This window comes from Carassius auratus, unplaced genomic scaffold, assembly GCF_003368295.1.
Source record: "Carassius auratus strain Wakin unplaced genomic scaffold, ASM336829v1 scaf_tig00215410, whole genome shotgun sequence".
Classification (NCBI taxonomy): domain Eukaryota; kingdom Metazoa; phylum Chordata; class Actinopteri; order Cypriniformes; family Cyprinidae; genus Carassius; species Carassius auratus.
In genome coordinates, this window is record NW_020528076.1 from 250,013 (window position 1) to 377,500 (window position 127,488).

The window sequence follows — 127,488 nt, forward strand, 5'->3', positions numbered from 1 at the left end:
GAGGAACGACTTCATCACTTCTCCAAACTCAGAGTTCATGCAGGTGAGCTTCGTTTTTATTTAGATTTTTAGACAGCTCGCCCTCAAATCACCAGGCACTCCTATCGAACAATTTCTTTTCCAATCTGTAAAACCTGGAGGTGTTGTAACACTGAGTCAGCTGAACCAATTTGTAGCCGATTATAAATTATTTACGGGGTGAAATCTGTCCACCGACCTCCTGAGGTGACAGAAGTAGTTCCACAAGTATCTGCGTGGAAATATAAATTATTTGCAGCAGAAAACAATTTCGAGATAAAATATAATTTGTCTATTGTCGTTTATAATTGGAAATGCGATCATTTTAGAAGATGTTAAATGATAGGTATCATCTGAATAATTCACAACATCCAACAAAACTTTTTATCTATTTACAATTATAAAAACTAAGTTAGCATGTATGAGCGGAACGTGTAACACTTTCCAGTGTATTTACTGGACTAATATATACAAATATATGCAAAATTGCACAAAATGGTACAAGCTATATTTGACAAGTGCAAATGACTTTCACACACTGTCGACACAGTGTTATTATATAGTCAAATACTTTATTTCATTTGTTGTTTCTTCTAAGTTCTTGTGAGTCTCAATGTTTTTGGCATAACTTAAAGCGTCAATTTGATTACCTCAATAAAAAGCACAACACATTAAATGTCCATGTGTGTGTGTGTGTATGTATGTATATATATATATATATATATATTTATTTATTTATTTATAACTACATCTATTTGTAGCAGATAAATATAACGATGTTATATCAAAGTTTGAGACACATAATTAATTACATACATCGATAAGTAATTAATTAATTACAGACATCGAAACAAAATATTCCTTCACTAAACGGTGCATCGTACACACACACACACACACACACACACACACACACACACACACACACACACACACACACACACATATATATATATATATATATATATATATATATATATATATATATATATATATATATATATATTCTATTTATTTATTTTTGAAATTAGCCACTAAATAGCATGGTGCAAAACCACTGAATTGATGTCCACAGATTCCGCCGCATTATCATGGACTATATCTTAAATTGGTTAATAGCGCGTGTAATTTGCAGAACGGTCGGTCTGACACGACTGTCGCGCTCTGTCCGCGGGAGATAGTGTTGCAGATTAGCGTGTTTACTCCATCACGAGCAGATTGCCGGTAGGGAGGAAATCGCGCGTGTTAATTTACAACACCTCCAATAAGCACGCGCTCAATGGACATATTACCCTCGCTGTGATAAGATAACGACCAGTTAGCGGCCCCATTCTCCAGCTCTAAACATACTTATTGCCATTACATTCCTTGATCAAATGAAATTTGCATGAAGGAAGATTCTGCTTGGTGACATTGGCCATTCAATTTAACACCAATATCGCACATTTGTAATGTTTGAATGTTTATTTGAAATCCAGAGGATATCCAGGCAGTGAAGCCGTGGCACAATCGATTATTTCTAAACTATAATAGCTAACAGTCATATTGTGTTTACTCTGTATAAAAAATAATAATAATAAAATAGCTAATAAAAAAAAAATCATGGAATTGCTACACTAGGTAGTAATAAACATTTAGATTACAATGACTGACCAAATGTATGTGCATTAGTAAAACCGGTTATATTCGCTCATGACTGACCATTGATTCAGGGGCCCAGGACCCACTAGGGGGCCTCAGTAAACTTTTAATGATCCTTATATTTGATTTCATTTTTTATTATTATTATTATTATATTAGGCCTTTTAATTGTAATATTAGTTATATGATTTAAATTTGTTATATGTACAAGTTGTCATGTGACGCCTTTTAAACATTAAAAATCTCTTAAAACTAAATTACTAAATGCAACATCCAAATATAGGCCTATTTCTTATTTAGTTAATTGTCCCTTCAGCTGTCCCATTTTTAATTTTCTAATGTAACGTTTTAAATATAGGAATAACGTGAATTAAACAGCTTTATTATACAGCAGACGAACGAGGAAAACACATATTCGCCTAGAAGCGGACATGGAATACAGTAGCTAATGGGGGGGGGGGGGTTAAACGGATGAGAACCACCGTTTTGGACTCGCTATATGTTTAAAAAAAATGTAAGAGACGCAAATTGAACAATTAGAGGCTATTTAAATCACGGCCTATCAATGGTCAGAAGTTATCCCAAGAATAAATGCGCAAAGGCAGTGCCGTTAACAAGTGGGAGTTTGCCTTATAAGAGCGACGATTCCTTTTCAATAGCTGCCTTTTGTTTCAGTAATTAAATGTTTATCGCATGATTAAAACGGGAACAAGTTGCGTAAAACTTAAACTATGCGGAAATTATTTTAACTCTGTTAGAAGCCGACTATATATATATGCAAGCACCCTTAGCCATTAGGTATGAAAACACTTTACCATATGGCCAATGAAAAGATACTTGGATTTTCAGCTCTGCTCTCTCTATAGCATGCACTCTGTCATTCAAAAAAGGCACCTAGCATTATTATTTCCTCTTTTGTACATCTATCTGAACTTTAAAGAAGCACTGAAAGGAGCTAGTAAAAAGAATTGAAAAAAATGAGATGGCCATTTGAAATTAAAAGCCCCGAAAGAGGTGTGAAGCCACCACTTACATGCTGAATAGCTGACATCAATCACAGGCAGTAAATGGTGGCTCTGCAGACAGGCCTAGACAGGCCTCTTGAATAGAGGATCCGCACATGGGCATCTTCACGGCACAACATATATTTCAGAGCCTTGATCTCTAAAATCTATCATAATGCAGCAAATCAAAAGGGACTTTGTAATATAACCACATTTTAACTAGCATAAACAAACCTCATAGTGAGACAGGCTGTCAGAACCTCCAGATCGCCTCAAGCACAATTCTCCATTTCACTTTTTACATGTCATCATGTCTCAGAGAGAAAATATCTGTGGATGAATGAATGTCAAGTTAGACAGAGAGATATATATGGACCTCCACAAAAAACCCATGTGTGCGTGTGTGTCCTGAATTTGGAGTAGAGAGGCAGAGCAACAAACAGTGCCAGACAGAAGTGTGTATGTGTGTGTGTTTATTTCCTGTGTATTTCAGCAGGGACATAGTGGGGAAATGGAACCTGGCACTGGATTAAAAGAGTTCTTTGCATTTAATCTTTCATTCCATACTGGTGCCGACGAGAAATCCATATTTATTGTTCATGTCATGGCTGTCATATGGCAAGTGCCTGTTTTACAGTGTGTCTTTTGTAGGACCCCCTGAGCTGAGTTCTACAGTGCTGAAACACAGGCATCTACAGGCGCAACAGTTCAACAGCCGCCTTGAGCCTCTGACAGTTGACCAGAGCCATATACAGATCCATTTTAACAAAAAGCCTGTCACAAAGATCAGAAAACACTCTTTATCGTTCACTCTAAAACTTTTAGTATGTTTACTATTGCTTATGATATTTTTTATTACAAATATTTTAAATATTTTCAACTAGATTTTTTATGACACTGAAACAATATAGCAGTGCTTTCATATATATGAAATGTATAAATTTTTCAAAAGAATTTATGCAGAGAACCTGTCATTGTGCATCATAAAAGAACTTCTAACTATATGTGGCCTTATTAGTCATTAGTGTGAAACTATCAAGCAGTCTCAGTAATTACTGATTAAAAGCAGCTGGTGCTTTGCCTGTACCACTCTCTGAGACAGGATCGTATTCAGCGGCCTGATATCTAACCGAGAATTAAGATGAGAAGAATCAGGGACACATTTACACATCTTAGGATCAAACATCCCTCTCTGTCCTCTCTCTCCTGTCAGAGAGCCATTGTGAAGAGCTACTTTACCCATGCAGGAATCACAAAAATTTCAAATGGGTGCTGAAGGACATGACAGAATCATAAAGGAACCTAGAATCAGTCCATCAAAATATCAGACCAGCAAATGACAGAAATGAATTGAATGCAGCATATTAATATTTTAACTCAGGCTTCTTAATGTCCCGTGACACTTTAATTTCTTTGAATTCCTACAGGATGGTACTTGCAGTTTGAGTTGAGACTTGCTTTAGCAGGTTTTGCTGTTTTTAAAAAATATGACTTTTCTTACGTGTTGGTGACATTGGTATGACTCTAAAAGGCTGGACAATACCATGGACAGCAACAAAGAGGCGTCTCTGAAATGCTTACCATTAGAGGGCACAGGTGTGCAAAGAACACGGCTAACACCTTTTCTTCCGTGAACGCATAATTTCAAGTAAAACATATTTTCATGCTTTATGAACAAAAGGAGGATAGATGATTGACAGCCAAAATATCTGAATAATGGAAAGCCTTTGCAATACTGCTAAATTACAAATACACAGTCCATACAAATCAAGGCTTCCTTAATAAAAACAAATCACATTGTTTCTACTTCCGGATGATGAGGGATAAGAAGAGAGGCAGTAAAACAGAACCATATTGTGTGGATCTGGGAGGGATTATGGGAGAGCACCTGGACCGACGACTGCAATTTAAGAGTAGAAACTCAATCTCAGAGCTTTACCCCAGCCTGCTACTGGTGGTGGTCTCCATTAATCCATTACAGGTGCCAAAGACCCTGCCCTGGTTGGTACTACCAGAGTAGATTTGTTTGTCATTCCTCCCTTTTGTCCCCTTTTAATTGTAATTATTTTCTGTAAATGACTGTAAATCCTTTGCACAGGTTTACATAACCAAATTACTTCTCCAGATCCTCTTTGATTTGTGTATTGTCACTAAAACATTGTCTACATGTAGCCTAGTATGCTTTTAAAAATGTCTTTTGAGTGGTATCATCTAAATATATCTGAGCAGTCTTGTAAAATGTTAAGATAACGTCATTTGTGAGGCTATAAATTACCATACCTTGCACAAGAGTGGCTCTGTTTCATTTGGCTTTGGAAGTGAGGGGCGAATTACACAGTGCTGCCATTGTGATTAACAAATAGGTAAACGTGCCAGGTAATAATCTTTAATATCTACCGATGACAGAATGGAATTAGCCGCATATTTTCTCCCAAACATTCAATTTTCTTCCTCCTTGTTGTGTAAACTAGGCCCTAATCCCGTCTTTATGTGGTGGGGTATTAACCCTATTGAGGCCTCTGGACCTGGGGGCGCAAAGCGCGCGCTCTCCGGGGCTCAACGCGCCTTTTGTTAGTGCGCGAGACGCGTCGTGCCAGCGCGCAGGTTATTCAGGAGCCTGAGAATCAAATACAGTATTACAGTTAAGCTTTGTAATAATTACCCTCATTAGTCGTAACTGGAGCGCGCAGCGGACGAATTTACGAATAGCTTCACTAATGCGTTGTAGGCTCAGGAAATGTGTCATAAACATAATTCAATAATCATTGGAAATACATATTAACTCGGCCCTCAAACCGTCAGCGTTTTGCCCCGGAGGAGCGTTGTTGAATTTATTTACTCCTTCCTCGCCACGGTCATTTCCCACATTTCCATTTAGTGAACTGAATGTTTATCCTCTGAGCAGGTTTTTTTTTTTTGCTCCGTTTGTTGAAAGGGTCGGATCTGCCCGGTCAGTGACATGGAGATTTAAACCGGTCGTTATTCAATTGCACGGTGCAGGTTAAAGATACAGGCTAATAACCTTTAGTCAACCCCAGCGCAATATATTGCATTAGGGTTTCTTCAGAATGTTGTTACTGACTCTGCGGTGATTTTGATTTTATCGAAAACTGATTAAATCAGAACAATGTGTATTTTAGTTCTTTTGTGGTGCAGCAATGCTTAAAGCGCTGTTTGAGCAGATGCAGCCAGGACATGGCATAGCTTTCCCTTTCAATCCACAGAGCAAGAGAAAATTTGATTGAAATTGGAATCTGACACATTTATAATAATTTTGGTGTTTAGTGGTTATCTAAAATATTTTAACTTATATATATATATATATATATATATATATATATATATATATTATATATAAGAGTTCAGATGCAAAAGCCTCTAAGTGCCATCTGAAATTTTCACCTAAAATTAGGATTTTTATCAAGCTCCTATGCTTAGGTTGAGTCATTTTACTTTAATGGCAATGTGCAGGTCCTTTTCCAGGCTATTAAAGTTAAATAACTGAACATAAATATAGGAGCCTGAAAAAAATCATAATTTTAGATGAAAATTTCAAATGACATTTAGAGGCTTTTGCATCTGAACTCTTCATATATATATATATATATATATATATATATATATATATATATATATATATATATATATATATATATATATATATATATATATTTGTCTTTAAGAGAGTAAATTTGGATGATATTTAGTATCTTGACTTGTAAGCGAGTACAAAAAGAATATTGATGTTTATCTGAATTGACTCTTTGCCAAACCCCACTTTATTAAAAGTTATTGGTCAGTTCTACATTAGCAACCTCAGCCGCCTGGGATGTTCCCACACTAGCTTTTACCCTGCATTCCCTGTGATTGTATACTTATCATAAGTGGGAATTATCACAAAAAAAAAAAAAAAAAACATAAAAAAACGTTAATACACATTAAAAAGCAGCATAAAAGTGCTTTACAATATAAAATAATTATTTCAATTCAGGTAAGAATCATATACAATTTTTTTTACTACTATTTCAGTATTATCTTTACTGAAAATCATGCTGTTTATGTAAGTATCCCAGTCATATGGGAAGCTCTTCAAAGCTGGTTTGAGTTTACAACAGTAATTAAGGGGCTGGTGCATAAGGAAGGGTTAACTGGCTTATTTCGAGCTATCAGTTTACTTGTAACACAGCGTTACAGTTTTTATGCAGGGTTAAAAACCCTTACCCAGTGCAGTGAAATGATGATCAGCAAGGAATTTGTGTATCTAATTGAGATGTACCTTGCCAAAGGGGGAATGTACATTGGCAGCCTTGAGCACACTGGTGGAGTTGAGATTTGAACTCCATTTGGTTTAATTTCCTCTCAAGTGAAAGTCAAGGAATATTAATGAAATATCCCAAAATCAATCCTGTATTATTCCTATTAAATCAACAGTGAAATGTAGCCACTAGGCCTGTTTGTGGATGGAGAATTTGTATAGTGTTTCACCATCTAGCTAAATTTACCTCATGTACTTTCAGGGCAATGAATGTGAAAAAAAACATTCAGTTGTTCCTGCAGTCAGCATCTCGGATTGCACGCCATCCAGACAAAATGACCGGCAGTTAGTGAATTCAGTATGAGTTACTGTCATAACATAAAATAATCAGTTATTTTACTTTTCCATGGATAACCTCAGGCTTTACCTGCTATTAATTTTCCCAGTTATATCAGATTAAATTTTTTTTCCGCAGTCTTATCAGTTTTATTTCGTTCTTCAATGAATTCTCACATGTCAAGTGTACAGCACTTAAAAAGTAAAACTGAATAGCAGAAGCACAATCACAAATCTCTTGCAGTGGGTGGGCGAGTTGCAGATTCAGCTCGGCTGGAGAGAACAATACTCTTATACTGATCTCCAGACTCACTGTCCTTTGGTTTGCACAATAGGCTGCGGTTCTGAATGAAACCCATCAGACCCCACTAATCTGCAGCTTTTCTAGCTGTTCTAACAATAGAGTGATCCAGAAGACAAACATGTTTAACTTTTAAGCTAATTTGGTCTATTTTTTTTTACTTTTCCTCTCTATTCTGCAGCGCTACAAAGGCTAAGCCGTTAGCGTGCAGACAAACTCACTTCGGCATACTGTCTGTCAGCATCAGTTTAAGTGCTTGCATAGGCGAGTCACCAGCGAACCCTCACCTGTATTCACACTTTCATTTGCAGACCGTGTCCTGCAAGAGCGTGGCCTGTTCTACAAAAGTGTTTTCAATCCATAAACTGAGACCATTGCTTTTCAAAGCGTGTCTTTTAAGACACCATAAATCTTTCATTCTCACCAGCCGTTCCAAAAGCCTTTCTCTAGAGTGACAGTTAGCATACTCGAGTTTGACGATGATTGTTTTCAGTGCCCCCCTCCTCCTCCCTCCAGCTCTGCACTCTATCATTTGGAACAATAATAAACAACCACCGACGCGGGCAAAAAAGCCTCCTGAAATCTATTACGGAGAATCGTGTGGTTATATGCGGAGTGCGGAGGGGAATGTTTTCCCCCCGTGCAAACACCAGTATAATTTCCGATGCCAAACTGATTCGGGCCAGGCTTACCATGCTCTTATCTGATGCTTACGGGTGGTCCCCCTCGACCCCTCCTTTTATTCCAGTTGCACAGATCTGGAAATCTTCTTCACACCACACTTGGGTTGTGGTTCTCCCCTGCCAAAGAGCGACTGGAATCATTTCAAGGGAAAAAAGGGAATACAAGTGGTTAGATCGGGGGATTAAGATCACTTACAATATGGACTGGTTTTTGACATGCCCTCTGTAGTAATGTTCTTCCTTTCATTTGGCTGCTGAGATGCTTGCTGAGGCAGATTTCTTGGTTTTAGAGCAGCAATCAGGCATTCTTTGTGTTCTGGACCAACAAAGGCCCACCACGTAGACGTTGTCCTCAATTACAATGGGGTGAACTTATTTCTGGAGCTCAAGAAAACGGCACTCCTTTTGTAGAGCCCAAATTTAGACTTAAATGTGTATATATTAAATGACACAACTAAATTTGTGCATATAAGTATGAAATCAATTTATAAGAACTCATTTACACACACACACACACACACACACACACATATATAATCTTTTTATCGACTGCAAGAAATTTATACAGTCCTTCCAAATCTGAAATAATACCTTATTCCCTTCATAAATATATAAGTTAAAACCTTATTAATGATTGATAATAATTAATAATAATTAATAATTGTCCATCAACTGTGGCGGCCCATGCATTTGACATTGAAACTGCTTTGAGTGGCTGCAGCAATGCCACATATGTAATCGCACCGTAAATAGATTTTTACTCAGACACAAAAATGTCTGACAAGCAAATAGTCCTACAATATCACAACATTTTAGCACGCCCATATGTCAAGACTGGCCATAGAAAAGTTTTAAACACTACCTGATGTTTGCCGAACCATTTTTCACCCCTCTTTGGAAATAAAAGCTAGGCTGAATATCAGACTCACATCATTTTTTAAAGTGCTCAGTGTAATGTTTTCTGCAGTATAGACTCACAAATGCATTTGAGCTCCGAGCTTCTGGCTGCATCACAGTACAAACACACACACACACACACACACACACACAGACACATAACCTCCTTTTTCCACTTTCTTTTGGCTGAGTCACATTACAAACATAAGAATTTAATAGCTACTCTTCACTGATGAAGAAACCTTCTCATAATGTTTCTTTTTTCTTTTCTTTTTTACTGTACCGCTTAGGGATGTCAACGATTAATCGATGATCGATTAATTGTCGATAAGAGATGCAATCGATTAAGGCTATCGATGGTCGGTTAACCGATTCAATGTTGGGCTGCGTGCGGCTCATGCGCACTCAACACGTGCCAGCGGCTGTGAGTGACGGTGACGATATATAAAAGCATCATCATTCATTCACAATGTACAAATTAAGCTTTTAATGTGATTTAAACTTTAAAGTACATTAAAATAGAAACAACATAAAAGTTCTTCAACATTAAATGCAATAGAAATGTAGTTACTAATCATTTCATCAGATAACTGTTTTATATCGTGCGCTTTGCAGGGCTGCGGGACACAGTGACAGGACAGGTAGTCTATTCATTCCTACAACTTGTTAATTCATTCCTACGAATTATTAATGTGGCAATTGTCCATGTTTCATTAATTTTGTTCCCTAAATAACCCATGATTTAAGTGAAATAAGGGAACAAATTAATAAATCGAACGAATTCTTAATTCATGAAATCTTTAATTTCCCTTCCCATGCTTACCACAGTAAGAGATGCGAAAACAGTTATTAAAAGCAAAAGATAATAAAATAAACCTGGGAAATTAGAGGGTTAGACTATGAAGATTTAGGAAAAGAAACAATGCCTAAATATACTGAATTTGTGGAAATTCGTGACCAACCGGCAAACCAGAACAAAGCCGCGTAAATGAAGACTATGGGGTCCAAAAGCATGGTCGCGATCTAACATTTTCCAGTTAACCTATTATTCCTCTAATAAACAAAGCTTTTATACCACACTTGTCATAATCAGATCTTATAATTTCTAAATAAATAATTGCTGGATTCAAAACAGCGATTAATAGGCGCTGTGACCGACACATTCCTGGAGCATTCACTGCTGTCACTAAACGGTGACGCCGAGCATCGTTCACAAGTTTCTGCATGGACCTGACTAGGGCACAGGTTCTAAGCCCTGGGACAAAATGGGATGCTTTAAGGAAAATTTATAGCCTACTAAGTAATAGGCCCAACATAAAAATAACAATTTGTTTTCATGTTTTTTTTTTTTTTTTTTTTTAAATAGGCTATGCGAAATATATCCGACTTAAATAGGCTAATTAAGATTAACGGATTTAAAACAGAAGTGTGGGCGCTCCATAAGTTCACAAAAAAAAAAAAAAAAGGATGACAACGCATTCTGTTTGTTTGCTTTATTTTACAAGAGCACAAATCTTCTGTTTTTATTGTGAGTGTGCACAAATGAAAGTAAACACTTTTGTGGAAAATATATATATTTTTTTTAATGTCTCAGCTGTTTCGATCGCCCCGAAGCCTGCTGCACACGTCTAGCGATTCAAACTTACATCGCAGTCTGTTCATTATCAAAATAAAATAGTCAACTAAACATTAAAAGGTTACACTGGTCAGTTTAAATAGACCGTAGTATACCGGTCCTCTCTGCTGTTCCAAGGACGTTTTTGCTCATATGAAGAGGATAATATTTTCCGTCTATATGCGAATGCGTGTTAAGTACAAGCCTAGTTTACATTATAAATAATAGTTTAACATTCAAATACATTGCGAATATGGAAACATTTCGATTTGTGCCGAATGAGACATGAGCAATAACCTCCAAATAAATCTAGCCAAAGCCGCGCTCGCTCATCCTCGTCTGCACGCATGCACTGTCACGATCTAATGCGCTGTATGCCGGATTTTTAAAAATCTGACATTTTCTAGGACAGAATCCAGCAGGACCAAAATAATGTGAGCAACTGTGTTTTGGTGCAGCAGCGCCGATGTAGTTCACTTAATGTGCAGCGCAGTCACACGCGCTCCACATTTCGGATAATTTTATACAATAATGTCAGTTGAAAACATTGCAATTGTGCTTTAAAATACAACAACGAGCACCACGAAACCATTTAAAGAGGCGCGTTCAGCGTTCTCCTTGCGGGATTGGAAACTGTCAACAAAGTAAAATGACCTCAAAAGTATGGCGTGCTCTCTTCATTTTATCAAATGATCATAATCGCATCTATTCATTTTATAATCCTGCTACTAGCATTTTATTCAGACTAAAACCTCTTTAATTCAAGTGAGAAAGCGTTTTGTGTGTGTGTGTGGCTTTTGCACATCCTGTCATACCGCTGACTGTGTGCCTGCAATAGATGCATTTTGCAGTATTATGGTTAACGATTAATCGATTAATTGATCGTTAATTTATACGACGATCGATCATGGAAATAATCGAAATTTGACATCCCTAGTACCGCTTGAACACAGTTGTCTGTCCAAATATGCAATTTCTTGTCTTTTCGAATATTGTTCTTGGCTGGGTGCAGCCTAGATTAGAATATATTGATAGGGAAGATGTATTTAGAGATATAAATTAAAATGGAGTTCCTCATGCCATAACCCTTCATTTGTTTTTGGCTTTCATTACATATGTTCCTGATTACTTTATTTGCTGATTTGCTATGTCTGTTATTACGCTTTACCACATATTCATGTACATCTGAAACCAAACCTGCCCAGGTTTTCAACTGCAATTAATTTAGCCAAGTTAGTCTGATTAAAAGTGCATATTAGTTGTTCTACTGTAAAAACAAATTACTAACAATAAATAAATCTATTCCAACAAATAAAAACCACTTTTGCTATACAGTGATTAAAAATGATTCTAAACAAAAAGAAGCAATTACTTGGTCAGGACATGTACATTTCAAAAACACAAAGATTGGTTACAAAATGAAATTGCAGCAGCTTTGTAAGACAAAAGCACATACACATTTTTTTAATCAGTTGGTAACAAAAGGCCTCTTGACAGAATGCGATAAAGCCATACAGTAATATAATGATTTCATATGAGTTACTGTCTTCACGCTCTCTGAAAACCATGTCAGACAAACCAAGCCTGAAATTTGGAGCTGATTGCACGGCCCTACACCCACACTGCAATTTACCACAGTGTAAGTTGATGGTAGAATGAGAAATGCCCCCTCCCCGCTTTAGACGCTAAAGACATCACCCGTGCTCTCTGTGGATTCTCCCTGCATTTAAATTCAAGAGTAGGTTGAATAAGAAGCACCAGATGTACATTAGTTCTCAATCCTCCACCTCTGCCCCATGGAAATGTCTTAAATTTCCTGTGATGTTTCTGTCGAAGGGGTCTCTTTCAGGGCAGACAGCTTTAGAATAAAGTTTCCATCCCACCTACCATGTGGTGCCCCGTCTCTACGCAATCCCTCTACGTCTGCATTTATCCTATTACCGAAATTTACCAGGATCCAATTCATCTCAGCAAACAGTGGGAAAATATGTCATTTGATGAGACCTACAAAAGCTCAGCTTGTGGTGCCCATCATGTCCCTGAATCTAATTCTCCATGATTTGAGCTGCCAAATATCTTAGCCGGGCTTAATACCTTATATCAAATCCCTCTAAAAGCGTATAATTTCCAGTGATTGCTCACACTTGTGGCCTACTTACAAACACATCGGCAACCGGGTGGTGGAAAGCCACCAGAATACACATTCTCTGTCTGGTTGTTTTCGTCCGCTGCCAATCTATTTATTTTTCACTTCCTATGAGGTGGCTGAGAAGAGAGTTGATGAACAAAGAGTCATTCTGCAAGCTTGTGTAACATTAATACAGTTTCATTTTCCATATTGGTGCTGGAGAAAAGTCTCCTTTTCTCATTTCAACATGCTCAAAATCTATTTAGAGTTAAGAAAAAGTTTTACAAAAAAAGAGAAGAAATGCATTGAAATAAATTTGGTGTAAAAATAATTTCCGCTGAGGAATTGCTAGTAAATTTCACAATTACAAAAAAAAAAGAAGAAGAAAAAACGGTCCAGCAACACATTGAATTAAACCTGAAATTTGAAGTAGAAAATTCTGAAATACTATTTTCTTGTCAAAAGTAATAATTTGTTTTATTTGCAATATTTTGAACTGGACAAAATATATTTGCAGATATTTTGAACTAGAAGGTTTGTGGATGTGCTTTTACATAATATAGTTTTAGATTCTGCATTTTTATCTTCATACTTTGGTGCTACCAGTCCACCATGCTATAAACCAGTATAATAGCTATGTGGGAAAACCGGACAGAGAGCTATTACAGAACACAGGTTTTTCTTATCCAAAGCAACATGTAATATCTTAAATATAATGTTCATAATTGTGGGATTTTCAACAGAGTACGTATAGTGTACAGAACTGAAATGGTTGCAAAAAAATGATCTCGGGCCAAATCATTCACTGGAAATAGATAATTGTGACTGAGCTAAAACCATAACCATAGCTTTCACCAAGGTATTACAGGCATAAGAAACCAAATAGTCAACCAAAGTTGTTTCATGTCTGAATTTCCAGGACAATATCCAGTGACCTTCTTTAGTGGAATGTCATAATTGAGAGTGATGGCCATGCCCAATCCAGCCCATCAATCTGTCACCCTAATACAGTTTGTACTATCATTAAATTATTGTTAGGGCTGCAGTTAGTGTGTGGTTCAGACCGACAGTAATATCCTTATGTTTTATTTTGCCTCCTTTGTTGTTACATCATAAATTGGATCAACAATGATCATCCAAAGTAGCAAAGAATTGCAGATCATGGCTTTAAATGTTATTTCACAGTCCACATTTTAGTTTGCCAACAATGTCTAATAGTTTACCCCCCAGTGAACCACAAAAAAGCCATACATGCTCACCTCAGGATTTTGTATTTAGATATCATGTGGAATATTTTCAAACACATCAGAGAAATGATTTCCATCCCAAAGCCTAGCTGCATTTCAAAATGGCCTTTCTGTGAGTTACTGCTTTTACCAACTGGAAAATGCCTTGTCAAACCAACCAAAGCAGGTCTCCATTTGGACATCACATAATAAGTGAAAACCCAAGGAAAAATGGGTCATCAGAATTCCATAACCACACAGAGTCCTGATGCATCTCAGGGGAGCCATCATGGAAAGCAAAGCGCTGCCGAAAGTCATTTATGCTTTGGAGCTCAGGAATGATGATAGCTATGATATAATATTTTGAAAAATTCAGGTTTTAGCCCATTTTTAGGCTATTTTCTATTTTAATATATTTTACTAGGTAATATATTCCTGTGCTGGCAAAGTCATCACTGTCACATGCTCCATCAGAAATCAAATATGATGATTTAGTGCTGAAAGGGTTAGTTCAGGCCAAAATGAAAATAAATTATTCATCTTGAAGTCATCCTAGGTGTATATGACTTTATTCTTTCAGTTGGAGTAATTAAAAAAAAAAAATTCATCTTTCAAGCTGTTTGATGCCACTCAGCGGGTATTGCACTGCATCGGTCCTTGAGAAGTTTAATAAAAAGCTCATTAATTAGAAAAAAATGTCTCACATGGCTCCGGGGGTGAACAAAGGCCCCCTGTAGTGAATCGATGCATTTTTTAAAGAAAAATATCCTATGAAAAAGTAATAATCACTTTAATCTAGCTTGCACTCACAGTTGTAAACGAAGCAGTTCCAGGGAATGACAAAATGAGGTCAGCTTTACGCATGAAACATTTATTATTTTTATCAATGTTGAAAACATATAAACTGAATTCTTTGAAAAGTGTTCATAAAATTCTGAATCTGAACCTGGGTCTTGATATTAAGGAGTTGTTGTGGTCAGACTCTGCTTCACTCTGTAATTACATCATTGCTTTGCATTACTGGTTGAGGCCAATGATGTCATTAAATCTGAGCAGCTTCCAACATTTCTGCAATGGGTTTATTGTATAAGTAAATTTGTATAAGTAAATGTTTGTTTCACTAATTCCTAATATCATTAGCTGGCCGTTTAACATGCCTCTGAAATTCAATCAAGCCAGCACACTCTCTTTCGCTCGGAGCCAGAGTTTAAACTTGTGCCACTTTATTATTTGCCTGTTGAGTGCTTTTTAGAGCTGCAATTAGCACAGCATTTTATTCTCTGTTTTCTCTGCGGGCCTTAATTAACAATGCAGAGCAATTTATTACATTAGTGCTTGTAAAATGTAAGTACTTCTCCATATACTGGATGCGGCATTTCCCAAGAAGAGCCTGGAGGAGAATTTGACACTTTGCTGAAGCCAACGCAAAGCTTCTTGAGAAACTTTTTGTTTCCTTTTTTATTTCATTGACTCTAGAGATAAATTGCAATGTCAGAAATAGAGACATTTGCTTTAAATTATTAGTAGTTTTTTTTTTTTTCAAGTAAACAAGAATCTGGATACTCCTGGCTGCCTAGGGAGCTGTCTGTTAACAGATTAATTGGGTTTAAAGACCATGACTCTCTCAGCGACTTTGGATGCGCGACTGATAAGACACAGCGACTATAAGTGTTTATGGGTTACACAGCAATAACACAGGGGCCGGAAAAGCCCCTGATCTCTTCTCATAATAGCATTTTCCTAACTGCCTCTTCATCATAGGCAATTTCAAAAAGTCAGTTTTTTCAGCTGTGGAATCACCATCTCGCAATAAATTCCACCTTTAAAAAAGTGTGGACCATGTGTTTTATGAAGTCCAAGTTCAGTCAGAGTGCAGGCTGAACTAGGGCCCCGTAGTCTCTGGGTTTCATCTGATTTGCGGTGGCAATAAAGGTGCGGGGGGGAGAGTCCCTCCACATGCTGCCCATTTCAGATGTGTTTTGGATTGAAAATAGGATTAATGTGCTAAAGTGTGATTAGAATGGTTAAACACGATTAATTGGAACAGACTCGTATCGCCAGGGGAGCGAAGCGGGCGGAGGGGGGTGTTCCTGGACGGCCTCCAGTTCACCAAGTGAACAAAGCACACCAACTGTCCAGGATTTTCCATGTCTCCACTGGTGCGCCTTTTCCTTTGCATTTTCTCATAGCCAGCTTGTCTGAAGGCAGATTAAATGCAGCTGAGAATGTTGGTGTAGGCCTGCAGCGTGGGACCCTCTGGGAATAGGCAGGAACCACGAGCTTGGATTTGGCCTGCACTGTGCTGCTTGAAAACAGCCATGCACCAAGGGCAGAGGTCCAGGTGGATCGGCGAGGGAGAGGGGAGTAATTTGGGGTTATTTAAAATGATCTATTAAAGCCCTGAACTTTAATCAGGGTTGCTACTATACTGACATGCATGATTTACTTACAAATCAAGATGACGGGGATGGGAGGGGATGGATAAGGTCAGAATTTGCATACTTGATTTTCAAGGGAGTGACGGTGGACGATCGGTGCGTTAACTATTCCCGGCCAAGCTAGCGGACTCATTAGCACCTTGGAGGCATCGCCGAGATGGAGTGGCTGATGGAGCGCTGGGCTGCTCTCGGGGGTGGGGCGGAGGGGGTGAGATCACGCAAGGAGCAGACACACTTGTTTGAGTTCTGTCTAAACACAGCAGGACTCTGACAGACACCTAAAGTCAAACTGTTTTACCCCAGACTTACTAACTCACAGAGCAGAGCCTGCATTTCAAATGTGATTAGCCCTCATCATCGGAAGGTTGAAGAAGTTAACAGTCGCGTAAACACCGAGCTAGCGACGGCGGGAGAGGCGCGGCCACGGGGCAAATGTCACAGAGGACATGAAGAGTGACTTCTGAAGATCAAGGGCTCTCGTTCTAAAACAAAAACAATTTAAGCACGAGGTTAGCAAACATGTGATCCAACACTGTCACATTTTCAAGAAAAAAAGGTTCAAGACACAAAAACCTAATGTATGCCTGTCTTCATATGTTTATGAAAACTTTTATTTATTTTAATAAAGTGATTAAAAAAATTAAGAATTCGAAAACATAAAAAAAAATGCTAAGATTGTTCTCTTTGTGTAGCATTCCTTCTGTCATTGGGTGCATCTGTATTCACTGAAAAAAAGAAATTAAAAATGAAATATAATAATAATCTTTATTATATTATTATAATGTATGTTCATATAAATTATATTATTATAACTTATATTAAACTATATTTAATTAAATAAATAATAATAAATTATTATTGTAATTATTATTATAAAGAATAACCAGTCGATACTCTGACAACACACAATCCAAAGTGTAAAAAAATTATTAAGCCTGTTAATTCCATAATATAATATGCTAATTAATTAAACAATAAATTGCTATTATTAACATATCAGAAATACATTCAACATTTGATAAATCATTCAAATGAATATATTTGAAAAACATTATTAATTAAATAATCAGACGAACAAGACAAAAAAAACAAATGATGCAAGATGGCAGCAATAAATAAAAACATCCTAATTGTTATATGTTCCAATTGAACCATAATGATTGACAGAGTGTTGACAGGTAAGCCCCGCCCCCTCTATGTTTCACCACACTCACTACTCTTCTGCTCTGACAGCTATGCATTGGAAGATTCTGACAACTCATAAAAATATATGGGTTCTGGCAGCTGCTGCCCATAAACAGCTGCTGAACTCTATAAAACCATTATGAGGTCCTGATCGGGTTCAGCAGGAAACAGACATATCAATGTGTAAAATGAGAGGATAGATAAAGCAACTATGATTTAACTGATGCGCAGCAGAATTTAGTGTCTTAGACCAAATGGAAGGCGTTTTTGTTGTTGTTGTTGTTGTTTGAGTCTTGTGAATGTCTGTACTACCTTATCATGTACAAGTATGGATTAACAAAATTCAGATGTCTCTTAATTTAATAAGAAAATAAGATATGTTATTATAGGGAAAAAAAATGGGGCAAAAGTACAATATGCCACGTGGCAGATCTGCTGTACATGAACATGCTGTATTTAAGCCAATAAAAACTTGCAGTCATAGCTGCTTCGTGTTCCAAATTCAACACCTTTCTTGCTTAAGCCTGAGGACTATACAGAGGTTTTTGTATGTGACAACATCACAGACTGTAGTGTTTCTCCAAATATGATCAAATGTCACGACTTAGCTAGTTATAGGCTTTTGTGTAAACCCTCTGGTTGCGTTGTCCTGGCCGAACGTTAATATGCATTGTCAGAGGATTTGAGCTAGAGCTGACTTAGAGGGAGGCTTTCTGATGCCTGTGTGTAAATGCCGGGGTCAAGGCCGTTGCTTTGGCACAGGCGACTATAGGCATTATATATTATTATATGATGAGGAACTTCAGACCCTCGTAAAGTAAAGTATCCACGGCATTTCCCTTTACTTTTAGTTTTGGGGCCTGGATTTTGTAAGAATCAGGCCCTGGTTCTTCAGTTATATGTGTTTTGTTTGGAAGATTAGTTTCCAACAATCTTATTTTAAATGAAATGAAAACAAAATAAAACAGAAACACACACACACACGCACACACACACACACACACACACACAAAAGGGCCACACAAAACAATGTTCTGTTTCTATAAAAACTCCAGTTCTGATCTAAAAGTTAAAGTGCATTTCCTCTTCAAATGCTAATGATTTAGACATCTTCACTGCATCATTTACACTGTTACACTGTCTCTATGAAGATACATTGGCTATAGGTTCAGCATAGCATACTAACATCCATCTTACTGTTGTTTCCATACAGTATGCTGCATACAATATGCTAATTTTCTGCATCCATTACAATATTTGCAAAAAGACACCATGCTGCATACAACAATGCAATGCACTCAGCCTTCCATTCCCATACTGATCAATGGATTTTATTATTATTCATAAAATCAAGTTATTTTAAGATCAATTATAAAATAAAATATAGTTACAATTAAGCAAAAACAGTCAAAATGATATATAGTAATAATTTCTAAAACATATAAATATTGAATAGATTAAAATAAAATAAAGAGACAAAATTATAAGAAATGAATAAATAAAGTAAAAAATATTTATAAGATTAAGATAAAGATTAAGAGAAAATGTCAAAATTGTGAGATATACAGTCTCAGTTCTGAGAAACAAGGCTGAAATTATGAGATATAAAGTCAATTTTTCTAGAAACATAAGTAAAAAGAAAAAGTTGGAATTATAAGATACAAAGTCAAACAAAATTCCTATTATTTGATCTAGCTGATATCCAGCTGTTACATTTTAATTTTAATCAGCAAAACAGGCTTAAAAGTGCAATATTAACATGATTATTTCCGACGTTTATTAAATTAAACATGCAATTCAATCTAGCGAACTACTACATTAAACATTTATCGTGGAATAATAATTCTGTTTCACTTTTTTTTTTAACTCGCATACACCGAAAACAGTATAAAGGCAGATATCTCTCTTCTTAGGTGATGACTTTGTATCATTTAGTGATGTTACTGATAGTGATGATAGATTTAGTGACAATGACAAAATAGTAAAAGTAAGATGTGTGCTGGTTTAGACTAGCAGAGAATCACTCACGCTGAGACAAATAGTAATGCACAGGGGGGACGCATTTCATTCACATATGCCAAACACCAGAAGGAGCCGCAGGATGCACACTGGACATGTCCTTTCTAAGTGTCACTTTTATTACAGGCCTGGCTGGCTAAGAAAAACCGCCCGCACTCAGCCTACTGCAAGTCATTTCTCTTCCATTTTCCACTACACACTGACATCTGATGGCCTGATGCTGGAGCGGTCTGAAAAAACTATTTACTGTACCTCCATCTTTTTGTTTTGTTGTTTTATGGACTATTTTTCTTTCTCATCCCTCGCTTTCCATATTGAAGCGTATGACTTACATGAAAAGTCAAAAAAGAGCTATGTTTCATATCCTGCTGGGATTTAGAAAACCTACTGGTGAATGTTAACATCCATAGGTCATGGCATGTACTATAAATGTCATGTTCTATAATGAAGAAGCCTCTAAAAATCATTGATAGCAGATGGGCATCAGTCCCAGGGAGAATAAATATCCCTCTCTTTTTTTCTTGTGGTGGAGAGAAACATCCCGCGAGATGTTCTCAATGTGCTTGCCAGTACGCTGAAATGATGTATTCGAGAGCAAAGAGACAACATAGCTAATCTTGAAATAACTTTCTCATGTTGTTTTGCACAATTTCACTGTTTCTATATATCAGATAACACGTGTTGTCAGGCCTCGGAGTGCACTACATCATCTGTGATTCAGATGTCTGCGGATACTCTCGGAGCACACCGACTGTTTCGTGTGAACGGCTGTTTGTCTGCTGCACTTTGATTCACTACGGTTTACCCTGGAGGGAATTTTCGAGGGAATTTGTGATGTTTGTTCAAAATAGACCTTTGAAAACAAATCGGAGAAGTGTTTACCGAATGGTAATGCACTTTGGTCGTGTTCATTTTTCATTGAATTAGCTTTGCACTCAGAAAATGTTTTGACTGTTCCTAGCAGACCATAAGTGCACTAAATTCATAATCATTGCTGACAGATATAACACGTTTGTTCTGCAGGCATAAAAATGACTATTTATCAGGCAACAGAAGTGTGTTCCAAAATCCATAAGATTATCAAATGCATTTTGAGCAAGAGTCTTCTCTAACAATACAGTTCCTTGCCTAATTTATAAGGATTCTGTATGCACTGGGATCATCATAAATAATTTAACAATTCCAAATCTTCAACAGCTCTATTGAGGAGTATTAGAACTTCTAGGTAATAAATATTCAGAATAAAAATAAAAAATAAATTTATGTTGCCAAAGGAAGAAAAAATAAACACTAATATGATTTTTGCATGGCATTTACAGAGACTTTTTAATGACAGTCTTTTTAGAGGTGCCATAAAAACTAAAACGATATTTAAAATAACATATTTCATTCATATATTTTAACTGGAATATATGTATCTTTAACATCTTGTCATGAGAACAACCAGACAATAATTACAATTGTTAAAGTTGTAGACGTAAGCTACATGTGTTTGATTCACTAAAAATAACCAGCTTAAAAAAGTCATTTGTTCAGGAATCAAACTACACTGGTTGTGCTAAATGATTTCGATACACTAAAAAGAAACACTTCATTTTTTTATTATTATTATTTCTTACTTTTTTGGCAAACAAACAGGTCACAGTCATAATATTTTAGTGTGTTTTTAGTCTTCCTCGCCAGAAGAATGAACGTGGCAAAAACTATCAATCATTCAGTTGTTGTATATTTCATTTCTTTTTGGAACTATTCTGAAAAGTAACAACTTCACTAAAATTAAATTCTGTTTTAAAGAACAATTCTAAACAAAATCTATATTTTTAAATAAAATATTACAAACAAAATATACGATGCGTATCTTTGACTACACATTGTCATATTAACAAGTAATCGAAAATGAAATGATTAAAATCTGTGATGTACAAGCTGTATGCATTGAATTCACTAAAAAGAAACAGCTTGAGGAATTGTTTCAGGAATACATATATATATATATATATATATACGCACTGAAAAACAAAACAAAAGAGCTGTAGGGCTATTCAGTCAGCTCTTCAGGTAGACTGCCCTTCACTTGACTCTCAATTCACTAATTAGACAGAGGGCTCACTCCAGACCCCACACCCCCCTGCGGTTCCACTAGAAGTCATTCCATAGCCCAAGACTGAGAGATTAATTTAGATTATCAGCGCCATGAGCCAAACCCAATCTGATTACTCCACTTTAGGCTTAATAAGTAAAACAAACTTCCAGCGATATCTCTGGATCTTATCTAGACAGTTGTAGCTGATGAGAGCGGCTGATAAGGAAGGTACCACTCAAAGGAAACGCTACACCCATGTCTATTCCATGGACCCAGCGGGGGGCTCCTGGGTAAAGCCTGAATAACAAATGAGTTTGCTGCGGATTTGGCTAATCATCCCAGGCCTCGAAGCCCGCCGGACAATTCTCAAGTTATCGCAAGAGTCAGAGCACTTGAACTGGAGACCCCTACCCCTAATTAACAACCCACCGCAAATTAAAACCAGCTGCTAATAATTACATAATTAAAGTGCCTATGGGGGGAAAAAAGCATAATTTCTGCAGCCATCGCAATAAATCTTGAGCTGTCCGAGCCCATACTTTTAACGTGAACTTTTTCCTGAGCAGGTTAATGCATTACTCATACAAAACACAGTATCCCTTTGTATTTTTTTTTTTGGACCTGTTTTATAACAAAAAGAAGTCTTGGTTTGCCGAGGGCACAGGCTTTGAGACTTCAGCATCAGGATGCCACCATCTGCGAAGGCTTTTTTTGCTTTTGAATCCGATCCTCCTTCTTAAGAACACAGAGGAGGTCCTTACAGAGATAAACAAGCTGTCACGTTATACCTCCTTCTGTGGCTAAACACACCCACAAAAAAGAAAGAAAATCAAAAATCTTAGGTTTATTGTTGCAAATTTAGGTAAGGGTGGGGCAGAAATAATAAAAACAGTGATTGATTTTGTTTGCACTCTCTAGAAACAGCATTTGGTTTTACTTTTGATCATTCAAAGCCTGACTCCCTGAGCTGGAACCAGCAGCAACATGGCAATTATGCAGTTAAAACTATTTCACAGAATAAGCTATAAACAACTGTAAGTGTATTGTAACTAAGGTCACATTCTCAGATGGCCATAATGTGTGATTTTTCACCAACATCTTTCCAGGCTGATTTATCGTTTCATTTTACGAATTATTCAGACAAACAAAATATTTGATAGACCGACAGCTATTAGCAAATCTGGTAACTGGCATGTTGTCAGGATGAAAGGTGTAATTTGTTTTCAGACCACTTAACAGGGTTAGAAAAGCCACCGGTCTTAGCATCATCAATCATCCGTCATTGAACGCCGGGGCATGTGGGTGAAAAGTGCTGAGCTGAATGAATACTGTCAGACAGCTCACTTCCTCTCTTAGAATGTGTACACACTGTTTTTACTGTAAAGATAATCACAAGAAGTACTCTGTTGTATTATTGTTGTACCAGGGGTTTAATAATGATGTGTTTTGTGTGTTGTGTGTGTGTTTGTGTGTGTGTGGGGGGGGGGGGGGGGGGGGGGTTCCAGCTTTTGAGGGATGTGCATGTGTATGCAAAGCCTACAAAACCAATTAACAAACAATTAACAATTATATTGTTTATATATTGTTACAATTGACAAACTGTAAAATACAACAAATTGAGAGAGCCCTCTGTTATGAACACTAAAATGCTGAGCAAAATCATTCTAGATGCTGGCAGTGTGCAAAGTATCTGCAGGATTTTTTAAATCAAATGTAAGACAAAAAAATAATTTAATTATAAAAAATAATACCATATGAGCAGAGAAGGACAATGTCTATGTTAGTATAAACTATAAAAATATTATTCATATTTTTTTTTTAGAAAAGAGACTGGTCAGAAGTATAAATTAAATATAATTAATTTAAAACAGTTATATGGCAGATAGGACAGTAGACAGGCTTATTGACAATCCAATTTCATTCTCTGCCAGTAGGAGGCACTTTTGGAGTCAAACATATAATGGCTTCCCCAGAAATGGCTGTGCTGTGCTTATGAATGCTACATTATCGGATAAAGCTTGAAATGCAAACAATACTTTTCTGAAGACACTCGGTTCCTTTCAGTGATAGGCTACATGTGCATCGCTTCATTGCTTGAAGTGGGGAAGTCGTGGCCTAGTGGTTAGAGAGTATGACTCCTAATCCTAAGGTTGTGGGTTCAAGTCTTGGGCCGGCAATTCCATACCTTAGATGCCCTAGAGCAAGGTCCTGGGTGCTGCAGCATGAATGGCTGCCCACTGCTCTGTGCGTGCACTTTGGATGGGTTAAATGCAAAGCAAGAATTCTGAGTATGGGTCACCATACATGGCTGAATGTCATGTCACGCACTTCTCATTCTTTAATAAGAATGAGTAAAGTGTTTATAACTATAAGCCTATAATGTATGATGAAAGTCATCTGTAATACACAATGAGTCACAAACATTTTCCAAAAGAAAATTTGATATTGATGGAATTTTTTTTTTTGTATTTATCTTTTAAAACATACCTCTTGTTTGAGCATCATAACCAGCATGCCAAAGCAACAGAGACTCATCCAGTGGTGTGAATTTGAGGCAGGGCCATGGGTTTGACAACCAATAGAATGTAAGGGGAGAGCTTGGGAAACCTGTTTGAAAACAGTAGTTATTTCTGAATGACTTTGAGTATAAACTATACTCTTTACCTTAATATTCCTGATTTCAACTTGCATAATTGATGCATTGATCATAATGTCAAGCTTACATTTCATATATTACTATATTAGGAGTCATGTTATTCTGTGTTCATTTAAATGCAATGTAATAACCTTATGCATTGCAATGGACGGTGAGTGGAGAGTTTGTGCATTGACACACTATACCTTAATATTCCTGTATTTATTTTACTTCAAAACCATTTTCCCCTGCTGTTAAGATAACACATAAAAAACCACAGAAAACACAGTTTTTTTCAAAATAAATGTTGATATTTAATTTGAATTAAATTTTATCATATATATTTATTAAAACAAAGCACTTGTTTGAGCATCACAACCTTTCACTTTCTTCCTTATCTTTGTCACTTTGGCAAAGCTTAGCTCACTCCCACTGATATTCGTATGAGTTTACTTCAAAAGCAAGTACAGAACGTACGGCATGTGGCGATGAAACGTTAAAGTCAATCACACTGGGAATGGTAAAATCCGAAGCAGATTTCTTGGATTTACATTATTCTGTTCTTGTGACTTTAAACAGCGTTGGCCAATTACGAGCTCAATATGCACAAACCCAGCCATGACTATCTGAGGCCTTTGTTTTCCTCCATGTGTACTGTAAGGGAGTTTTTTGTGCTCAAGGGGAAGCTGTGTTTTTAAGCAAGCATGTTGACACATCATTGTTCCGCTACACAAGGCCATGATTGGGGCCATGGGTTTTCCAGCACATTTCAACTTCTGACAGACTGAAGGTTAAGATGTTCTGAATTAGATTTGAATTACAACCACTAAATGCCCCTGTCACAGTTAATTATGCCTGACACTGGCCATATACATCCAGCTGACTGGCTCTTATAGGAAAGCTCATAGCTTTAACAAAGACAGACTCTAAAGGCATATCTCCTAAAATTGTCAAAAGATAATGAGCTAACAGAGGCACAATTCTGGTAAAAGAATGCTAATCCATCTTTTAGCCAGGACTATCGCTCCACAAAAATGCCAGCAGGATATTCTCTCACAGCTGTGAAGAGGAAAAAAAAAACTGGACGAATCATGAGCCAAGGACTGCTTTTAAGGTTTTGATTATAAAGATCACACAAAACACATAAACACATAGCAATTTTCTAATGCATTTAATAACATCCAAGTGCACAGCCTGTTTTGAGTTTGCTAATATTTGCAGTTGAGTTTCTAGCACGTTTGAGGGGTTGGGATTCAAAAGTGGATTTTTTTTATATATAATCATAATGTCTAGCAGTGATGAAAATGCATCGGGATTTTATTTCAAGGATTATAACAATTTTAGAGGCTTCGCGGAGGCAGACTCACACAAGCTACAGTGAGAAGTGAAACATTAAATCAAAATGTAAAGCTCCCTTTCACTCCGCTGTAGCTGTTTAAGTCTTTTGACACAGTAATTGCCCAGGGCCGTGCACAGGGGAACGAGGTATCCTTAAAAAATGGTCAAAGACTTTGCAAAGAAAAAAAATGAATGAATAAATAAATTTAAATTCCTGTGTAAGATGCTGAAAATAAACACCATGCTGAGGCTGGCATCAACAATTTGCAGGACGGCTTCTGCTCTTTCTCAGACCGAGAGCCTCCCAACGTGACTGCAGCTCAGATCACACTTCCCTGCCGACCAGGTGTGAAGAACCCACCTCGTGCAAAAACTTAAAATCATGTCCAAAGGCTAAAAGTATAGGGAGCGACCTGGGCACATGACCTGGAAATTGAATCTACTATTCATTTGTGTCCCATCCTTAATCTATGAACTTCTATTTAAACCTGTTTCCAAAAGTAAAAAATGTAATTGTGAGATAAAGTATAAAATAGGAAATGAACTGACACTAATATAAAAATGACATTGTGAAATATAGTCACAATTCTGAGAAGTAATTACAATTTTGAGATATAATGTTTAACTTGTTGAACAAGGCTGTAATTGTTAGAGATATATAATATAATACAATATTCTGAGAAATAGTTGTCGTTTTGATATATAAAACCATAACTGCAAGACATAAGGTTGCTAATTATGAGAAACAGTCACAATTGTAAGTACAATTTTAAGAAATGGATGTGAAATTTAGATCTTGTAAAATTTAAAGTCATAATTGTGAGAAATGATATAATTTTTGAGATTTAAATAGACACAAGTGCAAGATATAAAGTCACAATTCTGAGAAATAGTTGCAATTTTGTAGATATAGAGTCACAATTTCAACATATAAAGTTGCATTTATGACAGTAACAGTTGTGAGATATAAAAATCCCACTGTAACAAAGTAGCAATATTATAAGCAATATAACATATTCCACAAGTTGAGATTCAAAGGCACAGGATTGAAGGACGCGAGATACAAAGTGTCAATTCCAAAAAATAAAGCCAGCTTACCTTTAAATTTAAGACAATTGCCTTTATTCGTTTCCATATTCAGTTTTCATACTAATAATGCACTTTTGCAGTGACATACCTCGGATCTTAGCTGTGTAATTTAAACTGAGAGCCTGGCCCAGAAACACCTCATTAAAACTCACAAGTACCCTCTCTGGTGTGCCTAAATGGATGCCCACTTCATGACGCTTAAAAAAATAATAATACAAAAACAAACCTTCCTCACCGAGCTATACACATCACTGGGGAACCACAGAGTTGACACAGAGATTTAGCTCCCCTGCTATTTGTAGGTATACATTACACACCGAGTGAAAATTAGGTTACCCAGTAGTGTACACAGAGCAGTGGCCCACGGGTCCAAGCCGACTCATTGAAGCATGTTTAACAAAACAGCCACTGAGCTTAATATACTCCGCTTATTATCAAGGGTAGGATTAGGGTAGGATTTGGCAAGCCATAAATATATCATAGCTTCATTAAATCTGGACACTGTGGTAGCATACACCAGAAAATAGATGATTCAACCTCGCAACACTTAGCAAATCCTAAATGCTCTTGTGCAGTGCTATGGGGAAAAAGGCCTGGTCTGAAAGGGCCTTACATATGAAACCACTTAATTAGGGCTCTCAAAACTATGCCCCACTGTTCCAAGCAGGCATTAAGCAGTTGACATGGTGAGTTTGTTGTGGTGCGGTCTAACAGGGTTTTGTTTGTGTATCTTCATCAGCTGTTGCGGTCTTAACTCAAAAGTTATCTGAGAGGCAAGAGCCATTAAAATCAGCTTTTGATGGCTTCTAGGATAATTGTATAAACAACCAATTGCTAGTTTAGAGGGATTACTTTGTCTGAATCAGCCCTCTGGTTCATTTTGAAAAGCACCAGTTTGTGAAATATTCCTGATGGCCAAGTAGGTCTTAAAGGAATATGACTGTGACTTTATTAGTGCAAATAAGTATAAGCTCAATTACTGCAAAAAATAAAGAAATAAAGAAATACTGGGATATTAGAGTCACTTAGAATGAAAGTAAACAATTTTTTTTGGATAAAATGCAGGTATGTGAAGCTTAAGATTTTCTACATTTAAATATGAATATATATTAGTATATTAAAACGCGTATATTATTTGAGCGGTCAGGTATTATGGTCGTTTTAATGTTTACATCTTGTGGCTTTATTATCTTAAGGAGAATTTTAACACGAATAGATGGGCCCCTTTTACTTCCTTTGTAACTGTCTCACTGTAATCCAGATTTGTGCTTTTTTCCTTTTTTTTTACGAATATGAGGGACAAGTGGATGTATTAATGTAATCAACATTATGCTGTAAGTGCCGTCCGGTAAGCTTAACTTGTACTGAATCCAGAATATTGCTTTAAAACCATTTTCATGCTTAGTGGCAGACGTTACATTTATCAAAACTCATTTAAACATAAAAAAACTGGAGCATCTGCAAGCCAAATTATTTTTTTTCTTTCTTTCTTTCTGTCTAGTCCATATTCCTGACATGTCACAGTTTTTTTATTACATCATCTGTAAAACACATTGATTATACTCGCTTCATGACAGATCTGGCTAATTGTTGGCCTATTGGTTTATTTAAGATACACATACCAGCCTTACATTCTCACGCGTTGCAAGCATACAGAATCAATTCAAGCCCTGTCCTCAGACATGCCTGCTTGGAGCACTTTACGTACAGTAAGAGAATATGTGCTCTAATAATACTGTAATTTTATATATTGGCTTATTTTTCTTGTCCTAAATAATACATGTGTTGTGTTAAGTTCAGCCAGCAGGAATTTCACTGCATATGTTTGCCTAGACAGAAAATAGACAGTCCAAATCTATCCCAGGCTGCCTCTTGGTGAAAATCTGGCCTTCTTAAAAGGAAAAATATATAGATGAAGGGTTTGGATATCAGATTATCATCAAGTAGCACAAGTTCCCCTGTATTTTGCAGCAGATTTTAGTATCAAGTCTCTACTTCAAAGTAGCTCATTACACTTAGTCATGATTTCATGGTCACAGCTGCATTGTATTAGCAATCACATCTGTACATGTGAGCTGTGGTTTCTTTTAATGGAATGGGTGGAATATTGTGTCTTATTTTACAAATATCAATGTCACTTCAGCGTGTGTGATTGAGGCACTCCTTTTGGTGCTCCATTAATGATGAATTGGCATGTGCAAAAAAAAAAGTTCGGCAATGAAAACAAGCCTAAATGGGGTTGTGTCCAGCAACGATTTGATTGCCAAAAAAAAAAAAAAAAAAAAAAAAAAAAAAAAAAAAATTATATATATATATATATATATACCTTCCTAGGCTGATAGTTTTAAATGGAAAATAGAGGAGTTAATACCTTCTCTGTTGGAGTGCAGATATGATAGCCACTCATGAGTTTCCAATGGAAGTAATTTCCTCAGCATTTCCCGCCTGGCACGCCAGCTTATACTCTTGTCAGTCTTGCGGTGAGTCACAATTTGTGGCGTAAACATGATACGCCAAACAAAATATGTGACGTTATCAATTTCTAATTCAAATGGACACATAAATTGCAGTGGTTTAATTCTTGAAGCATTCAACAATTATTTGAATTCATCCCATTTAATAATACATGCCTGATGGCTGTGTGTTCACAGGGCTCAATCACGCTCAAGGATCTGTATCGAGTTACTCATGACTACGAGTAAAAAGAGGACTAAATAACCAAGACTGGACTGTCTAATCACACTATGTGGCCTCACATGAAAGCCTGGGAGGAATTATGATTCAAACATCAGTTCTTAACATATTTCTTCTTCTTTTTTTTTTTTATGTCAGAGACAATTTCTCAATATCTTTGAAGAATATAGAAATACACATACAAAAAGGCTATAATCTTTCCAATCATTAACAGAACACAAATTTGTGGAACTAAATAAGCAATGCCATCTATCTATCTATCTATCTATCTATCTATCTATCTATCTATCTATCTATCTATATATATATATATATATATATATATATATATATATATATATATATATATATATATATATAAATGGAGTGCCCCATATCATAACATTTGACCTTTTTGTGGATTAACGCCATCCTCCACTCATTCATTAAATACATTAAAAAGTATACATATCCCGTACTTCATTATAATGTATTTTATTAATATTTTGCACCATTTTCAAAGTTTCTCTGCACCTGACTACAATGAAATTTGACCCACTGTGACATTGAAAGCTGATTGGCTTGAACGGTTACCACTGACGATGACTGATTATACAGTATATATGTGCAAGGAGGGAAATTTCATTAAGCATCTCGAGTTTGGTGCCATTTTGCAGCCTCATTTTGGACAGCAGTGAAGGACGTTGCATTATTTGAATATGCACTCTGATTGGTCGGTCTAATAATGAGCGAAGCCTAAAAAAAGAAAATTTGCTGAAAATGTACTCTTCCTCAGGCCAACTAAAATGTAGATGATATATATATATTTATTTTTTTTCATCAAAATAGGTTTTTTAGAAATTTGCATTACATCACTTGCTCACCAGTTGATCCTCTGCAGTGAATGGGTGCCGTCAGAATGAGAGTCCAAACAGCTGGTTGAAAAAAAATAATAATAAAAAAACCTTTAATCCACAGGACTCCAGTCCATTAATTAACAACTTGCAAAAAGCTGTTTTTACCATCAAATCCATCAACATTTTTTTTTATTCAGACCTGTTAAAAATATCAATATGTCCAACCTGTGCCTTTTTATTTTGTAGTTTTAGAGCTTGCCAGTCTGAGGAAAAAATCTGTTATCTGAAGAGAACTCTTACAATCTTTTGATAGCAAATGAGTTTGAATTGCACAAGGTTGAGTAAATAATAATAAAGGTTGAACTGTTCCTTTAATATCAACTAGCAATACATCAAGACTGAATAAAACAGGGTATATAATATATATTTCTGTATAGAGAAACTGAATTTTTAAGACCTAGTCTATCCGTGACATGAGTTGCTCTCTCAGACAGGAAGGATCAAACAGTCTTATGTGCAACGAAAACAAATCTTACACTCTTGTCTTCTCACCTCTCAACATCTGGAATAAATAACCATCTCTCCCTGGAACCATAACTATACTGAACATAGTTATTCCTTGTTATTGGTGATTTTTACAACAATCTAAAATGTGTCAGGGCCACTATTCTCTGTTATCTTATCCACAAATATTAAAAAGGCTATGTTATTTAATTGGAAACTAGGGCACTCACTCACTCTGTAGTGAGACAATCTGCAACCATTTATCCAGAAATGGCGTGGGTGGGAGAAAGTCTGAAGAGCAAGTCCTGGGAGAAAAGTGAAAGGTGCCGTTCAGCTGGGTGGACTTGTCCATCTGTGCAGGCCTTCTTAAAGACAAGACTGTGACACACGACTGCTTTGTATCACGTCACAACAAGCACTGTTTCCGCTTAGGAGGTTCAACATACATGGGTAATAACCTTCAGATGAAAGGGAACACGACTGACCACAGACCTGATGTTAGGCATTAGAGGCTGAACCACTTCACTGAACACAACTGCGTGGGGTGCATGTGAAGAATAAAATACCATAATCTGTGTCCAAAAACAACGGATATGAAGCGGGTAAAAAGCAGACGGTTGAGTTGAGGATAACAGGTGATGATCACAGAGACCAGGCCAAGGTTTTCTGTTTGAAAAGCATTTGATTTAATTACATTAAGCTTAAAACAATGACATTTTTGGTCAAATAAACACATGCACATTTTAAACAGAATTTCACCAGGCTAAAATGTGTCAGACAAGTCGATTGCAAACTTCCTGTATTCCTTAAATCACTGCTTTTTGGACTGGCACATGCCATTCTGACAAGACCCCTGATTGCATCTCAGACAGATGACATTTCTCATTCGAGTTAAACGAGGGGAACATGACCGTTAGACTAAACTCTCATTACTCTCCGCAGCAAACAGTGGGGGCAATTTACAGACACCACTCAAGACTAAAACACTGTTATTGCAAATGGAAATAGGCCCTGGGACCCAAATGATTCTGTTAATTATTTCTGCATATCGCCAGCCCGAGATGTCACGCTGTTCAAAAGCCCCCTGCTCAGACTTCATTTCAATATTCCCCAGATTGCTTTCGTGGTTCATGAGAGGAGAAAATGGGTGCGTGGCCAGGAGTGAGAGGAGAAGGGAGGCAGACTTGTCTGAGCGGACGACAGGTGATGATGACAAATCAAACATACCCAGTGGCTCATCAGAGGAGCTGTGTATAGTAATTACCATCTGATCATGGCTTTCATCCTGCTCTCATTACTGCTAACTGTGGACATTATAACCTGGGCTCTTTGGGGATTTGCTTTCAGAAATATTCATATTCCATTTCTGTTCAGCATTTAAGAATCATGAAATGGGAGATTACACATATGCCCACCTGCTTTGTTGTTCTAATGTGTTTGCAGAATACGTCCTTGGTGCAGATTAATGGGGAAGAGTATGAAAGTTAAATTCTCTTCAAGGTGTATCGAAGCATTTTCTGTATATTGGTGATGTGTACACATGCACACTGGGGTCCAAGTGTGAGACCATACTGAAAATATAGAATTCAAAATTGAATTCACACCAGTAATATTATGAAATGTTATTACAATTACAATTTTAATACTGCATCTGGTTTTTCTTGTGTGGTTCTTGCAGCTTGAGAGCTGCTGGTTACTAAAGCCAAAAGAACATACCATCAATTAATAGCATGTGTTAATGCATTTCCCATTGTGTTACACATCCATAATGTTCCCAAACAAAATCCACAATGTTAACAGAAGGCTGGGGACGATCCCATTCTAATCCGCTTACAAAGCTCTCCATGCATAATGAGATGAAGCAATTAGCATGAGCAAATTCATCCTAAATAGGAAGACAATGGTTCTAGTGGTGTTTTAGCCAGCTAACAACTGACTTCCTAATTGTACAAGTGAAAAGATAGTGTGGATTAGGAGTGTTTATTCTGACGCTCCATTAACACCTGAGCCCCTGAGAGTTAATCCCCCGTGAGACAGAGCTTTCCAGATGAACCACACAGACATACACATACTGGTGAGGGGCGCCAGGTCCCTTGCTGTTTACTCTGCTAATGAAGTACATTAAGAGGAAGGAGAGTGCAGTGATTTTGTACGACTCAAAACAGCTTGCTTTACCAATCGCAAATATTTTACACTCTTCATTTATCCATTTGTTCAATTTGTCATGACCTTAAAATATTTGAATCATAAGGCTTTACTACACTAATATTGTAGTTTTTTTAATATATACTAAATGTCTAAAAATACTATATATAAAATACTATACACTACATATGATTAATATTATTTTTAAATAATGTTACTGCATATGTTTGTGTATGCATGTTTTATTAACTAAAAATATTTGGTATATGTAATACACACACACATTTAAATAGGCAGCAAACAAGTGTCCAGCATTTTTCAAAATTAGCATACATAAAAAAATGGATGCCTATTTTGATCTTAAATATTACAATTAATATGATATGATATCAGTAGATTGGTCAGTAAGATTTTTTAAATGTTTTTGAAAGAAGTCTCTTATGCTCTCCAGGGCTGCATTTATTTAATCAAAATGCTTCAATATTTTACAATATTATTACAATTTAAAATAACTTTTCTATTTTAATACATCTTAAAATGCAATTTATTTATGTGATTTTCGACATCATAACTCCAGTCTTCAGTGTCACATGATCCTTCAGAAATCATTGTAATATCCTGATTTGGTGAGCAAGAATCATGTTTTATTGTTTTCAATGTTGAAAACAGTTGTGCTGCTTAATATTTTTTGTGAAAACTATTACACATTTTCTCAGGAGTCTTTGGTAAATATTTGGATAAAAAGAACAGAATTTTTATTTTACTTGTATTTTCTTTTTTTATATAATTTTTGGTAACAATGTAAACTGTGTTTATATTAGTTAACTTAATTCATCCATATATATATATATATATATATATATATATATATATATATATATATATATATATATATATACATACACATATATATATATATATATATATATATATATATATATATATATATATATATGTGTGTATGTATATATATATATATATATATATATATATATATATATATATATAACTCATGTCCACAAACCTTTGAATGATATGAAGACTCCTATTAAGATTTAGCTAATTCTATAACTTTCTAAGCAATACTATGATTTGTGATAAATCAACTTTTTTTGTAGTATTCCTCATATACAAGTCCCTTCAGATAAAAGCATTTGCTAAATGAATAAACGTAGACTCTCAGACTGGGTCTATGGACGATAGCACCCAACCAGCAATTCCTAGAAAGAGTACTCTGTCACCAACAGACAGAAAGAACCACAAACCAATGGAGAAAAAGAGATCTGACTGATAGAGTGATGCTAAATGTGATTGCTGATTTGGGGCTGTGTATGTGGAAGCGTGTGCGATCCTTATCTCCCTTGATGCCGGGGTTATTCCTCGGCCTGCCCTTACGACAGGGTTCATGGAGCAGGATCTAATTACACATGAGGAAGCGCAGGCCCGTTCCTGAAGCTGAAGGGCCATCAGTAAACCGCCGCATTAATAACCCGTTAGAGTCCTGTGCATTGTAAAGACCCGACTGCAATACACTGTAATCCTCATGTGAAGGGGAATCGAGAGCAACTGTACAAAAGAGGGAAACAAATGACCATATGAGCGCGGCACAGAAGGCCTGCTATGCTTGATTTAGATTGTTGCCTGCTCCCGAAGCTTAAAAGAGAGAAAAACAAGATGCTGAGGTCAAAAGGGCGACTTGTGTAAGCGCGTGTGTGCTGAGTGACAGACGGTTTAGCGCTGGTTTGGGACCCGTGCTCGAAAGGTCAGTAAAAAGTTTTGGCAACCGAGCAAGCGGAAAACAATGAGCCCCCTCTGCATATTTATTCGTCATCCCTTTGTTTTTATAGCGTGGAGAATAAATGGCTCAAATGACACAGCACAAGCCTGCACATTGTCAACACAGGTAATAAGTCACCATTAGCCTCTCATTCCCACACTCAGCATATCAGCCCTGGCTGATCCCGGCCCAGCACACTGGCCACCATTCGCATTCCACCTACATCTATTACCCTGAGAAGCATATGTGTCTTTTCAACAGCTATAGATATTTATTTTCGTCCTTTATCTACATTTTCATGAACAAAGCCTTGTTCAACTTTTTTCCTCCTAGATTATTTTAGCGGAAATGGCCCAGGTGATCTGCTTTGAACACTTCATCAAGAGTGCTGTACTTTGGTAAGAATCTGAGACCATTTTTTTTGGTGCTGCAAAATGACGCAAAGCAGTTTAATCAGCTCTCCTTGCCAGAGCTGGAGTCATGAACAGAGCCTCAAAAACTCAAGCCAAGATCTGGAAAGTACATTTTAAAAGCGAAACATATTTTGAGTGCCACCAAAAAGAGTTGCAAAAATAACGTAAGAAATACTACCATTGTTTGGATCAAGGGGTCAAAGTTTGGCTGGGTATAATGACCCTGTTAACCCTTGCTGCTAGTTATACAAGCAGCAGCACGGCCACTACATCATGCACACACACACACACACAAACACTTCATTAGAATCTTTTAAGTGCCTTTAGAAAAAAAAAGTTCTGTTCATGAAATCTGACAGTGACAACATCAGTGAATGATTCATTGCTCTAAATGACTCATATGCATTTGTGATTCACTAAAAACAACTGGCTCATAAGAATCAATCTTCAACGGTCTTTCTGAATAGTAATGCAGGGCACACTTTCAGCGTATGTCAGTATTTACTTCCATCTAAATCAGTGAAAGAAAGCACTCTGAAAAGACTTTGAGATGACCCAATACCACAACTTTAATAAAAATGTTAATTATTTTATTTTTCTGTTGACAACAATGTCGATCATTACATCAACTTAATGTTATTTGAAAAGTTTTGTAATAGCAGTAGTAACAATTAAATTGTCATAAAACTTTTAAAAAGAGGGGATTTTTAGTATAGTCTGAAGCATGATTTGCATTGGACTGGATACATGTGTAAATTAAGTGTTTATTAATGATTAAAATAACATTTAAAAGAGTTTCTGTTGAAGGTTTTGTGGTCACCATTATGCTGGTGTTTAGTGCTTGTGAGTGGCTACAGGAAAGCATACACTACATTTACATTTAATCATTTAGAAGACGCTTTTATCCAAAGCGACTTACAAATGAGAACAATAGAAGCAATCAGACCAACAAGAGAACAACAGTATACAAGTGCCATGACAAGTCTCAGTTAGTCTAGCCCAGAACCCATAGCTAAGTTTTTTTTTTTGAGAATAGGATAGACAAGAAAAGATAAGTGCTAGTATTAGTTGATCAAGTGCTGGCGAAAAAGTCTTTAGAGTCTTTAGATGTTTTTTTTTAAATGAATATAGACTCCGCTGTTCGAATTGAGATTGGGAGGTGATTCCACCAGCTGGGCACAGTCCAGGAAAAGGTCCGTGAGAGTGATTTTGAACCTCTTTGGGATGGCACCACAAGGCGTCATTCCTTTGCAGAACGCAAGCTTCTGGAGGGCCCATAAGTTTGACTACATTATATTGATGAGAAACATCTTACTTGTCTGTTAAATTGGTACGCGTTACATTTAGCATGTGTAATGCTAGCTGTTGAGCTTAAATAAGTTTAATTGGTTCCAGGGCCTCAACCCAGTTTTCACAAACTCACAACTTTTTTTTTTTTTTGAGCTATCAACTTGAACATTTGTGTTTATGCTAAAAAAAAAAAAATGTTCTAATTATGATCCAACTCAATGTGATATGTTGGTTGAACAAAGTTGTCATAACTGTCATAACAAATCTCGCTTGTGGATTTGGATTGTGTGCATTCCTAAAAGAGCAAGATGGTGAGATATTCAATACAATATTTTTAATAATTCATATTTAAATTCATAAAGTCCCTTTTTTCGGCTTTCAATACCCTAAAACTACTTCAGATTTTCAGTGTGGTCTCAAGACTTCTTACACTCCGAGCATCATGCTGGGATCATGGGTCTCAAACGGTCTCAAATCAACAAACATTTATGATATACTGCTAAATGCATGTGTCTATTTGAATCCAATTATTAAATTAGAAATAGGAATACTAGGCAAAACTAGTATCAGAATATATGCGCCAATGCTTGCACAGCTGATGTGAGGTCATTTCTCACCTACCGAGAGTGAGCACTCCAACTTTTTTTTTTTTTTTTACTTTTTGGCAAACAGGGATGCAGCCATACAAAATGTGTAAGCAGCGAAATGGATACACAAGACCGTAAAAAGGCCCGCAGAGAGTGAAAAGGTATACTCTCAAATACAGTTCATACCTACTTCATCTATTACATAAGGCACTGTGCAAATGTGATTAAAACATTGGTCATGGTTGCCGAGTCCATCCAAACCCATGCGGCCTCCAAACACTCTTAAACGGGAGGCAAGAGCTCTCCTTAGGTTAGGAAAATACTGAGGTCATCAAAGCGAAGCCCAGACTTACACTGTGGCCCGTGACCGGCTTTTCACACAGTATTAGTAGCCGCAGCCGTTCAGCTCATAAAACAATCTAATACATCATTTCTTTTTTCAGGACCTGGAAACGCATATAGATCCAACATAAAGAACACACATAAGCCACAAATTAATGACCATACCATAACTTTATTGTAGATATACTCAGCTACAATTACTCAAAAAAGAGGGGGAAACAGAATTTCTAAAGGTTTTTGTGATCCATAAGGTGCAGAATGGAAACCACTGCAGCACTGATACAGTATGATGAGAAATAGTCACTTAAATACACGTCCCTTAAAAATACAGAAATTGCACTGCAGTTTGTGGCCCATAATTCCCCATTTAAAATCCCCGTCCTGTTAGTGCTCTACGGTGCTCAACATTCCCATAAACCCCTTCAAGAGGAGCTTGTCACTCATTTCAGTCCCACTATGTTGTCATTGAACACCTTGCTGCTGCTAAGAGTGCATTTGACTTTAAATCAGGCATTTTTCCTTAGAAAAAAAAAAAGTATGACACTTAGCTATGAAATAAAGCCCTTTTAAATAAATTTTAGGGCTGATTTAATCAGATCTATATAATGCATTTAGTCTAAAAAAGGAAATACAAGGTGGGTGACAGGGAAAGTTTTCACTGACATGCACTAATACATCTGGATTTCTATAATCAATAACTGATATGGATGGGAAGGGGGTGCTGGATGAGGGACACTGCCATCCCAACATATTAAAAATCATGCCAGTCGAAGGACTTGATGGGTTACATTACTATTCCATATTCAAAGTATTACATTAAGGCAGGACATGAATGTACACATAGGACACATATTTAGCCCCAGATTGTAGAGATTCGAAACTACTTTTCTACAGTGTATTTTCTCTGATGATATCCTGCAGGCACATTGTATCTCTCCGATCACTTTTAAATACATTGGTAAAATACCAGCGATGCAAACAGCAGCAAGGCCAAAACCACAAGTTATTCCTTTAAACGTTACGGCATCATATATACAGGTTTTGTATTTTTTTTTTTTTATCGTTCTGACATGAGGTAAAGTATGGCGCCCGAGTGCAATGCTTATTTGTGCTACATGTTTAAAAAGAAAACAGAAAACAACACACAAAAATTATTCTCCACCATGAAGGAAAATACAATCTGCAGCATATGATACGATGGAGGACCACTTTAAGAAAACACTCCCACAGATGGTGAAAGACTCCAATTCTGTCCTTTTTTTTATAAAATGATATCTGTTCTGTGGGACTAGCTCTGGCATGATGATCGATTATTGGTAGTGAGAAAAAAAAAAAAAATCTCCATATCCATGCGGTGGCACCATATGTGTGATTTCACATTCTCTGAAAGTCAAAAACCAACGGTGAGAAAGAAGAAAGCTTAAACAGAACGTGAAGGAATAAAGTGTGCGCCTTTCAGAGGCTCAAAAAAACAAAAACAAAAAAAACTTTACAAGCTAGAAAAAAAAAAAAGAAACACACAAACAAACAAAAGGATGCAATAGTCTGAGGGTTACGTGTTACAGAAACAGTGTCATAATGCAGGGCCGGCACACATTGACCCTGATACACAAACTCACGCCATTGGTTGAGGGAATACGGAAACCCATTAATTTCCAATGACTTTCAATACTCAGCTCTGGGGGTGTGACTGAGATCATGTAAAGAGGGTCACTCAACTCTTGCTAAAATGGAACCAGATTGCACTCACTCTCAAGATCAGGCGCACATCAGTTGGAGCCCAAATCGTTCCTGAAATCTTGGCTATATCAGGCTAGAACTTAGTTTTAACAGCCTATGAGATACAGAAGCAGGAAAATGCTAAACTTTCATGCCACAACAAACTAAAACTGAAAGGCAATATCCAGTATGAAGCATGGCACCAAAAGTCCTTAAACATATGCAAACCATAATGCAAAGAACTGCTACAGTAGCAAAGAATGAGAGAGTTTAGATGTTTCATCATTGTTACAGGATTGAAAGGCACCACTTTAGAGCAAACTCCATTAAACAAAAATGCAAATATAATGTCAGTGGGAATGTTTTCTAGTGCAAATAGTCATGAGAATATATATGTATCCCAATGTAAGGTGCTGACTAACATATACAATACTGTGCCTCAATGCCATTAGGATTTGTAAAAAGGCATATCCACAAATATATTAATCTTGTATGATAACGCCAAACTATTCGCAAGGGTCTTCTGAGGTAGCAACGCCTGGGATTATGTAACTTCAGGAATAGTTTGTCCGTAACATAACTGAAGTATAGACAGAACAAGGAGGGGGAAGTTAGGTAGCCTTTAAGATGTCAAAATGTACATCATAAAATTTGCATCCTTATTTCTGGGGTAACGACCGATAATGGTGTCAGTCTCTTTAAAAAAAAAAAAAAAAAAAAAAACGTAATTAGAGTTGGTAAGAGACAAAGGAGAGATGCATGGCTTATAAGAACGTATCAGAGTGCAATCTATCGATTTTCTCAAGTGTTAAGTAACCCTTCTGGTCAGATGCACAATTATTTTCATGTGAAGCAAAATCCGAGCTCATGAGAGGCATCAAGGTTATGTGCGGAGAACGTTTCTGTTTAGTTTTTTCTTTTTCTCAGCATTTCCCCTTCAAGCATAAAAACCAAAAGAATAACAAATGGGGAAACAATTTCTACAGCTTGACAAGCTGACAGAACAGAAAATCAACCCAATGGAGTTCAAAAAGGTAAAATTAAGAGGTAATACAGTTACAGTGCAAAAAGATGAGAAATTCAAGCTTAAACATAGCACCAAAAAAAAAAAAAAAAAAATGCATGCAATTAACTGAGGTATTCAAGTGAAGAATGCCTATTAAAATGAAAACATTTAGGCTTGACAAGAGGCTACAACACATTTACACTAAAATAAAGGCTGGTTACCACATCTCCAAACGTGTGAATGTTGAGGGATTGATTTAACAGGTACAACGCTGCATCAGTATCGACTTTGGTAAGCGATGCACATGAAGTCATCTAGCGAAATATCGGTTTGTCCTAAAGACGGTACGTAAAGGTGCTTTGTGTCTTACAGAATTATCCGATCCTATTTTTCTCTTTCCGTTTTTTTAATATAAAATCTGCAGCATATTTTCCCAGGTGATGTGTTTATCGTTCGTGTCATATCAAAACTAAGTCAGTCAAGTCAGTCTATGGAGATATCTAATATTCATAAAGACAACTAATTATCATCAATATCAGTATCAAAATACATTACTGAAACCCAAGTATCAACGAATATGTCATAATAAACATTTAATCTCATTTTTGTTTTTGTTTTTATATAACATAGTTCTATGACGTCTATACAACGCATCCGGTTGGCTACACGAACATACACATCCTCAAGTGCCGTTTACAAGTATGTTGATTACAGTAATCAGGAATGTCAAATTCCTATCCATCTTAAGGATGCGAGGGCATTTCTCTCTCAATTCAATACAGATCTAAACGATTTATTCTCATCGAAATAAAGCGGACCCTAGAGAAGTGCAATTTCGACTGAGAATATATCATCTTAAAATAGAGAAAAACATTTCACATCAACACCATCTTTCTTTCCATGTGCCTTTCATGCCAAACGGCAGCTAAACAGGCACTAGTGCACAGACTGAGGAATTTCGTGTTTTGCTGTCACTGTTTTTTTTTTTTCTTATTTAGTTGATGCCTTGGAGTTTAAACTATGTACACTGTAATACTACCAATAAGCTTTTTTTGTTTAACCACTACCACAAAGCAGAGCATATAACTTTTTTAATGTTAATAAAAATGGGGGGGGCTGACCTTTTTCTTAACACTTGCAATACAAAAAAAGCACTCGTGATCAAACAAAGCTGGGGAAAAAAAAAAGATTGTGTTTGCGCACGTAAAGAATAAAATGAAATATGAACCCTACGTGAATTACGCCGAAATCTTTTGACTCAATTCATTTGAGTTTGACAACCCCAGTGAGAACACAGTCGGCCACGATTCTTCCCTCGGTCGTAAACTGGTGCCGAGAGGGTTCTGCTGTGTTTTTGACTGGTGCGTTGGGGTGTCTGCTGTCTGAAGCTCAGTTGTTTTGGACCTGAGGTTGATTGGCTTTGAGACTGCGGAGGGCTCGGCGGGCGGCCGCTGACTTGGCTATCCGGTAGCTGCGTCCCACGCCTTTGAACTTGCCTTTGCCCACCACTTCCACCGTCACCCGTACTTTTCCATCGTAGGTTCTCTCCGCAGGGCTATCAGAGTCAGAAAAAACAAACAAACAAAACAAAACAAAAAAACACAGAAATATGACTACGATTATATACAAATGACAATGACACAATAACAATAAACATTCACTTAAAATAGATAACTACAAAACCGGTTTAAATAAATATAACCCTCTCAGGCTCAAATTAAGTTTTAGTAACAAGTTTTTAGTACTCCAGATACATAAAATATGTATCTAGAGTAATAAGGTAGTTAGATTTTAACTGTTGCAAATCAGCAACGCCTGCCTTGAGAGGGATATAAATTAAAATTCAATTAAATTCAACCATCAAGAATACCATATAGTATCTGGTTTAGTAGTAGCAATTTTGTTTTTAATTATATATATATATATATATATATATATATATATATATATATATATCTCAATAATAATAATAATAATATTATCCTTATTAACTATATTATGCATAATTTCATATACAATTTATAACTAACAAAATTATAATTTGTATATATATTATTATAAATCATGAGATGAACCACACAATTTTGATACATAGACTCAATCATAATATTAATTACCAATATTATTAAGAATTATCACAAGGCTAACTTTTAGTTTTGATCCTGAGATACCAAAGCGAAAATGTTGGCATCAAACCAGCCATATTCACATTACAGCTTCTAATCTCTTATAAAAAGGTTGTAGGACCTCGAAAACTGACGTCAAGTTCAGGTTTCTTTCCAAATGACCTCATATTTTCTCTGAACCACATACTGATATAGTGTATCAAGTTTTGCTCATTCAAATAATTACTAATATGGGTGTATTTTGCTATGTATTTTGCAGGTGATTATGTTAAAAGGTTGCTTGCACATAAGGAAAAGACATTCCCACCTGAACTTAGCTGTCTCCGGTTCCATCTCCAAGAGCTCTCGCACTGGGGATCGAGGGACATTAGCGGAGAATTTTTCTAGAAAACGAGGCAAAAACAAAAGCAGCGCATTTCAATCTGGCATTTCATCATGCATAAAAATGGCACAATGTTTGAAAACAACTGAACTTGTGGTCTTCGCCACATGAGCCGGCAGACAATCAGACGGAACAGAAATGCAGAACTGATTTACTCGTCTGTACGTCTTTTGCCCTTACCTATGAGTGGCCTCATCATTGGATAATACACTTGCCAAACTGTCTCAAGTGACATCCCGCTATCCATGTAAATTGCACCAGCTAGCGATTCAAAGATGTCTCCCATTGCTTTGGGGACCTCAATGTCTTCCTCCTTCTCCTCGTCTTCCTCTGATCGGCGAAGCTATGAAACATTCACAGAAAATAAGAAAACTATTCTTATCCAAGTCAAATTCACATCCCCAAACTAATCACACACAACAAACAGCAGAAAAAAAATAAATAACTGTGGTCGTAACTTAAAATGTGAACTGACAGCTATGCTGGTACTGTAATGGTATTTCCTCTCAAAATGAACTGCGATCAATTACTTTTAGTATTATGTTTAAAAGATCGAAATGTCCAATATTAGGGACAACATTACCCAGCTTTGTAATTAAGGGGAACATTGTCTTTCCTCTTTCAGTATCCAGTGTTGTCCCTTAGGCATAAAATGCTTTCCAGTCAAACAAGAGGCGATTCAGTGCCAAGATAACCATTTCAAAATAAATTAAATCCAACTGCATTTTTACAATCCAAAAACGAAAACAAATGCAAACACAGACCGGATTCAAGATGACCGCCAATGATAGGATGTCACGGTACTAAATCTTCATGAAATATTATACATGTATGTCGACAATGCTATAAATTAAATGATCGTTTCCAAAGCCTAATATCTTTAACAGATAATGGTGAGATGATAGCTCACCTCCGAATCCATTCCTTGCATTTCATTCTTCTCTAGCTGAAATTGCACAAAATCATCGATCACGTGGAACAGTTCGGGCGAGACCGCTTTGAAGTACTTGTGGTAATCGTACTTGACAGCCAGGGAAGCAAATATGGTGTTGTTGACAAGTGCAGAGCGCAGGTCGGTCAGCACGCCTGGGGAGTGCTGCCGGGGATCTTCATAAAGGTGCTTTGTTATGAGGTAGTCTAAAATTGCATCACCGAGGAACTCCAACCGCTGATAACAATCTGTCCAAAGTTCAGAGTGATACAAAGAAGGTTTAAAAGAGAGCACTAATATCACAGAACATTAATACATCACAGTCACAGCACAAGAAATATGAAGTGATTGTGGAAAACACAACTGAAAATACATACCGTATTTTCCGGACTATAAGTCACACTTTTTTAATAGTTTGGCTGGTCCTGCGACTTATAGTCAGGTGCGACTTATTTATCAAAATTAATTTGACATGAACCAAGAGAAAAGAACTAAGAGAAAACATTACCGTCTCCAGCCATGAGAGGGCGCTCTATGCTGCTCAGTGCTCCTGTAGTCTACCGCTGAAAACATAGAGCGCCCTCTGACGGTAATGTTTTCTCTTGGTTCTAAATAAATGCGAACAGTCCAGTGTGACTTATATATGTTTTTTCCTCGTCATGACGTAATTTTGGACTCATGCGACTTATACTTAGGTGCGACCTATAGTCCGAAAAAAAAGGTATTTGTTTTCTGTAGTTGTTTTCTCATGGTGCATGCAACAAAAATACAATGCGATGAATGTGTTGATTTGTAAACAAATGATTATTTTGAGCTGCATCTCCATGATAATAAAACTTTTTTTTAAAAGTTCTCACGAGTTTTTGGTTAGAATCAAATATACTTACCCAACTAAATCAGATTTTTGTTGTAAAATTACTTTTTTAAAAATTAAGGCAAATTGAAAAAGACAGTTATACAATTACATACATAATCTCACACTTGGGATATGTGTGGAATACCAGTACTAATAATATATAGTATATTACAGTATTCATATTTTTTGTAAATTATATGCAATGTATTTTATGTTACCCAAATCAACGTGTTAACTACAGTAATTTATGAGATAATGCATAATATTTTTTGCATATAATTTAATAGAATAATCATTATTATATTAAATAATATAATAAGCTATATTATAAAATCTTTAAAAGACCTATTACATAAAAATGTATTGTAATAATAGTACTAGTAATAATAATAATAGTTCATTTTAAATAGCTTATTTTATGAAAATAAAAATAAATTAACATTACCGTCAATTATTGTTATCAAATTATAATTTTATGTTATATATTATATAATTTTTATTAAATAGTTTTAATGCATTTACTATTATTATTATTGTAATACAAATATAAATTAAAATATACATTTAATTAATTATTATTATTAGAAATGAAATAATATAATATATAATAATATTTGTTGTAAAGAGTGGTAATTTAAATAAAGTAGTATCCACAAATTCCAAAAGCAGTACTGTTTTTGTTCAGTTAGGATTGGGAAGAGGGTGTCTTTTAAAAATGACTAAAGGAAAAATTGATTGAATCAGACCACAATCCTAAAAGAAAGCATGCAGTGTAAATAATGTCCACAGACCTGTGATGGTGTTGTAATGATACGAGGCGTGAGTGAAAGCCTGCAGAAGATATGCCTTGTTTTGAAACGTGTAGTTTATCTTCTTCTCGAAGTTCTCAAAGCCAGAGATGAGGTGGTTGAGGGTCCGCTCAGCATCCGGGTGGTCAAACATGCAGCGCGGAGGGATCTTCAGCCAGCCGTACTGCAGCTTGGCCGACCCCCCTGAACTCTGCTTCTCCGGCGGGAGCACCTTCAGGCCGAGGGAGCACAGGAACAGCTGGGCCGCCCTCTCCCCACAGCTGGTGAGGTAGCACCCCAGCAGCGCCTCCACACAGTCGGCTATGCTCTTATCGGCGATGCACTGCTCGGTGTGAAGATCATAGGAGATGGACTGTTTCCCAATATCCGTGCCACAGTTTTCCTCTGAGGGGTTCCAGAAGCCCACCACAAAGTCATCCTCCTCGCCAGCTTTGCTGGGGTCCAGGTAGCACATGGCGTCCCAGGAACTGTAATCGAACTCGTCAGCACCACTGTCTGGGGAAAAATGAGAATTGTGGGCTTTTTTGGGGGCTTTCCATTCGGAGCCGGGCTCAGCCGGCTGGAGGGAGATTTTCTTCCCAAAGGCGCCGGAGCCAATAAGCATGTTATCGATGAATCTGATGTGCTCATAGTAGTACTCAAGCTCATCTTCCACGTTGACCTCTTCTTTAGATGGCTCGACCTCTACATCCTCTGCCTCATCGTCGTCGTCCTCCTCCTCATTATCACTGGCTTTTCCGTTGGCCAAATCTTTATTCTGAGAAACAAAAACAGATTTCCCATTGTCTTACAGTTCAAACAAAACAAACAACATCACGAAAGGAACATCGAGTCTAAGAGCCCCGTAAAGCCAAGGCTCAGTCTCAACAACAGATTTGCAAAGATTACAATTTAAAAGTCTTTTAGTTCAACCACAGTATTATGTTTGCTCAGGAGAGCTTAACAGATCCGAGACATCCAGTCCAAGTCAATGACTCATCCAATCTGTGATTCAAAAGCTGAAATGCACCCCAACAATTATTTTTTTCATTAATATGCCATAATACTTACCATATGAGAAAACATCTATTGCATATGCATTAAAATGTTAATACCCCTGACACCTTATACTGTAATAATACATGGAAGTGACACTTAAAATTACAGTACGCAAGGTAAATTCAGTACATTCATATCATACATATACACCCTGAACCACACAGAGCCACCCAAAACATACAGACAGTCTCCGCCGAAACCATGGAGAGGGCTGGTAGAAACCAGAAGCAGAGTTCTTTCCATTTTTCTGTGCACATGTCCTAATACATTACACATGCTTAAACACAGATGGAAAATTGTGACTTAAAATGATTTTTCATTTTAAGTAATTGTGGCACCTCTTCCTGACCTGACATGTTTCTTTGAATTGTGCCTTGGGTTAAGGCCTGCAAATTTTCAAGATATATGTATGCACCGTGATAAGATTTTAACAATCTATAATATTGCATTCTCAAATCACAGAATAAAAGTTGCTTTTGTTTTGATAATTTGAAAAAAACATTAGGTGGCTGGAAAGATTATCTAATGTTTTTAAAAGAAGTCACTAAAATGGCAATTATTTGATCTAAAGTGCACTAAAAACTGTTATATTGTGAAACATTATTTCTATTTAAAACAGCTGTTTAATAGATCTAATTTTAGCAGCCACTACTCCAGTCTTCAGTGTCACATGATCCTTCAGAAATCATTCTACATTTACATTTATGCATTTAGCAGATGCTTAAAAGCGACTTAACAGTTCATTCAGGCTAACATTTTCTCTGCCTAACGTGTTCTCTGGCAATAGAACCCATAAACATTTGCGTTTTCCTAACTCCACAGAAATTTTAGTGGGTTGGGATTATATGTAAATTTGTTAAGTTTCTACCTTTTTACTTTTTCATCCATTACTTCTATTCAGAGCACTGGAGACAAAAAGTGACAACAACTGTGGAAGATTCATTGGCATTATCTTAAAACCAAAGGTGCAATCAAACAAAGGTGTTCCATGCTAAACTGACTATTTCTTTTCCATGTAAATTAACCAACTGGATCAATTCTGTCCTCCATTCTGAAACCCAGTTTCACCCACAAAGGATGAACCTGCCCCCTCGTGGCAATGACAGGAAACAGCTGCAGCACAACGCTGCCAAGATGTTCCTCAGCTCCAGGCACTAAGCCATGTAAACAGACTCGTAATTGTGCATGAAGATGCATGTTGATATTGGGTTAAGCTTGACTTGAGCTATCTGGTAAACAAACGGAGACAGTCTCTGACTCATACCTCATCTGAGTCCCACTTGTCTGTGCTGCTTTTGTCCTGATTCACAACATAGCCCGGGGGAAGCCAGTTTACCGGGGGATCAAATATGGACACCACCATTCGACTGGGAAGGCCCTTTTTCTTCCCCAGGCGATAAAGGTTACAGTTGCTGACCTGGAGATATCGGAGCAAAAGAACTTTGTTAAGTAGAGGCAGTATTCAAATAAATATGATGCATAGCGGCTGCCAAGACCTTTATAAATTGGTAACAGCAATCTGAATGGAATTATAATCTCCTCATTTAACTGTAACTGCAAATCGATGCATGACGAGAACTGAAAAGAGTTCAATATGCAAGTCTTACAAATATATCAGTTATACTTTACATGGTGAATATTCTATTAGTACAAAGCAAAGGGAATTATTTTACAAGAATTAACCATAAATGCAACTATCAAGTTTAATAGTAGCATTTATAGTAGCATTGCGTTTAATAGTATTATATATATTAATATTCAATAATACATAGGAATACGGTTTAGTATTACACATATTTAAGTATATTAAAGTTAAACTTTTTAATATATAATATAATTCAATATATATTATTTAAACTTAACAATTACAAAGAAACAGCAAGAGTTAAGCATGAAATTTTGAAGCAGAAAAACTGAAATGATACTTTCCTGTAAAACACACTTCAGAAATCTTTGTTTTAATTTTTAGCTTTAGCTTTTTTACAGGGGCCTGTACCATGATGGTAGCTGAACAAATTCAGAGTTACAGGATTAGTTTTGAGTTGACCAAACCAAACCCGTCCAGTCCGGCTTTGTTGGTACCATGATGCTGATCATCAACTTTCTTTGTCAACTCAGGCTTTGATCCTGAGTTTTTGGAGCGCGTGCACATGAATGTGTGACATCACTGGTGAACAGCCAATCATGGCCTTGCAATACAAAGCATGTTTGATTTACTTCTCGCGAGAGACCCAGCGAGATTCAAAACTAAAGGGTTAAAGGTTTTGCTAAAGGTTAAGAGATTGATGAATATGACAAATTTAAACGTCATATGAAATATGAAGGAGGACAAATAAAATAAATGATCTTGCTTTATCAGTGAAGTCACAAGTGAAAATCGTTAACTTAGTATACACATTTGAAAATATATAGTGATAGAGACTCGAACATGTAAGGTCCGATTTTTTATCTTTTAAATAGTGCAATCTTTTGATCTGTATCTTATCTGTATACATTATTTAAAATAAACGATTTATAATAACTGTTAAAGTAAAATTGCTTGTGTGTAAAAGATACATAATATGAATCACAATAATTATATAAATCATAAAAAGACTCAGTGATTTTTTTTTTTTTTTTTATCATTAGTGACCTTTCATTTGGAGCAAGATAAACTGGAGTGACTGTGTCAGACGTGTCACTTCTCTCACATCTGATTGGTCCAGCTTCAGTTTGAGATCTCTAACCCAGAACATAACCTGCCCCAGAGCAGGTTAGCTGTGGAGTGTAAGTTACTATGGCAATAAACGCAGCTAAAAGCCAAGCCACTTACATGGTACCTAAAACCCAGGATTGGTGCAAACTAAACTGAAACTTACCTGGCTAGCCAAATAATCCGGCTTCATGGTACAGGCCCCAGGTGTATTTAACATTCATTAATAAATATTTAAGAATATTGTGTACCAATAAGAATAATATTTAAACAAGTTTAAACTATATAAAATCAAGAAGCTACTAAAATTGTGAATTTTTGTAAAAATTAAGTAAAAGTATAACTTGATTAGCAAATATATAAGAATAGTAAAACTACAAAATACAAAAATATTATCTGTGGCTCACAATGCATTATTATGTGGTAACTAAGTTGTTTTTTTGTTTTGCAGTAAGTCTAATTATCTGAATCATACCTTCTTGCTTCTCATGTATGACAGCCTGCCCTCGTGGGCGTCAGGGTAAGTGCAGAACAGGTAGGTGGTGATGCCGTGTTTCAGGAAAGAGTCGCCCAACATCTCCAACCTCTCCAGATTGAAGCCATCACTGGCGTTGGAGAGAGTCAGGGCCTGCAAGATGAGGCCGGGATTGGGGCCCAAGGTTTTGGGAGAATCCCAGGCTGGACCTGTGCAGGTTGATGTAGATGTCACGTAAGAGACTTCTGATGACACTTCTGAAGGTGCTGTGGTGCTGGTTGCCATCTCTGGTTTGGGGCAACAGTTTGAGGTAGGTTTTTTCACATGTCTGTCACAGAGATCTGAGTTCCTGCCTGGGGTACATTCATCGCTGGGCTGGGGCTGTGGCTCGCCGGCTGGAGAGGGCCTCACAGGAACTGAGGTAGTGGTTTGTGTTGATAGGTCACTCTCCAGAGGGCCCAGCTGAGAGCATTGGCAAATGTCACGTCTGTGTGGAAGGTTGTCGCTGTTGCTCCGAGTGCCGTTGAGGAGGTTACAGGAAAAGACACAGTCACTCTTGTCTTTGTTCGGCATCTGGAGATCAGTCACAGCGAGCATGTGGGTTTCTAGCATTTCATCTGGTGTGTTGCAGTTCTCACAGGGGAGAGCGCCCTCTGGAGGCTGGGAGCTCTCTGTACTGCAGCCCTCCTGGGCAGTGTGGTCTGAATCTGAGCTTGTGTCGTGTTTACAGTGATCGTCGTCTTCCATACATGCACTGGGGCAGGAAATGAAAGACTTGCTGTCGATGGATTTCTTCCATCCGAAATCCAAATTTGGATACCTGGGGTTAATATTCAATAACATTAGGACTCAAATGGGAGCACTTTCTAAAATGCTATCACTGCTGAAGTCAGCTGCTGTCTAAGATAGCACTCTAACGGAGATGATAATCCACAAATGAATGGGTTACGCTTTAAAGGCAGTAACTCTCTGTGCCACACATATGACTCGAGTTACAAATGAATTCAATAGAGTTTGTTATTAGCATGTTGCTAAGGTAACTATACAACACTTTTATAAAAAATAAAGTACAATGCACAAGACTATGTTATCATATTGAAATTAGAATTAGTGGTTGATAAAGATCTTTTGATGGCCAATGACAATGCTGGTACCATGGTGGGGGAGGGGGGGGGGTGAATATGGCACAACATTATAAATTAAATAAGAAAATTAATCATTGGGAAAGAAAATAATATTATAAAAAAATAAACCTGTAAAATAATTAAATAAAAAATAAAATGCACTCATACACTGGAATTCTCAATGCTGTCAAAATAAAAGTCCTGCATATTTAAACTGTGCCAAAATAAAGGTCCACTTCAAACATTTATCGGTAATGCAGAAACAATTTAATTGGCCAGTAATTACAATTTTCTGGCCAATATATCGTTCTTGGCATTATATAGTTCAACCACTAATTAGAATCAATGATTTTTAACAATGCTTTATAATACCGAATGAAACTCTTTTCTGGCACTTTAGTCACCATTTGTTAAAATGAGCTTGATATAGTGCATTATTGCGAAGCATATTTTCTTATGATGATTAATTTTTCAAAACAATGTATAATATGTTCTAGTGTAGAGACAATGCGGTCTATGGAGAGCTCACTCGAGTTTGGAAAAGAGTGAATGAGTGTTATGCAAATGGTTTGTGTTTTTTTTTTTTTTTTTTTACTGACCTGAAATCAGGAGGTAGGGTCTGAGCTCCGACACCAGCGTCAATGGCTGTCTGAGACCGCAGCTCTTCGGCCGTCAGAAGGCAGTGAAGTCTGTAGAGAATGCTGGGAAGGCAGACGGCTTTCCTCCATAAAGAGGCTGGGATGGGGTGAATGGCACAGAGCTCCGGAACTAAAATCTAAAGCAGATGGAACAGTAGACGTGATTCGACTTAATTCAGATATGATGACTTATAATTATCACTGCAAATTCTTTCCATCAGTTAATACCTGTTTGTTTTGTAGGCTTTCCCACTTGGCCTTTCTCTTCTCCGCACTACTGAGAGGAAGGGCTTTCCCCTTTTGATTAAGGTGCCGGGGCGTTAAAAGATTCAATCTACAGGAAAAGACCACCGTGGACATATAATGAATTTCTCAGGAAGAAAAAAAAAAAGCACATACCAGAATGTCTTTTTTTTTCCTACCTTGAAGATGTGTGGTCCACATCCAGTAGGGGCTGGTTAACATTAGACAGGTCCAGGTTGTACTTGGTTTTGTAGTACTCAGCGAAAGTCTCGTACTCTGGAGAGGGGAATTTACTGAGTGGGGTGAGGTCTGTGTAAACGTCAGCCACATAGAACCGATGTGGCTGGTCAAAATTACGATACCTGAGAGGAAAGAACGAGGCAGAGGCGTAGAGTTCAGCTTCAGTGAATACTAAAGCCCAGTATACAGTAATGTATGTATATGTATATGTATACAGTATACAGTCAATGAAAGCTTAATTGCAAGTACAATAAGACTGAAATATCACTTTAAGTTACTTTTGTACCTTGGAATGATGACAGCATCCTGGTAGTCCTCCAATTTGAAAATGAATGGGTTTTGCTTGGTGTACTGAGTATTTGGAATGCCAATGCGTGCTTCAGACTTTTCAATATCCTCCATGAACTTGAAGTCCAGGTCCAACGTGTTGGAATCCTCAACTAAACAGAACAGAAGTTACAGGACTAGAGCGGCAACAAGTGGTAGTAAAGCTAATAAAGATTCAAACTAATAAAGATGATATATTATGTAATGCTAATTTCAATGAACATAAGAATGTAACCAAGTAACAAAATTACTCTTCATATGATTTAACAGCTGTGTTCACTAATGTTTGTGAAATTCTTTCAATTAAATATTTATTAGATATTTAAAGACTTGTTTAAATGACGTGAAAGCACATTTTCAGAATCCAGACCGCATACAAGAAAGTTAGTGTTTACTTCTCTGTTCTCTGTAATAAAAATAAGAGACTTTAATAAATCTATAATACTCTAAAATATTATTTAATTTCTTTCTATGAAAGTTTCCTCCATATTTTTTTTTAGACAAAACTGTTGACTAATAAAGTTGAAGAATGTGAGGTCCTGTGCATGTCAGTGCAGTTAAAATAAAAGTCCCGGCGCTGTCAAAAAATAAATAAAAATCATTTTCCTTTTTTTCTTTTTTTATTAGTTGGGTCTATGTGCTGTGGAATGGATTACCTCGGAAGATGTTTTAAAGGAAAAATTGGATCAGATCTGGAATGTCCATGTCTGCTCAATAAAATGCTGGTCATAATTGGGTGTTTTGTCCTAACTTTAATCTAACATTGAGACAAGACAACATCTCTGTCTGACTGACATCAGCACTCACCAATGTTGAGAGGTAGAATGCAGTAGGCAGAATCTGCCTCTATGGGCTTAAACTCTAGTGCTGGCTTTTCAAGACGGAGGATGTGGGAGAAGATGTACTGGTGCAAACGTGTGATCAGCTCCAGCTGCCCCACACTCAGAGTGAAACCCGACTTCTGCAGCTCAATCGAAATAGTCACCTCACCAGAACGTGTATACACAGGGAAGTGAGGGATCTGGTGACATAAAAGTGGAGAAAAAGCATGTTGTTTACTTAAAGTCCAAGGCAAGTCATACATAAGACAATCAAATATCAAATGAAGGATTAATGCAACTGAATTCAAAGCAATTCACATTGAATAAAGATTGGTCAGTTCTTCTCCAAAGATCTCCAGATTCAGAAAGAAGTTAAATAAAAGATGATTACCCGAGGTATTGGTTTAGCTGTCAGAATGCCGAAACATCGGGTTGTGTCCTCCGGTGGGTACAGCTTCCTCCGCCGGAAGTTGAGCTCATCAGGAAGAGGGGTGGTGAGGACCATCCCTATGACGTAAAGGTAGCAAGGCTGTTCTGGCACAGGGTAACAACCCCGCAGACACTCTGGTATCTGCAAGACAGCATATCCCATTGATCAAATGATGACCGTAAAGATGTTAAAATTCACAATATTAGTTTCACTGTATTCCTGGTCAAATACATGTCAATACAGGTCAAATAAGTGCGCAAAAGACACTTACCAACCCCAAACAATGGTGGTACCAAAAAACATTTTAAAAAGGTATTTTCGGGTTGATGACACTTACGGCTTTTGGGTAACACTGTCTCCGTTTGGTGGAGCCTGGTCTTCCTGGTACGTTCGTCTCCTCCTCGTCATGAAGGTCCAGCTCCTCCTCATACTTCACAGTTTCCTTCCCCACTGGCATCAAATGATCATCCAGTTCACCTAGAAACAAATATCTCACATCAGTCAATGCATCTCAGTCACAACAATGCATCAGAAATAATTTTTCATGCTCACCAATTTTGTGCAGCTTTTCACAACAGAGAAGAGCAACAGCTTTCTCAGCGAGTCTTGCACAATTCATTGTTGGCCCCTAAAGGGATGAAGAAACATTTAGAAGACTTTTTACTCTCAATCAGGGATTTTCAGAAAATTCACACACATTTTTGTATTAAAAATCCTCATGTCCTTCAAAATCTGTATGACTTTCTTCCATGGAACACAAAACAACATCCAAACTATTCTGTTTCATACAATGAAGGTGAATGGTGAACATTGCTGCCGTGGATTTTCAAGGAAAGATTGTCATTGAAAATCTTAAATTTCAGTCTGTGTCTAAGACAAATCATGCATAAATAACTTTTCTGGTGCTTTTTTTTTTGTGTGGAGTTTGACAGCTCAGGGTTTCCATCCACTTTCATTGTATGGAAAAAAGCAGCGTGAACATTCTTCAAAAAATCTCCTTTTGTGTTCAATGCAAGAAAGTCAGTCTTAAAGGTTTGGGATAACACAAGGGTGAGGAAACTCTGACAGTCTGACTAAACTCTACCTTTAACTCCTAGCAAAAAAATATGGACAAGAACTCACGGTGACAGGAACTCTGAGTGGTGAGTTAATGGGTAGGAAGAGTGTGGACTTATAACCTCCAGTCTTAAGCTCCACGGTTTTACACTTTGGAGCAAGATGAGTGAACGGATCACTGGGCAAGCGAGCACAATATCTATACAACACACATTTAAGAATGACATTAATATAAAAATATAAAATATAGCAATCTTTGATTTAGAAAAGGAAACTGACCTGTTGATGTGTCCAATTGCTGTGTTAATCGTGACACGGGGGCCGCCGTCCTCTGAGCGCAGGACGTACGGTGGTAGAACGTTGTCATCATCGGTCACTGGCTCCAGTTCAAAATCACTGCATTCTGCTGACTTCGAGCACTTATTTCGAAGGATCTAAAAGACGTACAACTATTAGAATGACACATTTTAATGCACACACAGGAAAACTCATTAAACCTGCTGACCTTCTCTATGGCCTTGTAGGTCTTGAGGTCTTCCTCAAATGGTTTTGTCCGTTCGCTGTCAGCTAGCATGATGTAATTGGAGACTGGAGCCCGGGCGCGACCTTTGGATTGCACGTACGACCGGTACTCTGTCGGCAGGTCGAACCGAACGACCAAATTGCACTTTGGAATATCAACGCCTTCTTCCACAATGCTGGTTGCAATGAGCAAGTTGGTTTCATGGGCTCTGAACTTCCTCAGGACCTGGACAGTAATGTGGATCAGCAAAAAAAATTATGATGAGCACAAGCTTAGGAAGTTCCATGAGAAACTTTCTAGGACTCACTCACCTCCTCTTGTTTTCTGAACTCCACCTCCATTTGTTTGTTGCGAGGCTGGTTCTTGCCAATGCTGTGACCTGTGATGAAGTTGCTACTGATGTAGGCCAGCTCTGGGTCCTGCTTCCCTGCCTCCTTGATAAGTCTGATACACACAAAAAATACAAGGTGCATTCAATTACCTTTAGATAATTTAAAGGGATTTTTAATATCAGTGGTTCAACCAATCATCATGCTTTTTGTGCATTCTGTTCAACATTGTTATCTCTTCAATGTCAGTCGAGCCACTGATGTCACGTGGACTATTTTATCGATATCCTTACTACCTTTTTGGCACTTGAACATGGTAATCACATTGCTGTCTATGCAGGGTTAGAAAGCTCTTGGATTCATCGAAGAGATCTTAATTTGTGCTCCAAAAACGAACAAAGGTTATCATCTTTGGGTAAACCATCCCTTTAAATAAGCAACCTTTCAAAGTAAATCAAAGATTCGGGTGATCAAGGTTTTTTTATTTATTTTTATTCATAAGATATCAATACTGTTATTCAACAAGGATACATTAAATTTAGCAAAAGTGACAACGACATTTTACACATTTTGAAAGATTTCTATTTCCTATAAATTAGGTTCTTTTAAACTTACTGATCAAAGAATCTTGAAATATTATTGATACTGATAATTAAGGCTGTCACTTTTGTGAAAAATTCATTTTCGATTTTTAAGACATAAGTGTTCATTGAATCGATTGTAAAATCGATTTTCCATGTCGAAAAAAAAAAACATGTTTCCTTTTTCAACGTCTAATAACGGACGAATGCAAAGAGAGCGCTGGAAGTCAGCAATATTTCTTATTTATTGGCATGAAGTTTCATGCAGAACAGCAACAGGAGTGCAACATTCTCGAAAAAAATTATATGCAGAGGGGACGGCTGCCATAACAAAAGAAAAACATCACTGCAGACTTCAACCCGGCTGCATTTATGATTTAGGCAATTCAAAAATCTCCAAGATTATTTTAAGTAATGATTCAACCCATTTGGACTTGAGAACAGGCCATGTGTGTTTTTTTATTGAACGTAACCGACACTTAGGCTAGACGGCACTAGGCAGGCTTAAGGAAATGCACCAAAAGGCTAGGACTGCTTGCAATGGTCCTTTTCATAACTCAGAATCTCCTGTAACTAGATGCGCGATTGAGGCGAGACCTCTGGACGCACGTAAACGTGTCTTTACAATGACTTAACATTGAAATCATTCGCGACAGGCGCTATATTCGCGTTTGGTGTGAACGCAGAGAGGTCGCTTTCGACGTCACTGGGTCTTGTAGTCACGTAAAATTGCTGGTATTTTATATCTAGCTTTCGCAACGCATACTTGCACTTTCGGAATTCTTTATTTTCTTTTTCTGCTTGTTTGTGAGTTTTGTTACATCTATATTTTTTAATTGTTTAATTATTTTAAAATTAATAGTGTACATATTTGGTTAAAATCGATTTCCTATTTTCACTGTCGAAACTTTTTTGGTTGGTCTGATCGATTGTGCAATCAACAAATGTTTCTTGAGCTCCAAATATCTGAATGATTTCTGAATGGTCATGTGACACCAAAGACTGTACACATTTTCCAAGAAAGACAGTGAAAACACACCTGTTTAAAACAACTGCAGTATATCGCCTTTCCACAAAGACTATTCCACAGAGGATGTTGGTAAAAGGCGACGGAAAATTAGCTTCAGGCTTTTCCTTTGCCTCTGCCTCTTCATCCTCATCCTCGTCCTCAGAATCGCTCCAAGAAACATAATTGTCCTGATTGCGATTATTGTACCACTCCACACTCTCAAACTGCTGCCGTTCGAATGGCTTGTACTCGTGGAGAATCTCCAGAAGTTTGATGACCTTGGGAGTGACAAACTTCAGGTCTAAGGAAGCTGGGGAGAAATGCTCCTCACATAAGGCATGGATTTTTCTCAGAATGGTGTCTGTGAACAACAGGAACTTGCGGTTCAGCTCTTCCTGTTCGTGTTTGATATATTTCTGCAGCTCCCGGACCATGATTCCGGCAGCTTTATCAGCGCACCAAGGGCCCAGCACAGTCAAAACGGCTCGGCAGTCATTCAGCACCTTGGGGTAAACAATCACACAATCAACATCAAGTTCATGTCAAGAGTATTGTTGCTTTAATTAAGAGCCTAATGAAAGAACCTGTTTGGAGATAAATGTGGGATCTCTATCTTCTCTATGAGCAGATAAGTTGCAGTCATTAAGAAAATTAAGGGCTTCATCCAGCTCATTTAAAAGCCTCTCAGAGAGCCCACTCTGATCCCGGTACAGCCCACAGTCCAGCACCACCTCACGAGGCTGGGACGCATACCTGGATATAAACACACATGCAAGAAACATCTATAATAAATAATACTGGTAAAAAAACGTCTGCTCTACAAGCTGCAATAAAAGCTAAAATACATCAGAGTGGAAATCCTAAACGTACCTATCCAGCACCACAAGATCAGTGGCAGTTTCTGCATTGCTCTGCAAAATCTTCTCCAGGTTCTGAATCTTCTCCTCCAGATCACAAGGGTCACATTTGCCATTTAAAATGGAAGCAGTCAGACCAAAAATGCGAGGACAGCCTGGGCAACCCTCACAAATCTGTAAAGAAGACTGGCACTGTTTAATAAAACATATGTAGAAATGGTTCACCAACCACCTTACAATATGATCTATCTTGAATTGATAGATGAAGTCAATTAATTGTTGCATTTGTAACTAAGGGTTATAACTAAAATATGACTCTCCTTAGAAAAGATTGCATATTCAGAGAAGTTAAAATATCTGCATTCAGACAATCTTTATATTTAAAGAGATGATTCACCCAAAAGTTCAAATTCTGTCATTGTTTACTCACCTTAATGTCATTCCAAACCTGTATGGCATTTTTTCTTCTGCATTAAAGAAGATATTTTGAAGAACTCTGGGAACCAAACAACACTGAAGCCCGTTGACTTCCACTGTAAGGACACATTTCTCAAAAACCCTATCTTTTATGTTCCACACACATTCAGCTTTGAAATGAGGGTGAGTAAATAATGACAGAATTTTGTTTCATTTTTGGGTGGACTATTGGTTTTTGTGCTAGAAAGTATTAGCCTTCAAAACTAAAACGTTCAGTTAGAATGCATTTTAGATATGAAACACCATCTTATTTCCAGGAGTAAATACATGACCATTAATACTATAAAAATGGATCGACAGCTTTTTAAGCATCTCTGAGGAGTGACACTTAAATGAGACATTTATCATCCATCTCTTCACACTGATAGTTGCTGTAAAGGTCTGCACTTTCACCTTCATTATTTCCCGATAAGGATGGTCTGTGATTGCAAGGTGGCATTCGTCAAAAACCAGCAGGTTGATTTTTGATAGTGGCAAGACTCCATTTTTTAACACATGGAGGAAGATGTGGCAAGTCATGACCAGGACCTGAAAGAACAGACATTATGGAAAAGACAGGGATGAGGACGAGAGAATATCACAGAAGAGAGACTGCACGATGACACCTCATCAAACCGTTCAACAATTATATGAATAAATTCATAGGCACGTTAAAAAGAAAAATTTATAATCATACCTGATTCTCCATCATCTCTCTGTTCCACATCTCCTCGGGCCATGATGTCATGTCCTCTGACATGTAGTCGCCCACCTGGAGCTCAGAGTGGGTTCTTACAGTAGATGCTTGCTGAACCACAGATGATTCTTCAATCGGGAACAAATAAAGAACAAATCAGAATTAAGATTAATAAACATACAGAAAGAGTTCGATCATGTTTAACGTCACATGGCAGACTAGACAAGTCCTCACCTGCATTCACCAGGAAAACTGTTCTCTTCCCATCCTCTCCACGGATTTGGTGGGAGAGTTCTTTGATTAGGAGTACTGCGATAAAGGTCTTCCCTGAGCCAGTATTTAAGCAGACAATAGTATTGTGTTCAAGAGCTGCTTCAAGAAGTTCAACCTGGTGGGAAAATGCAATTAGTGAAACTATTCAGCTATATGTTTGTTTGTTTTTTATTCAGCAAAGGTGCATTAATTTGATCAAAAGTGACAGTGAAGACATTTATTATTGTATCTATCAAATACTTTCTATTCATTAAAGATTCTCTAAATAATGTATAATGGATTTCTTAAAAATATTAAGCATAACTGCTTTCAACATTGGTAATAAAAAAACAAAACAGGATACAAAAAAGCATTGAAAGGACAGGAAAAAATAAAATTTTGAAATATATCAACAAATAAAACAGTTACTTTAAACTGTAATCAGTTTTTACTGTATTTATCATCACAAAAAAGGCAGCCTGGTCAGCATAAGACACTTATTTAAAAAACAATAAATATCATATATCATATTTGTATAAAGGGATTATAATACAAATGAATTGTGATTACTTTGATGTATGATTTCCATTTCATTTTCAATTAAACAAAAAAAGGAGATGTTTAGCAAAATGTCCAAGCTGCTCTTTTCCATACAATGGTCAATGGAAATACAATTCCATACTAGGGCTGCACGATGTGTCGTTTAAGAATCGATATCGCGATGTACGAATCCACGATAGTCACATCGCAGGATGTGCGATGTAGGCTGTCGTAGTTGATCCGTTATTCATTAACTGTACGGGCCAATTGCTCCCCGGCCCTTGACGAATGTGATTCGCAGAGAGTGCAAAAGAGAGAGTACGCGAGAGAGAGAGAGAGAAAGTGCACGAGAGAGAGATAGATAGAGAGAGAGAGAGAGAGAGAGAGAGAGAGAGAGCGAGCGAGCCCTGGCCGCAAGCTCACCATCTTCAAACAACACGAGCACTGTCTTGCTCTCTCTCCCTCGCGCATATTAATCAATTGACACGATGGTGTCGATGTTTAAATCATTTAAAATGAGAATGCAAGTGTGCTCATTTTTGTTTGTAAGAAAAAATTAGATTAGAATTCATATCGCAGAAAAATAAAATATCGCAATGTCATTTTTTCCCAATATCGTGCAGCCCTATTCAATACAATCAAAAACAGGGTATAAACAGTCCATATGACCAGTGCATAATATTTCAAGTCTCCTAAGGCCATGCAATAGTTTTGCATATAGACCATGAGCTGTACAGGGTACTGTATTTGGGTTATCTTTTTTTTTGCAGCTTTCCTCACCTGTTTACTGTATACTTTCATTGAGAGCAGCATAAACATTTTCAAAACCTCTCCTTGTGTGTTTCACAGAAAAAAAAAAAAAAGTCATATGGGATTGGAAATGACACCAAAGAACTCTGACTAGCTTGAGTATCAAAATCAAACCGTTTCAAAAGACTTGCCTGATATTTCCTTGGTGTGTATATGTTGTCATGGATAGCTTCCTGTTGCCACGGGAGACCGAAGAAGGGCCCCATGGGTGAGGAGGCAGGGGTCACCAGCTGTAGGCCAGCCATGCTTAGAGACTGTTAAGCAGGGGACCTCCAGTCATCCAGTGTTTATCTCATTGCATCATGGCCTTCTAATGCTCACTGAAAGACCACGTAACATCAGATCAGGAGGATTTCACAAACAACAGCGCTAAAATCAACTATGTCTCATTGCCTGATTATGGCTACTGATTAAACATGAGAGTGTTTCCTTACAGCTTGTATGTTTCCCGCTTTGCTGTGTGACCAAGCCGTACTTATTCTGGGCATCATCATCAGAGCTCTTAAAATCAGCTCATACTTTTTCCTCTCGAGTTATCCTGCTAGGAAAAACAGACATATACTTACAATCTACACAACTGTAAAGCAAACAGGTCTAAAATAACTGTATAAACGATATTCAGCAAAACTGAAGCTTTCGCAGGCATTACTCTAGTTTTCAGTGTCACGTGATCTTTCACAAATCTGATTTGGCGCTCCGCTCAAAAACATAGTTTTCAATGATGAAAACAGTCAACATATGTATCTTGGTAGTTCTTTGATGAGCAGAAAGTTGAAAAGAAAAGCATTTGTTTGAAATCCAAATCTTTGTAACATAATGCATGTCTTGCTAAATTAAAAGATTTCTTAAATTAAAAAAAAAAGCATCCCAAGTAGGGATGCTCATATTGACCGTTTAACCGTTAACCGAAAGTAAACATTTTGACCGATTAATACTATCAGTTAAACGGTTTAAAACGTTTTTTTAAGTTTTTTTTTTTTTTTTTTTTAGTTTGCTGCATGGTTTACAAATAAAATAGCCTACTATATAGCTTATATTTATTAACTCACGGAGCGCGTCGGCACCCGAGCAAGGGAAGCAAAATGAAGCGAGCGAAAAGAAGCACTGTGTGGGATCATTTTAACAGAAAGGGCGACGATGTTACCTGTAAATTATGCGGCGCCGTATTAAAATACAGCAGTAGCACAAGTACGATTTACGAAGCAAACACCCACGCGCTTCGAGTGATGAAGGGCAACAAACACTGCCCTCCATGTTATCAGGGAGAAGATGCGATGCACGGTGATCTGAGAAGATAACGCACTGATTATCCAGAAGCAGAGGTTGACATCTATATGAGAGATGATCCTCCTTCTCTGGATATTAATCATCTTGACTGGTGGAAAGCAAATGAAAGGCGCTTCCCGAAGCTGGCCACTAGCGAGACGTTACCTGTGTATTCCCGGTACAACGGTCCCATCGGAGAGGGTGCTTTCTACCGCGGGTCTAACTGTCAACAAGCTGCGCTCCAGACTGACCCCACATCACACATTGATATGTTGCTTTTTTTAAATAAAAATTAGACAAGGAGTTGAGGTAGGGCTGCTATTTTTATTTAACGAAAAATCTTAGTCTAACGAAAAAAATCCCGGTTTTTGAAAGCTTCATTCAAACGGATTCAGGGCCCTATTTTAACGATCTGAAACGCAAGTGTCAAAGCGCGAAGCGCAAGTAACTTTGTGGGCGGGTCTCGGCGCTGTTGCTATTTTCCCGGCGGGATAAATGGCTCTTGCGCCCGGCGCAAATCTAAAGTGGGTTGGTCTGAAGCAGCTTCATTATTCATAGGTGTGGTTTGGGCGTAACGTGAAATAAACCAATCAGAGCGTCATCCAACATTCCCTTTAAAAGCAGGTGCGCAAGTTCCATTATGGATTGCTATTATTATGGCGTATTTACCAGGCGCACGCCAGGAGCGGTTCACAGCCGAGGAGACTGATGTTCTTGTAAGAGCAGTGAAAGACAGAGAAGTTGTGATGTATGGGGATGGGAGAAACCCACCCAAAATAGCGTCGGTTAAACAGGCGTGGGAGGAAATATATAGCCACAATTGTTTCATCGATTTTTTTTTCCTGGTTCTTGACGGACAAACCAATTTGTCAGATGTCCTTATATACATATATGTCTTGCCACTGTCGGGCAAACAGGTCTGATCCTTAATTACTACAATTAGCCTGAATAATTTGTAAGCTAGATTTATGCCTATTTTTTCACATCTTCGTGGCACACCACAATGATTTCCGTCATCTCATGTGTTAATATTTTTTTAGTGTAACAATTTATGATTTGCAAAAATAACTGTTGCATCTGTGTAGATTACATGAGCAAAGTGTATGCGCGTTGTGCAACGCTATACATTATGGTCAAGCATGCGCCCTTAAAATAGCATAATGAACAACGCGCAACGCGCCACTGACTTTAGACTAGGTTTTTTCTGGTCAGTGGCGCAACTGTTTAATGGAACAGCAAAATAGCACCAGGGATTGTTTGCGCCGGAACACGCCTCCTTTTTTGCGCTGAACCGCCCAGGGAGCGCAAGTTCATTCACTAGTTTAGCGACGTGCTTCTGTGGAGGGAAAAGCGCGCTTTGCGCAGGTGCAAAATAGGAATGACACATGCGTCGGTGTACAAAGTCAATTGCGCTGGGTGCAAGATAGGGCCCTCAGTGTTTTCTCTTTGTCATCTTAATTTGTTAATTATTTAAGTTTAAAAAATATATTTAGTGTAGGCCTATTGCGTTTTTTATTTGTAAATTTTTTATTCTATTTTTCTCTCATTGTCAGAAATGCTGCAGGTGCGTGGAAATTTTAACTGAAACCGGTTCTGTATGCTGCTGCTGTTTGCACGTTAAAATAAACCCTTTTATATATAAAAAAAAATGTTTGTATTTTTTTAAAGGGTCACAGATACGCGTCAATCTTATTTGTATTTAATGCCAATTCAATATTATAATCTTATCAGTTAACGGTTAATAATCGATTAACGAGCGGCGGTTGTCGGTCAGGAAAATTAATCGAAATGAGCATCCCTAATCCCAAGAATTTAAACAGTAGTGTCTTCTAATAAACAATGTTGCAACTAAACAGTAAATTAAATACCTCAGTGACTAAAATAGAAATACATACATGGAAATAAGAAAAGCATACAAAAATGCTTTGAATTTAAACATATAGATATGAAACTATTTGTATTTTATTATTTCTTGCAGAGAGAAATTATCACAGTACCTTAATGCTGCAGACGGGGGAGGGGCCTGAGACAGTATTCTTTCAATACTCTGTAAACGAAGAGAAAAGAAACATAGCTTGTGATAATGGACGGAGCTCTGGCAGGGAGAGGACAGCTGAATTTGGATGACAACTGGCTTGTCAACACATTTTTGCCACTCAGGATCGAGCCCACACTCTCCTCCTGACCACCGCTGTTCGACACAGCTGCAACAAATCACCACCAGTCACATCAGCTCAAGTAACACAAGGCTTCATTTGCAGTGAGCGAACACATTTGCTCTTGGTTAAAAATCTGCTCTCAGACTCCATGTTCGGGTTCATGAATCTCTAATGCAACCACATAGGTTATTTACTTTCAGATTTTGAAAACGCTGACACACATCTGTTTTGGGGGAACGAAACATTCGATGTTAAACGCTTGACTGCAAAACAGCTGGCCAGGTCACGGCTGCCCGATTCGACTACGCGCAAGCAGATTTCCAGTGTTGAAAACTTGTTACTGGTACTTTATCTTAATTAGTCAGATCAATACTCATCACAAAAATCAGTTACTACAGTAATTATATCCTCACAGCACCATGCAAAATAAAATCAACAAGATCTCCTTCAATTAATGTCATTTTAAGCTACAACAGCTAATTGATCACTAAAATCAACAATATAAAAAAAATGGTTAACACACAATGACGCTAATTGTTTTTTTTTTTTCTTTGCATGAACAAGCTACAAAGTAGGTTGCATGAGGTAAAAAACAGAGCACAATCTATTAAAGTATTAGCCTAATATCCTAAAGATTTATATTTACATCTTTGCACATAACAAAATCAATTCATGGCAAAGACCAGGGATCTTAAACTCTTTTCAGACCAGGGAACTGAGACGGAGACCTATCCATTACTGTATAAAACTGCTAAATTTCACAATTAATGAGATCTATTATTAAAACAGTTGGTAGATGCAGGACTAATGTAATTTATTTCTTTTTTTAGATATCAGTAGTGGTCAATAAAAAGTTAGCACAATTTTTATTATTATTATTATTATTTTTATTTTAAATGTAGCATAATATCCTGACAAAAAATATGATCATAGCGAATGGTAAATTTTTGTAAAACCAGTCATTTTTTAAGTGAACTTAGGATCAATGACTATTTTCAATGTTGATTTACTGCAAAGGAGACTAGTCAATTTATTAGCTCTTATTTTAACTTAGCGGAACTACGTCCACTTGAACAAAATGGCATAGACGTCTTAACTTCCTGTTAACCACTAGCCACACTGACTGTAGGCAAAACGGCAGGCCAGGCCACATAGTCCCAGTCAAGTTTCAGAACAAAGCGCTCAGCATGACCTACATTACCACGTGGATGAGGCGGAATACCAGCTGCTATGATTCTGTGCGAACTGACTGTTTACTAGTAAAATTCAGTCCAAGACAAAACAGCTAAAAGCTCTCTAAAAATAAAAGTGATTACTACAAAACATATAGACAAAAAAAGGAGAAAGTAGGCTATGGAACAAAAACAGAAGCAAAGCCAGCTGTTTATAAATATGTTCAGTCAGAGACTAAATCAATACTGGACTATCAATTTAGGAGAATTATAAGCTTCATTATAACGCATAATATATTCATAGACAAACATGACAAAAACTGGCTTCAGTAAGTAATACATCATGCAGGAGTTCCAACATAAACGTGCCTAAGACCGCCTCAGAACTCACACTTGTCACATGAAAGAGCCCCTCGGGCCAACCTATCCAGCAGGTCACCTGATTTGACCCTGGAAATAAAGGACAGGTCTATGTAACCCCGTCTCATGAATTCTCATCAATAATTCATTCTGCTTACATTACTGTCACTTTATTTTGAAGAATGCAACTAGTTGAATCAGCGGGATATTGTTCACAAGTGTGAAATATTCTAATGAGATGCTGCAGCAAGCAATTTATGAACTCGGGTATGCAACTTTTAAATGTGTTTTTCTGATGTCTGCATATCTAGAGCTGATGGAAAGTCTCAAAATCAGAATAACCCTTAACCAGTTATGTAATAAATAAGCATAAATCAAATAGCATCAGACTTTATTAAAATGTCAGTTCATACGAGAATTAAAATTTGTCCATCGTCTACTCAAGAGAAAGAACAAAACAAAACACGCTGGTCATGAATTAGAAGCACAAAATTTGTAAAAAAAAAAAAAAAAAAAACCTTGGAGAATTTCGAGATAAGCCTGGTAAGAGGAGACTGGTTTTCCTCTGCTCCTACATTTCCCAGAGGCATTAGTGACGCGTCATTTTTTATCTTCCACCTGCACATCTTCCGGTTCCCAACAGTCAGCAGAAGTGAGAAAAAAAAGTGTTTATTACGTTTGAAATCGGAATATTTATCTTACAAAAACGCATGGATTCACTACAGGGGGCCTTTATTCACCCGCTGTAGCCGTGTGAGGGACATTTTATTACAGATGTGTGCACTTTTTTTCACGTCTTCTGTTGGCAAACACCCACTTACCCCTTATTGTAAGAGCAAGGACAATTATAAATATATCTTCGATTGGATTCTTCTGAAAGAGGAAAGTCACATACACCTAGGACGCTTCGAGGGTGAGTAGAAGATGGACAAATTTTAATTCTCGGGTGAAATAACCCTTTAAGAGTTTAAGAGAGTAAAAAAATAGCAAACATTTAAAATAATAATAATAATTCATAGTAAAACATCATTCTGTTGTGTCGGTTGACATCATTCTGAGTCAATTCCTGAATCAGTTATTTTATATTTACATCTTCATATTGAAAAATTTTTTAGTGACATAGGATTTTTAAATCAATATTAATAACTGATTTACAATGCATGTATGTGTGTGGATACACATTAAAACATTATGAAGGTTGAACCCACAGATTATATTCATATTCTATTTCAGGATCACATCAAAGGACAATAGCACCATGAGGACATACCACTTATAAATTTTTTTTTTTTTTTAAAAACCAATAACAATAATTTGACATATAATCTGCAGAACAATCAATGTACGATTTTAGTTCTAATATATATTTTAAAGGATATTGGTAATAATATAACTACATCATAACCATACATATTCATTAATCATGGTATTTACAAGATACTTGTGGTTTTACTGAATGTCCAAATAGCATAGTATTATCATAGTAAGACAAAAAAAAAAAGATAAATACAACTAAGATACAATTTAAAAATAAAATAAAGAAATCAATAATATTTGGTGGCACACAAGCAAAAATCACGTTTCTTATACAGATGCCAGGCAGATTAAAACCAATATTCTCCAGCAACATACTAACTGCACTTCACATATTACAACAATAACAAATGCATCTAAACACTATTAATCATATGCTAAAACAAAATTTTATTCATGCATATCAGTTAGGCCTCATTGCGACCTTGGCCTTGAAGCCAGCAACACACCCGAGGCCCCCAAAATCATGCATCTGTCACTTTGCCAATCACAAACGTGACCCTTGCACTATGCTAATATTTGAGCACATATGAAATACATCACCGGGTCTGAAACTGCCCTATTAATCAATACGTCTGCCATGTGAATCAGTCTTTCAGGGGCTAACAGGCGCGTGTAGCTAAAAAGGCACCGTCATGCAAGAAAAAACACATTATGCATAGATTTACCTCACGTAAAACGGCTTATAACAAGTCCCCTATTGCATGTACACTGCCAGGGATTGAATGCACGAACAGTTTTCGACAAATGTACGCCGGAAAGTCCGGTTTTGAGGGTGATAGTGGTTAGCACGCGAGCTCGTGTTAGCTTCGGTGGATTTTATTTATTATTTCAGGATCACGAGAGGAAAAACAGAAGTGATCAACGCGCGATGTGTTTGTAGATCGAGGCGCGTGCTCACCGGCGTTGAAGGGTTTTATTGGTCGTGTTGTGTTGAAGAGTGTCTTGTTAAACGCTGCTGTGCCCCTCTCTCCCCATTCCCTCCTGCTGCTGCGGCTGCTGTTGTCAGGCTACTGCGCGCATGTGAAGCCCGCGACTACGAGGAACGCCAAAACGTGAGCACAGCTACTATGACAACACAACAAGTCCACAGCGATGATATTTATTCAATATAAAAGTCTCCGTTCTTCGACCGAAAGGGCACTTTTAGAAAAATAAAATAATAAGCTATTTTCCTCCAGTTACACTGTTGTATTCGTCTACTGACAATCGTAGGAAAAAAATCTTTAATTGGTGTAATTTTCACTAAAGTCATAGAATTCAACTACAGCGTCATTTGTAGCACATCTCTCTCTCTCTCTCTCTCTCTCTCTCTCTCTCTCTCTCTCTCTCTCTCTCTCTCTCTTTTAAATAATAATAATAATTTAAACAAATTTAAATAAATAATAATTTTAATAGTAAACTAATCAAATAATATTTTCCTTTTTTTTTCTTTGTTTTCTTTTTTAAACGTAGTTTTCACATGATAAACACAGCATAGTTTATAAACATTTGCGTTTATGTTTCTTTCATTTCTGGGTTTAATACAAGTCAGTAAATGCATATTATAATGCATCTTTACATTTAATAGCAATAATACATTTCACCTTCTTGACCTTCTTACCTTCATGCAATTTTTTTTTAAATTTAAAAATTATAATAATAACATGTTTATATACACGTATCTTATTATTATTATTATTATTATTATTATTTTATTTAACAATCATGAAATAAAAAAGAATTCATTCTGTAACTAAAAATAAGAAGTACTAATATAAGAATGACAGAACAGGAGACAGCAAAAAAAAAAAAAAAACTTTGGTGATGATTATATGAACACATTTACAAAGGTTATTTCTGAAGAAGGGTGTTTCCTTAAAATAAGCTCGGTGTGAATAAATAATTGTTCATTATTTAAGACAACAGCTTTATAATTATAGAAAAGTATATTTATACAAATATGTATTTCCACTGTATGATTCACTCTTCAGGTCCAAGCACGTCTGTTTAGTGTTGTGTTCATGGTCTCTTACCTCCATCTACTGGTAATTTTAGGGACTACTGTCGTTTCGAAAAGGCGGTGTCTCAGTTCCTGCTAATATAATGCAAAGATAATCGGAGCTACAGAGAAGTAGGAAATTAATTAAAATGAGAATATTATAAAGTAACATACAAAAGAGAAACCCCACACTTAACTTTTGTTTAATGTCGTACAATGCCACATTTTAAAGCAACCATAAGACATAATACAAACATTAGCCTAACTAGAAAAATGCATGAACTATGTCAATAAAAAACGAACTGTTTATGAATTTAAATGTTTATTGTTTATCGGATTAGTTTTATTTACGCCTTTGATATATATTAAAATGTAAAAATGCAGAATAATTACGCAAGCTTTATTAAAAACATATAGTACTGTTAAAAGCAACTTATTCATTAAATGTTATTTATTAATTTATTTATTTTCGCTTATTCATTATTAGTCTTTGGTACTAGATTTTTCAAAAACACTGCACTTTCCCGAGATGCATCCGCTCCAGCTCTCCTCCTTTAGACCAATCAGAAGGATGGTGAAAAACTCCTGTTCTCTGATTGGCTTCAAGCTGCAGATGCGCAATTTTCAAAGTTGGTTAACTGTGCAGCTGAGGATTCGTAGTGTCTGAGCGAACAGCAAATATAGTGCATCTAAATATCCTGCGTTATTGGTTGGATTTTAAACGACTTTGGCATCTTCTTTTATCTTCTTTTACGTGGGATCAGTTGAACGGTACGTGCATTTGTTAATTTTGTTCTTTATTAGCTTGTTTTTATAATTTATTTTGGTTATGCGCCATTTAGGCTAGGCAATGTCACACTATGTATCTGCTAGTGTTTGCAATATGTTTATGTACGTTTTTATTTTTTAAATGATTTAATATTTATATAAATTGTTTTCCAGGTTGACTTATATTTGCCCTTTTTAAAATCTAATTTTGTTTTAAGGTTAACGTTTAAAGGGCTTTTAAGACGTGGAGCACAGAAGACGCTCTTCAAACATGGCTTCATCACAGTTAACGTTACCAGCAGCCAAAAAAGAGGAGAAAGGCAGAAATATACAAGTGGTTGTACGATGCAGGTAAATGTACAGGTTTTATACGTGTATTTGTATTTTTTGTAAGTAGTATAATCGAGCCTTCATCACAGATTATTTACAATGTAAGATCAATAGCAAACATGTGCTTGTTTTTCTTGTTGTTTTTACACTAACGTTAGTTCAGAACTGCTCCCATCACATGATTTAAATGTCCAATTTATTAAATGTATTAATCACTGCGTTTCTGGCCAGATCAATGGTTTGATCTTTTGTAATTGCTGACGTTTTGGCCAAAAAGCCTAATAATAAGATATTAATTTTTATTTATATATTTCTAACAGACCCTTCAACACAGTGGAGCGTAAATCTGCATCTCATACTGTTGTTGAATGTGACCAGAACCGAAAAGAGGTGATGGTCCGTACTGGAGGCGCCACAGACAAAGCAGCAAGAAAAACATACACTTTTGACATGGTGAGTGTTTCGCTTGTTTTCCACCCACATCCTGAGTATTAATGTCATCTAAATCTTTTCCGTTGTATTAATGTTCATTCGATTTCAATTGGTTTAGGTTTTTGGTCCTTCTGCCAAACAAATTGAAGTTTATAGGAGTGTGGTGTGCCCCATATTAGATGAAGTTATCATGGGCTATAACTGTACTGTTTTTGCGTGAGTATCTTTATTTAAATGTCAAATCATTCGACTTTACAGATAACATTTTGTGTTGTGTTTCATCTGAGGAAACGGTTTTAATCAGTTTCAGACCTACAAATTGTATTTGGTTTCTACTTTAGGATTTCAAGTAGATTTTTTTTCACCATAAAAATAGATAAAAAGCTTGTTTGGTATTAACAATCAGTTATACAAATCTTACGTATTTTTATTGTGGATTATTTCTTTTTGGCTTAAGATATGGACAAACTGGAACAGGGAAAACCTTCACAATGGAGGGCGAAAGATCACCCAATGAGGAGTTTACTTGGGAAGAGGTGATATTCAAGTCAGAGTTTGGAAGTTCTGCAACAGTGTCAAACCAATGGCTGTTTAAAGGGGCCATAGCATACGTTCATTTAATGTTTTCTTTTCTAAAGGGTTCTAATGTTTCTTGCACCAGTAACGAGTTTTAATGCTCTTTGCACATGAAGAAATAAGTGCTTGCTTTATGAGGTTTTTCTATTGGGCCAATATTTTCATGATATGATTTGCTTGGAGATTGATCAGGATTTTTTCCTCCTTCCTTCCTTCCTTCCTTTCACGGTTTCTCTTGCAGGACCCTCTGGCCGGAATCATTCCCAGAACTCTTCATCAGATCTTCGAGAAACTGTCCAGTAATGGCACGGAGTTCTCCGTGAAGGTTTCTCTGCTGGAAATCTATAACGAGGAACTCTTTGATCTTCTCAGCCCTACTCCAGATGTCACAGAGAGGCTACAGCTGTTTGATGATCCCAGAAATAAAGTATGCTCTTTTTAGATTTTGGAACGCATTATACCTATAATATCCATATATTTTTCCTTTGAAATGACCATTTATTTGTGTTCGCTAAAACAAGACGTTTCTTTATATCTGTCAGAGGGGTGTGACCATTAAAGGTTTGGAGGAGATCACTGTACACAATAAGGATGAGGTGTATCAGATCCTGGAGAGAGGAGCGGCCAAGAGAAAGACAGCCTCCACGCTCATGAACGCTTACTCCAGGTAGTAATTGCATCCCAATTTAAAAGGAGAGAAGATGTCATTGGTGTTTTGTTCATGGTTTATAACATCTCTCTTCACCTTTTGCTCATCCAGTCGATCTCACTCGGTGTTCTCCGTGACCATTCACATGAAAGAGATCACTCTGGATGGAGAGGAGCTGGTTAAGATTGGAAAACTGAACTTGGTGAGTTTAATTTCCTCAGATCTGGCGGTTCAATCTACAACTCTGGCTCAAATTAATTTGTGTTAAAGTGTTTTTACTCTGTTTAGGTGGATCTTGCGGGTAGTGAGAACATTGGGCGATCTGGAGCTGTGGACAAGCGTGCTCGTGAAGCTGGGAACATAAACCAGTCTCTATTGACTCTGGGTCGTGTTATCAAGGCTCTGGTGGAGAGAGGGCCTCACGTGCCCTACAGAGAGTCCAAACTCACTCGTATTCTGCAAGACTCGCTTGGAGGACGCACCAAAACCTCTATTATTGCCACTGTGTCTCCTGCCTCCATAAATCTAGAGGTATGACTTGTACTGATAGACTTTGTAGTGTATCTGCGTTATTTTGTGCTTGTTATTTGGAATATTGATTTGTAGGTTTATCGTAGGAAACTCTGAGCACTCTGGACTATGCTAACAGAGCCAAGAGTATCATGAATAAGCCAGAGGTCAACCAAAAACTCACCAAGAGAACTCTGATCAAGGCAAGTTTCTTTACTGTTTGTACATATATTTTCATAACTTCTTGGACAGTATATTTCCAATTTCTTGTTTATGCAGCACTGACCAACCTATTCATGTTTCTAAAACAAATGTTGTAGGAATACACAGAGGAGATTGAGCGGCTGAAAAGAGATTTGGCTGCCACCCGTGATAAACAAGGAGTGTATCTATCTGTTGATAACTATGAGTGAGTTCTGCATGTATTTTATTTTTTTATTCTCACCAAGGCTGTATTTATTTGGTAAAAAATGGTTAAATATTATTAGTATTTAAAATGACTTTCTATTTTAATCATTTTAAAATTTAGTTATAACTGTGATGGTAAAGCTGAATTTTCAGCAGCCATTACAGTCTTCAATGTCAAATAAATTGTGTATAATTGTGTATTTGTGTATCAATGTCAAAATAAATTGTGTATATATATATATATATATATATATATATATATATATAATTTTTTTTTTTTTTTTTTAACAAAGCACAGGTTTTTGCTGTCACTTTTGATCAATTTAATGTATTTGCTTAAGTCTAATTTCTTTAAAAAAAAAAAATGTGCTGTTGACAAATTAAAACTTAAATTGTGCAGTCAACACATTTTCTTGAGAAATCAAGTTTTTTTTTTTTTTTTTTTCTTGATTTAAGACTTTATTTATTTATTTTTTTATTTTTTTTGACCAGGGATGATATTTCAGAAGGAGCAGGGTCCTTTATTTATTTATTTATTTATTTATTTATTTTAAACCACTATTTGGCCATTTACAGGAATATGAACAGTAAACTGATGTCTCAGGAAGAGCAGATTACGGAGTACACAGATCGGATAGCCGCAATGGAGGAGGAGCTCAAAAAGGTGAGCATGTTTTAACGCCATTCTGCTTCTCTGTGTGTACAAGGCCTTCCATCTTCCACTTAAGTGTGCGTCTGTGAGGTCATGACAATGAGTGATGTATGTAATAAATATTGTGCTTTTGTTTTGGCAGATTATGGACTTGTTTACAGACAGTAAGCAGAAATTGGACCAGTGCGCTGAAGACCTGCAGGACAAAAAACAGAGGCTGGAGGAGACTCACAAGGACCTAATTGAGACCAGGCATCGCCTCACTCAGGAGGAGTACATCAGTTCAAAGCTCCAGAACAATGAGTGTCAACTCTATAGCACTGCGGACCAGGTCTGTGAATCAGATGTGTCGTTTGGTGATGCAATGGTAGAATAGTATGCATAAATGTTCTCTCTCTCTTTCTCATCCAGCTGTTGAGCACTGCTGAGACCAGCACACAGGATGTTAGTGGTCTCCACGCCAAGCTGCAGAGGAAGAAGGATGTAGAGCTCCATAACGGGGAGGTCCAGCAGAGCTTTGCCCAGCGCATGGAGAACTGCTACAACAGCATGCAGACCTCGCTGCAGGAGCAGAGCCACAAACATGCTGCTATGATCGACTATTACCGCTCTTCTGTGGGTAAGAGGTCACAAGGCTCCACTCTCAAAGTGTAATATGCTATTTTGGGGGGTTTAACAATAAAATCACTTCCAGCCAAAAAGTATCTTCAGGAAAGCAATCATGTTAATGTCTGTGTAGGTGAGCTGCTGAATACGAATGGCACAGTGTTCAAGGAGACGTTAGGTGCTGTCTGTGAGTCTTACAGCAGTATTAAAGGGGCTGTGGGAGAAGGTGTGGAGCGCTGCAAGGAGCGAGTGTTACATCAGGAGAAACTCTCTCAGGAGGCTCAGAAATGCATGCTGGAAATACTGGTAAGAACTCCATGATGATTCAAATTGTAAAGCGTTCGCTTGACAATGCTTTATTGGTAAAGGCTAAGTTGTTAGAATGGCTAAAGGGTGCTAGATATGAGTAGAGGTTATTTTTGACTCCGAGGCCTGAGATGGTGGCACCAGGAGCAGATTTGGTAGCGCTGGGGGTAGTGTGTGACAGATATCTGTGCAGGATTTAAATGATTCTCACTAGATCTCGCAGTAACCTTTTCATTGTGCGACGAATTAAAACGCTTTTTGTTGGATCTCGCAGCACTGATGCATCTGTGCTGAAACAGTGTCACAAAAAAGCTGTTCTAAGCTCGGACAAGTTTGTTTGCGTCGCAGTCCGAGCTGATAAACAGTCTGCCCTGCGCAGCTGAAACGTAGCGCATTTTAGATTAGCTTTCTTTGCATTTGCCGTTTGAATTTTGAAAAATTGGTCGCAGTCAGAAGCCCTGCGGTCTCTCTCTTTGTGTGTGTGTGTGCGCACGTTCTCTTTTATAGATCAGTGGGTGAGACCCTTTTGGGGTAATGTTAGGGCCTGTTTGTTTTTGGTGATTTCAAATGCAAACGTTGGCTATTAGAAATTGCTTTAATCTACCCTTTAATCATAAAAATGCTTATAGAGACAGAATTTTACTCAATTTATACAAATCTGGAAGTCATTTTTAAAATCAAGCAACCTGATTTACCCAGGTTTTCCCAGACTGTTGGATTTCTATTTGTTTTGGGTTATTTCAAAACGTGTTAAGTTTTAAGGGCTGCTTGTAAGTTTTCTGAGGCCCGTGTTTAGAACCAATGGAACAGTGTTTAATTGTGAATGTCTATTTTTACCCATTTAACATGAACAGTTTTACTCAATTGTATCTGTGAATATCCATTTTTCATACTATTTACCTTGTGGTGCCGAAATTGCTTTTTAAGTGTTTTTTTTTTTTTTTAGCAACGTATAGAATAACATTGATTGTGTGTGGGTTTTTTTTTTTTAGGATGAACACAAACAGCATTTAGAGGAGGTTTTGGTTGCCCAGGCGTTGCCAGGTATCAGATCTATCATGGCCGTGAATGACAATCTGAAGCAAACCCTTTACAGATACAACACTTTGGCTGAGCAGGTATTTTTCAGAAGAATTTACATGTTCTTATGCCTGTTTGATTTATTATAGATTATTTTGTGATCAGTCAAATTAAAATCTCTCTTACAGATGCAGTGTCTAAAAGCAGAGATGATGTCATTTTTTGACTCTTATGTTGAATCGTTGGCCAGCATGCGAGAGTTCGCTGTGCAGGGCTTCAGCAGTCTGCGTGCTGAGCATGACAAGCTCAAACAACAGATTAGCCAAGCTGGAAACAACCATCAGACGGTAAGACAACTCATACTGACACTGTTTCTTGAAGAGAAGGTTTGAGTTTAAGCCAAGTGATCACATTTCCTTGAAACTGATTGGCTCAGATGTTCACAAGCTTTGTGGGTGCTGTAAATGTCACCAGTTGGCCACAGGGATGCTGTTTCTGTACATTCAAGATTTTTTTCTTCATCACATACATGATTATATAAAGCATTTATATAACCAGCAGTGAAATGTGAGTCAGGTCCGCTCCATGGACAATGCAATTATTAAAGAATACCACACAGAGGAAAATATACATAAGTATAGATATGTAAGAATGAAATAAAAGTAAACCATAAAAATATAAGTAAAATGTAGAATGCTGAAATGCTCAGCAGGCTTCAGTGTTTAAAAAAAAAAAAAAAAAATTATAACCGGTCACTTTCCAAACTAGACCAAGAAAAACTCTTTAAAACTTGAGAGAACTTGAAAGGATCTTTATAATGAGAACATTTGGTCATGTGGCTTGTCTAAATCACTTTTTGACCACTAGAGGGCTCTAAAGCTGCATAAATTGTTTCTTTCTACAGCGTGTGGCCGAGCTGGTTCAATGTTTGCAGAACCAAATGAATCTCTTGGCAGTGGACACACAGACTGACTTTGAGGGTCTTGCACTGGCGACATCTGCCCAGACTGTCCCACTAGAAACGCTACAGAGCTCCATACAGAGGTGAGAGGACATTCGCATATATCTTCAAGTTTCCTGTAACAAAACCCTAATAAATCTCATCTTTGTTGTAGTAAATGCACTGTGGCTGAGGAGCACACGGTGTCTGTCCGTGCTCGGCTGGGTTCCTCCGTGGATGAAGTGATAACGGAGATGAATGGGGTGACGGAAGAGGGAGAGAGGGCACTGGAGGAGAGTGCTGGTTACTGCAGACACCTCCAGACATCACTGGACTCGTTGGCTGAGTCGGGACTCAAGTGGTGTCACGAAGCCAGAGGCTCAACTGAGAATAAAGCCCAGGAACAGATCAAACTCATCAGGGAGACAGACACAGCTGTGCAAGACCTGCTAAAGGTTAGTTTGGGCCTGTCCCAAGGGCACTAAATGCTTTGTCATTTATCAGATTTGGGACAGTCTTGCTTCCTGTCACGTGGCCAAGACTGAAAGTGTTGGTATTGTGACAGGCCCTTTGTGGCTAAACCTGCTGAATGGAGAAAGTTAACATAGAACGTATTACTTTTTTTGTTTTTTGCATGTGCTAAATTTCTATTGTTCTCTTGTGTGTACATGCAGTCTGTAGAAGAAAAGGGTGAGAAAGCCGTTAAGGAGTGTGAAAGCCGGTTGAGTCACATGCAGCAGGAAGTAGAAGGAATCCTGGGTCGTGTGGAATCGCAGACTGGCAAAGATGATGCTACCTTGCAAGAACACAAAGAGATCCTCTTCTCCATCAACACTCAAACATTGGACACAGTACACAACTTCATCAGCTCAGAGCTGCGGCAAGATTTACCAACAGGTGTGAGAGAAGATGTGGGGAAATATTCAAAATACAGCATCATGAATATAAACGTGGCTCAAATGCAGGCAATCCATCCATGTGAACTAGGCACTGATGTGACATGTGAATCTTTGCAGGAACGACTCCTCAGCGTAAAGAGTATGTGTATCCACGTGTGCTGAACAAGCCTAGGAGTCGAGAGGAGTTGGAAGATGAGTTCAGAGCTCAGCAGGAGCAGTTTCAGTGTGCACTGAGCCAGTGTGAGACTGTCACCGAGGCAGAAGAGGAGAAACCTCTCGACCAGGTATTGCAATCATAAGTTTTGACCATCCATATTCTAGATCTCATCCGTAGAAATGTTCTGTTTTCTTTTCAGACTAATTAAGACTTAGTTGAAGCTCTAGAAGGTGCTTTTATTTGGACTGGTGTAACTTCAGTTCTGTTTTTAGGACTCTATGGAGGATGAAGTCAGTGTTTCTAGTGATGGAAACCTCACTGAACAGTCATGCTATGATGAGAACCTGATGTGTTATGAAAACGGAAGAGTTCCGTTTTTCAAGGTGAGACATTTCAGACCTTTTTAATGTCAAGGCTTAAGGTGTGGTCATATTAGAGAAATTTTGTGGGCAAAAAAAAGGATTAATTTCTATTTATTTGTTTTTGTCTGTAAAAACGCTGAACAACTGTAGATCTGGCCAAACCTTCATAGTGCTGGCCACAAAAAAAAAAAATTTATTTGTTGTAGAGGCAGCTTTTAATATTTTGTTCTTTTTGTCTAAGCAGAAGAAAAGCAAGAAGGAAAATGGCAATAAATCACTGAACCGTTCAAAGATGGAGAACGAGAGCATGTGTTCGCCACCACGTTCTAAACTACCCCTCAGGTGTCAGAATTAACTAATTATATTCTTGTTTTTACTCTCTCTTTGTATGCCTAAAATAAACATTGTTTTAGTCCTATGTGTGTCTTTTTAAATATGATTTGTCTGTGTATTTAACTTTCATATGTCTGTTTCTTCAGTTTAGTAATGTTGTAACTTCATGGTGATTTCTTACTGTTGCCTTTCTGTTAGTTTCATGTTGTTGTTGGTTTTTTTTTTTGAACATTTGTATGTTTAATTAAAAGCTAAAAGAAAATTATCCACTCCATGTTTGAACCAATAAAACTATTTTTGAAGTAATTTTTTTTTTTTAAGTTTGTATGTTTTTCTATTACATTTAGTTTATTGATTGTAACATTGGTGCTCTTTGTAGATGAATGTTTTCCTCAAATTTAAGAGACATAAGATTCTTATTACAAGAAAACAAAATAATCTCTGCAGAATTGCTGCATTTAATAAAGGAATTAAAATGTAAGAATTTGTGTAACCTTATTAAAGCAAACTTACATATCGAGTAAGATAAATGTATCATACAAAGTTTTTTCCCTTGTTTAGAAAAACATTATTAAATACTCTTGGTTATTTTAAATGGTTAGGGTTTCACATTTGCAATTTTAAGTGTTGATCCTTCTTGTCACTAAATTTGTGCAAAGTTTAGCACTAAAATTGGCCTATCTGAACCTCTTTAAATTAGTATTCTGTTTCTCCGAATATGTTTATTTTGAACTTTCTACCCTTTCTGTCTGGACATTAATTTACATCTAAATAAGTGACTTGATAGTCGTTAATAATAACCATTGATTTTAAAATATAAAGAATTGTTATTTTTAAACCCCTAATTTTTAATCTAAATGTGATATTACAAATAACATGCTAAGCGTTAACAGAGACGTTAATTCCTGAAGTCCAATCAGAATCGCGGACTGTACCACGTGTTTGGTTGCCACAGTCTCGTCCAATCAGAACCACTATGTATCACGTGGTCTCATTCAAGGGAAGTCAGATCACAGGTCTGAAGTCTCTGCTGTTATCAAGCCCATTATTAAAATGTGAATATCAGCTCGTTGGCATGCAGTCGGGTGTTTTGTCCCTGGAATGGATTTAGAGGAGGCTTACCAGGTAGTTGGAGAATTCGGTAGATACCAGAAAAGGATGGTCACCATCCTGGTTCTCCTACAGGTAACGTTAACGTTAACTGAAGATAAACGCAGATCCATTAACACCGGACAGACTTGTGTTTGTTGTGGTAAATTCCTGTATATTTCTGTTCACACAAGCCAGTAATTATGCAAAATTCACATCTGATAAATCAAAACTTTGAAGCCATGTCACATTTGCATCTTATCCGCAACAATGGGATGTCTTTGCTTTAATTTGCCTTAGTTTCAGTGAATCAGTGAATGTCATTAGTTTTGGCTTTCTATGTTAAGACACTGGAATCCAGGATTGAAATTACTTTGTTGCCTCTGAAAACTGAAAATATTTGTATCTTCCCCGGGAACACATGATAGGTTAAAAAAAATTGATAGCCTGAATGCACTGTAAGTCGCTTTGGATAAGAGCGTCTGCTAAATGCATACATTTAAGTTAATTTAATTTGTATAGCAAGAAATATCTTGGATTCATTTTAAACTGCTTCTTTCATTTCCTTTCAAACTTTACTTCCAAAATGTGTGTTCTTCCTTGCCTATTACTCAGTAAGAGACAAGTAAAAAAAAGTGAAATAGTCATATATTATAATAAGATTTTAAAAACTATAAACTCACCCAAGCCTGTTTAATGTTGTTTATCTCATATTAGATCAACACAGAAATGTAATTTTGTGGTAAAAAGGGATACAGTTAATATTATAAAAGTAGTGTTTTTTTTTCTTAACTGTCCTCTTCTATCACATTGATAGGATATAGTAATGAGGTTTCTTTCTAAGGTGCACATGTATATTTCTGTCTTTCTTAAGTTTAATATATTTGAAATAACCTAAATAAGTTATGGCCATAATGTAATGTCAGTTTTAATTGATAATAAAGAGAAAATGAGATTAAATCATTCTAGTGGACATCTCTACCATAAGAGAGTAATTTGCACTGATTTGAGATCCGTTTGGATATAGTTCATTTAATGGTACTGGGAAACTGGGCATACATTGTTAAAAGTAACTTGAAATATGTCTTGTTTACAGATTTATATGGCATGTCAGTCCATGCTCATCATTTTAGTGGGTGCTGTGCCAGAATATCACATAGAACCTGTTACTGGACGTCTGGATGATGATATAACACAAAGTGTGAAATTCACAGAGGATGTCAGCTCAATCGTGACTGAGGTAAGAGACTGTCATCAATTCAGCACGTTAAACAAATTTGTCTTAAACTCAAGCTCTTCTTTTCAAATACAAATCTAACCTATACTTGACATCAAATAAAGAAGAAACAGTTTTTTTTTAATTTTAATGTTTGATCAGGACAATAGGTATATTCATCCATATTTGAAATTTCTTCTGATCTTTTCTTGTAGTGGAACCTGTTTAAGCATGAAGCCTACAAAGTGAACTTGGCTGGGTCCCTGTTCTTTGCAGGTCTCCTGATCGGAAATGTCTTGTTTGGTCCACTCTCTGACAAGATCGGCAGGAAGCCGGTTTTCCTCACTGGTAGGATGGAGCTGAACTGGTTTCTGTACTTTGTAATAATCTAAACCGTTTCACATTATTACAGTGCTTGCAAGGCATCAAACATTCTGCTAAGGGCTATACTAAACCTATATCCCTAATTCTGCATGTATGTGTATTTTTATATATACAAAATAAATAAACACAGTACACACAGATATACTAGTAAACAACTTAATTTGGATACGATTAATTGTTGCCCATCGCTACATAAAAATTTAAATGACTTGAATTTAAGTAATATAGGATTAAATTGGAAAATGTTTCATTGTGAGTGGTCTTTTCTTTCTTTTTTATATCCATTTAATTATCTATAACTGCTTTACTTTGCAAAGATGTCATGCTGATTTTCTTATACAACCGACTGAAAACCACCAAAAACATAGAAACAAATATAAAACCTAAACGTAACAGTTTAACATGTTGTTAAGGGGACCTCTATTAAAACTGTTCTCTCTCAGGTCTGTTTTTTGAGGTCTTGTTTGGGTATGGAACAGCGTTAGCACCCAGTTATGAGATATTTGCGTTGTCTCGGCTGCTGGTGGGGATGATGAATGGAGGAATGGCGTTGGTCTGCTTTGTTCTCACTCAGGAATATGTGGGAAAGTCCTACTGGGCTATGACAGGTGCACATGAATTCATATTTGAAGCAGTTTTGTTGGTTACTTTTAATGTAGTCATATAAAGGTACTATGGTTGTCTGTGTTTCAGGGACTTTGACCAATATGACCTTTGCAGTGGGCATCACTCTGTTTGCCGCATTGGGTTATTATGTTCGGCCGTGGCGGGACCTAGCGACTGCAGCCAACTGTCCTGGACTTTTGCTCTTCCTGCTCTGTGTGTAAGTGAGCGGTCCTGTTAAACTATAGCACTGTTACTTCATTAAAAGCCACCAGGAAGATACTGGCCCAGTTGATTTGTTTACAATGAAAGGGTGCTTTGTAAAGCTGCACTTGGTGTTGCTTTTAGGACACGTTTAGCATTGACCATTGAGTTTTTGTGTTTAATAAAGGAAGTGCACCAAAAAATGTAGTTAAAAAATATTTACATTTTTTAGTGATTTGAAGGAAATCCAACACAGAGTAAAATCAGTAATTTTATGAAATATTAATACAATTTATGATAAAGGTATTCTGTTTGAAAATATATTAAAATTGTTTTTATTCCTGTGATAGTGAAGCTACATTTTCAGCAGCCTTTACTCCAGTCTTGGGTGTCACATGATCTTTCAAAAATAATTCAAATATGCTGATTTGGTGCTCAAGAAACATTTATTGTTGTTATCAATGTTGAAAACTTTTGTGCTGCTTAATATTTCTGTGGGGACATGATAAATATATTTAAATAAATTAATAAATTAAAAAAAAAAAATCTAAATAGTCTTGATTTGAAATATTCTTTGTAACATTATAAATGTCTTTACTGTCAATTCTAAGCAAAATAATGTATCCTTACTGAATAAAATATTATATAATATTTTTATAAATGGGGCGAAAGAGAAAAAAAAAATACCTCAACCTCCAGGAAAAATATTGAGCTTGCATCATAATAAAAATACTCAGGAAAAATAGCCCCGTCAAAAGGTTCCAATCATATTTAAATATTATCTAAAATGTCATAATGTTTCTTGAACGTGAGAAATCAGAATACGTCTGAAGATATGTCTGTGGCAGGACTTTGCCAGAATCTCCACGCTGGCTTTATTCTCGGGGTCACACGGAGAAGGCTGAGGACATCCTGCAGGATTTTGCTGTGAGGAACGGGAAAGGCAGAATTCTAGTGAAGCTCCGGCGGGCCGTCGGCACCAGCGCCCCGAAGGGGTCCAGTCCTGGGGTTTTCCAGCTGGTCACACATCCCATACTGCGCTGGAGGACTGTGGTGCTCATGTATGTGTGGTGAGTGTATTTATTTTGCAAAGCTATGTCTTCACTTCACTCTTACAGCATGATGACAAAGGTTTGTGTATTTTAGTATGATCATTCTGTGTGCTTGTTTGTGTGTGTTGCAGGTATTCGTGTAGCCTTGTGTATTACGGGTTGACCCTCAGTGCCGGTGAAGATAAAGGTAATCGTTACCTTAGCGTTGCCATGTATGGCCTGGTGGAACTCCCTGCGTATCCGCTCTGCATGTACTTCATTAACAAACAGTGGTAAACACACAATCACATCCACAAGCTGCAGTGGCACTCTCTCACATTATTACCTGAGTGTGTTTGTTTTGTTTTGATTTTGGTTTTTAGGGCAGGCCGGAGGAAGTCAGTGTCCTATTTTCTTGCATTTGCAGGCATATCCTGTCTGCTCACGATGTTTGTACCTGAATCAGGTGATCATTTTCTCAAGTAAATTGTGTTTTAATGCTGCTTGGTTTAAGTTTTTGTTATTTATGCATTTCATTATTACAGTAATGCTCTACGATACGTTTGGGGGTCACGCACAATTAGTCAAAAGTGAAATAATTTACATTTTCAAAATGTTTTTGAAAGAAGTGTCTTATGCTGCATAAAAAAAAAATAATAATACAGTAAAATAAATAAATATAATTTAATTTTTATTTAATTGTAAAATGTAATTTGTTCTTGTGTTGGCAAAGCTGAATTTTCAGCCATAGTGCATATATTTTCTGTAAGCGTACATGATGCATTTATACTTTGGTTGTCTAAAGCACGTTGTTTCCCTTCCTCAGGGTCCTTATTAAGTGCCACGTCTCTGGCTCTAGTGGGAAAACTGATGGTCAGTGCTGCATTTAATATTGTGTATGTGTATACGTCAGAGCTCTACCCAACTGTGATCAGGTACAGTCAACGCCTTCGCTGTATTTGTGATACGACACATCTTTTGTGGTCTAGCTCTTTTGCATTTGTCATTTTCAGAAAAGATGTCTATTAAAACAAGTGTGAAATTGTATGTCTTTACAGAATAGGATTCTGTGCTTGAGCAAACAGTGCCCTATAGTGTAAACTATTATGTATAATCCGAAAGTCCCTCAGTGTAAGTGTTGGGTTAATTCTAACGTAAATTTGTTTGTGTGTGTTAGGAATGCAGGGTTAGGTGTGTGTTCCATGTCCTGTAGAGTTGGGGGAATTCTTGCACCGTTCGTGCCAAGTATGGTAAGCAGCTATAAACTGTGAGATTTGAGAAATGCCATGTTTTTCAACTAAATAATAGTTTCTTGTGTGATTAATGAATTATTATTTTATTCATATATTATTATTATTATTATTATATTGATTTATGTTCTGATTTATTGGTAATTGTCCAGAAAATATTGCACACCTCCATGCCATTTATGGTGTTCTGTTTGAGTGGGATTTCGGCAGCCTGCCTGGGGCTCCTTCTGCCGGAGACACTTAATAAACCTTCTGCTGAAACACTTGATGAACTGTCCAGCCCCACCTACCAGCGAATCTTACAGCCGCAGGTAAACATAAGCATGACAGAATTGTAATTTTACAAGATTATTAATGTCTGTCTACATAACTTCCTAGAAATCTCAATTCTGATTGGATGATCATGGCATTCTGCAGCCAAATATTTTTTTTATATAGTTTATGTCTCCTTACATTAGCATTTACTGTTATGCATTTGCAGCTGAAATCTATGTTTCATGTCTGTGTGGTTATAAGTTAGATTTGAAATAAACAGTCAGGTGATCACAAAAATATGCCATTAAGTTTTTAGTTATTATTGCTGTATAAGAATCCCAGAGAGACCTTTTCTTCATAATAGATTTTTGTGTGTTTTATAGGTTCACCTTTTGGAGGAAAAGCATTTAATTGACCACAAGGGGACTGATAGTGACTGAGACAAAGACCTTGAGAGCATTTCTTACACTTGTTTACATACATTCCTTGACCATGTTCAGAATGGTGTGCCATATACTAACTCACCGAAAGACTAAAGGTGCCTTCCAGAAGAAATCTGTCTGCTCAAAGGATCAATTCAACAGATTTAACTGTCAGGACTATTTTTAAATAATGGAAAAGGGACTAGATTCTCATTCGTAAGCTCTTTTCTGATAATGTGTGTCAATTATGACAACTAATTTAATGTTTACTGCCATTTATGAACAAATGACTTGTTCTGTTGTTTTAATGTGTTTTGTGTGTGTGTGTGTGTGTGTGAGAGAGAGCTGTGACATTACATTCATCAGCGTGTGTATATATTATCATTCAATTCATAATTAATAATGGCTGCAAATTTCAGTGATGCAGAATCTTTCTTTTAGGTTGTTTTAAAGAAATAGTTCACTCAAAAATTATAATTGTAATTTACTATTTCAAATCTTTACTGACAGATTTTCTGTCATGCTCATATGCTGGTATTCTGTGCCACATGTTGATTTTTGTTTTTTTTATTTTTAAACTTACATTCAGTCACTTGGACACTAGATGTGAAATTCAAGAAATATCAGTGGGTAAATTAGATTTGGGATTCATACTTTTATTACTGGCGTTTTTTTTAGACTGGTGTTACACTGAAAAAATATATATATATAATGTCAGCATGTTAGTTTGGATCAATGTGAGGGTGAATAATAGAAGAATTTTTATTTTTTTATATAACTTTTATTGACCAGTATTTTTCTTCAAAGGAAGAAGTGAAGTGTTGAACACATACATATTTGTGTATATTTATGTACATTGCTAAACATGCATTTGTTTTTATTTTAAAAGTTTGGGGGAAAGCTTTTAAATAAATGCCTCCCGTATAATGCGCGTGAATGTACATGTCCATCTGTCACCAGTAGACGGCACTGTTGAAGGCCACCTCCCCTGAACTGAGGTCACCTTTAACCTGTTCCAGTCCAAGTGGTGATGATGTCAGCGTTGACGCAGGTGAGCAGTGCTCAGGTAAACCACAGGATTCAGGAGCTGGGAGTTTCAAAGAAGCCGACACAAAACGTTCAACCACAAACCTGTTTTATTTTATTTTTTTGGTTTTCCGTTTCTTTTTCCTTGCTGTAATCGCAGCCTGTGGCACTGCATGTAGCTGACAGAACAGGTTACGAGAGAGTAAGCATTAACTATAATAACTGTTTTCATTCTGTAAGTCTTCATCCAAGGTCTGGCAGGCGTTATATCACCCTGCGCAAGGAGATAAACCGCAGATACAGAAGGTGTGGTCTCTTGAGTGCATCATTTATACCCTGTGTTCAACTTGTATTAAAAATAAAATAAACAGCTACATTTCTCTGTAATAATGAACACCCCCCCGAACCGTGATTTCGACCGAGGGGGGCCACCAACCCCCACAACTCCCCTGCCCCTCAGGAGGTCTGTGTATGCCACTGCCTCACATTGATACACATGATAATGTGTTGTAGTTGTGGTTTCATGTTGAAAATACTGCTTGCTTGACTGCTTTTTTATGCAATCGATGAGCACAGAAAGCTGTGTGATGGGATGGGCTTCATATAGAAGAATTTCTATAGATGAGCAAACTGAATGCTGTTTCCAGAAGACTGTTCTCCCAAATCAAAGTGGAAAGTATAAACGTCTGTGTTAACTTTTTTTTTTTTTTTATGTAATGGAAGTCTATAAGCCTGGAGTGATGTCACGTTCCTGCTTTCAGCTCATCATTGCATTCAGAAAGCACAACAACTGTCACACGCCTTTACAGAAAAGTAGCTCAGGTTCAATATCAGGTCACTATCATTGTTTGTACGTGGGTGTGGGAAGAGAATGTTCAAGAGGTGAGCCATCGACACAGGTATGAAGCCTGAGGAGGAAGCCAGATTTCTGGAAAATCATAGAACAAAATGACCTGAGACTGAACTCGCAAGATAATTGCTGCAGGCCATACTGTACCGGTTCTGTCTGTATATGCAAAACAACTTGTGAATATAATGTCTTCAGAATAAAAGATTAAAATAACAGGGATAAAAAAAAAAAAACTAAACTCTTTTGTTTGTTTTAAAGGGGTTAATTGATGTTGCTAAAAAGAACATTATTTTGTGAAATGTGTTATGCAGTTTAAGGTAAAAAAAAAATAAAAAAATTTACACATGCTGTACAATTATTGTTGCTCATCTATCCTCCGCCTTTCTGAAATGCATCAATTTCTACAAAGCTCATGGTTCTGAAAAGTGAGGTGTAATGTGATTGGCCAGCTATCCAGTGCGTTGTGATTGGCCGAATGCTTCAAGAGTGTGTCGGAAATGCTACGCCGCTTACCTTACTGTGATGCTGTGTGTCCCAGCTCAACGAGACAAAACCAATAAAACCCATTATAAATGAGGCATTTGTTGCATCCAGTGGGAACATAATAATGGATTATAATGACGTATACTGTTATTTTACGCATTGCATTGCATCGCGCCACATAAACATAAAACCATGTTATCCATTTGTGATCAGAGAAATGACAAACAACACTAGGCCTACTCTACACTGCTCAAAACTAGCCTTCGAATCTTCAAAACCTACTTAGGGACTTTGAGAACAGAAAGCACTGTAGTCTACTCTACCAGGTTCAGGAATCAGCCCTCCATAAAACGTGCTGCACACATCTGAATATTTGGGTTGAACTTTTCTGTGTTGTAAATACAATGTAACCACTCATTTCATGCCCCTTTTTTTGGAAGGCCAAACAAAGAATTTTCGTTTTTTTCCAACGAAACACACAGCGTCTTTACAACATGACGGTGGCAGTGGCAGCAACAATAAAGTTAGTAACATTGCCAGGTTCAGTCCTGGAACAAGCTCTGTTTGAACAAAAGCCAGAACCAATGCCACAAAGGGTGTGTCGTAGTGATGACGCACGTGATTATTTATCTATCTATCTGTCTGTCTCTCTCTCTGTCTATCTAGTGTTAATGGAGATGATGAGCAAATTGTAAGGACTTTCAGAATGCTTAAATTTTAGTTCAGATTCGACTTTCCTTACCTACCTGAGAATAATAAATTAAAAGGTGTATGGATAAGGAGACACCATAAAACACTAAGATAAAACAAACAGAAATAAACTTCTGGTAATATGCTTATCCAAACTCTTTGAAATGTTTTTTTTTTATTTTATTTTTAATAGATACAGTCAAATATTGCCTTTTATTATTATGCTATTTTACATAAGTACATGTATTTCAAGACAAAACAACAATATACATAAAGTTAATATATAAATTATGTAAATATAAATAAAGTATATTGAAAAGTTACAACAACATCAAATATCTCAGGATGTACTTCAAGTAAATTATTAAAATAATTAAAAGATCAGGAGATTTCCAACCTTGATCCTGGAGGACCGCCTTCCTGCCTGATTTATCTGTAACCCTAATTAACACCTGAACCTGGTAATCAAGGCCTCCAAGGTCACTAGATCCTTCCAGACAGGTGTGCTGGAAAAAGTTGGTTTAAAACTCCACAAGAAAGTGCTCCTCAAGGATCACTAGTTCACAAAAAAGGTTGGAAACTCCTGTTATGTGCTTTTTTTTTCTTTTTAGATGATCCAAGATGTGGCTTTTGCTCTCATGCAAAATTTTATTTTTATTTATTTTCTCAGAAGAGTGATGGTTCAGCTGTCCAATGGAAATTATAGAAATATTATTTAGCAAAACATGCAAATGTAAACCCATGCAACACAAAGTAAATGCATGCAGTTAGCCAAGCTAGTCTGAACGACATTTGAAAAGATTTTTTATCATTTTGTGACAGTATCACTAGTAACCATCTAGACCGATGACAGATTTGTGAATTGAGATGCCACTATACTGTATATATAATCCCATACGATTTTAGCTCTAAAAAGTGCATTTACCCATGAAACTCCACCAAGTCCTCCCTGAATATTTGTAGACACTCAGTCGAGCTGAACCTATTCATTCAGACGCATTTTTGCTGCATCAAAAGCTTATGCAGATGTGCTGACATTGGGTGTAGCATTATTGTTGCGCTGATTCTTCTTTATTAAAGCATGTCAATCACTGTTATTGAAGCCTGAAATCCCTCCCAACTTCTGTTTCAGTGTCTGATGAATGACTTTAAGAATGCAGCACTGCGTGCACATTAGCTTTGATTCACCCAAAGGCTGTGGGGAGAATTTCTGTATAACACAAATTCAGTCAACTCAGGTCAACAGCAAGTCCTGTCACAGTGAGCTGGATATTTTCCCTCATGTTTTCCTCGTGAATGAATATTCCCCTTAAGGGAAGTACAGTAGGCACATGTGCACCTGAGGTGAAGATGATTATGTTCCAAAGAACAACAGGAAATAATGTGATCTATAGCCGGTTATTTGAAGATGCAGTAAGCTGTAGAAGTCATGTCGAGGTGATATCCTCATTTTTACGAATGCTGAATTTGAATCTATCTATCTATCTATCTATCTATCTATCTATCTATCTATCTATCTATCTATCTATCTATCTATCTATCTATCTATCTATCGATCTCTATCTGGCATATTGATTTATTAATAAAATAATGCATAGGCCTACACTGAACGATTAAGGATATGCAGCAAAAGTGTGTTCACTTACCTTTGCCCTTGTTTTGTGAACTCTAACTACAGAGGGGTGATGTGCACGTGTGTGTGTGTGTGTGTGTGTTTGGGTCAGGATGCATTTGTGCTGTGGGGTAATTACAGTGTAGACACCAGCTGCTGCTTCTGCATTCCAACACACATACTGATACTGCCAACAGAGGTCATGACACACCACACACAGCTTCCACCGTGACTGATCCCTAACAAACAATTCACATGGTACCTGTAGCTGATGACGTTCATTCTCAAATGGGTTTAGCTGAAAGACCATTCAGAATATAACAGTCAGATTTCGACATTTAACTCTTCACCAGAGTAGGTAAGTTAGGATGGCTGATAGTAACCTTTGTAGTGTGTTTAAGTCATTTGGCACTTACAAATCATGCTGTTTAAAGCGCTGTCAGTCAGATGATTGAAGGTGTGACATTATCTATACACACATACACAAAAAGTAATCCGGTTCAGAAGTTCAGCTGAACTATGATCCTGCCTCGGGGCACGATGGAACAATAAAATGGGAAATAGGATGATACTGCATGGATTACAAAGGAAATGTATTTGTTAGACCAAACTAGTTGAAAGGGAAAAAAGACGACTGTTAACACTGACTTCTTCAGCAGAGCAGAAACTCATTTTTTGTTTTGCTAATTTATTTGACTTTGTATATATTTCCCTTTTCCCCGTTTTATTTTTATATGATCAAGGTCAAGATCACAATTAGAGTCGCATGATTCCTTTAGGATGAGATTAAAAATCACTTCTTCCATCTATTTCTACTTCACTATAACCTTTCTTCATCCTACCTCTCTAACCACTCTCATCCTCTCGAATATATCTTGCACCCTTGACACTGAAGCACACTGTATGCACTCCATCTGGTATGTTTGTGTGCCCTTCGGCTGCTAGTCTTAAGGGTGTGTGTGTGTGTGTGTGTCAGTCCATGACAAATTCTTTTGTCAGTTTTATGTCCATACATGTGTGAAAGCTGCTTCCCCTTTTGCTCAGTGACCTTAAAATCTTTCAAACAGTTTGTATGGCTACGAGAGGCTGCATGTCTACTGCTGGTCGATTCAGGGACAGCTCTATTTGATCTAAACAATACGGTCTTTTCCTTCAAATTCTAAAGTAGTTAAGACAAAAAACGACTTGTTGAGACAAAACAAGACCTTTACTTAGTAAAAATTGCTCTCACTGACTCCTAAACCCAATTTTCACACTCAACAATGTGCAAATAAAAACATCAAATCTCTTTATTGAACAGAGACATCTTAAACACTATACCAGAACTCCAAATGCACATTTCAGAATAGATACCATAAAAGATATAGAATTAACATGAGCACAACTCCACAAGAGAAGCATGACCACGGTAACTACAAGTATTATAAGTATTGACACGACGTGTATAACACATATACTCCTTATTTGGAGAAAAAGTGCTGCTTGTTTTCTCCTTCCCTGTATTTAAACTGTTGCCCCAGTTCACAGCGCAAGAATCATTTTTCACAGCTTACATTCACAATAAACACAAATAACTATGCATTAGTCACCTATTTACATGGTTTAAAGCAATATGTAACTTCTGTACAGAACCGCAAGGACAGCACTTATAGTCATTTTAATAGTACAGTGGCCTAGCAATTAGAAAGTGGTGTGATATTATTTTTTTATTAAGTGAGCTATTTTTATTAACTTGAGAAAAAATATAAATAGAGCTTATTTGTGTTTCTACTTCATATCATAAAACAAAAACGGGTTTTGTTTATATATAACATACAAGGCTGAAATTAAAGAATAAATGAATTTAAATGCATTTCTCTTCTAATTTTTAGACGTCCTCGTGCACATCAAAATGGCTTGCTTATTCAAACCTAACAGGCTTTTACGCAGGCTTAAGTAACTTTTTCATGCATTCTAGTGGATATTCACCCTTTTCACAAATTGCAAGATTGCAAGATTTTGCATTATCTAATGAATGGGTCAAGTTCATCATTCCATCCATTTCCAGGTGTTTTGCTTTACATAAACATCAGAAAGGAAACTACATGATTGTTCATGATTCTGAAAAGCAATTTTATGTCTTTATGCTGACGTTTTATGTTGTACTGTGTCTCAATTAAGTTTTTTTATTTGTTGTTTATATATGCGTGGACTCCCTCCGGTTTCTCTCAACTCCGTGGGTTCTGTAGTTAAAAAACACATGCAATCCATTGACAGGATGCACGATTGGCACAGTCTGCATCCTTGGATATGTTTCTGTCGCCAAAGTGCAATCCACTGTGGCGAGCAACTCCACTGCAAGAGTCTTCAGCACAATCAAAGCTAGCTCTCGGCCGATGCACCTCCTCACACCGCCTCCGAAAGGGACATAACTGAAGCGGTCGGATTTGCTCTCGTTTCGATCCGTGGAGAACCGGTCCGGGTCGAAGAGCTCTGGGTTCAGATATGCTTCTGCTGTCTCATGCGTGTCACGGATGCTGTACATGATGCTCCAGCCCTTCGGGATCTGATAACCCTGCAGATGAGCAATATAGGAATTATTACATTAGAGCACATTGCCTTCTAGACCTTTCTGAGACCTCAAAATATATAAAGTAATTATAAAATTTGTCATCTTAAACATTTTTACACCATTTTTGTGTTCAGTGCGAAAAAAACATTTTACTACCATGTTTTCATCAGTAACGTCCTATTATTTTTACTAATACTACTACTTTTTTATTTTATTTAAATTATATCAGGATTTTGTAATGTTCCTTAAAATGTGACTGAAAAAAAATCATTTCATTTTTTGTTTTTACATTATTTTTGTGTTAGATGCACAATTTATTCACACTAAATAATTTTATAATGCAGAATATATATATATATATATAGTAATGTTTCTAAAATAAATAAAATAAAATATTATTAACACTATATCAATTTTATAATGCATCATTAAAAAATATACTGAAAAAAAATCTAGCTATTAGCATGAAATAGCTTTTGCAAACTACGAATACAATATCTAAAAATGGAATTTGCTGTGCTTATTTTGGCCAAATACAAAAACCAAACCAAAACAAAACCACTTACGTTTAATTCAAATGTTTGCAGAACTGTCCTGTATCCCCCAGACACCGGTGGGAGGAACCGAAGCACCTCTCTGACCACACAGTCCAGATAAGAAAGTTGATTCAGTTTCTCCAAACTAAGGTAAGGGACGTGGGTCCGAGAACAATGCACCTCTTCCTTGTGCCCTGCTTCTAAACACATTGTTTTATTCATCGCTGATCTCCAGTCACAAGTACCCTTCTCAGCAGCACCCCTTTCCTCACTGATGATGTTGCCATGGCAACGAGCACGGCAGTATCCGTACACGTCACCAATCAACCCCTCGCTTTCCAGCTCTGCTCTGGCGCGCTCACTCACATCTGGATGACGCAGGAGCTGCAGGATGAGGGATGTTGATGCACTGGCAGTAGTGGAGTGAGCAGCGAAGATTAACTCTACTGCGGTTTCCTAAAATGCATTTGAATTTATTTAGTTAACAAACATATATTCAGATGAAATCGAATGACAAAAATGAAATGCCAACAATTAACAATTAGAAAAGCAATTTATTTTGCATATACATATACTCACTACAAGACAAAAGTTTGGAATAATCACAAATTTTTAAAATTTTGAAAAACTTACAAATTGTATTTCATGCTCACCAAGGCTACATTTATTTGCTCAAAAATACAGTAAAAACAGTAATATAAATGTATATATAATAATGGTTATTATTATCAAAGCTGAAAAGTTTTTTGCTGCTTTATTTTTTTTGAAAAACTTAATTTTTCAGAATTCTCTGATAAACAGAAAGTTCAAAAGAACAGCATTTACTTGTAATATAAATCTTTGGTCACATTATAAATGTCTTTACTGTCACTTTTCAGTTTAGTGCATCCTTGAATAAAGGTATACATTTTTTTGTTATACAATTTTTTTAATATTTACAATATTACTGTTTTGCTGCATTTTTTTAATCAAATAAATGCCACAATTGAAGTGTTCTTTAAAAAAATTAAAAAAATTAAAAAAGAATTACTGCAAACTTTTGGCTTGTGGTTTTATACATATATATGTGTGTCTGTGGATGTAGGTATAAATAAATAAAATAAAATGTAATTGGATCAAAACATTGTCATGGGATCATCATCAGTGATGGAAGCAAAATATAATTCTACAAAATAAAATAATTAAAGCTAGGTAATAGTACAAAGATAGCACACAATACATTTGGATTTGGCCTTCTACTGTAAGGTTTACCTTGAGTTCTTGCATTGTAAGCTCGTAGTCATCTTCCTTTGCACTGCTCAGCATATAGTCAAAAGCGTCACAATAATCACTGCTTTGCTGCTTTTTCAGTTTCTCTTCTATGATCCTCTCCATGGCAGAGTGCAGAATCTCACGGGCCCTGATTCCCTACAACAAAACAATAGATTGTGTTCATGAATTAAAGTTCTCGAAAATGACTTAGATTTAGACATTCATCTAGTGACTTGGAAATGTACTCAGTTTTGTTTGCTCAAGCTGTAAGACAGTGTGACTATTAGTTTGTGGAAGAAAGATCAGAACTGGACTTATTCTCACCTTGCGCAGGCCGCTTATTGGGGTGTCAATAGGAAGAGAAAAGAGATTGCTCATGAGTTGTTCAAAGGTTTTGGAGAGAGAAGTGATTTGCTGCTCCTCCAGCCGCAGACCGAGCAGGACTCGCACTGCGATGCGGAAAGTCAGTGACTTGGCTGCGGTGTATACATCCACAGACCCGGTCTCGGCGCACCACTTCGCAATTTCAGACTTGACGACATCTTGAAGGTGTGACAGATAGGCCTCCAGCGCTCCACGGCTAAACACTTTTGCAAGGATCTAGGAAAACGAATAGAAAATTAAATTGTATTGATCAAATGCTGAACTATGTATTGCAACATTAATGGCTGGAAATGAAATATCAGTTTTTGTGAGGCTATAGCAAACAGTAAAGCCTCCATCTTTACAGGGTTATTTATAAGAGAAATAAAGCAATTAATGGGTTACTATTTTTGATCAGATGCCTTTTTTTTATCGAGACATTCAAACAACAAGTCTTTGAGAGTGCACGGATTTCAGATACACTTACTTTTCTTTTCCTCTTGTGCAGGTCACCAACTGAGTTTACCAGAGTGTTGGGCCCCAGGATGATGCGTGTGCTCTGGGGCCACTGCGTGCACACCAGCGTGTGTTCACCCAGCAGAATCTTACGGATGTTTTCTGCACCGGTCACTCGGATAAGGGGTTTGCCCAAAAGGTGAGTTTTAAAAACATTTCCATGTTTCTCACGTCTGGAGATGTGAAAGCTGGAACCCTGATACAACACAATAGAGTTTCATGTAAAATCTTTCATGCAATACACCCGGTCCTCATTACTTTTAACCAAATAATTTCTAAGACTTATCCAGTCATTTGTGACTATAAGTATTTTTAAAATGATATAGAGTTGACAATAACTACAAAAATGTATGTAGAAATGTCCATACTACTTTATTAACTTTCCAGGCCTACGTCTTGCAATTTTATTTATTTTTTTATTTATTTTTTATTTGTTTCTTCTGCAATGGATTGATTATTTCTGCCATTGTGCATAAAATCAAGGTGAAAACGTCTGTTTTAAACACAGTGGAGAATTACACCCTCATCAAGTCCATACATGCAGAGAACAATTCCCCTTGTTGATTTGTACATTAGGCCAGCAGAGAAACTTTACGGAAGCCCTAAGAGATTATTACCTTTTCTTTCTTGTTTTTTCGTGATCATGACTAAATTATCTCGTAATCTCGACATAAGTCATTTTCTTGTGATCACGACATAACGAAAGTAGTTTTCTCATGATCACGACTTAATTTGATCTGTGGACAGTTGTGGTCAAGCTACGCTTTACATTCTTTTTTAAAGAACTTAAAGTAACCACAAAAGTGAGTCAGAGTGTGCTAAATGTTTATACTTGTAATGAAAATCAGCTTTGTACATAGTGGTAATTATAATGACACATGGTTCTTTGCAGTCTAGCCTATCATTTATAATAAACAAAACAAAAAAATGAATGGATAAGTTATTATTTAGTGAGGCTATATAGGGTAGACCAGGTACAGTTGGTACAGGGGTACATTTGAAACACCTTAACTTCTATGGACAACAAGTCTGATCTGTGATATTTGCTTCACACATGGGTATTACAGCCCTCTTCGATCGTGGGGAATTTGAAGTACAGGTGTGTCTCAAATTAGAATGTCGTGGAAAAGTTCAATTACTGCATGGAGGTGATCAGTATGTGGCACTGCTGTGGTGGTATGGAAGCATAGGTTTTTTTTTTTGACAGTGTCCTTCAGCTCATCTGCATTGTTTGGTCTCTTGTTTCTCATTTTCCTCTTGACAATACCCCATAGATTCTCTATGAGGTTCAGGTCTGGTGAGTTTGCTGGCCAGTCAAGCACACCAACACCATGGTCATTTAACCAACTTTTGGGGTTTTTGGCAGTGTGGGCAGGTGTCAAATCCTGCTAAGCGCTCACAAATTTCTTGGTAAACAGGTGCAGTAGCTTTGGTTTTTAAAAAAATACAATGGACCAACACCAGCAGATGACATTACACCCCAAATCATCACAGACTGTGGAAATTTAACACTGGACTTCAAGCAACTTGGGCTGTGAGCTTCTCCACCACCCTTCTTCTCCACCCTTCCACTGTCAGATCAGCAGTCTTCCCCATGATTGTGTAGTGAACCAAACTGAGAGACCATTATGAAGGCTCAGGAAACCTTTGCAGGTGTTTTGAGCTGATTAGCTGATTGGCATGTCACCATATTCTAATTTGTTGAGATTGGTGGGTTTTTGTTAAATGTGAGTCAAAATCATCACAATTAAAATATCTAAAGACTTATAGCCTACTACTTCAGTCTGTGTGCAAGATATCGGTGAAAGTTTTTTTTTCCAAGGTAAAGTTTTTCACTTCACCACATCCCTTCCACAGTGAATAGTTTATCATCCTTACATGACTTTTGAAGGTAACTTACATTTTCGTAAACCTTAATCTGTGCTCTACCAACTGACATATTGCATGGCTTTGTGTCATGCAAGGTCATCGTAAAACCTAGAGAAATGTTTGAGGTGGTCAGCGGGGTACAGTTGAGACACAATGTATTAAATGTACTCACAGTAGAATCCTATTGTGGCACATGCAGTTTACTTGCATTACGTTACTGTGTTATGTTTATTAGGTTTTTGTTTGCATTTGATCTGTTTTATTATTGCTGTTTGCCATTACTGTACAAAACCAACATGGGTACAGTTGGAACAAAAAAGCTTCTTTTGTTTATTGTGGCAAATATGACCTATAGGGTGTTAATAATTATTAATATTTTAGTAGACAAGTAAAGGAACTGTTAAATGAAAAATCACTTCTTTTCTGTCCCTGGTTTTGGTGTGGTAAAGAAAAAAGCAAAAAGTGTACCAACTGTACCCAGCTCAACAATGTAATATGTAGGCCTAAGGAAAAAAAAAAATGTTAAAATCAGTTCTTGATTTATTTCACTGCGAAATAAGTCTATGATTTTATTTACTCCTTATTATAGAAAAAAAATCAATATATGTAAGAAAATGTTAGTACAGGTATATTGTTTAAAATGCATTGTTTACAATTTGTTAAATGCGCTGGGGCGCCAAAAACAAGTTGCCTAAATAAAATTACAGACCTATTTCTCAATGACCCTGCCTAGATAATTCAAGATCTGATTTTAACAGTTTTTCTCTCAGGCCTACATATTACATTGTTAAATATATAGCCTAACTATTTTTTTTTTTTTTTTACTTCTAAAACATTTGAATAATATAAAATTACAACGTGGGCCTATTATATAGATTGGCCTATTAGACCTCTCTAAGTGTTACTTAGCTAATCAAGGGAACAAAGCTTAAATTCATAATCAATAAAATATAAATAAGAGCAAAAAGAAACATGTATAATTTTATTTATGTGACAAGTCTTACCTGGATAAGCCAGTGAAAAGTTTCTCCGACCAGCGGCCAGCCCATGGAGCCCTGCGGGAGTGGGAGTTTACACGTCCGATCCCGGGTGATGCTCCACCTCATCTCCCACAGCAGCCGCGAAACCGCAAGCAACAGCAGAGCCGGTAAGACAGCACCGGCAGCCGCCAGCAACGCGGACACGAGGCAGATATCGTGCCCGAACATCTCCAACGATTAAAAAAAAGAAAGCAAAGAATCCACGTGCGTGTTGTTCCAGTGATGATTTCTTCTTCTTGATGGAGCGCGTCCAATAAGTTGCGTCAAGAAGCGCTTATGCAAATCTAGGAATGGAATAAAAATAGGACATTACACGGGTTTAACATGGGTTTTATGAAGAGAGGAGATCTACCGTGCTGTCAGTCTCTCCAGCTTCCAAGAAACTGACAACTATTCCAAACAGTTTTACAAGTTGCATGCGCTGGCATGTCTTTCATCCGAGTTTCCCATCTTTTCTTGGGGTGCAACCCCTGGAACAGCCTTGCTCTCGAAATCAGACTCGAAACGAATTTGAGATTATGGGAAGTTTGCAAACGAGCACATTTGTGCTTAAATACAGAAAATCACTCTTCTTGAACACGCTACATAGTAAGTTAAACTTGCATATTCTTAAAAACAGCATAAGGCTATATAGTCAAGTACATGGTGTACATAAACAACTTTTATTCTTTAGTTCTTTTATTAAGGTTTTATCTTCATTTGAAACATTAAGAGATTTAAATCTCCGAAGAATCATATCGCTACAGTGAAAAATGACTTCTGATAAGCGGATGGTTCTCACTTAACCTTATAATCGATGAAGACACTTTATCGAATGGAGTAACAAATCTTTGTCAGATCTTTGGCAAAAGCATGCAATCAGTAATCTAAAATAACATTATCTTAATAACAAAGGTAATGGTGACCTTACAAGCGAAACAGAGACGTACAATGAGTGTGTAGGCTACTCACCTCAACACGAGTGTAAAATCATACCGAAGATATCCAGTGAAACTTCCAGATTCTCTCTTATGTGAGTCTGCTGTGCATCTCGCGCGCTCTAGCTTTATAGGTAGAGGCACATGTTTTGATCCACCTTCAGTGACGTGTGAGCAGGCTTTTTTCTTTTCTTTTTTTTTTTCTCTCTGATAGTTGAAGAGGTCGTGGATATATCACAGGGTATGGGAAATGTTAGTAGTTTACGAACATACACACACACACAGAGAGAGAGAGAGAGAGAGAGAGAGAGAGAGAGAGAGAGAGAGAGAGAGATTGAGAGATTGAGATTGTTGTGGTATTACTTATCGCCTATTTCCTCATTAGAATTCCATTCGATCCTCTTGTCATAATTTTCATGCACTGCATTTTTGGCCAGCATTCTACTTAATGTCTACATCAAAAAAAAAAAATTGTGTAAAAAAAAAAATGTTATTCTGTTAATTAATTTAGATTAAATTATCTTCAGACAATCGAAAATAGCATGTTAACATTTGTTTACAGAGAAGCTGCACAATGTTAAATAACTTTTCAAATAAATCAAAAATTTCCTTCGTTAGAACACATGTAATTTAACCATTTCACATAATATAATTTTTTAGTCTGTGGATAATTTAGGTACTTCCAGCGGGCCATCTTTTAAAAAATAACAGGTCAATCAGTTTCTGAACACAATCGTTTTACTTTTGTCTTGCACAACTTTATTATATTTTGTCGCCCTGAGAAAATTAACTTATCTTAAACAAACCTATATATTTTGTAACATATTAGTGATGTGTATATATATATATATATATATATATATATATATATATATATATATATATATATATATATATATATATATATATATATATATATATATATATATATATATATATATAAAATATATTATTATTATTATTATTTAATGATGTTACTTGTGCAGGCTCTACGTCCGATACAGACATTAATCGAGCAGAAGTAATTTTTTCTAGGCAGCCTATTTCAATTCTGAATAATATTGTTACATACAAACAAAAGAAAAGTTCTGTCTCATTTCCCTCTGGAGCTGCTTTTGATAGCTACATTCTTAAAACAGGTCAGAAGATGAAGTTGGCTAGTTTTCATTTGTCTTTCTTGAATGATTTCTGATGTTTAAACTATGTCAAATAAGGCCAGAGTGAGAAAGGACAGATAGATAGGTACAGAAGACATTCTCTGTCTGGGGTGGTTGAACAAATCCTGTTATTAATTTTAACAACAGAGACTCAGAATACCAGCTAAAGCTCAAAGTCAGGTTAAAGACATGCAAGGACTTGCCAAATAGTCACACACTCATGGCCAGGTCTCCTCTCACATATATGTGCTGTACACACCAAATAAACATTCAGAGGCATTATATTTTAAAATACAGTGATTTATGAGTAATTAGTGCATAGATTTAAACATTCATTCAAGATTCAAATATCACTGCTATTTACTGTATTCAAAATATCCAGATATATTTATGTTTATGTTCAGATAAGTACAGAATTAATGAAAGTCGTGATAATTCAACACTCTTACTCCAGATGTCAAATACAAGATTAATCATCTGGCAAAAGCCAAAGGAACCCATGTCATTTTTACATAATTTTTTATAGTAATTGTACTTCTACTGTACTTAGTTCTAATAAATACCTTTACCTTTTTCTTATTTGATGGATACTTTTGATCTTATAAAACTGATGAATCATAAGTAAATATTTCCATAAATTTACCCATCATTTGTCAGATGCCAAACGATGACATCATCAAAGAAGTCACTAAAACCACATCACAACTATAGATAAATCAGAATGGAATTTTACCTTTGTGAAATTTATCACAATTAACCTGAAACATGAAACTGTTAATGTTGACTAAGGCAATAATATCGTTTTGTTGATTTTTCCCAAACAGACACTTGAAGAGTGTTGCCTTTAATGACAATGCTGATCTTTGATATCAAGATTACCTTTGATTAACTTTAAGGATACACATTTGGAGGATTATTTTACTGTGGCTGCTTAGGTGATGTGCTGAAAATGTCCCTTTTTCTGTTCAGACTTGCTCTTAATGACAGATATAACTTACTGTCTGCTTTCCAGACACACACTTAACTCGCTAAAATTTTACTTTGAGGCATCACATTGACTTCTATTGAGATAAATTCTCAAATTCTGTGACTATACTTTTAAAAGTTTTTTAGTGTAATTTTCACCTGGCAGATGGTAGAACAGACAAACATGTCTTATATTAAAGGGCAGGCCCTATATGCATATCAAGGTACATTTACACAGGTAAATTTGGAAGCTCTCTTTGCAAGTATACAGCCACATAGCAACTACTGAAAATACCATAGCATGAAAAGTAACTCAGAGTAGCAATCTTGTAGCAACATTCTTGAAACAACCCACAACCCCAATGATCATGGAGAGTTTTTATTTTATTTAACTTTACAAACTGACCCTAGTGAAACCTTAAAGTTTGCTTGAAATCAAAATGTCCCACCTATTTTCTAAATACATGTTATAAATTTTATTGTGAACAATTTATCCATGCATATGACATCATAGTTCTTAATCAAAATGTCACAAATCGATCTTCAAGTGAAACAACAGACTTCTCCAATCATAAACCCTTCCCTTTTCTTAAAATCGACTGCAAGCTCAAATTCAGATCAGAAACAAGTCTCTGCTCAACCATTTTTTTTTCCCCAAAAAGCTTTTTACTAGGATTTACTATAACTACTTCCATTTCATTGTGGTTTTAAACCCTCAACCCAATAGTTGGCATTTTTAGAAGTGACTGATTTATTAGAAGATTGCCTACATTAATCATTTCCTCTTTGGTTAAAACCCCCAGTTTAGCTAGCTTCTAGAGATACTTTTCATAATTTTTGGTCCCAAAATATAACTTAAACACATGCACACTCACACACAAAGCATACATGGTGTTTATGCTAAACTGCTCAAACATACTACTCCACTGATGTGAAATTTTTGGTGAAGAAGCACACACTCAAATTCTCACCAACACAGAGATATGCAGAAGGAGACCTACACAACTGCGTTTTAAGTGGTCACCTTATCCCTCGCTCTCTAAAGCTGCTCAATCATCAGTTCTCGGCTGCAGCTTCTGAACTCAGTGGAGGGGTCAGGGGGAGAGAAAGTGTCTCGGCCGATGACCAGAGGTACAGCCTCATCTGTCAACAGAACAAAAAACCCTTCCTGCTGGACACAGAGACGCCACTCAGTGTGAACAGGCTCCATCAGATGCTTTAATAAAGGATTATGATACAGTTAAAGAGAATGCAGTGAGATTATTATTAGGGAAATAAAGGACTATTAATAAAATATAAAGAATACTGCAAAAGAAAGAGAGATGGAAGACCGTATTTCTTCACTTGCAGATATCTTTCAACACTGTAGTCTCCAAACACTCTTGAGTCACATACACACACAGAGACACAGATGCATACTCGTCTCCTGGATGTCCTGCTTTGATTCCTAAGGGTTTTTCCCTCCTCTCAGATGCTTTCTGTCATCCCCTGTGTGTGTGTTTGAAAGAAAGGGTGGTGACAAAATGACATGATTTCGAAATGCATTTAATTTAGTTTGTCCTTCTTTTGCTTTAATTACAGAAGTACTTAAACTTAAACACAAGTTTGTGCAAAAAACGAATGATCATGTTCTCCAGTATGATTTTAGATGATCCAAAAAGCATCTGACTGTCTGTACAAGGAGTCACATGATCAGGGTCACAAATATACATATTTTGTTTTGACCTAGAAAGAGTGCAGAATCTGAAATATTTCTTATTTAATGCCAAACTGAATTTTTGTTTTAAAATTTTCTAAATCCTAAAACATCTTCAGGTTTAAGTCAGATTTTGAATCCCAGACTTTCGAATCTCACTGTATGTGTACGTGTGAATTGAAGGAAGCGCACTGAGCCCCTGGGGCCAAGATGGAGGTTTTTATCTGTCAGAGGGGTGTGACACTGAGAGGGTATCAGGTTCTGTTCTGGGTGTCACCCCATGACCTCACACGCTGACCCCTGAGACCTACACTTCCTCTTGTCGCTATAGTGAAATGGCAATACCGCAATTCATCATTTTTTTTTTTTTTTTTTTTATTGAATAGTTTAATTTTTAATTATTAAAAAACCAGGTGATATGGTCATGGATCGCCCTGAAATTGTCTATTTTGTGATAATGACCAGCTGACTGTACATAATTCTGCTTATTAGGCTGATTATCAAATTAGATAATGGACATGAATTATGGCTGTGAATAGAAATAATTTATTATATAATAATAACGTAATAATTAATTACATGAACAATACCACAGTAAACTAATTACATGGGATATTTGTTGCCTGGGACATATTATTCATATATTATTTAATATTGTTACAATTTCAAAAAACTGTTCTTTATTTGAATATATTTGAATATGTAATTTATTCCTGTGAAGCCAAAGCTGTATTGTCAGGAGCCATTACCCCAGTCTTCATTCTTATATGCTGATTTGGTGCTATGTTGCTTACATTTCTGTGTAGATTTTTGGGCATCTGCATCCATTATAAAGGAATTTATAGAGATTTTAACATCAGGAAGGCACTTCCCTTTTGTCGAGGTCATAATGACATGGTCGCTGTGCTCCAGGATAGGATCTTCCTCTCTTCTCACATTCGACAATGGCAATTTGAAGATGCACCCTGTTTACACTCTTAGACACCAAAAATCTATATGTATGTGTGTAAAATCCATTATCCTTGTGGAGCTCACCTCAGGCAGTGATTAAGAGGTCAAATGCACCTCAGTACAAAAAGGATAGACAGACAGAGGGATAGAAGAGAGGAAAGAGGGGGACAAAGACTTAAAAAGTCTCTCAAATGTTTTTTAAAAGCTTGTTTTCAAAAGGTGTTTCTGACAAAAAGCCTGAATCCATTAAACTGTCTCCTCTCCCTCTACTCACCTGCTGTTGCTTGTGTCTTCAGGCCTGAGGCGTCAAAAAGGCTCTTTGAATAAACAACAACAGTATCAGGCAGCGTAGATTGGTGGTTCTCAACTGTTTTTCTTAGGACTGTATTCATTGCGCAGTTTTTGAGGATGAAGGTCCATGTTAGCCTCTGCTTAATTTGCCTAGGCCCTCAATTATAAGGTTACTTGCATCTTATTATTTGCATATAAAACCTGTTGAGCACCACTGTGAAAGAAAGAAAGGACTTGATTTATACTCCTAAGCAGATCACATATCATAACGTGACTTGAGAATGGGAAATGCACACATCCACACACATTTATCACATATAAGACAAAATACATTGTCGGAATGTCTAATGTTCCAGCTGTCTGAACATTCACCTTTTGCGATAGTAGGAGGTACCGAAGAATATATCACACAAGCCACTGCACAGACACACACTGTCTGGAATGTGTTTCTGACGGCTGTGAACTTGATGTTTGTCCAACCCCCTACACTCCAGCACCCTACTTTACCTATGCACCTAACTTTTTGTCTGTCTTTTTACAGACTGATTTACTGAAAGTTAAATCCAAACATGCAGCACATGTTGGCCCAAAGTTGATACTGAAATAAACACTTCACAGCACAGAAATGTCAAATAAGTTCTTCCATTATTGTTTTCTCACATTAAGGATGTAAAAATAATAGACAAATAAAGGCCTATAGGAAACTAGATGAATTTGTGTGTGTGTTTGTATGTATTTATATAAAAGTATACACACATATATTCAAGAAAATTAAAAAAAAATACACACACACTTTACATAACTTACTTTCATGTCTGGAATATGTCTGTAGATCATTATTCTAGAGAAACTCATGGAGAGTTATTGTCTCGAAAGCAGGTAGAGGTTAAAGAGGACATTAGAGATGCAGGTTATTTTGACCCAGACATTTTAATGTTCTCCCTCCAACCAGAGGAAGTTATCTGGATGGCCAAAACGCCAATCACTCAACATCCCGCCTCCCCACTGACAGGAGTTTCCTGTGGTGAATGACAGGGCTGGACTGCAATAAAGAAGTCGATTCAGTTAAACCCTCCAGATCATTTGAAAGACACTACTTAAGAAAAATGTAGAATAAGAGAAGAAGTATACTCTGGTATCTCTTTAACATGGTAATTGTTTTAATTGCATGAGTGAAAATAGTTAAAGTTTAAACACAACCAATTATACAGGATTTCTTAATGAATGTTTTGGTAGAAGATCTCTACTGAACTGAGCACACCTGAAATATCAGTTTTTAACATGAAATCTGACTATATAACATATTTTCCTTGTGAATCACCAACAGACAAGTTTATTCGAACTTGTTAATGTTTAAAGAATGACTGTGAATGACCGTTTGCTTCATCATCATATGCTTTTTAATACATGGGAAAAAATTGAGCTGTTTTAAAGTGCTCGGATTAAAGATTAGATTGGTCAGAGAGAGAAAACTCAGTATCTGATATGGGAAAGTCAGGAAGAAACCTATAGAAAGGTATGCACACACACACACACACACACACACACAAACCGCCCACTGCAGTCACCTTTAAGTCCTCTCCATGACCATCAATATGAAAGGGAAAAGGAAGGAAGTTTTTAAAGGAGGAGCAGTAGGAGGGGGGACCGGTCCGCAGCTCATTTAAAACCTCAGTCCTGGGCTGGCCTGACTTAATGAATATGTCGTTGTCCTCTAATGGATTGAGTTAAAGGGGTCTGTGTGGTTTCCCCCCTGCCTTTCTCAATCACCTCTCCAACTGATCCCATTCATTCTAGCCTTGTGTAATCTAATCACAGCTAACTGGATTTATCTGCTGTCCTTTCACATTCAAACTCACATTACACACATGTGGCCCCCTGTTACAGAGACAGATTTTCAGAATTGCAGTCAATCGAAGGCAGATCAGCATCTTGGATCTGAGGATGAAGGGCCGTTCCACATGGAGCTAATCCATCAACTACATTCGGATGCTCTCTGTAAAATCCTTAACCATGCTTTGACTGATCCATTATACTTGCATTTGGGGCATAGAGAACACACAGGGAAGAAAGAGGCACTTAGATTCACTGATTCATGGACTGATCAACCTTGGGTTCCAATTAGAACCAAATGGTGTTTTAGATTCTGATGTCTTTAAAGTTCCACGAAAACTTTTATTGTAGTTTCTATGCTACTTATTTGCAGTTCATTTGAAAAACATACTTACTGACGAGTTCAGATTCAAAATATTTAAAAGCCTTTTCATCAGCCTCCTATATTTATGTTCAGTTATTTTACTGTGACCTAGACCAAGACCTAGACATTACCATTAAAGTAAACTTACTGAACCTAAGCCTAGGAACCTGATAAAAATGAAAATTTTAGATGGAAATGTCAGACAGCACTTAGAGGCTTTTGCATCTGAACACTTCATTTATGTGCTATAAAGAATCCAGAAATGAATATGCCAGTTTGAAGAGCCAGAATGAAGCATTACGTTCTAAAAATCCCTAGAGCAAGATTTTAATTTGTTTGAAAGAAACCTCTTATGCTCACCAAGGCTGCATTTATTTGATCAAATACAGCAAAATCTTTATATTGTGACATATTACTACAATTTAAAATAAATATTTATATTTTATTATATTCCTGCGATGGTCAAGGCTGAATTTTCAGCAGACATTACTCCAGTCTTCAGTGTCACATGATCCTTCAGAAATCATTCAAATATGTTGATTTGGTGCCCAAGTAACATTTCTTATTATTATCAATGTTGAGAACAGTTAATTAAACAGAAAGTTTAAAAGAAAAGAAAATAAGTAGTTATAAAAAGTAAAAAAAAAAAAAAAAAGTTTTCCATGGTAATGTATTAGATTTAATATATCAAATAAATATAAATAAATTCATTAAAAAATATCCAGACATTGCAAGGACATTTGCTCTTTTCTAAACTCTCAGATATGAGCAATTTATTTTATAATAATTATTATTTATCTTTTAGTAAGCCTCGAGCTACAGTTTAGACTGCAGCTGCCATATCTGTTCTAATGGCTGACCTAGGTTCCACTGTGCGGAGTGAATGTTATTCTGAAAGGAACAATCCACTCCCTGTCTGTCAATGCATCAGATTCCCGGTACTCTCCTTAGCTACCAAACCTTTAGCAGTGCAGACAGGTCAGGTTCCAAAAAAACCCTGCTGACTCAGTCGCCCTATTTAGACAGAAGCTCAACAGCTATTTAAAAACCGACAAAACAATTACTGCAAGACATACATTTAAAAGAGAAACGCTCAAAAAGGGGGTCACACACACACACACACCCATTCAACACATTCCTCTTGCTTTCATACTTTCTCTCTTTTTGGTTAAAGGATTCATTTGCTGAAAAATGAAAATTCTGTCATCATTTACTCAGTCTCACAATTTTCCAAACCTGAATTATTTATTGTGCAGAACAACAAGAAGAACATAATAATGACATAACATGAAATCATTCCAACTTCAAAAAAGGATACAAAAGCACAATAACAACACCTGAAGCCGAATATGACAACTTTCTGTGACAAACATCATCACCGATAATATTTCCCACAGCTGCATTGTTTACAGCTGTGATTGGATCATTGAATCAAAACTCAAGAACGAGATCAGTCCAAGTCACGAATTAATCATTCAGACACAAATTAGACATCGACTTTCTGTTGTCAATAGTATCTCGATGTGTTGAGAGGTCAATCTCAAACTGTTCAGCTGAATTTGTCTGCAAAAACATTTTCATCATTACACAAAATTTCATATTGCTTGGATTCCCATGGAATTTATTGGATTTTACAAATAAAAATTTGCTGAATAACATTTATGTAATTTAAGAGCAGAGCTTGAAAATGTTATTCACTCTTATTATATTTCAAAGACTGGCCATATTCTTAAAAAAATAAATAAATAAATAAATAAATAAATAAGACAAAAGTAAGACAAAGATGGGTTTGAGCAAGTAAATGATTTTTGGGTGAACTATTCCTTTGAAGAGGAAAGAATAATAGACTATAATTCTAGGATAGAGAGAGTGAGAGCATTCAAGAGTTGAGAGAGCATTACACGACTTCTTACACGAGTTTCTCCCTTTTTTAAATGGCATACAGTCTGAGAGTGTGGCAGGCCGGCTTTTATTCTCTGTGTCAATAACACTCAGTATGATTTATGGCAGTTATTCAGACTTAGGGAAGAAATATGACTAAAGCAGGCTAATTACTTTAGCATTGATGTACCAAGTGCCTGGTGCATTGACAGGGCAAAGTACTGGAAGGAGGGGGGTCTCCCAATACACCATAAATCCTTATAGTCAGGCTGTCAATCACACTCAGTTGGGGGGCAGATGGAGAGTGGCATTTTTTTCCGCTGGTGGTCGACTGTAAGGCTCATTCCCAGAATGGACATTTTAGAGGAGGGATAAAGGGTGCGTCTATGACCTTGTGTGTGTGTGTGTGTACGTGTGTGTACGGTCTCGATATGGTACGATATACACCTGTCAATCTTGCAAGCAAACAATGAAAAGCAGGAATATCTTTCCATGTTTTTTTTTTTTGGCTCTCAGACACAACTGCAGGAGATCGAAAGCACTCTCTACTCCACCCATTCACAGGCATCAATGATTAAGTGTAAATTAACATGCTGTGTTTCTATGTGTAAACATGCACCTGTAAAATTATCACTAGCATTGCCAAAGTTGTCAAGCCCTATAGACGTGTATAGTGCCCTATTCAACTGCAGGCCACTCAGGTGAGAAACTATTCCTATCACCTGTACTGCTTCATAACAAGACCTGATGTGTATCGTCTCTTGTCCAAAAAACACAGTTCTCACGAACTGTCCGTGAGAGACCCGCAATAAGTTAGACAGGTGTGCCAGGGTGTGCCGGCATTTAATGCCCGGCTGTCTCGATGCTTAAGCCTCCGGATCAGACTAGTCTTCATCAAGTGTTAGTGGGGTTAAGGTCATAGCAATACATGTGCTTGTTTATAAACGTTTTACAGTATGATTACACTTAACATGCTAGTTTTAAATGAGCACAACAGAGGGAAAACTGGAGCATTTTGTGTAATGTTTACAGGCTTATTGTTAGCAATGTTTTTGAAGAAGAGCTGAGCAATGATTTCAGGGCTGTTTCTAGCCAATTTGACGACCTAGGCAAAATCTCTATTGGTGCTCCCCCAGATTTGGTGACAAGCCAATCAGCTAATCAACTAAAAACACCTTCAAAGGCTTCCTGAGCCTCCAAAATAGTCATTCAGTTTGGTTCACTAAGCTACACAATCATGGGGAAGACTGCTGATCTGACAGTTGTCCAGAAGACATTCATTGACACCCTTCAGAAGGAGGATAAGCCACAAACGGCCAAGAAATTTTGGAGCACTTCATGCTTCCTTCTGCTGACCAGCTTTTTGAAGATGCTGATTTCCTTTTCCAGCAGGATTTGACACCTGCCCACACTGCCAAAAGCAGCAAAATTGGTTAAATGACCATGCTGTTGGTGTGCTTGACTGGCCAACAAACTCACCAGACCTGAACCTCATAGAGAATCTATGGGGTATTGTCATGAGGAAAATGAGAAGCAAGAGACCAAAAAATGCAGATGAGCTGAAGACCACTGTCAAAGAAACCTGGGTTTCCATTCCACCTCAACAGTGCCACAAACTGATCACATCCATGCAACGCCGAATTGAGGCAGTAATTAAAGCAAAAGTACCCCCTACCAAGTAATGAGTACATGTACAGTAAATGAGCATACTTTCCAGAAGGCCAACAATTCACACACACACACACACACACACACATATGTTTTTACTTTTATGAAGTATTCTAATTTGTTGAGATAAAATGAGAGCCAAAATCATCACAATTAAAAGAACCAAAGACTTAAACTACTTCAGACTGTTTGCATTGTATTTATTTAATACACAAGTTTCACAATTTGAGTTTAATTACTGAAATAAATTAACTTTTCCACGCCATTGAGAAGCACCTTTGTGTAAATATATATATATATATATATATATATATATATATATATATATATATATATATATATATATATATATATAATTTTCAGACACCAGTTTCTTGTCACATTCAAATTGGTTGTCCCAGTAACAACAATAAATTGTGGAGATTCAGAGCATTGTGAGTTCCACAAATCTGAATGCATTATTTAGGATACACATCAGGTCTTGTTATGAAGGATAAACATTTTGCACAATTTATCAGATGTAATATAATTTTGTTGCAACTAGATGTCTGTAAAGAAGTTGTACATAATTTGCACATAAATCACACATAAATTAATTTAATTACATTTGGATGCATGTTTAGATATAATCAATGGCTATTTTTTGTATTCATCAGTTTTCTTTTTTTTTTTTTTTTTGTTGTTGCTTGAAACATTGATTTTAAGTGTCAGTTATTGCCTTATTATTTCAGTCAACCCTATAAAACCCTTTGTTACCCCAAACTACATATAAAAGCCTGATCAGTGGCATAAAAGTAATCAATACAGCTACTTAATCCTTTGCTGCTCATTAACCCTTGAACTTCCCCTTTAAATAATGTGATGCACTACCCTATATGTGAGTGACACTGCTCCCGTTAAGTGCTGTTAGAGGTGATTGAACTGATTCAGCATTTCAACACCTCTGTAAGGATGCATTCAACTCAACAAAGTGGTTTAATAAAGGATGTATTGATCTAATGAATTAGCAAATTTTACTGTACCAGTATTTTCTAATTGACTGTTAAAGTTTATATGGGAATATTACATGACACACTGATTCTTTAACAATGCATTGGCACAAAAACGCACACCTTTTGGACAAATCTCGCAACATGATTTATCAACTGCTACAAATACTGCCTAAACAAAATACTGATTTTGTGCACTTTATTTACTGTACCAGTATTTTAGATTGGCCTTTGAACTAGATTTATTACATGGCAAAAAAAAAAAAAAAAAAAAAAAAAAACTTGTCTTGCCAAATCACTGACGGAGCTTATTGATCTAATGGTGTAGATGCAAACTTTGCACACAACAATCAGGCAGCAATTGACAGCGATCTGATCCAATTGCATACAGGTATCGTCAGTTTGACAGTACTCTATCCCCATGATGTTGGGGGAGCCAGTGGAGGAGGCAGTCATATTTCAGGGTGACCATGCCACTCTTTATCACAACCCTGCTAAAATGTAGCAATGTAGTGCCAGTATGAGCGCTCATTGGAGCGAGTAGGATGAAGCTGCAGGCCCGGAGGCCCAGCTGCACTCTTAGACCTGAACGCTCAGAGCTGCACTTCCAGACATATCGTTTTTTCAGACAGTGCCTCCTGCTGTTTGGATGAACATTTGTTTAGTAACGTGTGCACCATAATAATTTCCAACATTATAAAACTACTAGCAAGTAGCAACATCGTACAAGTGATTAAGGTCATTACTTTTATTAAAGCGATTCCTGAAACTTATGGTTTTATGGCATAAATCAATGTGACATCTTATTACACCAAAAAAAAAAAAAGCCACTTGATGATGGTTTAATGATGGTTTAGTTATAGTTCGACAAAATAAGCTGTGAATTGTGTTCTCCTCATTTATTTTCAAAAACATGCCCATTGCGTAACCCATTATTGCTAGTTTAGTCAATGTTTGATTTGATCAAAATTAGTGTTGAAAGATAGCATTCTTTTTTTTATATTTACAGCTGGCTCTTATTTTCTGTGTTATTGTACCATTCTGTGATACTTAATGTTTTCTAACAAAATAAAAAAATAAGTAAAAATGTTTAAACAAAATGTATAATATATACTGTTTTTTCCGGACTATAAGTCACACTTTTTTTCATAGTTTGGCTGGTCCTGAGACTTATAGTCAGGTGCGACTTATTTATAACAATTAATTTGACATGAACCAAGAGAAATGAACCGAGAGACATGAACCAAGAGAAAACATTGCCCTCTACAGCCGCGAGAGGGCGCTGTATACTGCCAGAGATGCTGCTCAGTGCTCTTGTAGTCTACACTGAGCAGCATAGAGCTCCCTCTCGCGGCTGTAGACGGTAATGTTTTCTCTTGGTTCTTGGTTGTAAATAAATGCGACTTATAGTCCAGTGCGTCTTATATATGTTTTTTTACTCATCATGACGTATTTTGGGACATATGTGACTAATACTCAGGTGCGACTTATAGTCCGAAAAATACGGTAATTTGCATAGAATTAAAACAAATTTGCTCTGTTGGGTTGTCTAAATAATTTGCATGTGACCTGTGTATTTTTTCCCAGATGGATATTACAATTCAAAAAGAGGACTTAATGCATTCAGTCATAACCTATTATTTGTAATATATTATATAATAATGCATTCAGTCATAGCGTAATATTTTATAGTAGAAAAATTGTTTAAGTTGCAATTTATCAGCAACTGAATTCAGGTTAGGTAATCTTATCTAATCAGGTTAGATAATCTTCCAAACAGCAGGTGGCACTGTCTGAAAAAAACGATATGTCTGGGAGTGCAGGTCTGAGTGTGCAGTTTCTTTTACTGTCTATGGCAGTTGGGCCCATAGACAGTAAAAGAAATGGACACAGCGACCCCATTGGAACTCAATTGAGACAAATGAAGCCCAGTTTTAGCGTTTTTTAGCACTTCCGTTTCTGACGCGCAGACTCAAACGAAGCTTGACGACGTCAGCAACCTGTCTGCCAGATGTAAATCTTCTAGTGGCTGTGCGTGCAAACTGCCATCGTTAATCTTGCAGAGCGGCGAGCTTGAGCGGGGAGTTCTTTGTCCTGAGTGAGCAGGAGTAAGTATTCTGATTAATTATTTTGTATAGTATTTTAAAATGTAACGCCAGTACGCCATATTAAGTTAATTGTCTGCGAGCTTCTCCTCCTGTCTGTATGGTAATGCGACAGAGAGCCGAGTGGTTATGACGCAATCGTTAGCCTATTTTTTACAAAAACTGTTTATACGGGGCCATAATGTAACATAGAAGGTAATGGAGCCCTTTATACATTGTTGTGTATCTTTAGAAATAAATAATGGACAAACAGAGTCTTTAAACGCCTCAGATGTAAAGTTATTCGCTGTCAAAGTGACACCAAAATGAATGGGAGTCAATGGGAATGCTAACGCAAGTGAAGTTCTGCTAAAAGATGGCAGCCCCCACCCGACTTCAACTTCCGGTCGAGTTCCTTGCCCCTTGGTTGGGCCTCCAGGTCTGTAGCGGATTTCCAGATTTTCAAATATTTGTCCTATCCTAAAAAAAAATCCAACAATGGAAAGCTTAATTATCAATAAAAAAAAAACTGACCCTTTTGAATGGTTTTGTGGTCCAGGGTCACATATATAAAATAAAAAAACTATCGATTCTATAGATTAGAATCTATAGATTATAATTGATAGATTCTATGTTCCAACAATTTAATGATATGAACACATGACCAAAGATCTATAAACATTCTTTTTTTTTCAGTCAATAAACTTTCCTTCTTTTTAGCTATAGTTATTTTTTAAAGGGAAATAAGATCTATAGAATGTTATTCTAATTGTAAATATTCCATCATTTTTAGTACTGTGAAAATTTTTGCAACGTTCCTTGTTGCATCTAAACTATTTTTTTTTTTCTGATTTCTTGCTATTTCTATCAATCTCTAACATACACATACACTGGAAAACAATCATTAAATGTGCTACATCAGCAGAATAACCTCATCAGTCTTACCTCATCATTCATTTTTCAGTTTTCACCCCAATAACCCTTGCTCCTTGACCCTTGTTCCTTGCTCAGCATTGCTCTCTTAACAACAGGTATCCTAAAGTAAATTCTTTACATCGGCAGAGCTTGAGTTAAACCCACCAGAGCAACAAATATAACCTGATCCCCATTACCACCCAGCAAACACTGACAAAGACACACAAAACAGTTTGTATCACCATTTTCTGCTTACATAATGCATTTTAAAACAATTTAGATTTTCCCTGGCATAGGAAAAAAAATGGTGTAACTATTTGGCATCTGTTGGATCATTGGTATTAACGGATGGCTGAGCATGTTGCTAAAATAAACTGTGACAACAAAGATCTAGTGAGACAGAATCAAGTCGGTGGATTAACAACACCTTTGATGATTGTATTAGATATGCTGTATACACAAACCCTCACGAGCGAACAGCCCACCCACACCCACACGTATTAAGCTCCTGACAGTGTTGTCATTTGGCACGATACCAGTCTGTCCACAGCTTTGTGGTCGACTGAATTTCAGAAACATCCTCATCTCCCTCCCCTCCTTACCTGTTGTGTACCTGACTCTAACCTCTGCTCTCACCCCGACACCACTGCCTTTAATTACACTAATTACAAGCAATTACACGACACTACTCATGCCTGCCTCAAGGCCTGTTTCCTTCTCCCACTGCACTGTGCGATTCTGAGGATCTCTGTGGAACAACAGAAGATAATGGCGTATTCTGGTAAGGGCTCGCTATTTAAACAGTGCTCTTGTCACGGATTGTTTGTATAAGTTTGAATATAAAACACAATTGCGGAACTGCTGTCAGCTGTATGGATCTGGATTTCAAAAGGGTGGAGGATGAAGTCTGACACGATCATTTCCACAAACCAATTATCCATTGTAGGTGATGTGGTCTGACAACTGTTGAGCTGTTTTAAGGAAATGTTCTAGACTGTAATTTTTTTTTTCTTTATCACAATTATGATCAGTGACACCCCCAGCCAAATTAGCTGGAAAAGTGTGTTGTTTTATTCAGTGGTTCATCTATGTAGTCTACAGTGTCCTTCACCGGAGGTAAAGTTAAGTGTGCTTATCTTGTCTTAACATGGCAGGAGTTGAGTGAGCTGATAAATATTCAATATTCTCACAGATTCCGGCTCGGCTTTTCTGAGGGGTTTCTCACCCACAGCTGGTAGTTAAGGGGCTTCTTGTCTCAGTTGTGGTAAATATTTACTGAGGGTTAATTGGTTGGTCATTGTGGAAGGTGCAATTGTGAGATTGATTTTCTTTCAGATCTGTGTGATTGTCTAAGTGTGCACCGCGGCGTTTAGGGAGCTCCACAGGAATAGCTGATGTCTTGACATCTGCATAGATAAAATCTGCTGATACGGACATCTCAGATCCATCATATAATGCAATTAAACATTTTCAACATTTGCCTAATTGGTCAACTGCACTGTTGTGGATCAGGATGGACAGAAGAAAATTAAGATAACTAATCAATCAATAAGGGCTGAAAGAGTTAAATTTAACAGTCGTATGAGCCTGAACATGAATTCAATGTCTATGTGTGTGCGTATTTGTGTTTGTGTGTCTGCAAAATGTTCACTATTTTACCAAAATAAGAGGGATCATACTAAATGCATGTTATTATTATTTTTATTTAGTACTGAACTGAATAAGATATTTCACATATAAGATATTTACATATAGTCCACAAGAGAAAATAATAGTTGAATTTACAAAAATGACCCCGTTCAAAACTTTACATATATTTGATTCTTAAGACGGTGTTTTTACCTGGATGATCAACAGCATTTATTTTTTTAATTTATTTTTTTTTTTTGTGATAGTTGTTCATGAGTCCATTGTTTGTCCCAAACAGTTCATCTTCCTGCGGTTCTTCAGAAAAATCCTTCAGGTCCCATAAATACTTTGGTTTCCCAGCATCATTTGCGTGTTTAATCTCTTTCTAACAATTGCTTAGATTTTGATTTATGATTTTGAGATCCATCTCTGCACAATGAGGACAACTGAGGGACTGACATGCAACTATTACAAAAGGTTCAAATGCTCACTGGAAACACGATGTATTAAGAGCCTGGAGGTGAAAATGTTTTGAATCTGAAGATCAGGGTCAATTTTACTTATATTGTCTTCTGGGAAACATGCAAGTATCCTCTGTAAATTCTAGTCAGTACAAAAAAAAGAGGAAAAAATTTGAAAAATATACACATCTTCATTCTGTTCAGAAGTTTATACCCCTGTTTTTTTTCTTCTGAAACATCAGTGAGTGTTTGAACTTTTTGTAATTGTTGGATGTAAGTCCCAAAAGATGGATCTCAAAATCATATAGGCATTGTTGGGAGTATTGTTTATGGTATACTAAATAAAACTTTGCACCAGCTCACAAAACAGCACAAGAAACACTTAGAAAGGAAGTCTTTTGGGGATTCTTTCCCCTGGCATGAGCTAGCATGCTGAGGCTGCTATGGTTGCTCTTCCATATACACCAAGAGAACATCAAGACATTTCACCATCCAACTGATGTTTACTCAATATAGCTCATGTATTTCTGTTGAGAAATATGCTGTATACTCAAGAGAAGTATGAGATTAATTTTTTTTTTTTTTTAAATAGGTTATTTTGATAATTAAAAACATGCTGAAACTATTTTAGTTGTGTACATGTTAGATTATGAAAGTTCTTTGGCAAAGAGGATGATGTGTATACACACATAGGTGCAGTCAAGACATGCAGAGCTGTCAAATAACATGACTCGGGATCAGGAATGTCCAGAATGGAATACTGGTGTGCTGTAGCTGCACAATATAAACTGTATACTGCCAGCTCCTATTTAAAAAAATAGTATTTAAAACATCATTATGCATTGTGTAACAATAAATATTTGAAAATGTAAAATGCTACATTGTCACATGAACTCATTATGATGTCTTTCATGTATTCAAATACCGTGCACAGTATACAGTACATATAGTTTACTGCAAAAATAGTATGTAGGTGTGAAGTTAATATCTTTGACCTATGTTATTATTATTTTTTTTGACAGAAATCTATTGTTTTCTTGTTGTATTTATTTGATATAATGCAGACGTTTGTGTATATTTGTTGCTTTGTTACTATGATTTCACCGTCCATATGAATTGTCTCTAAGCATGAATACAGTATATCCTGTGAACATTAAAAGTAGGTTGTCTGCTTATAGTTCTCCATGACTGTCTTTTTTGGAAAACACTGGATTTGTGCAATCATCACTGTTTTAAATTTACATTTTTTAATTTAAATAAAATTTTTACATTTTAGCCATATGTAATTAGTGAGAGGTCAGAAGTCAGTCTGTTCTCAGATAGTCTTGACAGGGGGTTAGACTGAGCGCTTAGTTAGACCGAGATGACGGACATCTGTCCCGACCTTTGGCTTTAGTTACGAGATAGTGGAAGTAGGCCATATATATATATATATATATATATATATATATATATATATATATATATATATATATATATATATATATATATATATATATATATATATATATATATATACATACATATACATATACTTTTTTATATTATTTATTTTAGATGAATATAAAGTGATATATTTGAATAAGAAATTTAAGATTATTTCATTTATTTTATAACTTTTAGATACTTTTAGAATGTTATTTTCAAAGTTGTGCACACACCTAAAATTTGCAAATATTACTATATATATTGCACAGTGTTATACATAAATCATACCAATTCCTTTTCCCAAAATTTCACATACAACTTTATATTTTTATTTTATATTGCCTTATAGTTTTACTTTTTATTGTGTAGGCCTACTTGTATTTTTATATAAATGACACCTGAATCTAAGGGCCCTATAATGCACCTGGTGCAATGCGACGCAAAGGGCAGCGCAAGATTGTTTGCTAGTTTCAGTCTGGTGCCGTTCGCATTTTCCCGTCCAGAGCCAGTCGTTTAATTAGCAAATGCATTTGAGCTCATTTGTGCCTCCATGGGTGTGCTGGTCTAAAAAATAGGTGTGTTCAGGCACATTGCTGGTGCAATGCTATTTTAAAGAGCTGAAAACAGACTGCGCCATAGAACAACTCAAACCTGCTCTAAAGTCTGGCGCAATGTTTTTTCTTTGTTATTTAAAGAGCGTGTTAGTATAGGCAGGTCCGCAACGCGCGTACACGCTGCTTATTAAACACAGGGATGCACAGCAGCACACAAACATGCCAAATGTAGGCTAATTATATATATATATGCCTACATGTCATAATGGATAGTCATCGCATGTATCAGAATTATCTATTTGCTCGCACACAGCAGCTCCATTTCATCTCGGAGACGTGTTCTGTCTTTGCGCTTGCCAAATTCCGCCGTGTAAATAGCAAATCCGTCATGGCACGAGCGCAACTGGTTCTTAAAGTGAATGGAAGATGAGACTCTGATTGGTTTATTGCAAGTTACACCCAAAAAACACCCATTACTCATTAAGAGAATAGGGACAACCTGTTTAGACCATGCGCCCGGGCGCGCCAACCGTTTTTCCATTGTTTAAATAGCAAAAGTCAATTTGGACAGGCCCTTAGTGCACCCCTGGCGTGTGCTTTACACTTTGCGTTTAGATCATTAAAATAGGGCCCTAAATCTTCAACACATTTGAATGCCAGCCGTGAAACTCTACTGTATTGTTTCACATTTGACAAATAAATTGACTTCTTTTTTAAAACATACTGGAAAAACCAAACACACATACCTTGTGTCTCTCTAGCATTGCACAACAGGGGAGCGCGCTGGTTCAGACTAATAATCTGGTGCTGAAAGATACAGAATTGCCCCAGGATGCAACATACATGCACACAAACATAAGATTTTTGGCATGAGAGAAGCATACGTCAAAATTAGGTAATTTAACAAAGCACACATGGGTCAGATGTGGTAACCTGTGTTTTAAAACATGATTTAATCCCAGTACCACACACAGACAGCAGGCCCCTGTCATTATGTGTGTTTTAATTTGTTAGCATCAGTGCATGAGTGTGCATTAATATGTCTAGAATTTGAACATGTTGAATAGCATGCCAGCCTTGCTTTGAGCACAAGCCGAATGGACGACTATGGAAGGACTCATTGATGGAGATGTTTTTTTTTTAATGCCATGCCTTAGACCAGTGTAAAACTGGAGTTTGCTGGACAATTAAATTAGCTAATGTGTTAAAACCCTTAGAACAGCTTACCAACTGTATAGAAATGTGCTAAAAACACTCCAAACAACTTAGCAGCTGTATAGAAATGTGCTAAAAACACTCCAAACAACTTAGCAACTGTATAGAAATGTGCTGAAACACTCAGATTACCTTAGCAACTGTACCCTGGCGTTTTGCATGGAGGAAAATGCCAGGGTATTGTTTAAAATATAATAATATTATGTGTGACTGAAGAAACTAATAATCATTGTTAAATCATTAAATCAATAATTATTGCATTTCCTTTTATTCCTTTAGCACACACTTTTCTTGGATAAGCAAATTCAGATAAATAGGGTCTAAGACAGAGGGTGTTCTAGGTGGTTGCTATATGATTATGACTTTTAAAAAAAAAAACTTATAAAACCCCCAAATTCATAAATTTACATTTTCAGCTTCACTGTTAAAAAGTCTCAGTTATAACCAAAGTCTCGGCAATCAGAAGAAATACTTTATCAGTCTTGCTTATATTAAACACTTGTGTAACCACCAATTACTTTCTGTCACAACAGATACATAGACTTGAACTTCTATCTCTTTTTGCATAGGACGAATCAGATCTAATTTCAAGTTAAAACAATAGCTGCCTGTGGTTGTAATCTAAATTGAATCTGCACGGAGCCTTCTTTGACCTCTGTTGGATCAGACTCGCTAAACGTTAAGCAAGAGTTCATCACCTCATACATACGTCTCTCAACCTGTCAACTCTGCAGAGATGCTGAGGAATTATTTACGTTGGGAAAAAGCCCATATGAGAAAGAGAGTGTGTGTTAGAGACTGAAGTTTAAAGGAAAAGAAGGAAGTAGACAGGAGGTTAATAACTGGAGTGAATGACAGAAAGAACGGGAAGGAAAAACCAGGAAAGTTGAATTAGGGCCCATGCGAGGGTCACAAGTTGGCATCTGTCAAATCAAACTGAAATAAAAATTCTTGGGAAACGTACACAAACAGACTTCAGCTATTTTGTGGATCTATAAAACACACGCACACGCACACATGCACTCAGACTGAACAAGCATGACATGTCTGACCTACTGCATGTTGTTTTTAAGGCATAAGACATTCATTCAGTAAAATCATGTGGTAAATTGAAAAAGATTCACTGCCTGGTGGTGAAGGACAGAGTGACAGACGAGAGAGATAGAAAAGAGGTGCTGAGAGAGAACAAGGGAATGATGGGAGTGAGATCAGAAGGGATTTTTCCTCCACTTGGGTGAAAAAGACACACACAGCCTGAAGGGCTGTTGATTAAAGCAGTCTTGCTGTCTCTGCATCTCAGTCTGTCTCTTAGTTACTCCATCTGCAGGTCTAATTAAAACACATTTGACGTTTATTCAGTTCTCAAGATGGAATGAGAAGGAGATACTAAAAGACTAGGGTTGAGTCTCTCAGGATCACTTAAAGAGATGGTTCACGCCACAAAATTCAGCTATCATTTAGTCAACCTCATGTTTTTTCCAAAATTATATAACTTTCTTTCTACTGTGGAACGCAATTTAATTGGAAAAAGTTTCAAATGTTTTTTTTTCATATAGTTAAAGTAAATGGTGTACAGAATAACACTGGAACCTGTTGCCTTTCTTTGTAACAACAACAACAACAACGTTTAAAATGACAGAAGGGTAAGTAAAAAAAAATTTAAGATAAACTTATTTCATGTTTCGTCTCTCTCAGTTTTAATTAAAAAAATATATTTATGTAATTTTTTTTTTTTATATATAAGGCAAGACAATCCAGGTGTGGTTAAAAAACAACAACTACCAATAATAAACCACACTTCCCCAGTTGATTGATTACTTTAAGTATCTGATTTTTTTTTTCTTGTATTACACATTATGAATGGTAATGTTTATCTAATTAATTATCAAATTAAATTGGCAGTAAATTTCATACATTTCCAGAAAAGAAATCTAAACTTTGTTTAAAGCCAGTTTCAAAATTCTTTATGAAATTAATTGACATATTAGAGTAAAAGAGGGGATTTCTCTTTGGATTTCTTTCTCTATTTGGATATAGGAGTAAAATGTTTGAAATTATTGAATTATAAATTGCTATTTATTTTATATTTTCTGTTGTAATTGAACTGTTTTTAATTTTAGTAAAAAAAAAAATTCATATTTTTCTAATTTTCCTTTGAAATGTTGCCTTGGCAACTAGCTGAAATAAAGTCATTTTTAAATGTCTATTTAATAATATTATTATTATTATAATTATTATTATAACCTTTATTTTACCAGGAAAGAAGCACATTGAGATTAAGAATCTCTTTTACAAGAACGTCCTGGCCAAGACTGACAGACAAAGCAAGTTTGAGTGTAACAAATAACATCCAACAATACATACACACACAAGCAAATCCATCAAATTTCAATATCAATACATAACTAGCTAAAACATCTACAACCCGATGTTTCATTCTCCAAATCTTTTAAAACTCCTGAACTGCTGAACATGAGGGCCAAAGTCATCCATTAAAATCCCCAGATACTTATATTGAGACACAAATTCAATTTCTGAACCTTGGGGCGTGGTAATAGGCAGAAGATTATTATGGGGGATTGATTTTGATTTAGAAAACAACATGAATTTTGTTTTATCAACATTTAAAACTAGTTTCAATTCAAATAAGTTATGCTGAACAATATCAAATGCGAGCTGTAACTGAGAGAGAGCCAGACTGGGTGTGGCTGCTGAACTATATATAACTGTATCATCAGTGTAATAATGAAAATGTACATTTTGAACATTATGATCAATATTATTTATATATAGATTAAATAGGAGTGCTCCAAGGACTGACCCCTGTGGCACACCTTTAGTGACATTGAGTGAACCAGAGATAAAACCTTCTGCCTGTACACATTGAGTTCTGTTTGAAGATAGTTTTTAAACCAACCAATCATATGTTCCAATAATCCAATATCAAATGATTTTGATAGATTGATGAATAAGACTGCACAATGTTTCTTGTTATCAACTGATTCAATAAAATCATTCAGTACATTTAAGGCTGCCATAGTTGTGCTATGTTTTTTTTCTGAAACCAGATTGAAAATCAGACAGGGTATTATTAACAGACAGAAATTCTTTTAATTGATTGTTGACAAGTGTTTCGAGGACTTTGGCCAAGACTGACAGCTTGGAAATGGCCCAGTAATTATTTGGGTGTGTGGGCTCACCACCTTTAACCAGGGGAAGGACAAAAGCTGATTTCCATATAAGTGGAATTTCATTTAAGTCAAGTGAAAGGTTAAAAATATGAGTCAGAGGTGGGGCAATAAAATAAGCTGCTAGCTTTAAAAAGTAAGGTTCTAAATTATCAGGACCTGCTGATTTCAAAACATCTAAAGATTTCAGGGCTTTGCAAACCTCAGAGATTGCAATTGGTGAAAAGTTGAAAGATTGACTAGACACTAAGCTCTCTGACTGAACAATCAAAGGATTCACATGAGCACCGTTAACTGAATAAAAAAAACAAAAAAAACAAAACAGAAGCTATGAAGTGTTCATTAAAACAATATAGCATATTTACTTTATCAATGACTGTTTCAGAGCCCTTATTAATACATGATGGAAGTTCTATAACTTCATTATTTTCAATTAATGATTTAACACTTTTCCAAAATTTGGATGAATTATTTAGACTGTGAGATGTTTGTATAAGAAAATGTTCAGTTTTAGCCTTTCTGATTGCAACCGTGCATGCATTGCGCAATCGCCTAAAATCAAGCCAGTCTGAATTTAAATCGTTTTTTCTAGCTTTTGCCCATGCCGAGTTGTGCCCATGAAGCATAATTGATAAAGAATGAGAAAACCATGCATTATTCCGACCCTTCACCCTGTACCTTTTGAGAAGAGCATGTTTGAAATTTAAAAAAATTCCCAGGCTATTTCAAGGTCAGGAATTAAATTAATTTGTTCCCACTCAAAATTATTCAAATCGTGTAGAAACCCTTGTTCTGAGAAATGTTTCATGTTACGCTTGGTTATAACGTTTGGCTCAGTTTTAGGAATTTTTGTGTTTCTAACTGTTGCAATGACACAGTGGTCACTGATGTCATTTGCAAATATGGATGCAGTTGAATACTTATTTTAGTTAAAGTTTATTTTATGGTTAAATTATGGTAAAATTGTGGTTTTAGTATCAGTTATAGTTTGACCCTGATTAATTCTACTGAAGTGGACAAAAGGACAGAGAGAGAAAGAACGAGAGCGAGCAAGTCTCCAACTGCTAAACTTCAGTCTAGTCTTTCTACGTTGAGCTCAAAGCCTAAATCAAAGGCAGAGATTATGTGCCCCACTGACCCACTAGTGCAACAGAAAACAAGGACAGGGTCAACTTTATTATAACTGTCTGAGGCCTCCTCGCTTCTTTCAGAATCAGGTCTTATAGAATAAAGTTCTTTTTTCTTTTCCCAAATTAACTTTTTTAGTTTTTGAATGTGGTACCACTAATCTTCACATACGACATAAGAATGACATAAGAAGCTGTTTTCATTCAATTTTATGGGAAATACATTCACATTGTTATTTGTAAACAGCTAAAATGTACATTCAAGTTTTCATCTGTGTTAAATTCAATATGGCATCTAACATGACTAAAGTCTATGCTGTGAATGTTTACTAGTATTAATACATTTAAAAAGTAGAATTATTGCATTTCTTAGCACAGATGTGCTCTGAGATTCACCTTTAGATTTGTTTGAAACTGCCTTTGACAGGACATGGAAAGTCCCAAAGAATTCTGCCTTCCAGCTGTAAAGCATACACCTTGCATGTTTATTAAAAAGAGGAACAGGAAGATTTCAAACTTATTTGTCCTTTCATAACATTATAATAGGTTCAGGAAATTGAATTTGTGCTCATTGTTGTAATTAAATGTATTCAAATAAATCAATAGTATAACCAAGAGAATGGCAAATTTATTAACTGTGCGTGAGTGTGTGTGTGTGTGTGTGCATAAAAAGTGTCTCAACTGAATGCAAAGTGTCTCAAAGGAACTGTGTAAATGTGCAGATTTTTTATTAAATTTATTTGTTCAACTTTTGGTTTGCAGCTCTCTCTCAGCTTAACTCCCTCTTGTTATTTTCCTCCCAACAAATTCACGAGTTTGTGCTTACATATAATTGGATTGACTAAATGTTTTTTTTTTTTTTTTTTTTGTTTTTTTTAAGAAATTAAAATGTTTCTTTAGCAAGAATGCATTAAATTAATCAAAACTGACAGTAAAGATGTTTTCCTCAAAAAATGAATTTTGTTAAAAATTGTTAGAAAAAAAAATCTATTTAAATGTTCTTTTAAACATTCGTTTCAATTAAGAATTCTCAAATAATACATCAGTTTCCACCAAAGTATTAAGCCACATAACAACATTTGTTTTTTCAACATAATAATAATTGCTACCTAATAGAGTATACGAGATTCTGTCTGAAACTGCCTGAAAGTTGTTTAAGAAACTGTGTGAATGGCAACCTGCTCAACAATGGAATGATTCAAGCATCCCTGGACTCCTCTTTGATGTCAAGATGTTTTTATAGGATTTTATTTTATTATTTTTTTTAAATGAGGAATTATGTCATTGTACAGGCTCAGAGAAGAATGTTTCAACATGTTTAAACTGCCTAACCACCATTCAGAGCTGAATTTGGCTATGAATGACTATGAACTATCTTTCGAGTTGAGATGTGTTAAGGTGTGGGTGTTTGTGTTTTGAAACTCCCGTAAGTAAGTATTCCACAGTCATTTGTGAATAGCAAACCACAATAACCCATGACACATGCCCCACCTATGTCTGAAAGTATGAGAGGAATTTCCTTCATTTCTGGCCAAGATTATTAACTTACAGTTGTCCTCATATCCCCTCATTTCCTATAGCTGATATTTGCATTTATATTTATATAATTTGAAAGTGTCCAAAAAGTGTTGGGCAGCTTAAGCGGGACTTAAAGCAATATTTCATTCAAAATTAAAAATTGCTGAAAATATACTCACTCTTAAGCCATCCAGGATTTAGAGGAGTTTGTCTCTTTAGTAAAATGCAGAAAATTTTGCATGTTCACTAACAGATCCTCTGCGGTGAATGGGTGCCATCAGTATGAACAATCAAACAGCTAATAAATACATCACCATAATCCACATGTTATCCACACAACTCCAGTCCATCATTTAACATCTTGTGAAGTGAAAAGTTGTGTGTTTGGAAGAAATGCATCCATCATGAAGACATTTGTAGTTTCAATCCGGCTAAAATATGAGTGCTTTCTCCATTACAATCTTTTCTGAATCAGGAGAGAAGATCAAGCACTGTTGTATGCAATATTAAACACTGTTTACAAGTGAAAACATTCCAAATCAGTTCTAAATAAATATTTTTGTGGGTTTTGATGTGAGAGAACAACAGAGGATGCATTTAATTTTTCGGGGGAAATGTTATTTTGGATTATAAACTTATTTTGGCCAGAAGGAATGGTTTAAAGTAAAAACGCTTTAATGATGGATTTGTTTTTTTATAAAAATGTTGCTTTTCAATTCATAAGATGTTAATGGAATGATTACTTATGGATTACTATGATACTTTTAGGAGCTGCTTGGACTCTCATTCTGATGACACCCATTCACTGCAGAAGATCCATCGGCTGAGCAAGTGATGTAATATCAATTTTCTCCAAATCTGTTTCGACAAAGAAACAAACTCATCTACATCTTGAATGGCCTGAGGGTGAGTACATTTCAGCAAATTTAATTTTTTTGGATGAACTCCTTTAGATGCATGAATGCCATTGTACTAGATAAAATCACAGCACAAGCACACTTTTCAAACAAAGTATTTTACAGAAAGAAGTAAGTTCATGAATAGTTCACAATAAAGCCTGGTTACTCTGCTGGTGTGAACTTGATTTCACACATCTGTTAAACCTGTCTGCAGGTACAGTACCCGTGTGTACGGGTATGTGCAGTAGATTTGTCTTTGATAACAACAGACACACAGCTCTAGAGATTGTGCAGCTTATTGCATCCATTGCAGTGTTGCAATGTGACAGCTGCTGGGTAAGGCCACACAAGGTCAATTGTGCCCTTTTGGAATGGGTGCACTCTTCCCTGATCTGACACAATAGATTTAACAGACAGTGATGAAAGGGGACAGGTCTTTCAGTGAGAGATCAGTATGTACCCTATGTAAATGGGCCCTCAGACCCAAGCCAAAAACACTCTTACTGTAATCTCACTTTCTAGTCTTTTGACGTCAGTTGTTTATGGATGCAGTGACTCAAGGTGCTGAATAATAGTGGCTTTCTCACTGCTTAATGGACCAATTAATCCCGAAGGGGTAAGAAAATAAAAGACAAACAGGCCATATGCACCAGTTAGCAGCAAAATGCTTTTCTTTTTTTAAAACAAATACATTTGGATTAAATTATGATGTACATCTTCTTTTAGGACTCTGGTCAAGCGGTTAATGTGATAGCATTTAACCATAGCAATGTGTTTTAACATGGTAATGGTGGCAAAATCAAGCATTTCCAACGGCAGTCAAAATGTCAAAATTAAACCACAGAAATCCTCTGAAACTTTTACCTTAAAATCTTTTTAACAGTTACAATTATAAACAGTTAATTATACAACTTTTTTATAATTATAAATTAGATTTTGCATAAATGTTTTTGGACAAGTACTTATGTTTTTATTCATAAGTAAAGCACATTTAAACGCCTAGTTTTCAGTAACTCACTTTAATATGAAAATAAATAAATAAATGAATTTTCATTAATGCAATGCATAAATGAATAATTCTGCATTATGCAAATTATAAAGTAAGTTTGTATAGATACAATAGTATGCACTGCCAATCAAAAGTTTGGAATCAATAGGATTTTTATTTATGTTTGAGAAAGAAGTCTCTTACGCTCACCGAGGCTTTCTTTGATCAAATATGCAGTAAAAACTAGGGGTGGTTAATCTGTCTGATTTCCCGATTCGATTCGATTACGATTATTGAAGTCCCGATTCGATTACAGTCGATTTTCGATTATTAACGATTCTCGATTAACGATTATTGATTTTCCATTTCACAACAGTAAGTAGTAAACAAACTGTGTAAATCATTACTAATAAATGGTAGAAACAAACCGAATGCATGTAGCGGCTGGGATTTTCAGTTTACTACATGCAGCAGGCACTCTGATTCCATGTATGGGGCACATATATATTATTCATATGACACCCAAACACAAGTAGACAAGATCTTTTTAGTTCAAAATCTATGCCCCGTGTCACATCGCCTCTGCTTCTGTTATGAGCAGCGCGGCCAGATCTGCCTCGCGCACGCGCCGAATGTGCACAGCTCGGACTACTGTCAGGGTCATTGCGACTCCCCACCTTGCCTCCTAACTGTCCTATGAATACTTCGACCTCGTCTAACATACCCAGTGGCATTAGACAAAGTCTCCACTACAATACTGTCACCGTGATTGCGGAGAGGTGCGGTCAGAAGACAAATATACATGTCTAGCGCGGAAAAAATCTCCCGCTTCGTCCCCGCAACACTAACACGCCTGCTAATTTCGCAATGAACACTCGACCCCTGCAAACATTGTTCACACCTCTGACATTTAGCAAAGGACCATTTACATTGGGCAAAGGATTCACCGTTTGTGCTTGGTGTACTTTCACTTTCAATATCACCGTCATCTTCTGGATACAGATATTCCCCTTCAGAATCAGTGTTCGCGAATATAAGTCCCAACACTTCATTGAGGGTTTATTGAAGCTTTATTGATGCCATTAGATAATAATAAAAATAATAATGATAATAATAATAATCTAATCCCAGCTAACACAGTTACGTTGTGACGACGTAACTGGACCAGACCATATTCGTTGCAGCGACATCCCAAATAACGTTCCAGCGACGTAACTTTGTGATTCCCATATCCGTCGTGGCGACGTTATAGTGGAACGTCGCTGGAACGTGAGGAGTACGTCCCAGCGACCAAACTGGCACGTTATGAGAACGTTACTATAAAGTACCATATTGGTCGCAGCGACGTACCATATAACGTTCCAGTGACGTAACTTTGTGATTCCTATATCCGTCGTGGCGACGTTATAGTGGAACGTCGCTGGAACGTGATGAGTACGTCCCAACGACCAAACTGTCACGTTATGAGGACGTTCCTATAAAATACCATATTGGTCTCAGCGACGTACCACATAACGTTCCAGTGACGTAACTTTGTGATTCCCATATCCGTCGTGGCGACGTTATAGTAGAACGTCGCTGGAACGTGATGAGTATGTCCTGACGACCAAACTGGCACGTTATGAGGACGTGACATTACAGGATCATATTGGTAATTCATATTTTCACCTCACCATTACCTTGAAATACATAAAGAACTAATAAACTCAATCAATCTCTGGTGCAAAAAATAAACCTTATGAAATCTAATTGTAATCTAATTATAGGGGATTCATAGTTAATACATTAATTACATACATGCAATGCAAACAAATACAAAAACATTACATTCTAATATAAAATAGACAAAAACACACTGCATTCATTCACAAATCAATATTTA

General features: G+C 36.7%; 4 protein-coding genes across 7 annotated transcripts; 2 read left to right on the forward strand and 2 right to left on the reverse strand.

Annotated features, from left to right (window-relative positions):
• Positions 1 to 38,539: 38,539 nt before the first annotated feature.
• On the reverse strand, positions 38,540 to 67,769 carry LOC113094582 (endoribonuclease Dicer). Of its 2 annotated transcripts, none has more exons than XM_026260167.1 (29): positions 67,619 to 67,768; positions 63,710 to 63,759; positions 60,881 to 60,984; positions 60,578 to 60,766; positions 59,079 to 59,232; positions 58,845 to 58,972; positions 58,562 to 58,696; positions 57,705 to 57,865; positions 57,419 to 57,587; positions 56,865 to 57,337; positions 55,227 to 55,359; positions 54,898 to 55,140; positions 54,672 to 54,826; positions 54,459 to 54,591; positions 53,889 to 53,964; positions 53,674 to 53,813; positions 53,298 to 53,477; positions 52,893 to 53,106; positions 52,045 to 52,198; positions 51,698 to 51,880; positions 51,504 to 51,609; positions 51,237 to 51,412; positions 49,514 to 50,333; positions 47,611 to 47,763; positions 45,291 to 46,065; positions 43,623 to 43,891; positions 42,893 to 43,055; positions 42,638 to 42,713; positions 38,540 to 41,759 (listed from the first exon to the last, which is right to left on the reverse strand). In XM_026260167.1, exons 4-29 carry the CDS (start codon positions 60,689 to 60,691, stop codon positions 41,594 to 41,596), a joined length of 5,649 nt encoding a protein of 1,882 aa, XP_026115952.1. In that variant the 5' UTR covers positions 60,692 to 60,766; positions 60,881 to 60,984; positions 63,710 to 63,759; positions 67,619 to 67,768; the 3' UTR covers positions 38,540 to 41,593. The 2 variants fall into 2 exon arrangements, with proteins under 2 accessions (XP_026115952.1, XP_026115953.1); XM_026260168.1 differs by having other exon boundaries at positions 41,594 to 41,759; positions 60,881 to 60,987; positions 67,619 to 67,769.
• A 1,539-nt stretch (positions 67,770 to 69,308) lies between these two features.
• LOC113094562 (kinesin-like protein KIF11) lies at positions 69,309 to 77,952 on the forward strand. Of its 2 annotated transcripts, none has more exons than XM_026260138.1 (23): positions 69,309 to 69,469; positions 69,685 to 69,817; positions 70,117 to 70,249; positions 70,347 to 70,444; positions 70,686 to 70,764; positions 71,046 to 71,231; positions 71,347 to 71,471; positions 71,565 to 71,655; positions 71,742 to 71,984; positions 72,071 to 72,166; positions 72,284 to 72,372; positions 72,948 to 73,035; positions 73,166 to 73,354; positions 73,435 to 73,642; positions 73,763 to 73,935; positions 74,928 to 75,053; positions 75,144 to 75,302; positions 75,860 to 75,999; positions 76,071 to 76,350; positions 76,570 to 76,792; positions 76,912 to 77,078; positions 77,224 to 77,334; positions 77,555 to 77,952. In XM_026260138.1, the coding sequence occupies exons 2-23, from the start codon at positions 69,738 to 69,740 to the stop codon at positions 77,666 to 77,668; spliced, it is 3,198 nt and encodes a 1,065-aa protein (XP_026115923.1). In that variant the 5' UTR covers positions 69,309 to 69,469; positions 69,685 to 69,737; the 3' UTR covers positions 77,669 to 77,952. The 2 variants fall into 2 exon arrangements, with proteins under 2 accessions (XP_026115923.1, XP_026115924.1); XM_026260139.1 differs by having other exon boundaries at positions 77,558 to 77,952.
• A 696-nt stretch (positions 77,953 to 78,648) lies between these two features.
• On the forward strand, positions 78,649 to 85,496 carry LOC113094566 (solute carrier family 22 member 15-like). Of its 2 annotated transcripts, none has more exons than XM_026260150.1 (12): positions 78,649 to 78,831; positions 79,832 to 79,975; positions 80,167 to 80,299; positions 80,779 to 80,943; positions 81,029 to 81,158; positions 81,991 to 82,212; positions 82,326 to 82,466; positions 82,557 to 82,639; positions 83,000 to 83,108; positions 83,351 to 83,423; positions 83,576 to 83,734; positions 84,062 to 85,496. In XM_026260150.1, the coding sequence occupies exons 1-12, from the start codon at positions 78,748 to 78,750 to the stop codon at positions 84,116 to 84,118; spliced, it is 1,500 nt and encodes a 499-aa protein (XP_026115935.1). In that variant the 5' UTR covers positions 78,649 to 78,747; the 3' UTR covers positions 84,119 to 85,496. The 2 variants fall into 2 exon arrangements, with proteins under 2 accessions (XP_026115935.1, XP_026115936.1); XM_026260151.1 differs by having other exon boundaries at positions 78,650 to 78,771.
• A 4,536-nt stretch (positions 85,497 to 90,032) lies between these two features.
• On the reverse strand, positions 90,033 to 98,038 carry LOC113094592 (cytochrome P450 26B1-like). The gene is made up of 7 exons (XM_026260186.1): positions 97,839 to 98,038; positions 96,852 to 97,171; positions 93,950 to 94,174; positions 93,424 to 93,699; positions 93,100 to 93,255; positions 91,879 to 92,304; positions 90,033 to 91,315 (listed from the first exon to the last, which is right to left on the reverse strand). The coding sequence occupies exons 2-7, from the start codon at positions 97,053 to 97,055 to the stop codon at positions 90,938 to 90,940; spliced, it is 1,665 nt and encodes a 554-aa protein (XP_026115971.1). The 5' UTR covers positions 97,056 to 97,171; positions 97,839 to 98,038; the 3' UTR covers positions 90,033 to 90,937.
• Positions 98,039 to 127,488: the final 29,450 nt, after the last annotated feature.

Bases quoted from the DNA above. Each gene is read 5' to 3' on its own strand.
- LOC113094562 (XM_026260138.1), top strand. From the start codon at position 69,738: ATGGCTTCATCACAGTTAACGTTACCAGCAGCCAAAAAAGAGGAGAAA. The intron at 71,232-71,346 runs GTATGCTCTTTT...TATATCTGTCAG, and splicing joins TTGATGATCCCAGAAATAAA to AGGGGTGTGACCATTAAAGG. The intron at 76,000-76,070 runs GTGAGAGGACAT...TCTTTGTTGTAG, and splicing joins CTACAGAGCTCCATACAGAG to TAAATGCACTGTGGCTGAGG.
- LOC113094566 (XM_026260150.1), top strand. From the start codon at position 78,748: ATGGATTTAGAGGAGGCTTACCAGGTAGTTGGAGAATTCGGTAGATAC. The intron at 82,467-82,556 runs GTAAACACACAA...TTTGGTTTTTAG, and splicing joins TACTTCATTAACAAACAGTG to GGCAGGCCGGAGGAAGTCAG. The intron at 83,424-83,575 runs GTAAGCAGCTAT...GTAATTGTCCAG, and splicing joins CACCGTTCGTGCCAAGTATG to AAAATATTGCACACCTCCAT.
- LOC113094592 (XM_026260186.1), bottom strand. From the start codon at position 97,055: ATGTTCGGGCACGATATCTGCCTCGTGTCCGCGTTGCTGGCGGCTGCC. The intron at 94,175-96,851 runs GTAAGACTTGTC...GTGTTGTATCAG, and splicing joins CTTTTCACTGGCTTATCCAG to GGTTCCAGCTTTCACATCTC. The intron at 93,256-93,423 runs GTGAGAATAAGT...GTTTTGTTGTAG, and splicing joins CAATAAGCGGCCTGCGCAAG to GGAATCAGGGCCCGTGAGAT.
- LOC113094582 (XM_026260167.1), bottom strand. From the start codon at position 60,691: ATGGCTGGCCTACAGCTGGTGACCCCTGCCTCCTCACCCATGGGGCCC. The intron at 57,588-57,704 runs GTACGTTTAGGA...GTTTATATCCAG, and splicing joins GATCTTGTGGTGCTGGATAG to GTATGCGTCCCAGCCTCGTG. The intron at 46,066-47,610 runs GTATGAGTCAGA...TTTGTTTCTCAG, and splicing joins ACAAGTGGGACTCAGATGAG to AATAAAGATTTGGCCAACGG.